Below are 144179 nucleotides of genomic sequence, written 5' to 3'. Positions count from 1 at the left end.
AAATAAACAAATATGAATTTATTCATATAATAAATATCAGTTATTTTTGAAGTAGTAAACGTAATGCATGAATGCAACAATTAAAGAACACATAAAAAATAATTACTAATTCCACGATTAATTAATTTGAATATTAATGAACCAGTCTTAGGGTAGGTCAAACTAATTCCAAATTAATTTTGAGACAAGTTCTCAAATTTATAAGTGAAAACTTAAATCAACATTTCTCTTTTGACTTATAAACAACCGTTTGTTTGGTCAAGAATACACTAGTCCGCTCGAAAGCCTAATGTACCTTGTGAGTGTAACTCATTATTTTAGATCAATGACTTAACTCAAGAGTGTACCTTAGGGTCAGCCAAACTTGAAATACATCATTAAATCCTATTCTTGAAAAAGAAGTTTGCCTTGAGAATAACACAGTCGGAAGCCTTTCTTAGGGGGACACAAGCAATGGTGTCGCGAGGCCCTCTCCATGCTACCTTGGTACTAACTAATAATGGAGACCATGAGACTTATTGTCACAACTTTCTCTCCCACTCACTATTTTAAAATATGTGTTTTCTCAAAACATCCTATGCTTTTTAATTGGGTTATAAAAATAAAGTGATCTATTTTTACCAAATGAAATTCTAATAATTACTAATCAAATTAAGCAAAATTAAAATTATAGAACTATGCCCTAATTAATTCAATTTTAATTTGCTATAATTACTAGGAATATCATTTATTTATTTAATAAAACAATTTTATTAAATACTAGAAATTAAACAACTTTTAAAATATATTTCCGCTCTTGAACTAGTTAAAACTAGATTTATTATTATATGGTCCATCACACAAAGCATATAATCACAAAGGACAATCCTAAGGCATGTTTCTACTCATATGAGATGCATGCATAATTTTAAATATGTGGGTTATATGTATGGCATGTCAAAAATGCATGATAAAATATTAAACAATTTAATCACATTCAAACATTTAAATAAATAAATACTAACTAAATAAATAAATGCGGGCCAGATGTCTTGGGTATTTCTAGAAAAATTACAACACTTGCAAAAATATACACAAAAATGTAAACTAAATAAGACCTAAAGAGATCTCTATCTTCAACTTTGGGCCTTCACAAGTAGTCTTGATCCATTAAGCCACTTATCCATTTAATTTTGAATTAAAATAACTTTTAATTATCTTAAACAAAATTTAAGAACAATTAACTTGTGCTTTAATGCCCGATAAGTTATTAGGCCCAGTTTTGAATTTGGGCTCACACAATTAATTCAAAATAAAACAATTTTAATTATGGGCTAAAATTAATTAGGTCCATAATTTAAATGAATAACATTGATGCAAGCCCTAGGGTTTAGAAACCCTAGGGGCGGCTGCATAAGGCTCGGCATGGGGCAGGAGGCAAGCAGCAGGGAGGTGCGGTTGGGGCGCATGGGCTGCTGCTGGTGGCTCGGCATGGGTGCGTAGGGCTGGCAGGCGCATGGGCGCGGGTGTGCGCAGCTGGCGTAAGCGCAGAGGCACCCTGGGCGCGCGGCTGGCGTGGTGCGCGACTAACATGGTGCGCAGAGGCGCAAGCACCCAGCTAGGCAAGGTGTGCAGGGGCGCAGGCGCGCGACTCGGCGAGGTGCGTAGGGGCGTAGGCGTGCGACTGGGCGAGGTGCGCAGGGGTGCAGGTACGCGACTGGGTGAGGCTCGGGCTTTGGGGCACGGAACTCGGGGCTTGGGCCTTATAGAATTATTTTGAATAATTTAATGCAAAAACTTAAATTACAAAAAATTCCTATGCCCCAAAATGACTTACATTTTTCATCTAGAAATTTAAGAACAATTCCTAAACCCAAAACACCATATAATTAACGACCCTTAAGAATAAACTTTAATCATACATACATCCATCCATTCACATATATTCAATAACATAAGAATGCATATTATGCCCACACAGTAGTTAATGTATGCAGAGATTAATGACCGCTATGGTACCAATTGTTAGGAACGAGTTTCGTAATACGCAGCGGAATGGTGGTGGGTTGACCCAATGTACAACAAAAATTTTGTAACATATTTAAACTATATTTAAATATGTGGTTCCATTAATTTACATACATTAATCATAAGCAAGATAAGGATAGAAATCATACCTCTTGAAGCCTATTAAGTGTCCTTGCTATCTTTTCATAATAAGAACGATCTTCCTATCCAAGCTGCTCCGAGGTACTCACACCAAGATCTTCCATAGCGTTCTCTACACCTCAAAAAGTGTGTGGGCACTTAGAGAATAAAGGATGGTCAATTTCTGATTCTACTTGATGTACTCAACACATGAGATCAAGAGAATAGGCCTAATATTGGTTTTTTTTTTATCTTTTTCAGGGAAAGATAAAAAAGTAACGTTCTTTTCTCATTCAAAGCGAAAGACTTCTTCTTGAATAATCTGTATATTTTCTAATAAGTCTTACTTAAAAAGAAAATATTCAAATTTAAAAAATAAATCTGTAACAAATTTACAATTTATATTTTAATTAATTAATTATCTTATTAATGAAAATATCCAAAAACTAATTTTTTGAATCTTCCATTAATTAAATAAATAAAATTGAAAAATCTATCCCTGAAAATCATGCAGTACACGCCACACACAGTCCAGGACTGTGTGTGGTCGTGTACCACCCTTACTTTTAGGGATATTTGATTTTTCTATTTTTTATTTAATTATTTATTCAAACTACCTTGTTAGAAAAAATCTAAACAATGTGATAACTAATTCAAATTTAAATTAAATATATTTTTAACTAATTATCAAATATAATTAATTATTTGAATAAATATTTATCTTGTAAATTCAAATCTAATTTGAACTTATCAGATTATTATCTCCCACTCAAATAAATATATTTAATTAATTCTACCAATTAATTAAAATCAATATAAATTTTGAAAATTAAATATTTAATTTATTATAATATTTAAAATTATAATTAATTAATTATTTAATATAATTTCAAAAATTAATTTAATTATTTTATATAATTTTGAAAATTACATTATAATTAAATATTAATTAATTTTGTTAATTACAACTAATTTGTAATTAATTAATTAATCACTATTATCACATAATAGCATATTTGGCATGAAGAACAAATTTCTTCTTAAATATGTCTTTCAACCATTTTTCCCTTTATATTAACTCTTACCTTGAATAGTGTTGATAGAGCCGCTGTGGGGACCTATGGACCTATAATTCCAAGCTCCAATAAATTTGAGATGATTAATTAAACTCTTTAATTAAATAATCTTAATTTATTAATCTTATGATTATTCCACTATAAATATGAGACTGTATTTTTGTAATTATAGACATTTCATTTACTGAGTACTTTATAACAATAAAGTGTCTATTGATATAATCATTACATACAAATTAACCCTCTAATAATGGTTCATAATTAATTAAGAATAAAATTACCGTTTTACCCTTTTAATTATCTATTGTTTCCTTAAGTACCATTGACTTTACTAGTGAAGTTTAATTCATAATTGAATTATGAATTTGAGATCAATAACCTTTCACTCCCAAAAGTCAACCCTTAAGAGAACCATTATTCAATCTCTTGCGAGAAGGTATAGATTCCATATCTGTATACTATGTCCCCAGCCATTTACATTAATGAGTTCCCAAAACAAAAGTTTTTAGCCTGATCATTCTGACAGACCCTAACGAGTGAATCAAAGAACTAATATAACATAAACATAGTCATAGTAACTTCAGGATTAAGATCTATTTGTATATGATTATTAGTTGATATATTTAATTAATACTTCGAAACGGTGTTTAACTAAGTATTAATAAATATATTTTGTCCAGTTCTATATATTCTCTAATATATAAAGTACCTCCACTAAAGTGTCCTACTACACTAGTGATTCGAATCTAGATCTCATGTATTCATAATACTAGTGGACCGTACTTGCAGTAATTAATCTAAAGATTCTATAACTTTATTTTACTACGAACTATTCAAGTTCATTTATCTCAAACACAATCCTCCCGTACCAATACGTGGTTGGGATCACATATATGAACTTAGGAATTTTTCTGATATTTACATAATATTATCACAGAATAATATAGTCCATAAAATATATGCATAACAAATTCAATTTATTTATTTATTTCTTAAAACAATGTCTACTACATATGCTTTCAGGGCACAATTCCCAACAATGTACATCATCGCAGATAAACTCTAGCGCTCACTGATCCACTTTGCCTTTAAGCTTACCTACAACACGAAACAACTAGGTAAACAAAACGCTTAGTAAGAACAACTTAACAAACATAATCACATAACAGTGCAAGAACTTAACTAACTGTAACTAGGCAGATAATCAACCAAGAATAGAGTTTTGATGAAATCGAACCCTAACATACAATTTGAGAACGTACGAACATCCTGGCAAACTTATGGTCATGTCTTATAACCAAAATTTATATCCTGAAAGTATACCTGCATGCAAAAAATCCCAGAGCATACATACAGTCTTAACTGGTAACATACATACTTACTTACTCATTCATATCATAACACACATACTTACTTAGTCATTTGTATCATAACATACATACTTACTTAGGGTTCCAGAGGAACCTTCAACATAACTTAACATATCTTAGAATATCTTAACATATCTTACCACAGCGTCGATAGGTGTACCCGTTACCCAGCCTCCTGGAAGAATTTGGCATACTTTCTTAGTCAAAGAGATTTGATTCCAGAATTAACTTACTTACGTGTCACGGAGTTTAATCGGACTCTTGTGTCACGGGTGTTAAGCCAGACTCCATACATATTGGGGTGGCCAACCGACCTTAGTTACATAGTCATCAATGGCGAACCGGTTTCTTACTTAGTTCCCTAGTGGCTAGCCAGAGTTTATAGTTGTCACGGTAGCTAGCTGGAATCGGAATAAACTTACTTATGTGTCCCAGAGTTTAACCAGACTCTTATGCCACGGGTGTTAAGTCGGACTTCTTACATATTGCGGTGGCCAACTGACCTTAGTTACATAGTCACCGACGGCGAACCAGTTTCTTACTTAGTTCCCTCGTAGCTAGCCGGAGTTCATAGTTGTCACGGTAGCTAGCCGGAATCAGAATCAACTTACTTATGTGTCCCAGAGTTTAACCGGACTCTTATGTCATGGGTGTTAAGCCGAACTTCTTACATATTACGGTGGCCAACCGACCTTAGTTACATAGTCACCGGTGGCTAGCCAGAGTTTATCATTGTCACAATAGCTAGCCAAACTGCTTACCTTAGTCATGAGTATGCAAACCCTCTAGGACGACGGTCTTGAGTAAACCTTCTAAGACTAGTTCAAATTATTAGCTTATAACTTAGTTATCTAAACTAGTCATTAACGTGTTGTAGCCAAATATAGCATAAGTTGTCTTACCTGAATTCCTTAGCGCTTGCTTATGGAAACCTTCTATCCAGAAGCGAGCCTTCACACTTAGATAATACTGTAGTGAAACCACACAGTGACTCAGATTAAACTATGACATATTCTTATAGTTAATATTCCATGATAGCTACATTCAATAAAGTTCTCTTAGAGCATCTATACAAACATTTCTCTTATACACTTTAGACTAGATTTCACTTTAAATAAATTTACAGTTTCCTGAGAAAAATCGTCATTACAGCAACATGCTCTCTGTGCTTTGCATTTTAATATTCTATCTCTAGAAGGCTCTCTAAATCGTATTACGCGTATTTTGGTTACTTATAAAAGAAGTTTTAAATTACTCTTAATCATAGAAAACCATCAAATTTCTACTAAAGTAAGGTGTTATACCCAGATTTCGAGCCATGGTAAATGTGACCTCGAAAGTCGGATTCACAACAAATGATCTCGTAAGGATTAGAGTATGCTCCAGGGTTGTATATCGAGCCTGCAAAGTACGATATATGACCTCGAATATGGTGACCTCGAAACGATCGCGACATCGGAAGGTAGCTCCGAGAACACCCTCATCTTCAAGGACGACTTCGGATCAGGGGTCGCGAGCTCGATGAACGTGTGATCTCGAAAGCCACGTGAACTCGAGAGATATCTTCAGCTCGACAGATGACGGGAAGCCTGGGAAGCTAAAGCCTTAGAAGATATGCGATAACCATCCTGAATATCTACAAGTATTATAAATAGAAGATGTAATCCTCATTCATTAATGTAAATCCCCTGGAATCGTGGGATATTATTTGATCAGTTATGCATTTCCTGGTCTTCAGGGACGTATCCTTTTATATCTGATTATAGGCATTTAAAGCCATTTATTTTATGCATAAAAAGACTAACTACCCAAAATATGTGGGATAGTATTCTGCAGCCTTCTCTATAAATAGAGAAGCCATGCACCATTGTAAAGGACCGAAATTCTGATCCTTGAGAGAAAAAACTCTGAAGAATTCATGCTTAAGAATTTTCAGAGATAATCTTGAGATTAATAACAAAGACTCGTGGACTAGGCAGATTTAACTGCTGAACCACGTAAAAATCGTGTGTTTGATCTGTTTTATTGTATTTGGCCATTATCTATTATTGTTTTTGTGCTCTTCTTTCACTGTTTGACGAAAAGCGGCGTCAACAGTTTGGTGCTTTCATTGAGAGCCTTAAGCATTCATCCCTGAGAGATTCATAGCCACGAACAATCAAAACACGCCTGATGAAAGCTACCCAAGGCGTCCTGGAAAACAACCAATGGAGAACCCGGATGCTGAGGAGAGAAGTAGGTCTTCTGATTCTCGGGGACCACCGCCTCCACCAAGGGATGAGGACATGTACTACAATCCAGAGCGTTACGTTCCTATTGTAGAACTGGAAAACTGGCAGTTGAAACAACTGTTGGCAGAGGCCAACAAACGGAATGAGGAGCAGATTAGGATAGCCACAGAGGCGCAGGTGGCTCAGCCCCCGCCTCCGCGCGAAAATCAAGTCCCTCCTCCAAGGGACGTGCATGTCCCTCCCCGGAGGCCCCGTGGGCGTCCACGAAAGGATGCTGCCACAAGGAGGCCGACTCAACCTTCGGCGCCAGCAGAGCCATCTGCTCCCCCTAGGCCCCAGAGGAGTACCCGAGCTCGGGTTCCGCCTAACCCACCTATGGAAGTGCCTGCAGGAACTGAGAATAACCGAACCCCTGCAGAGGCTCGGACTCAGGTACCTGGGAATGCACCGAATGCAACTGACCCATCTAGGGAAAATTCTGGCCCCTCTAGGCCACGACAAGGGCGACAGCCACCGTCGCTTATACGGTTCCCTCCGTCTCCCATAAGATATCCTTCACCTCCCCGCAGAAATGCTCAACCTGTTTGAGATCAGGATCAAGGGCGTACAAGGGAAAGACAAGGAAACAGGGAGACATTCCAGGAGCGGAGAGGCGCACCATCTGAGAAAAGTCAGACGTCTCGGTCTCGCACTGCGGAGACGAGGCGACATGGGAAGAATACATCACGAAATGATCGATCAATGAGTTTCACCAGTGACGAGTCCGGAGAGACCAGGTCCGCCAGTAAACACGACCGAGGTCATAAAAATACGGGAAGTCGCAAGAATCGTCATGACCTGCGAAGTCATCTAAATCAGAGTAGGGGGAAGGAAGATCAGACAAATCCGGACCTGAGGGATCGCTTGAATAGGCGGAGAGATCCCTCACAGAGACGCGAGCCTGGAATCATGATCAATGACAGTCAATTCCAGGCAACACCTCCTACTGACCCAGTCCAAGCAAGGATCGATCAGCTCGAAAAAGCCTTTAGGCTTTTAAAGAATGAACGAGGAAATGGTCGATATGAGGACTCTGATGAGGAGCTCGAGCCGTTTGCTCCACATATTTCCAACACCCAATTTCCTCAAGGATTCCGGATTCCTCACATCCCAGCGTTTGAAGGAAAAACCGACCCATGTAGTCACCTGAGTACATTCAACACTATTATGAGAGCTAGCAACGTGGGTTACGAGCTCAGATGCATGTTGTTTCCAACATCATTTGCAGGACCTGCCAAAAGTTGGTTCGAAAAGTACAAGAAACACTCAATAACTTCATAGGAACAGTTGTCTAGAGACTTCAAGAAGCAATTCCGAGCTATGGTGGGAGTCAGGCCAGAGGCATCCACTCTGACCAACAGCCATGCGAAACACTGAAAAGCTACCTGACAAGATTTAATCTGGAGGTCGCCCGAGCTCGAGATGTGGATGACAGTGGGCACCTTATGGCTATCCGAGCTGGTGTTTTACCCGGAAGTGCCCTTTGGGATGACATGCAAGGGAAACCGGTGAGGTCAATAACCGAGTTTAACAGACGAGCGTAGAGGTTTGTCAATGTAGAGGAGGCGAGGTCAACGCTCAAGGTGACCTCGCAGACCGAAACTACAACAATAAACATTAACTCCGCCTCAACCTCGGCTGACCCAGCAGCTCCGCAGCCTACCTCGGAAAATCCCTCAAAGAGGAAAAAGAGCGAGGGAAATAACCCCGATGCTGAGGGAGGAAAGAAAAAGAAAGGAGAGAGGTATTTCTCCGTGTATAAAGTACACACCGAGCTCAACGAGTCTCGGGAGAACATATACCTGGCTAATGAAAACCAGGTTCCCTTCAGGCGTCCGGACCCAATGAGAAATCAAAAATCCAAGAGGGATTCCAGTAAGTATTGTCGGTTCCACAGAGACACTGGACACACAACTGATGAATGTCGACAGCTGAAGGACGAGATCAAAGGGTTGATCTCGAGAGGTTATTTCCGGCAGTATGTCAAAAACTAGAGTACTGGACAGACTACTGTGAGCCAGAGAGTAGCCGCGCCTTCGACGGCACAAAATAATAACTCCTGATCTCGGGAAGAAGACAGGCCCCCGCCGATAGATGGAGAGGATGTGATAACCATCTCGGGAGGGCCTCATCTCGCAGGAGGGGGCAGAAATGCTCAAAAAAGATATGTTAACGAGCTGAAGACAGGGGACGGGTCTCCGTATGAACCCGAACCTAGGGCACAGAAAAGCCAGAGGATTGAAGCACAACCAATAACCTTCACTGAGGAGGACGCCTCCCATGTTCAGTTCCCTCATCATGATCTGTTGGTTATTACTCTTCAGCTTGCCAACAAAAGAGTGCGCCGAGTTCTCATAGATAACGGGAGCTCAGTCAACATTCTTTATAAAGCAACCCTCGAGAAAATGGGACTCTCCCTTCGTGACCTGAAGGCGTGTGCAACTACTTTGTACGGCTTTTCAGGAGAAGGAACTGCCTGTATGGGATCCATTGAACTCCCTGTGACCTTGGGAGACTATCCGGTCTCGGTGACCAAGATAATGGAGTTCGTGGTAGTAGAGTTACCATCTGCCTACAATGTACTGCTCGGGAGACCCACCCTGGTCGGGCTGGGGGTAGTTTTATCTGTGAGGCATCTGGCCCTTAAGTTCCCAACTCCAAGCGGGGTCGGGACATTAAAAGGAGATCAATTGGCAGGAAGGGAATGTTATAGCATTTCTTTGAGGGGAAAGAAACAAACGAGCGCTCAAACACTCGCTATCATACAAAATAAAGACGGAACAGTCTTAGAAATTGACGAGGAGATCGATCCGAGGATTAAGGAGAAAGTCGACCTCAAACCTTTAGAGGAGCTTGAAGAAATTCAGCTCGATGAAGCTGATCCAGCGAAGAAGGTGAAGGTCGGAAAACACCTCCAAGACGAGGCAAAATAGCAATTAATTTGCTTTCTGAAGAAAAGCCAGGATGTCTTCGCATGGTCAAACTCAGACATGGTGGGGATAAGCCTGAATGTAGCGAGCCACGCATTGAACATAGACAAAAGCTTTCCCCCGAAGCGACAAAAGCAAAGACAGCTGGACGAAGACAAAAAGAAAGCATTAAAGGAGGAAGTTGACAGGTTAAAAGCAAACCATTTCATTAGGGATGCCTTTTACCCTGACTGGGTAGCCAATCCAGTGTTGGTCCCAAAGCCCAATGGGACGTGGAGAACCTGTATTGACTACTCAGATCTCAACAAAGCTTGCCCAAAAGATTGTTTTCCGCTGCCAAGGATTGACCAGCTCGTGGACGCCACGGCGGGGCATGGCCTGATGTCATTCATGGATGCTTATTCTGGATATAACTAGATTCCCATGCATGCCCCCGACCAAGAACATACGAGCTTCATCACAGATAAAGGGCTCTACTGCTATAATGTCATGCCATTCGGACTTAAGAATGCTGGAGCCACGTACCAGCAGCTCGTAAACATGATGTTCTCAGAGCAGATAGGAAACAACATGGAGGTTTATGTTGATGACATGCTTGTCAAGTCTCAACTTAACAAGAACCATGTTGATGACCTCGAAGAGTGCTTTGGCGTGCTCAGGAAATACAACATGAAGCTAAATCCTCAGAAGTGCACTTTTGGGGTATCTTCGGGAAAATTTCTGGGCTTTATTATAAACTCTCGTGGAATCGAGGCCAACCCCGACAAAATAAAGGCCCTGATTGATATGCCTTCACCTCGGAAGCATAAAGATGTCCAAAGCTTGACTGGCAGGATGGCCGCCCTGAGCAGATTCATCTCGAAGTCAACGGATCGTGGCCTTCCATTCTTCGACTTATTGAGAGGAAGTAAGAAGTTTGAATGGACAGAGGAGTGCGAGCTGGCCTTTCAGGAGCTCAAAAGACACCTCGCTGAACCACCCATCCTGTCAAAACCCGAAATGGGAGAAGTATTGTACCTATACCTCTCAACCACCGAACACGCGATAAGCGCAGTGCTCATTCGAGAGGAAAAAAAGGTGCAGAAACCCATCTATTACATCAGTAAGAGATTACTGGGGGCAGAGTCAAGGTATCCATTGATGGAGAAACTCACCCTCAGTCTAATTCATTCATCTCGTAAGCTCCACCCCTATTTTCAGGCACATCCCATCCATGTACTGACAGATCAACCACTTAGGCAGGTCCTGTCTAAACCAGAGGCTTCAGGTTGACTTCTTAAATGGGCTATTGAGCTTGGACAGTTCGAGATCACCTACCATCCAAGAACGACCATTAAGGCACAGGCATTGGCGGACTTTATAGTGGAATGTACTGGTATAGCCGACGACGAAGTAATAACCACGGCCCACGAGCTGTGGAAACTTTACGTCGATGGCTCGTCAAATGAAAATGGAGCAGGGGCAGGGGTTATTCTGATCACCCCCGCAGGGAGCAAATTTCACTCCGCTTTGAGATTCGGCTTTAAAGCATCGAATAATGAGGCCGAGTATGAGGCTCTACTTGCGGGACTACGAATAGCAAAGGAGCTCAAGGCTAAAGCCATTCATTGCTACAGTGACTCCCAGCTCGTGGTTAATCAAATCTTGGGAGAATACCAGGCTCGCGGCACAAGAATGGCAGCTTATCTGGAGAAGGCAAAATCTGTATTGGAGTATTTTGAATTTTATGCAATCGAACAGGTTCCCCGAGAATGAAACTCAAATGCAGATGCCTTAGCTTGACTCGCCACCTTCGTCGAAAATGAAGAGCTGAATGTTGTACCCATAGAACACCTGTTAACACCCAGCATTACTGAGCCAGACGAGGAAGATGTGTGCATGATCGAGACGGAGCCGACCTGGATGAGTCCGATAGTTGACTATCTCGAGAATGGGATTCTTCCAAAAGATCGAAATCAGGCTCGAAAGTTGATGTATCAACTTCCTCGTTACACCATTCTGGACGGAAAGCTATACAGAAGAGGGTATTCCATGCCGCTGCTTAGATGTGTAACCCCTCCCGAGGCAAAGAAGATCATTGAAGAAATTCATGAAGGGTTCTGCGGAGATCACACCGGGGGGCATAGCCTGTCCAAGAAGATCATACGCCAAGGATATTTCTGACCAACCATTAAAACAGACTCTTTTGAGTATGTGAAGAAATGCGAAAAATGCCAGAGATTCGCCACGATACCCTGAGCTCCACCATCTGAACTGACCATGTTGACATCCCCATGGCCTTTCGCAATATGTTGATTACTTCACGAAATGGACGGAGGCTGAACCATTGGCAACCATAACTTCGAAAAAGATCCTTGATTTCGTGGTAAAGAACATCGTATGCCGATATGGAGTACCGAGAAAGATTGTATCCGATAACGGAACCCAGTTCGATTGCGACTTATTCACCAACTTTTGTGAAAAGAACGGCATAATAAAGAGTTTTTCATCAGTGGCTCACCCTCAAGCGAATGGTCAGGTCGAGGCCGTTAAAAAAACTCTCAAGAGTTCTCTGAAGAAAAATTTGGAAGAAGCAAAAGGGCGATGGCCCGAGGAATTACCTCAAGTCCTTTGGGGGTATAGGACCACAGCTCGGACCTCAACAGGGCATACCCCGTTCTCTCTAGCATACGGCTGCGAGGCAATGTTGCCCATCGAGGTCGAAATCCCAACGATTCGAACTCAGATTTACGATCAAAGTTCCAATCACACTCAGCTTGAAGAAACCCTAGACTTGGTTGAAGAAAAAAGAGAAGAGGCTCAGCTGAGAAATGCTGCTTACCAGCAACGAACTACACGATATTTCAATAAGAGGGTTCGAGATCGAAAGTTCAGAATGGGAGATCTGGTATTGAGACGCGTATTCTTGGCAACCCGAGTTCCAGCAGCTGGAGTGCTCGGGCCAAACTGGGAAGGAGCATACCAGATAGAGTCAGTCATCCGACCTGGTGTGTACAAACTTGCGAGATTGGATGGGAGCCTGATACCGCGAGCATGGAATGGCGAACACCTTAGACCTTACTATCAATAGTGTTGGAAAAGTGTTGCCTGTAACCATGATTTTCTATCTGTACTAGTTTATTTGTTTTTGAATTTGATCAAATAAAAGGTCTATTTTGTTCACTATGCAATTCCTTTTTATTTTTGCTATCTCTCTTAATTTAATAACCTATGGTCACACTCATAGGATACTAAGGGGGCATCATTGGTATATATACCATCAGCTTAAAAAATAAAAATATATATAAAGTATTTGGATATAACCAAGTACTCGAGCATAGATAGGTCGGACATAAACCGAATTATAAAAAATATATAAAGTATTTGGATGTAACCAAGTACGCGAGCATAGATAGGTCGGACATAACCGAACTATCAAAAACTTAAAACGTTTGGAGTTAACCAGATGTGCAAACTGAACAGGTTTGGAACAAACTAGCCAAAAAATTAATCGATGATAAGTTGGAACCTAAAACTACTTCGAGATGAGTCAACATCGAGGCTGGAATATCTTAAAGAAAATAGTTTCGAACTCTCAACCTCGGAGCAAAAACTGAGGATGAGGAAAAGTGACTAAGCAAAAAGATATAACCAAATCACTCACATTACATGCCATACAAGTACTTTTGAGTTCATGGTTAAAGTAATATCCGACCTTGATAAATAACGAGGTCGGAAGCGGATAATTTGAATAAACTATGCATGAATGCATCGAATTTCGAGCCTAAATCCAAACTATGTATGAATAAATAAACATAACTGGTTCACCAATATAAAAATATGCAAAATATTTCGAGCCAAGAAATGTAAAGCATATAAAAGAATGGTAAAAGAAATTGTATCAGCCCCGTGGGCATACATTAAAATAATTACAGAAATAAGGGGACGCAGCCCCGATAACTGATCTCCCCGAGGTCAGATTCAAGGAAGAGGAGTCTCCTTGGCCTTCTCAGCATCAGCTGCACTAGACCCCCCAGGACGACTAGCATGACTATCCTCCGGAGCTTCCTCCGAAACGGTGCCCGGAGCAGCCTTTTCCTTCTCGAGCTGCTCAGCCTTCTCTTTCTCAAGCTGTTCAGCCTCTTCCTTCTCGAGCCGAGCATTCCATCGTTCAAAAAGCGGCGCCTCGTGGGGACCTAAGAAGCTGGTGTCCAGATCTTCATTATAAGCCCACATTCGGTACATGGCTGAGTCGACCGCCTTTTCCTTCTTTTCTTTGTACTCAGCAAGAAGGCGAGTTTTGGCATCCTCTATGATGTCGAAGGTGGCGGCCTTGTCCTCTTCGAGCTTCTTATTGGTCTCCCGAAGCTGGGTGTTATCTTTCTTTTGCTCCTCGAGTTCAGCTCTCAGTTTTCCGAGCTCCTTGGCCATGTCCTCACGCTCCTTAACCACTGCCTCGAGCTTAGCATTTGCCGTCTTCAGATCGTCGTTCGCTCTAAGGTGGAGGTCCTTCGCCTCTTGAGCATGAGTCCTACTCGAATGGATCTCGTTGTTCAGCTCGTAATTGAGCTGGGCAGTGAAGGCAAGAGCCTGAAAAAAGGAAGAAACCACCATTAGCCTCAGGTCAGTATGAATGCAAGCAAAAGGAATATAGAAGAATACTTACTGCAGCAGTGTGCTCGATACTCTTCTCATAAAGAACAGTGCGGTCTCGGGTGCCGGTTAAGCACTGCCACTGGGGAGCTTCGAAACTGCCATAGCGCTGGCCGATCCGAGACATGACATCCGAGATCAGCGTAGATCCGTGAGGTCCAGCAGCATTGTCCACCACATATGAGTCCATATGGGTGGAGATTGTTAGCTTCTGAACTCGAGAAGCAGAAGGTCTTCTGGAAAGTTGAGCAGAAGACGTTTCGCCCACCACAGGAGGTTGGGACTCAACAATGGCAGGGGCACCAACCAGCGAAGTCGGTGCAGCCGCGGAGACGACGGCCTGCGAGGATGGCATTGTCGTGGAGGCGCTGGCCTGGACAGTCGACGCAGCAACAGAGCTCGAAACCGGCGGGGCAAGGGGAGGTGTCTTCTTGGATCTCTTGGAGCCTTTGCCCGGCTGGCCGGTCTTCAGTGACCCCGCCCTAGGGCGTTTGCTCCTCTTGGCGCCTGCATTGTCGATAAGGGTGTCAAGGTCAGAGTCCATCTCGCCTGCACAAGTCACAACACAGTGAGTCAGTAAAAGAGAAGTGTACATCAGGTAATTTCGGTATCACAGACATATAGAGTGATGATAGAAGAAACCTAATTGGAACTCTCCCCCGAGCTCGAGCTTGGGGACCATGAAATTCCCCCGTCTTCAGAGGAGGCGGGGGGAGTGCCTTCCCTATAAGTAGGTGATAACCTCGAGAGGTCCCTGTAATCATTGGTCCCGTACTGCACAGTTATCCCATTCCACACCTCGTCCGTGGTGTACATGGTATCGTATTTCCCGAGCCCACTATTGAACCTATGGACACAGTCATCTACCCAACTTTATATGTAGAAGTGGTATCTATCCTGTGGGCACGAGACTAACCTATTGGGCCTGTGTTTTAGTAATGTGGGGGACCACATCCTCGAAGTAGGGAGGACTTTACCTTCATCTGAGTCTGAGCTCGAGGCTTCATCATTGGCCTCATTCCCGGACCGCGGACTCCTCAGACGAACTGGGAGTGATGGCCTCTTTTCTCTCCTCAGAGGAAGGGCGCCTGTGGGCAGTGGCACCTCCTCCCAGTGTTCATATTTTTTGCTGGACCAGTCAGAGGTTGACTGGCCCTCTCCCAACAGCCCGCAAGCTCGGAGCTTGCCCTCATGTAATAGGTACGAGAGAGACCTCCTGCCATAAGGGAGTTGGAGTAAGGCCTCTCTGTGCCTCTTCATCGCTTCATTAGGGGTGGGACGTTGAAAGTTAGCTGAAAAACGAAACACATTTCAACTAAATGTGGATTTAAGAACTAAATTCTTGAGCTCAGGAATAAAAGTAACGAGAATACTTACGAATTCGCCTGAACGAATAATGTTGAGATGGGGACAGACCATCTGTCCAGAAGAAGGCCCTCTTGAAATCAGGCGGATGGTTGGGAAGATCCCCAAAAACCTTCGTCTCTTTGGGGTAGCTCGAGAGATAGTAAAAACCATCCCCTCCCCGAGCTCGGGAGGGGTTACTTTTCAAACAAAAGAGATATAAAATCTCTTGAGGTGAAGGTCCTTCCCACCCCAGCTCGTGGAACAAGGACCTCAGGGCAGACAGCACCCTGTACGAATTGGTGTTGAGTTGGAACGGAGCCAACCCAACGAAGTTAGTAAAGTCTTTGAAAAAAGACTTCAAGGGCAGCAGTGCTCCTGCCCTCATATGTTCTTGGCTCCATGCCGCATATTTCACTGTGGCATCAAGGCCGCCAGGGGCGAAGCAGCTCCGTTCTTGACCAGTCGGAGCTCGACACTTCAAGGTGCCTGACAAATGAAGGCCATGGAAGGCCAGTATTTCAGATATTTGGCTGGTTGTGGTAACCGTGCTCCAGTAAAGCTCGGCCTCGAACATCTCTCTCCTTGGCTGTGAGGAGGAAGGTTCCCCCATTAAGGAAAACTGGAGTTCCCCTGGATGGTATGCAATAGTGACTCTTAGCGCAGGGTCGAGGGGAATTGGCCTAGGTCCTGAATAGAGCTCCGGATAGAGGGCCTCCCGAAGAACTCTTCTCTTCTTTTCAATGACCTCGTCTATCTGGCGGCGATAGTGGGCTCGAACGTCTTCCTGCTCGCGTGCAAGCTCGTATTCTCTTATCCGACGTTGGTTCCGGGCGAAGAGCGATTCTGGGCTCGGAGACTTTGGCTCGTAAGGGATTGCCAGCAATGACCCCCACCGTCTTTCCAGATTCTGTGACATCTAACGAGAAAGAAAATATGGTGAGGGCCATGCATGCAAGAATCACGAGCTCGATGGAATGAGCTCGGAAATTTAGGAACGAGACACTAAATACTAAGATCCTTATTGAAGAGTCAGGGGCGTGTATTCCACGAAAAAGAAAAGGAGCGTGGATAATTTTTTGAAAATCCTGAAATTCAAGGGAAAGAAGAGTGGCGGTTAACCAGGAAAGACGTCTTTGGGTTTCGTGCATTTATCAAGACCCACGTTTTTATCCGAAAACTTAGTGCACAAGAAACGTTGCCTAAAAATTTCAAAACCCAGAAAATGGGAACCACACTCAAACGTCAAAACTGGGTATAAACCAGAGACGAACATCCGGAATGAAAATCTAGAAAGCATAAAAGCCTATCAGATCAAAACCTCCTATCGTATCATGCTAAGAACGTAAACTAGCATACACAGCAAGAACATTTTAAATGGAAAACAAAAATGGCATACTTACACAGTAATGGCGATTGCAGAGAGATCGTCGATCGAAGAAGAGGTTGCAGGAAAGAACTCACTGACTCGAACAGACCAGGATTCCTTTGCTTCTTTGGTCGAGAAAACATGCATAGAATAGGAATTTTGCAAAGAGGTCTCTGAGTTTGTTTTTCTTTTTTGCTTATGGCGAATGAAGGTAAAAGTGAAGAAGAAGATGAAGAGTGGGGCCTTGTATATATAAGTGGGGAAAAGGAATTAATCAGGAGCGTCGAGTGAAATCCTCACTAGATCGAACGGATGGGGATCAATGACAAGAAGGCGCCGAAAAGTTGTCAAACGGACGATCGTGGGCGTGTTTCCAAGGCACTCAAGTGCCTAAAGTGAGCAATACCCAGCTGACGCGTGTCCATTTTTAAGAGTGTATGACGGTACAGTTCTCAAGTAAAGTAGTTCAAAAGTTTCCTTCTCTTAGGATTCGAACAAATACTTTTGAGGGGCCAAGATGTTATACCCAGATTTCGAGCCATGGTAAATGTGACCTCGAAAGTCGGATTCACAACAATTGATCTCGTAAGGATTAGAGTATGCTCCAGGGTTGTATATCGAGCCTGCAAAGTATGATATATGACCTCGAATATGGTGACCTCGAAACGATCGCGACATCGGAAGGTAGCTCCGAGAACACCCTCATCTCCAGGGACGACTTCGGATCAGGGGTCGCGAGCTCGATGAACGTGTGATCTCGAAAGCCACGTGAACTCGAGAGATATCTTCAGCTCGACAGATGACGGGAAGCCTGGGAAGCTAAAGCCTTAGAAGATATGCGATAACCATCCTGAATATCTACAAGTATTATAAATAGGAGATGTAATCCTCATTCATTAATGTAAATCCCCTGGAATCGTGGGATATTATTTGATCAGTTATGCGTTTCCTGATCTTCAGGGACGTATCCTTTTATATCTGATTATAGGCATTTAAAGCTATTTATTTTATGCATAAAAAGACTAACTACCCAAAATATGTGGGATAGTATTCTGCAGCCTTCTCTATAAATAGAGAGGCCATGCATCATTGTAAAGGACCGAAATTCTGATCCTTGAGAGAAAAAACTCTGAAGAATTCATGCTTAAGAATTTTCAGAGATAATCTTGAGATTAATAACAAAGACTCGTGGACTAGGCATATTTAACTGCTGAACCACGTAAAAATCGTGTGTTTGATCTGTTTTATTGTATTTGGCCATTATCTATTATTGTTTTTGTGCTCTTCTTTCACTGTTTGACGAAAAGCGGCGTCAACATAAGGAGAATATCGTTTTCCATTCTTTACCCAAAAATACCGCGTTTTGACATTTTTCAATTTATTATTTATGAACGATAATACTTTTTTATTTACAAAATTATAAAACCTAACTCAGACTCTTCACTTCACTCTTCTCTCTTTTATCTTTTCCAATATCCCATCAACTTGTCCACTTTAACACTTTTTTGCCACCCAAAACAAATAATTAATAAAAAAAAAGCTCATTCTCAATTTAGTGATGTGAATAATTGTAATTACGTATATGCTGTTTTTAAAAGATAATTAAATTTCGTTTTACTCCGGAAAGTTTGTATTTTTCCACCACAATCATGCGCTAAAAATCTAAAATCTTATTTATAATGTTTAGTATTATATGAATAAAAATCCATACTTTTAATTACAATACAAGTTCTATTGTATTATTGTTTTTGTTTATTATTTAATATAGAATAAGACAGTGAAAGAGGATCAATTAATTAAGATTGGTCTTTTTAGAACAATTAAATTGGTGGTACGGATAATATTTAAATTTGATTTTGTTGTTTAATTCATATTATTGTTTGAAACAAAATTATGGGAAAAGTTAAAATGATTAATTGATAAAAAAAATAAAAATAAATTCAACATGACAATATTAAGACCAGTCTTTTTTATATCGTTATTAATGATTGCATTTAAAACTTCTCACAACAAATCTTTTAGTTTTAGTTAGATTGCAATTTGTAATGTGTGCTATATGAATAAAATAAAAATTGCTATTTAATCTGGTATTAATGTTTATGACATGTAAAAATCTTATTATTTACCACATTATCGCTAATTATTATAAATAAAGATCAACTATATATATTTTTTAATGATAAATTTTTTGAAGTACATAATTTGAATAATAAAAAAAATTAATTTTTGTATGTTCTCAATAATATTAAATAAATTATTAATTTTTTGTGTTAATTTACATTTTGTATATTGGAGCACAATTGCAAATACTGCACAATTACAAATATTGTACAAAATATAGCATTAACTTAATTTTTGTGCTAAATTTATCACAAAATTCAAATCTTGGAGATGTCTAAATATTCTTTTAATTAATGTATGGTGCAAAGTATGATAATGCCCATATTATTGATCTATTTTTTTTACTTGAAAAACACTGATAATATTATATGAGTATATATTGTTATAATGCATTTTAAGATGTTTTTTTAATATTTTTTTTATGAATAACTAATGGTGTCTAATATTGTTTATTTAATTATGGTAAGTGAGTTTAATTTTAAATTCAACTTCAAATAAAATTTTATTTCATTTTATGGGTTTTGGACACTCTTGATGACTTCTCTAACTTATTCTTAATAAACCACCAAAATCCTTACATTACATCATGATCAATTTTTTCTTTTATATTATTTTAATATTAAATTTCTTTAATCTTTTTTATTTATTTAAAATACAAAATGATGAGAAAATATAAGTTAATAAAAAGTGTGAGACATATTATTAAAAGAAATTTGAAGACTGAATTGTAATATATCTAAATGTAGAAATATATTATTACAAAAGTTAAAAATATTTTGTAGATATATCTATTTTTACATTATTGATTGTGAGTGTTCGTGTGTGCATTAGTATAAGTTTATGGAAAATGTAAAATTGTTGTGTGAAATGTGAACAATTTGCTAGGACTTATAGAAAGTCAAGTCAAGGAGACGAAGGGGTTGTACGGACATAATTTTTAAAGAACTTCGAATGTAAGTAATTGGCCTTTTCTTTGACGTTTCGTTTTCATTCCAATAGAAATAATAGTACTATGTCATATTATATATTATATATTATATATTTTTCTTTTGAGAAAAGCTATACTAAAACGATAAAGGCTCTAATGCAAATTATCTCTTTCTTTGAGTGCTTGTACTATATTCAAATTCCTTTTTTTTTCACTTGATTACTTTAACAGACCCATATTTTTTGTTCACCGTTTTCACTAAGCTTTGGAGCCAAGAAACCTATTTTCTTTCCCTTACTTTAAAATGGGTTATGGTGGAAAATGTTTGTTATAGAATGCATGTGCTAAGTTTTTCGATGCAGTGAAAAGGAGCTGTGGAAAAAGGTGAGCAGATAATGATGATGATGATGATGGAAGGTGGGGAAACTTCAGATAGGAGAAAGAAAGACTCTACTGATCAGTTCACTCAGACTGTGTTTTCTTGGACTCTTGAAGACATTTCCAATGAAAATCTTTACAAAGACAAGGTTCTTAGTCTCTATATATAACTTTGTTCATCCATCTTCATATTTTTCTTGGCATTTTGCCAAGTGGGTTTTGTTTTGTTTTTATTATATTTTATATATGTTGGCCTTTTTCTCTGCATAATAAAATAATAGAAAACTGTACGGAAGTTTTCATTTTGAATATTTTTGTAATTTTAAAGTTATGGAATTGTAATTTGTGTATTTTTTCCCAAACATAAACTATATCACTGAAAAGATTATATGTTGATGTTGTTATATCTGTAGATAATGATTACATAGTTCTTGCCTAAAATAGTTGAGCATAAAATTATTAAATAGGGGAAAGCCAACTTCTGTAATTCTATTATAGCAATGATAAAGAAGTTTCCATCACTAGCCAAATATTGTTGAATGTTCTTCCATTTGGGATTTACTTTTTTAAAACATGGAGGTGATCATGTGATATGGGGTCTTCATGTTTTACATTTGATGGAAGCAAATCATTTCTTAGGTTTATATCAAGGGAATGATACTAAAGGTTTATTGGTTTCCGTATTGAATTGAAGTTTTTTTTTTTAATTTTTTTTTGGTATGCATTTCAAAATTTCCTATTCGGATTTTGTTTCAATGTGCTTTTTTGGTGCTTCCAATTCTCACGTACTATGATTGGTGAGACACCATTGTGTTTATGGCAACTGAGTGTTGACTATAAAACTCTTAAACACAAGATAACTGAGTTTTAACCATTCATTTTGTATAGAAGTTGCAAGCTTAATTACTTAACAAGACCTTCGTTTTTTCCAGGTGGAAAAGATTCCTGAATCATTTCAATCGGTTCAGCATTATTTGGGATCTTTTGTCTATCCTTTATTGGAAGAAACTCGAGCACAATTATATTCAAGTATGGACGTACTGTATAGATTACCTTTTGGCGAGGTAGTTGCTTTTGATGAAACCAAGTCAAAAGGAGAAAAAGTTTATCAAGTTAGAGTTGATTACTGGAGGAACAGATTCAATGATAGGAGCAAGGAGCCTTACAAAACCTTGCCTGGAGACATCTTGATTTTTGTCAGTGCTAAACCAGAAACTTTTTCTGACTTAGAGAGGACAGGCAGATCATGGTCCTTTTTATCAGTCTCTAGTATCACTGAGGATGAGAAAGGGGATGATAGTAGCTCTACTTATTTCAAAGTCAAGTCATCAACGGAGTTTGAACTGGAAAAGCAGATGCAGACATCATTGTTCGTTGTTTTCTTGGCGAATTTAACTACTAACAAAAGAGTTTGGAAAGCATTGCATATGTCAAGAAACCTGAAGATGCTTGATTATGTTCTGTGTAATCGTTCTGGGGTAAGCTTTTAAAATATTAATTTTGCAGATTTTGTTCAGTTAATATCGTTCATGCGGAAGAGATTATTATAATTATGAAATGTTGATTTATGATAGAAGTTTAGGTGTTAAACTTTCTCACTATTGTGCTGATGGTTTCCATGTGCTATATTTCATCTGTTTCATTTCATTTTATATATGTTTACATATTTTAAAATAGGTTATGGAAAATTTTGATACCTGCTCTGAGGAGAATTGCTGCATATCTGATGAGAAGTTGGTGAAGAGTCTATCTTCCAATATGAATGAGTCTCAGACTGGTGCAGTTCTTGCCTGTCTTCACATGATGCACTGCAAGAACAGAGGTGCTTTTGAGCTTATTTGGGGTCCGCCTGGGACAGGGAAGACAAAAACTAATGCTACCCTTCTTGTCTCCCTCATGAAGATGAACTATAGAACCCTTGTTTGTGCACCAACAAATGTTGCAATAACTGAAGTGGCTTCTCGAGTCCTGAAGATAGTTACAGAATCTGAATCCCTAATGTGTTCATTAGGAGATATTCTTCTGTTTGGCAACAAGGAGAGGCTCAAAGTTGGGTCAGATATTCAAGAGATATTTTTGGAATATCGAGTTCAAAGGCTTGCAGAGTGTTTTGGACCGCTTGGTTGGAACCATTCCTTTACTTCCATGATAAACTTTCTTGAAAATTGTGTTTCTCAGTACCATGTTTTCCTGGGAAATGAATTGATAAAAGAACAACAAGAACAGAGCTGTGAAAGTAAAACTATAGAGGAAGGAAGCACAGAGAAGTTCAAATCATTTCTTGATTATGTGAGGAAAATATTTGGTTCCATTGTGGAGCAGTTGAGAAAATGCATCTGGAACCTCTGTACACATTTACCTCAAAGTTACATTTTGGATCAAAATTTTCAAAACATGACAGCCCTTAGTGGGTTACTTGATCGTTTTGGAACACTTTTGTTTGAAGATAGTATGATTTCTGGAGAACTAGAAGAGATATTTTCTTGTGCTGAAGGAATTGATTATTCATCTAATTCATTTGTGAATAATTCTTACTTGCTGTCAGTGAGAAGTGAGTGCCTTTCTATCTTGAGAACCCTTCATGGTTCCCTTAAACAACTTAAATTTCCAAATTTTAGATCTGAAGAAGTAATAACAGAGTTCTGTTTTCAAAGAGCTTCGTTGATATTTTCCACTGCATCGAGTTCTTTTAAGCTGCACCATATGAAAATTGAGCCATTGGCCGTTTTGGTCATTGATGAAGCTGCACAACTGAAAGAATGTGAGTCAACTATACCTCTTCAACTTCCAGGTATAAAGCACGCAGTTCTTTTTGGTGATGAATGGCAGTTACCAGCTACTGTTAGAAGTGAAGTAAGCATATGCTTTCGAATGGTTACTCTGTTTTTTTAATAATTATTCTTTTATCTTGACTATAATATATCTTTTATTATCTTCCTTTAACAGATTTCTGAGGAAGCTAGTTTTGGAAGAAGTTTATTTCAGAGGTTGAGCAACCAGAGCCATTCAAGGCATCTCCTAAATATTCAGTACAGAATGCACCCATCAATCAGTTCTTTCCCAAATTCAAAATTTTATCATAACCAGATTGTGGATGCGCCTAAAGTTAAAAGGAAAAGCTATGAAAAGCGTTATCTTCCAGGATCAATGTTTGGTACTTATTCTTTTCTAAATGTTATTGGTGGAAGAGAGGAAAAAGATGATGATGGGCACAGTCGCAAAAATATGGTTGAGGTTGCTCTTGTCATCAAAATACTGCAGAATCTCTACAAAGGTATTGATTTTTGTACACATATATGTTTGACACTTCTGCAAAAATGTCATTGATGATTATGATGATGATGGTGATAGTAACATATTAATGGATTTTCATTTTTTTTTCCTTCTCAAGTGTTAGCTTATCTCAATCTTTATTATTTAACTCACAAAAGTAATTTCAGATTTTTTTTTATTATTATTTGTACTAGTGCCAATTTGCAGGGAAGTTGTATATCATTGTACATCTATTATAAATTTTCTTTTCATGTCATCAAAGAAGTTGGTAGATTGAGAAAACAAAATTCTTAATATTTAAAGCATAAAAATTGTTGACAACTCGCTTTTTTTTAAAAAATATATAAATAATAATAATAGCATAAATTTTTAGTTGTATGATTGTGCTTTCATCACATTTGGTTCTTACACAGCATGGCGTGAGACACGAGTTAAACTTAGTGTCGGTGTGGTGTCTCCCTACTCTGCCCAAGTAGTTGCAATTCAAGAAAAGGTTGGGAAGAAGTATGAAACAATTGATGGCTTTCAAGTGAAGGTGAAAACAATTGACGGGTTCCAAGGCGGAGAGGAAGACATCATAGTTATGTCAACTGTAAGATCTAGTATAGGCCAGTCGTTGGATTTCATATCCAAACCTCAGAGAATGAATGTTGCTCTCACTAGAGCTAGGTATGGCACTAAATGTTTATTTTTGCCAAGTATGTTCTTGCATGATTTTTATCAAGTGTGAATAATATCTGCTTGTTTCATTGTTTTCTCCAGGCATTGCTTGTGGATACTAGGTAATGAAAGAACCCTTGCTAATAGTCAATCTATTTGGGAGGCGTTACTGGTTGATGCAAAAAATCGCCAGTGTTTCTATAATGCTGACGACAATGAGGATTTAGCCAAGGCTATATTAGAGATCAAGAAAGAGCTTGATCAATTCGATGATCTTCTCAATGCTGATAGTATGCTTTTCAGAAATTCGAAGTGGAAGGTATGTTTTTTTGTGCTTAGTTGTTCTTTACTAATGTCATACATAAATCTACATACTCATATTTTGATGATTATAATTGGTACATCTGATATTTACATTCTAATATATTTTTTCCTCCCTTGCCATTCCAAATTTTAGGTACTTTTCAGTGATAACTTTTTGAAGTCATTTAAAAAACTGACATCAATCCGGAGAAAGAAGTCAATTTTAAACCTTCTTCTTAAGCTATCCAGTGGGTGGAGGCCCAAGAGACAACTTGTGGAATCAGGAAGTAATAGTTCTATGGATATAATGAGATTTAAGGTTGAAGGCCTGATTGTTATTGGTACTGTGGACATCACAAAGGATCTAAATTACAAGCAAGTACTGAAGATATGGGATGTTTTGCCTCCAGATGATGTACCGAAACTGATAAAACGCCTTGATAACATTTTTGGCAAGTACACTGATGATTTTGTAAAACTCTGCAACGAAAAGTCTTTTGATGGGTAGGTATTTTTGTATTTGAATAACTCTAAGCTCACATTGCTAATTTAATGTTTCTTATACTGCTATCATACTTAGTTCTTGATATGTTGTTATTCTGTTTCTAGCAACTTGGAAATACCAAAGAATTGGCCACCCTCTTTGGATTTTGTTCGGCTTAAGGATCTCTCCAACAACGAATCTGAGAGTGAATTAATTGGTTCCTCTTCAGATGGAAGAAGTTACGTGGAAAATTCGAAGGTCAGCGAGAGTTTGCTGCTGATGAAATTCTACTCCTTGTCTCATGGTGTAGTAAACCACCTGCTATCTGATCGTGATGGTAGGGAAATTGATCTTCCATATGAAGTAACGGATGAACAAATGGAGACCATCCTTTTTAACAAAAGTAGCTTTATACTTGGACGATCGGGAACTGGAAAAACCACAGTTTTGACAATGAAACTATTTCAAAGAGAACAGTTGCACCATTTTGCTATGGATGAGTTCCATGGAGTCGAGACTGATATTGTTGGACATGTTGGTGAAAATAGTATGGGACCCAATACACTGGTAGAGAAAGGCAATAAGGTCTTACGTCAGCTATTTGTTACAGTTAGTCCTAAGCTATGTAATGCCGTCAAGCAACATGTTTCTGACTTGAAAAGGTATGCAAATGTTCCTCACCATGGTTGTTATTAGTTGATTCTGTGCTAAGTTAAGATTACAAATACTTGTTATAAAGAGTTACTCTGATTTCATGATGTTTCTGTTACATGGACAGGTTTGCTTGTGATGGCAGCAATCTAGATGAAAGTAGTTCAATTGCTATTGATGATATAGATGATGAAGAAGCACAGTTCAAGAACATTCTGGACTCTTTTTATGACATTCCTCCTGATTACTACCCTTTGGTCATAACATTCCACAAGTTCTTAATGATGCTAGATGGAACATTGAGTAAATCTTTTTTTGAAAGATTCCTTAATGTGGACGATCTTTCTTCTGATCAAGTTAGAATTTCAAGATCGGTGTTGCTTCAGACATTCATAAGGAACAAGGAAGTCAACTACGAGAAGTTTAGTGCTTTATATTGGCCTCATTTTAATTCCAAGTTAACAAAGAAGCTTGATCCTTCTCGAGTCTTCGTTGAAATAATTTCTCATATCAAAGGTGGCCTACAATCTATAGAATCAAGTGACAGTAAGCTAAGCTGTGAGGATTATCTTAAAATGTCAGAGGGACGTTCCTCCAATTTAAGTCGGGAAAAGAGAGAAAGAATATACAATATATTTCAGATCTATGAAAAAATGAAAATGGAAAATGGTGAATTTGATCTTGCCGATTTTGTTAATGATCTTCATTCTCGACTCAAGTATGAAAGATACAGGGCTGATGAAATGGATTTTGTTTATATTGATGAGGTGCAAGATCTTACAATGAGTCAAATCACTTTGTTTAAGCACATATGTGGCAATGTTGAAGAGGGATTTGTTTTTTCCGGTGACACTGCACAAACAATTGCAAGGGGAGTCGATTTTAGGTTCCAAGAGATACGCCATCTATTCTACAAGAAGTTTGTATTTGAACCCAAAAGTGAACAAGGAGAGAGAAAAGAGAAAGGATTGATCTCCGATGTTTTCCATTTGTCTCAAAACTTTCGTACCCATGCTGGTATTCTGAAGTTGTCGCAAAGCATAATTGAACTTATTTATCATTTCTTTCCACAGTCCATTGATCTTTTAAAACCAGAAACCAGTTTGATATATGGGGAATCTCCATTGCTGCTTCAATGTGGGGATGATGAAAATGCAATCATAAAGATTTTTGGCAACCGTGGAAAGACAAGTGGAAATATTGTTGGCTTTGGCGCAGAGCAGGTTATTTTAGTGAGAGATGACAATGCTCGAAAGGAAATCTCCGGCTATGTTGGGAAGCAAGCTCTTCTACTTACAGTGCTGGAGTGCAAGGGACTTGAGTTTCAGGTAACTTTGTATAGTTCATCTACTTTCTAAAATTGTTCAACATGCACAGTAATTATTCCAACATAATGTTAATTCTTGTCCTTCTGTAGGATGTCTTACTGTACAATTTTTTTGGTTCCTCCCCTCTAAAGAATCAGTGGAGGGTCATATATGAATACATGAAAGAGCAAGATTTGTTTGACACCACCATACCAAACTTCCCAAAATTTTCCGAGTCCAAACATAATATTATATGCTCTGAACTCAAGCAATTATATGTTGCTGTCACACGCACAAGGCAAAGGTTGTGGATTTGTGAAAGCTCGGAAGTTGCTGAACCTATCTTTGACTATTGGAGGAAGAAGGGTCTTGTGCAATCTAAACAGCTTGATGATTCGCTTGCGCAGGCCATGCAAGTCGCAAGCAGCCCTGAAGAGTGGAGATCGAGGGGCATTAAGGTTTTGTTTATTATTAAACAATGAATACTGATATTTATGCTTGAAAATTTGTATTTCTAACAGTCTCTTTCCCCCTAGATAAACTTTGGTTGTATCTCTAATCCCCTTTTTTTCAATCTCGACAGCTCTTTCACGAAAACAACTATGAAATGGCCACAATGTGTTTTGAAAGAGCTTGTGATACGTATTGGGAGAGATTGTCTAAAGCTGCTGGACTCAAGGCTATGGCTGATCGAATGCGCATTTCAAATCCTGAAGAAGCTAAATCCATCCTTAGAGAAGCTGCTGAGATTTTTGAAGCTATTGGCAAAGCTGATTCTGCTGCCAGATGTTTTTCTGATCTGGGAGAGTATGAAAGAGCAGGTATAAATAAAACTTCAAATTAGTAGATTACAATTTTGCCATTTTATTAGTTTCTTCTTATTTGATTTTCTTTGTGCAGGTCATATTTATTTGGAAAAGTGTGGTGAATCTGAGCTTCAAAAAGCTGGGGAATGCTTTTCTCTAGCAGGGTGCCATGAGATTGCTGCTAATGTTTATGCTCGAGGGAATTTCTTCTCAGAATGTCTTACTGCTTGTTCAAAAGGAAAATTGTTTGAGATGGGTTTGTACTACATTAAATGTTGGAAACAACATACAACAAATGAGTGCAATACTGCAGAGAGAAGGGATGAAATAGACAAAATTGAGCAGACGTTTTTGGAGAAATGTGCTTTTCATTACTTTGAAATCAAAGATATGAGGTCCATGATGGAATTTGTTAAAGAATTTAATTCCATGGATTCAATTCGGAACTTCTTGAGATCACTATGCTGCTTGGATGAACTTTTGTTGTTGGAAGAAGAAAAGGAGAATTTCATGGAAGCTGCAAATATTGCCAAGCAAATAGGTGATATATTACGCAGGGTGGATCTGCTGGGAAAAGCTGGAAAATTTAAAGAATCAGCTATTCTTCTTCTTTTTTATGTGCTTGCCAACTCCCTCTGGTCACCAGGTAACAAGGGCTGGCCCTTAAAGCAGTTCAAAGAAAAGGGTGATCTCTTAACAAAAGCCAAAACATTTGCCAGTAATGATACAAACAACTTTCATGAGATTGTTTGTACTGAGGCTGATATCGTTGCAAATAATAAGAGTGACTTGATAACAATCATGAATCAGATGATTTCTTCTCAGAGGCACAAGAGTGTTAGCGGCGAGATTCTTTCTGGTAGAAAAATTCTGGACGTGCACCTTTCCTTAAAACCCACCAAGTACTATTGGGAAGACGAAATGGTGGCTGATGTAAGGAAGCATTCAGAAGACATGATTTCTAAAAACCAGGTATCAATGATGTCACTAGTTCACTTTTGGAATTTTTGGAAGGACAAGATTGTTGGTGTTTTGGAATGTCTTAGATGTCTTGAGACCGAAGAAGTTAATGAGTTCAGAGATTATGGGGAGTTCTGTATGAATTTTTTAGGTGTTTGGAGTGAGTACAATAATTCGAATCCAATATTTTTTTTCCTATACCCTGAGGCTGATTGGGCAAGATATGTGGCTAACAGATCAAAGAGAGGAAAGTTGGTATCTATTGATTTGCACCAGTTTGTTTCTGCTGCCCAGGGATATTGGTGTTCGGAGATGCTTTCAGTTGGACTCACGGTTTTGGACAGACTCAAAGCTCTTTATAACTTTCCAATCCAGAATTGTGATGTACTTTTCTTCAAAAGTAGGGCTCTTACTCTGATCTATGAGGTTGCAACATTTCTTTTGGATGCAAAAATTATGAAGCTGAGGCATCATGAGTATGAGAATCTGTTGAAGTACATTAGATTTTCTACTGAGAACATAGTTGGTTACATATTCCCAGACTGGCGGAAACCATCGAGTAAAAACATGATTTTACTCCGAGGAGCAGACACTACTAAGAGTATGTTGAATCAAGTCATAGCTGAATCTGTACGTCTAAGTAATAACATCTCTCATGGACAAATTGGAAGAGTTGCCATGATTATTCTTGGGTCTGGGAAGGTCAATAAAGAACTCTGTGAGAAGGTTATATTAAAATTGAACCGTGATGAAATGTGGAAACAATGGAAGGTATTCTTTGAAAATCTACGCAAGGTTAGGGGATCAGATTTTCCAGAAGACTCTGTATCTCCCGACAATGGAGGAAAATCAAGACAAGATGGACCTACTAAAGCATCTGAGACAGGAGTGTGGGAGATGTATCTTGTTTGTAGTTTCAAAGAAGCTATAGAAAGTACCTACATCACCAATTGGAGGACAGTTAACGACTACATATCTCCTAGTTGTTTCTTGTATCTTGTAGAGTACCTTCTGATATGGTTGTCTTCCTTTAATGGTTATTTTTTATCCACCAAATCTTCGTTTGTTGAATGTCTTATTTACCATGAGAAGTTCACCAGCCTCTCTCAAACGTCCTCTTATAAAGTCAATCCAGAACCCATACTTGCATTCTTATGCCAAGTAGTTCAAGAATTTCTCAACAACAAGATGGATACAATTCACTGGATAGGTAAATCTACCAGAGCAGTGATGGAGAACTACTCTGTGCTTGTTACAAGACTTGTGGTGCTGACATGTTTGCTTTGTGTCAACTTTGGCTTGAGTACTGATTTACTCATCAATGTGCTGAAGAAGATCCACATAACCGAACAACTACCACACTTGTTTTGTGTTGCCCTCAAGAAAGTAAGAAGAAACAACAATCCAGGTTTCAATGTGAATTTGATTGCTGAAGCTCTTAAGAAGATCAACAATCCTTTGGTGATTGTGAATTTCTGGAGATGTTGTCCGTTCAAGTCGTGTCCAGATGCCGTGTATGTAAGTATGAGTTCCAACCCCTCCAATGATGAAATATTAAGAGTATTGTTTCCGGACAAGGTTGAAGCTTCAGTGAGCTCAGTTGGAGTTGGAGCTTCTGCTACTGCTGCTGTGGTAGCTACTTCTGAGGGTGCTTCTAAGGAAGAGGTGCTGTCATCGTCCAAGGCTTCTAAGGACGAAGCGCTGTCGTTGTCCAAGACTTGTCAAGCTAGTGTTGCTGCAGCAGAAGCAGCAGCACCAACACCCGCACCAGCAGCAGCACCGGCAGCTACTGAAGTACCAAGTAGCAGTCAAAATCCAGATAGCAAAAAGAAGGGAAGTAACAAGTACAGAAAAAACAAAAATAGCAAATCAAAAGGAAAGAAGAAATAGGCTAAGTATCTAATGCAATGGTAGTTGCTAATTCTTATGATGAAACTCTAACGTATTATGTACTACATACATTATGAATATGAATATTGTTGTTATAATCTAAGGAAATTGATATAATTCGGTTCAAGTATATTTTATAAATATGTATGTATTATTTTTATCAATATTTACTAATCGATCATTGAGTTATTGTGTTTGTGACTTGAGTCCGTACTTATTTGGACACATTTAGCACTCAACGTAGTTCTCTAGCCATATTAAAGAAATAATTTGTTCTTGTTATTTTAGTAATTGACCAGAAGATCTAAATAAATACTAAAAACATGTTCATTTCCCTACCCACAACAAAAAATGACTCACATTCCGAAAATTTCCTCTAGGTAAGACTCGTATTAATTTTAACTAATCACTAAATAAAACACTGCATCAAATAATATTGTACACCATCATATAATCTCGGGTAGCAATATAAAAATAATACATATTATTAAAGAATTCACCTATTTCATTATTTTCATCTCACCCTTATGGAAAATAAATAAAAGAAAAATCAGAAAAGTAAAAGAAAAATGTAATCACGTTTCATCTTCTTCACGTCCTTATTTTATGCATTTTCGTTTTGTACAAAGACAGATATTTCTCACTTGGGAATGATACCGAAAATTGGGAGAGCCTCAATCTAGCTATGCCCTATTACCCAGTTCTAACTCTGACTTTTCACTCTTTGCAGCTTATCCCATATATCCAATTACCTTTTCCACTTTAAAAGAAACTTGTAGACACATTTTTCAATTTAGTGATATGCAGTTATGTATACAATATGTTTTTAAAAGATAATTAAATTTTGTATTAACTTACCAAGAGTGTGTCTTCTACTCCATTTTTTAAAATATCTTCCCAAAATACATTTTTTTCTATTTTACCTCCAAGTTTTATATTATACCATACATCAACTTCTCTATATATTTATTTACATAATTTAAATATTATATCTTTAAACATATTTTATTAATTAAAGTAAAATAAAATAATTGAAAAAGAAAAAGAAATAATAAATATTTACTAAATGGGAGAAAGAAAACTTATAAAGAAAAATAATAATATTAAAATATTATATAAAGATATGTAAACGTAGATATGAATTAATTGGAGTTTATGCATAATTATAATAAATATATGTATAAATGAGCTGATTGAAGATGTTTTTGTGAGTTTTAGCTAAATATTATAGAGAAAGTATATTAAAAATATATCACCAAAATATATTTTTTTATAATTTACCTCAAACTTTTACATTATACCACATGCATCTTTATTTTTTCTCTACATCATTTAAATATTATATTTTTTGAAAATATTTTATTCATTTTAAGAAATAAAATAATTAAATATAATAGTATCACACTCATATATATGCAAAATTTTATAAAAAAATAATAAAATATTTATAGCTTGATGAATAGTATTCACTACATATAGAGAAATACTATTCATTTAGGTAAAAAAATATAAATGTACATCACCCATTGGAAGACTATTTAACCATTTTTTTTCTCTATATTATAAAGAATAAGACATTTTACCTCATCTATTGGGAGTGCTCTAAAAAGCTAAAATCTAATTTATAATACTTTTTTTTTTTGCTGAAAAATGCCCATGAAAGGGAGAACAAACAAAACAAACACAGACAACTAACAATACGGCTTCAACTGCCGAAAGAAGAGGCAGAGGGGTGCTGAAAGAACAAAAATAAAAGGAACAACTGAACACCACAAAGCAACAGAAACAAACTAAGCTAACTAAAACAATCTAAGAAAAACAAAGCAACAAAAAGTTTAGACTCTCCTGTTACTAATTGTAATATGCCAATCCCTGTTGGACTCCTGCAAGATATCCGAGTTGCAGCACAAGATGTTTGTCTCCTGTTGGAGATTGTTGATAGCTGCATACTTTGCAGCGTTATGGGCTTCAAAGTTGAGAATTCTTGGGATTTCAGTAAGTCTCTGTTATCTGAGGTGAAAAGAATTGTATTCTCTTACTTTTCATTGAAAAATGATACATATCTATATACAAACTAGTATAGCTATCTTAGTAAACTATGTCAATTAGGATCTCTACAATTACTCTAATTGATAATTAATTGACAACTATATACATGTTGTAACACTCCCCCTCAAGCTGGAGCATAAATATTAATCATGCCCAGCTTGTTACAAAGATAATCAACCCGAACCCCATTCAACGCTTTTGTGAAGAGATCCCCTAATTGTTCTCCTGTCTTCACATACCCTGTAGAAATCAAACCTTGCTGAATTTTCTCACAGACAAAATGACAATCAATTTCAATATGCTTAGTTCGCTCGTGGAATACAAGATTGGATGCAATATGAAGGGTAGCTTGATTATCACACCATAATTTTGCGGGTACTGAAGTTTTAAGACCTACTTCAGTCAAGAGCTGATAAATCCATATTATCTCGCACACAGATTGTGCCATAGCCCTATATTCTGATTCTGCACTGGATCTTGACACAACATTCTGCTTCTTACTCTTCTAAGAAACCAAATTTCCGCCAACGAAAACACAATAACCTGAAGTGGATCTTCTATCCATTTTGGAACCTGCCCAATCTACATCTGAAAAACATTCAATATGAGAGTGATCATGATTTTCATATAAGATACCTCGTCCTGGTGCTCCCTTCAAATAACACAAAATTTGCTCTAATGCTACCCAATGACGAATTGCTGGGGATGTCATAAACTAACTGACAACACTGACTAAATATGCAATATCTAGACGAGTCACAATAAGGTAATTCGACTTTCCAACCAACCTTCTATATCTCTCAGAATCCTCAAATAGTTCTCCATCTTTTGTAAGGTGCATGTTCGGCGTCATTGGAGCACTACAAGGCTTTGCTCCCAATTTTCCTGTCTCAGTTAACAAGTCAAGAACATATTTTCTCTGAGATAGAAAAATACCTTTCTTACTCCTTGTGACTTCAACACCCACGAAATACTTTAGCATCCCTAAGTCCTTCGTATGAAACTGAGTATGAAGAAAAGACTTGAGAAATAAGATTCCCACAGTATCACTTCCAGTAATCACAATATCATCCACATACACAACTAACAAAATGATACAAACTTCTGATTGTTTGTGGAACACAGAGTGATCTAACTTACTTTTCATCATGCCAAAATTTTCAACAGCCTGACTAAATTTACCAAACCAAGCATGGGGACTCTGTTTCAAACCATACAAAGACTTTCGAAGACGACAAACTCGGCCATACTCCCCCTGAGCAACAAAACCAGGAGGTTGCTCCATATACACCTCCTCCTGAAGATCACCATGAAGAAACACATTCTTTATATCAAGTTGATGCAAATGCCAGTTATGAGTTGCTACCATTGAAATGAACAATCGAACAGATGTCGATTTTGCAACCGGGGAAAAAGTGTCAGAATAATCCACTCCATAAGTTTGAGCATAGCCCTTAGCGACAAGACGAGCTTTCAATCAAGCAACTGACCCATCTGGATTAACCTTAACGAAAAATACCTATTTGCATCCAATAGTCCGTTTCCCTGAAGGTAAATCGACCAAATCCCAAGTACCATTGTCATCTAAAGCATTCATCTCCTCTATCATTGCATTATGCCAACCAAGATGAGATATGGCTTTACGAACCATTTTAGGAATATGGACAGAATCAAGGGAAGAAATAAAAGAACAAGATAAAGATGACAAGTGATTATAAGAAACAAAAGAAGAAATAGGGTAAGTGCACTGATGTTTACCTTTGCGCAAGGCAATAGGAAGATCATCATTTTGGATCGGATCTGATGACGAAGGAGTAGGTGCAGGACATGAATCAGGAGGTGGACGCCTGGAGTAGACTTGCGTAATAGGAGGCCTGATTGGAGCTGTGTTTGTGGCTGAGACAGGATCAGAAGATGTGATAGAGTATACCAACAAATCATCATCCTCCCCCTGACTAGTAGAAATAGGTGTGGATGGAAAGTAAGGTGTGTCTTCCATGAAGGTAACATCAATTGAGATGAGATATTTGTTAAGACTGGGACAATAACACCTATACCCTTTCTAAAGACGAGAATAACTAAGGAATACACATTTTAATGACTTTGGATCTAATTTAGTGACTTGCGGACGAACATCTCGAACGAAAAAAGTACTACCAAATATCTTAAGATTAACTGGAAACAATGACTTATTGGGAAAAAGGACCTTATAAGGAATCTCACCATTAAGAACAGAGGATGGCATGCGATTAATGAGAAAACATGCTGTAGAAACGGCATCGGCCCAAAAAAGTTTAGGAACATTCATTTGAAATAAGAGGGCTCATGCAGTTTCAAGAAGATGTCTATTTTTACGTTTTGCGACGCCATTTTGAGATGCAGTATCAACACAAGAAGTTTCATGAAGCATACCATTCTGAACCATATATGAGTGAAATAAATATGATGTATATTCTTTGTCATTATCACTTTGCAAAGTACGAATAAAAACATTGAATTGAGTTTTGATCTCAGCACAAAATGCACAAAATATAGAAAACAACTCAGAACGATTTTTCATTAAGAATAACCAAGTTACACGAGAATAATCATCCACAAAAGTAACAAAATATCTGAATCCAAGTTTAGAGAAAATAGGTGAAGGACCCCAAACATCAGAATGAACTAATTCAAAAGGGACACTAACACGTTTATTAATTGTAGGACTCGAACTAAGACGATGGTGTTTGGCAAATTGACACGACTCACAATCTAACGAAGACACCTTACTATACTGAGGACAAAGCTTCTTGAGCAAAGGAAGAGATGGGTGACCCAATCGACAATAAGCCTCGAAAGCGGAAGTGACACTAGAGCAAGCAATAGAAGTTGATGGCAGTGGGTCAAGAACATAGAGGCCTCCAGACTCATGTCCTTTACCAATAATCTTCTTCATCATAAGAACCTGAAATAAACAATAATCAGGAAAAAAATGAGATGCAACAGTTAAGATTACGAGTGAGTTGACTGACAGAAAGAAAATTAAAGGATAAATTAGGTAAATGTAAGACAGAGGACAAAGAAAGCAAAGGGGTAGGTTTGATAGTGCCAGATCCACGAACATAAGATGACAACCCATCATCTAAAGTAACGGTATGAGTGGAAGCATGTGATTGAAAAGTGGAAAAGAGATGAGAATTACCTGTCATATAATCTGTGGCACCAGAATCAATGATCCATTTGGAGGATGAGGAAATAAGACACGCATTGGATTTACCTGAGTCAGCAATAGCAGTGACAGAAGAAGATGAAGGCTTGAGTGATTCCTGATACTGTGAGAACTTGGCAAATTCATCGACAGAAATAAGGACTGATTTTTCAGAGGTATCATTAGTAGAGGCGACGTCGGTCAAGTGTTTTTGCTGATTTTTGTACTGAAGCTTTTGACACTCAAACTTCGTATGGCCTGGATTTTTACAGTAGTTGCACATAATGGTCCCAGAGTCTAACGTTCGAGTTTCAAATCCTTGCGAGCCACCTCCCTTGTTGCCAATATGATTATTTGATCTCCCAGGGGCATAATTATTATTCCGTCCGACTAAAGCACCGCTAACTGGAACATGTGGAGGAGGAATTTATGTGCGTAAAAGGCGACTAAAGACATCTTGGAGAGAGGAGATCTTAGAACCGGAGAGGATTTGTGACTTAGCAGACTCAAAATCAGAAGAAAGGCCAGCTAAAAAACTCATAATAGTCATCTTCTCTCGTTGGCTTTGTTGAACCTTCACACCAGGACTAAAAGGCAGCAACATATTAAGCTCCTCACACGTCTTCTTGAACGTCATGAAATAGTTTATGAAGGACTGGTCTTGTTTGTCCACACGGTAAAAGGCTTTGCAAACTTCATACATGCGAGAGAGATTCCCTTTTACATAGTACAAAAATTCTAAATAATCCATTAGTTCTTTGACAAATTCACAGTGATTGATCAAGCCAATTACCTCACTATCAATAGAATTCCAAATCTGAAGGAACAATCGAGAATCCTCTCTGAGCCATGTAAGATCCACTTTCTCTTTCGAATTGTCTTTAGGAGGATCGTTCATCAAATGATCATCTTTGTCTATGCTCTGCAGATAAAGGTGAACAGTCTTACTCCAATCCAAATAATTCAAACCATTTAGCTTATGATCTGTGATCTTAGACATCACCGACACCACATCTGTCACAATCGGTGATCTGTTCTCAGCCATAGAGCCTAAACAAAGAGATAAGGCAGCAACCACTAGAACCAAGGTAGAATCACAACAAAGGACCAAGAACAAACTTGGACAAACTCAAATCAGAAGCTAGATGGACGAAAGAAAAGTATAGACAAATCAGAGTGGTGCAGCGGAAGCGTGGTGGGCCCATAACCCACAGGTCCCAAGATCAGATTCTGGCTCTGATACCATGTTATCTGAGGTGAAAAGAATTGTATTCTCTTACTTTTCATTGAAAAATGATACATATTTATATACAAACTAGTATAGCTATCTTAGGAAACTATGTCAATTAGGATCTCTACAATTAATCTAATTGATAACTAATTGACAACTATATACATGCTGTAACAACCTCCATTTATGAAACTGGGTAGTCAATGATCTGAATTCCTGACATAGATCTTCCAGCCATTTGGATTGGAATCTACCTGCTAGATTAAGAGTATTAACTACCCAGATATTGTTACAATGGAATAAAACTTGCTTCTCCCCCCTTTCTTAAGCCTCCTTTGTTGCTTAGATCACTGCAAGGGCCTCTAAAATCATAGGTTTTACTGCGTCAATGCTCCAAGTTTTAGCCACTGTAATCTCTTCGAGGCAATATCTACTGATTATTGTAATGAAGGCGCCATCGTCACTAAATGCCGCATCTGAGTAATAGCTGAACCAATCTTTGGGAGTTGGTTCCCTGGCAGAGTTATTAACACCTATCCTGAACTCTTCTTTCCATTCCTCTTTTTTGTTATTCACCATGTCGCACTGGGTGTCCAAAGGCGTAGGTGGATTTCATGATAGATTTTATTTCTCTCTTTCCAGATGTGGTCAATCAATATGGATGTTGAGTTGAATAACTCCTCCTCTTGAAGTTCTATGGGGAGGTTTCGGTTTTGGTTTCAGAAGAAGTACTGGAACCACTCCTCCCAGTTTTGGATATGAAATTCCTCTGTCTTAATACTTCCCATGGTGCCAAACCACAATCTCGATGCAGTTTGGCAATGCCAAAACATGTGGAAAGTTGATTCCCTCTCGGTGTTACATAATACATAGCTTAGATCTTCACCGATTGAAATCTGAAAAAGTTTGTCTTTCATCGTCAAGGCATCGTTGCAGATTTTCCACCATAGGATCTTATGATGGGAATGGATTTTGGATTTCCAGATAATTTTCCATATGTCTGAATCCTGCTCCTCGTCGTACATTGATCTGTTGTTGATTGCAGATTTGATGGTAAAGGTCCCCTGAGAGTCACTGTTCCATATCCAACTATCATCCACATTGTATGATGGTAGTTTGATCCTGATTATTCTTTGGACATCTTGGGGTTGGAACCATTCCTCTAGCATTTGGATGTTCCATTTCTGATTGGATATAAAGGCACTGACCCAGCAGACTCTAAAGAGGTATCCTTTAGAGGGGTTGAGCAAGGATTTGGTCCAGGTACCCAGTTATCATACCAGATTGATGTAGTTTTTCCATTTCCAATTTTCCTGAGGAGACCCTTGCTTAACAAGTTCCTTCCTTTGAGCACTCCCTTCCAAATTGTCGAGTCTGAGTTCTTTGGGATTAGGTCCATAAAATTGTTGTTCTGGATGTATTTTTTGTGCATAAGATTGTGCCACAGTCCCTACTTTCCTGTAATTAATTCCCATCCTCTTTTTGCCATAAAGGCCTCGTTAAGGTACCTAGTTGGTTTGAATCCTAGACCCCCTTTGAGTTTGGGTTTGCACATACGATCCCAAGCTATTGTGTGTAACTTCCTCTTAGACATGGTGTGGCCCCACCAGAAATTACAGATCAATCTATCAATTTGGTTTGAAGTAAAGCTAGGCATAGGTGTCGCGGTTGCTGAATAAGAGACTAGTGAAGCTCCAACTACTTGAACGAGCATTATTCTTCCTACTTTAGATAGGAGCTTTGATTTCCATCCTTGGATTCTAGTTGAAACCCGTTGGAGAATGAAGGATAAATCTCTAACTTTAGCTCTGGAATGAACGAAAGGCATTCCCAAATGTCTGGTTTCTTTTTTAGCCCGGGGCATTCCCAAGAGGTTTGCTAACTCAATAGCTTTTGTTCCTGCTACATTGTATGAAAACTGAACTTTTGATTTTGTTACATTGACTTTCTGTCCCGACCACTGACAGTAGGTATTGTGAAGGATTGCAGATCGCTAACTTCAAGAGGTGTAGCTTGACCAAACAACATAATATCGCTAGCGAACATTAAATGTGAGATTGTGGGGGGCATTCTCGAGATCTCAATACCCTTGATGAGGCCTTGCGTTTCGCTTTTGCTGATGAGTCTGGAAAGTACCTCAGTCGCCATGATAAATAGAGCAGGGGATAAAGGATCGCCCTGTCTAATACCACCAGTTGGCCTTAATGAACCACACAGAGCTCCATTTAGCAATAAAGTAAAATGAGAGGTAGATATGCATAGATTTATCCATTCGATAAATCTTGGTGCAAACCCAAAACACTTGAGCACTTCTTTCGAAAATCTCCAATCTAGTCTGTCATAGGACTTTTCCATATCTATTTTAATACTCATATATCCCCCTTTGCCTCTCTTCTGATTCATTGAATGATGGATTTCTTGAACTAACATTGTGCTGTCCTGGATGATGCGGCCTTGTTTTACAAATGATGTTTGCATTGGGGATACGATTTCTGGGAGAATTGGCCTTAGTTTGTTAGCAATGATTTTTTAGATTATTTTGTAAGCAACGTTGCAAAGGGAAATGATTCTGTAATCATTGGTGGTCCCTACATTTTCCTTTTTTGGGAATGAGTACTATATTTGCTCTATTAAGAAATTATGGCATTCTTGATTGCTCAAAGAAACATTTGACCATAGCTACAACATCTGTCTTAATGATTTCCCAATGAAGTTTATAAAACGAACCTGGGAATCCATCTGGTTCTGGGGCCTTATCCGGATCGATCTGGTTTAGGGCCTCTTCAATCTCGGAAGCCTCTGGAATGAGACATAAAGCTTCATTTTGTTGTTCTGAGATGCAACTGTCTAACAGACCATTGAGGCCATTCGGGAAGGTTGTTCTTGCTGCCATAAATCATTTTTTGAAACCTTCCAAGAATGGTGTGCCTATATATTCTCTACCATATATCCAAGTGCCTTCGGGCGATTTTAGAGTAGAAATATAGTTCATTCGTCTTCTTATAATAGTCGATGCATGGAAAAATTTCGTGCTTCTGTCCCCTTCTCGTAACCAATTTATCCTTGACTTCTGTTTCCAAAAGATTTCCTCTCTTTGCAGTACCTCATTAAAGTTTTTCCTAGCCTGAAGCTTCTGTTTAAAATCGTTTGGGGTATCCGATTCTACCCTTTCTAACTCTGCTTTAGCCATTCTGATTTGGTCATGAACAGAACGAAAATGCAGTCGATTCCAATTGGCTAGTTCTTTCTTTGTTGCCGCGAGTTTATGGTTGAAATTTCTCATCGGATCTCTTTGGAAAGATGACTGCCAAGCCCTTTTGATAACCCAGAAACAATTGAGATCTCGAGTCTGCATGTTCTCAAATCTGAATGGTTTTCAAATTTTCTCTTTGTCGTCCAAAGTATCCATTATGATTGGATTGTGGTCCGAACTCAAGCTTATTAGGTTATGAAGCGTCGCTCTTGGGAATTTTATTCTCCATTCCGGATTAGCAAGGCATCTATTCAACCTTTCCCTTTTTAGAGTGCTTAACCCCCCTGACTCGGTGCATTTCTTTCTCCATGTGAATTTTGGTCCCGAAGTGTTGATGTCAATTAGGCATGTTCTCACGATCATTCTTCTTAAGTCAAACGAGTATTTAGACGTATTCCCTTATCTACTGTAGTTGATACATTCAGAGTCCTACAGAGTTCCGTTGATATCCCCCATAAGCAACACTGGGGCTGCAGCGGAGTTCACCAATGATCCTATTCTTTTCCAAAGTGTTTCCTTTCCATGATATGAAGGGGGTCCATAAATCGCCATGAGGATCCAAGAAAATTCAGGAGGATCTGACGAGATTGAAGCCACAATAACATTTTTATCAGCCTGTATAGAAGAGATATCCACTCCTTTTTTCCAACAGAGCCCAAAGCCCCCAAACAAACCATTTGGTTCAATATATATTGTTTCAGTATAGTGGAACTTACCTAACAAATGAGTAAAAACATCCCTTGTAATTCTTGTCTCAGATAAGATTAACACTTCCAGTTTATGGGTTTTTATTAACTCCGCCAAATCGCGAACTATCGAAATGCGGTGGAGACCTCGACAGTTCCAACCCATAACTCTCATGGGGATCTTGGAGACTTTTCCTGGACATTCTCCAAAGCCCTAAAGTGAAAAACCTGTTGAGAGGTGTTCTTGTTATCTGGTTGAGCTTCCTCCAAAGGAGTTTGTTGATTAGGGACATCCTTCGGATCACTATTTTCATTTGTTCGTCTGAGTTCCCTGATGAAGGCATGAAATTCTTTATCCCTGATAGAATCAACAGTGTCTTCACTGATGCGATAGACAGTGGACTCATTTGGATTTTGAGTTTTGCGTGGTCTACCTCTTTTTTTTCCACTTGAAGACCCAGCATATTTTCTTTTGGTTACCGGGGTGGAACTTGCAATAATCTTGGCTTGTGCTGGTGAACTACTGTAATGACCCAACTACTCTAGACTTTTGGACCATTAATGAAACTATGCATACAAATCCTTAATAAAGCTTACATTGCGAAAATACCATACTTTTATTAGGTAACTTGTAAAAATAAGAGTTTCTTACAAAAATATCAAGAAGGATATGGGATCCCATTGTCTTAAAAACAAAACATAATTTAAAATAAAGGAATTACATAGAAAGTGCGGAAAAATTACACATAAACCCATAAAGAAAAGACTACATCCTCGAAATCGAACACTCGACTCCTTGAATCCATTCACCATCGATACACAATCTCCAAGCATCCACGAACCTTACCGCCACTAATAGCTATTTTCCTGCACATTTAAACAAAAAGGAATGAGCCTAATGCCCAGCAAGGAAAATCTAACACATACTTCATATACATAAGTCTCATAATAAACATAAAGACATAACATAACACTTTATCATACACATACTATAATGGCCATTATTACTTGGGGTCCCATAGACTAAACAAGTCATATGCCCATGAGATTAGTGGGGTCCTACTAGCTAAGTAGGTCATATGCCCATAACCTATTTGGGGTCTTGTTAGTCATATGGGTCATATGCCCAAGCCTACAAACATACATATCATAACACTTATCATAACATAAGATAACATATAGAACATATAACATATGCATTTCTATCCTATTTTCCTTACCAAAGTTACCGGGATAAGAGGACAGCGTTGGGACTTTTGGAACACTCCTAAAACCATATATAATAGGGTGAGTAGATTGAAGAAAAAGTAATGAAAAGAATGGAAGGCATGGAATGACTAAACCTTTGAGAAACATACTTACCAAAAACTTATGAGCAAGTTCTTAGATTTCCTAACCAAAATAAGAATAAGGTTAGAAGACTGAGTAGAAGACTATGAGAAGGAAAAATAACATGAAACCAATGAACTAGAGAGTGTGGAAATACCTTGAAGACTTGTAGGCCAATCTAAACCTCGAACCGAAATACTATGAAATCTTACTTCCCAAAGTGTTTGATAAGCTTATGGTGATCAAGCTTATGATTCCCCAACCCAGGTGTTTACACTCTCACACTCACTTAGCACTTGCAGCCTCTGAACTTAGAGCAAAAGATGAATAATGGCTGGGTACTAGGTCCTATTTATAGAGTTTAGGAATGAAAGGATCTAAATTTTACTTGAATAAAAATAATAGCTTTTTAGGTGAAAATAATTTGAATAATCGTTCAGCAGAGGCTGAAGACTCGTTCAAAAAGGTGCTGGACTTATCAAGAGGTTGAATGGCTGACAGGAAAAAGAATTCAAAAACTTTTGAAATATGCTGAAGGAGGCGATATATCGCCCCCTGTAGGCGATATATCGCCTGGGCCAGTATGCCCGAGGCTGTCGTGCATCGTCTCGTGTTTTTCGTATCTACGTGCTGCGATATATCGCCCCCTATAGCTATGATATATCGTCACACGCTGATTAATTAAACACGAAATTACACATTTTTAGCTAAGTTTGATGGAGTAAACAGCCTTGACTAAGCCCTCAACGTATTCAAAGCTGCTGACTGACCCTATAGCATTCAAACTTTACCCCTTATTAAATTAAATCCTCAAAATACTTAATCCTTAATCACCCATTCATAACATGTGCTTAAAATCCTATTGGTTCTTATCTAAACCTTATAGTATAATAAATATTATCCTTAATATCAGTCATATAATCAAACCTTAGGTTAACATTAATATTCTTAAACTATAGGTTAAACTTAGAAAATCTATAAGTACTACTATGAGTGTCCAAATAATTCCCGGTCTGAACCAAAAATCCACAGTTACAAAGATAATACTATAAATAATATAATATTATTATCTAACTAGCTAAGTAAAGTTCTTGGACTCTACAACTACTGATTGATTTTCGTTTGGGAAAGTAACTTGATTTCTCTTGAGGTTGGGTACCCGGATTGAAACACAGCTTTAGCAAGGCGTCTTCCACTTTGCTTGCGGGAAGGTCTTCACTTGAATAAATGACTTCCTTTGCCTTCACCGCTTTTAGGGAGGAGTCGGGGTCCAGGGTTGATGAAGCCATCACAGAAGGAGAAGGTATAACCCAGGTGCCAATCTTCCTTTTTCTGTTGATTCCCTGATCATGGTGGATAAGGTCTTTAAATTCTAAAGGGGGATTAAAAATGGGTTGTATTGGCCAATATTTGTTTGTGGTTTCTCGGCTCAGATACAAATAAAATGCTCGGGACCAGGAACTCTCACTAGGCCATGTAATGGCTTAAGAATTAGGCCCAAAAAACTGCCTAAGAGATTGGGTTGTATCCACTTGAAAGGATACTTCCAATTGATTTGGGGGAGGTAAGGCCATCTCAATTGGGCCCTTTGAATTATAGCTTGGAATATTGTCACTCGAGATGAGCTGGCTCTTAGAGTTACTTTGATTTCATGACTTGGTGGGCTTTTCCATGCTTAATCACGTCCTACTGTAAACACATTGGGATGATTGACCTTTTTAGGTTGATAAATCTGCTTCCCTATTTTGTCGTTCTTCCTGTATAGGGTATTATGCAGACTTGTTTTTGCTCCATGTTTTGTTCCTTTCCCCCTTAAGGAAGGCTCTCTATCCATTGAATCTCCCCGTGTCTGAGTTGTCTCCATGACTTGTACCTGCCTAGCTATGGTACTAAGGGTCGCCAGACCTGGTAAGCCTAAAAAGGTGTCGATGGTACACTTCTGCGCCTCTGTAGAAGATCCAGGAGCACGCGTAGCCTCCGATTGGTGCGACCGTGTTTCTGGAACTCCGGTGGTCATGTTCCTCCTCTTCGATGGTGGACAATCGAGATTAGATGTATCTGGACTTTCATCATCCTCAGGATTATGTTTCTTGTTAGTGGAGGCCGGTAGAGGGTTGTTCTTCGAAGTAATCCAGTCCAAAAACCAGGCTAGTCTTTTCTCATGGAAAGGTGATTTTTGTTGGCTCTCTACCCTCATCCAATATCCATACATCAAAAAGAAAACTCCCTCATTATTTTTGAGGAGAATAGGGGTGGAAGCAATGTCTCAAATCATGTCCCATAAGCCCACATTTATAGCATATTCGAGGGAGTTTTACATACTTAAATTGAAGCCATATTGGAGGAAAGTGGTCCCTCCTGATAGGGCATCCTGACTTGATCAGTTTGTTGATGTCGATGAAAGCTTTGAACCTTAATGTCCCAAACCGTTACTCTAGAGCTCTTTCCAGTATGTCATAATTATCTGCTGCTTCAGCTGCTAACTTGAAGAGGTTTGGCTTGTTCTAGTACCCAATGGGTATGTTTGGAATATGGATCCAAATGGGTGTCACATTGAACTCTACTTCAGTGTACCAAAGTTCTATAGTATATAGTGTTACTGTTTTTGTTTGATTATTATTTAATATATAAGACTGTGAAAGGGAACAACTAATTAAGATGTGTTTTTGGAGATGTTAGGTTCGGATAATGTACTTAAATTTAGGGGTTGGAATTAAAAGCTCTTGAGCTATATGAGATAATGAAATTCAAATTTTTACACTTAGTAAACACAACTTAAATAATGCGCGGAAGTGACTTTAAGTTGTTTAAGCATATGATGAATCCGTAGGAGCAACTCTGAGAGTTGTCTCATCAGATTATCAAGATAGTAACAAAAAGTGTAAAATAATTCTTTCCTAATTGTTTAGCCAGCTTTTTCTCTCAGAGAAGCTTTCTCTGGCGCCAAGGCAAAGAGAACCAAAGCTCAGCGGCAAATCAAGAAATCGGGAAGCAAAATTAAGAAGAAGAATGGTCCGACTTCTTCTGATCCTGTGAAGAAATTCAAAGCAATCGATGAAATACTAGGGGTACAACCCATAGTTTTTTCTGATGATGAAGGCAAGAATGGGATAAGTGAGAAAGAGTCATCTGGGTCTCCATCGTCTCCGAAAGCTACAATACAATCACAACGAGATGCAGAGGTGACTGAGGCAATTTCAGATTATCTGCTCCAATCGCAACTATGTGAGCAAAAGATCAAGTCAGGTAAGGGAATGATAACTCCTCCCATTCTCAGTTCCAACGTTAGTAGGAATTTGAATGAAAAAATTGGGGACATAACTACTGGAAGGTCAGGGGGAGCATCTATCAAGATAGAGATGGAAGATATCGAAGATGAGATTGCTTATTGGAGCTCTGCAATGGTCTGTTATGTTTTAGGGGCTAACCCTCCGCTAGGGGTTTTTGAAGGTTTTTTCAAGAGAATGTGGAAGGACCAGGTTGATAAGGTTGGGCTAATCAGCCACGGCATTTTCATTGTCCATTTTCAGAATGTGGAGATGAGAGATTAGGTCATATCAGGGAGATTCATGTTTTTTGACAAGAAACCTATCATCATGAAACCTTGGATTGCATCTGTTGATTTTAAAAAAGAGAATGTAGAGAAGGCACCTATATGGATACAACTCAAAGGCTTAGATCTCAAATACTGGGGGAGAAAGCTTTGTTCAAGATACTCAGCCAAATCGGGAATCCAGTCATGGTGGATCAGATCACTCTAAGGAAAGAATGCCTGAATTATCCGAGAGTCATGGTGGAGGTGCACTTAAAGCAGGAGTTCCCTGAGCTTATTCATTTCATAAATGAAAGGGATGAGGAAGTGGCAGTATTTGTGGAGTATGAATGGAAGCCAACTCTGTGCAGGAACTGTCAAGGCTTGGGCCATGAGACAGGGATGTGCCGGAAACAGCCGACACAGAAGAAAAATTGGGTGGTGAAACAGAACTTAGAGAAGAATATCAGAGAAAATTCAGATAAGATACAAGATGATGATGGGTTTCAGGCAGTTCGGAAAGGAGGGAAGGTTCGGATTCAAGAAGAAGTTTCTCTTCCTACTGGAAATAATTTTCACATTTTGAGGAAACAGAGGCCTATTGATGGAAATGAAGATGAGAATAGAGGTGGGGGAGAGCCACCTCTTTGCAATGGATAGAATAATGGCATGGAATGTTCGAGGTCTCAACAATCCACACAAGCAAAATGAGATTAAACATCTAATCTCAAACAAGAAGATTGGATTGGTCGGGCTCTTGGAAACAAGGGTTAAAACCCAGAAACTTGGTGATGTATACCTAAGAATGTTCGCAGGGTGGTGTTTTTCTTCAAATAATGCTTGGCACAAGGGAGGCCGAATAGTAATAAGCTGGAATCCAGCTATGTTTCTGGTGGATATTAGGAAGTGTACAAGTCAAATGATACATTTAGAGGTCAAGGCGGGTGGAAGACAGGAATGATTTTTTCTTACGTTTGTTTATGCCTTTAATGATGCAAATGGTAGGACCTTACTTTGGAGTGATCTCAAAGACTTACCAAGTAGAATTAGACAACCATGGGTGGTTCTAGGAGATTTTAATGATATCCTAGCTACAGAAGAACGAGTGGGGAACAGAACACAGGGAGCTGGGACTTTGGCCTTTAAAGAGTGCATAGCTGAATGCAAACTTGCAGATGTGAAATACTTGGGCTGTTTTTTCACTTGGAATAACAAGCAAGACAAAAATAGCAGAATATACTCCAAGTTGGATCGAGTAATGGCTAATCAAGAATGGTTCATCAAGTATGAATTGGCGGAGGTACATTTCTTACCTGAAGGGAATCTAGATCATTCTCCTGCTGTACTAACAGTCTATCCAGAAGCACGAGGGGGTGTACGGCCTTTCAAATTTTTTCGTATGTGGCAATTTGCATCAGACTATAAACAAAAGGTACAAGCTAGTTGGGATCAGCCGTGTACTGGATTTGCTATGTTTAAACTGGTTCAGAAATTGAAAAGGCTCAAAAGTGTACTTAGGGATATAAACAAGAAGGAGTTTGGTAATATTTCAGTTGCTGATACCTTAGCATTTCAAAAGTTACTAAGGCAGCAACAAAATCTACAGGATGACCCTTTGAATGCACAGCTGATAAAACAAGAGGAATTGGCCAGGCAGGAATACTCGCACATTCATAAAAGCTACATATCTTTTCTCCATCAGAAATCAAAGTTGGACTAGTTACAAAAAGGAGATGAAAATACCCAGCTTTTTCATTCCAGCATTCGAGCAAGGAGGATAAGGAATAGGGTCTATACAATTCAAGATATGAATGGCAATTGGATGGAAAATCCTGGAGAGGTAGCTAAAGCCTTTCTCATCTACTATCAGCAGCTTTTGGGATCAAAGTTGGAAGGCAGGAGGAGAGTTCGACTAAATATCATTAGAACTGGACCTGTTTTAACAGAGGCAGAGGCTAAGTTGCTGGTGTCTGAATATACAGTTGAAGAAGTAAAAAAAGCCATGTTTGATATTCCAAGTATTAAAGCCCCTGGACCAGATGGTTATCCAAGTTGTTTCTTCCAGGATAATTGGGAAATAGTAGGAAAGGATGTGAGTGCAGCAGTGTTAAGTTTTCTTCACTCTGGGCAGCTGTTAAAAGAGGTAAACACTACAAGTCTGACCTTGATTCCAAAAACAAATTGCCCAACTGGGGTCAGTGACTTTAGACCCATTGCATGTTGTAATGTGGTTTATAAAGTCGCTACCAAGTTGATTTGTTCAAGGTTACGTAACTGTCTACCTAGTTTGATAGCTGAGAATCATGGAGGTTTCATCAAAGGGAGGCACATCGCACACAATATTATGGTCTGCCAGGATTTAGTCAGGAATTATGGGAGGAAAATAGCTCAGCCTAGCTGTATGATTAAGCTAGATCTGAGGAAGGCTTATGACATGGTGGAATGGGATTTTATAGAGGAGATGTTAAGTGCTCTAAGGCTGCCTGAGCATTTAGTTAAGCTTATAATGATATGTGCCCGAACTCCCAGATTTTCTATACTGCTAAATGGCTCAATGCATGGATATTTCCCAGCACAAAGAGGACTCAGGCAAGGAGACCCCATGTCACCTCTACTCTTCGTGTTAGGAATGGAATATCTCACGCGTATCTTGAGGAAAATAGGAAACAAACCAGAATTTCAATATCATGAAAGATGTGCCCTGCTCAAGTTACATCATTTATGTTTTGCGGATGATGTCCTACTATTTTGCCATGGTGATTTCAAATCAATCTACCTGTTATTACAATGACTCAAGTTATTTTCTCAGACTTCTGGTTTGCAACCTAATGAAGCCAAATCAGCTATCTATTGCTGTGGAATGAGTCCCAAGGAAGTTCAAAGAGTACTGGACATTTCTGGTTTTGAGAGAAGTAAGTTTCCATTCAGATATCTTGGCATCCCAATTAGTTCAAAAAAAATATCAGCAGAAGAGTGTGAATTATTAGTGGAGAAAATGACCCTTCGAATTAGAACTTGGAGCTCTAGAAACCTCTCATATGCAGGTAGAGTTGTTTTGATTAATTCAGTTTTGCTCACAATCAGTTCATACTGGTCTCAGATTATGATTTTTCCCAAAGGAGTGATACAGAAAATTAATGCTATTTGCTGAGCTTTTTTATGGAAAGCAGAGTCCAAGTTCTTGGGCCCTGGCTTGGTGAGTTGGGAAACACTCTGTAAATCAAAAAAGGAGGGCGGTTTGGGATTTAGAAATGTTCTAGAGTGGAATAAAGCAGCAATAGGGAAATATATATGGGCTGTGGCAACAAAACAGGATAATCTTTGGATCAAGTGGATTCACCATGTATACTTGGGTTCAGCTGACTGGTGGAGTTATGAAGCTCCATCAGCAAGTAGCTGGTACTGGAGGCAAATTGTAAATGTCAAGAATAGCTTCAAACAGTTGGTGGATACTCTGGAATTTCAAGCTGAAGCATACCAGATAAAAAAAGGCTATCGTGTCCTATGTCCTATACAGAGTAAGGTCATATGGTATCATCTGGTTTGGGATAACACAGCAGTTCCAAAGCATAGATTTCTGTTTTGGATAATCATGTGTGGAAGACTGCCTGTTAGAGAGAGGTTAAAGAAGTTTCATATATGTCAAGAGGTGGAATGTGTAGTGTGTGGAACTGATGTAGAGAGCATACAGCATCTCTTTTTTGAATGCACGTACAGCAGTAGAGTTTTAACAGAAGTAAAGGATTGGCTAACATGGAGGACACCATCTACTTCGATCCATGGACTGATTAGCAATATAAGGCATAGCAGACACAGCAAGTTCAAGAAAGGCGTGTTCACAGTTACCCTGGCTGCTATGTGCTACCATCTCTGGCTAAATAGGAATGAAGTGTTCTGGCAACTTAAATGTAAACAGGTAGTTTTACTTGTACAAAGTATTAAAAATGTGGTCAGATATAGGATAAAAGGCATTACAGGCAAATGTCTCTCAACTAGTGATCTGAATTGGCTGAATCAATTGTAATTAGAACATCAAAATTCAGGCCTTTTTTGAGGTGCTATTAGGATGTAAATATGTTTGGTTTTATATACACTTTCTCTGATTTACCAAAAAAAAAAAAAAAGTGTAAAATATAAAATCAACACATAGGATTTTTACTTAGTTTGGAATCCCTTAGTCCACGGAGCCTCGCCCAGAGATAGAATTGATTAGTAAAGAATTATAAGTACAAAAACGTTGTCTTAAACAAGATAAGACTCCCTCTTAAATATATACTGTAACTTTGTTGTACTATCTTTACAAATCCAGTTCTTAAAAACTCACACACTTGAAATCCCTTCAATTGTTAGAGAATGACCTCTTCCTCCCGAAGTGAGTCTTTTTGAAGAAGAACTTCTCCCGAAGTTTTTTTGCGTTTCTGTATCAATATTCTGCCTGAATAACACAACAAATAATATGCAAGAAGATAATTCCATAATACACTTGCAAATACAAAAGATTAATGAATCTCAAAATTAATCTTTTACAAAGTCTCGTTATTTCATAAGATTGCAAAAATCAATACAATAACAATGTTAGCACGTAACGGACTTGATAGTTATGAAAGTAACCAAAACGTAAAGTTGGATATTTTTGTTGTAAAAAAAAAATTGGGTATATAAGTTTATAAAATAAAAAACTTAAGACATTTATGCCACAAATACCTCAAAGATATATATTTATTATTTTTTGCTATTCATAAAAAGATATAATTTTAAAAAGTAAAGTAAAAATATTCATAGATTTTTAGTATGGGTGGTATTTTTTTAGAATTTTTTTTATACATTTATAAAAAAATATATTCATTTATACGGTAATTAAAAAATGAACTCAAAACTACAACAAACTAAAGTTTTCTATTCAAATATACGACGTCTACCCTTCTCACCTAGCGAATTCCATTGTCAGGCAGTAATGTGAAGTCCAATTTTTAACTAGAATTTCATCCTGCCAAATCCAAATCATGATATACATTATTAAATTCTGACTACATCACATTACAACCAGTTACCTGTTGATCTTCGTCTTTCTTTTGAACCCATCAATGAACTTGAAAGTTAGAGAAGCTTGTCGTGTGAATCAGATACACCCAACATTATATATTGATAAAAAAGAAAACTATTGGTTGTTGACTTATAATTATCTTATCGAACTTATTGAATTTCATATATGAATGATCAAGAATATTATTAGGAAACTTTTAGGGAAAAAATTAATTCAAGGAATGCCTTAATGTTACTAAAAGTTGCAAATCAATAAAAATTAATATCTAAATTTCATTGCCCCTGATGGACCCAAAACGAGAATATTTTAAAAATTTATAACTCGCAAGCGTACGAATCGTATATGAAGTATAGTGTTCGTGTAAGCACGAGATCAAACCTAAATGAGTTGTCTAAAATAAAAAATAAAACTATTTTAAATCAAAATTAATAAATTTTAACCTAGCTCCAAAGATTGATGAGATTTAATGTCATGAACATAAAATAAAATATTTAAAGCAAAATTATTTAAGAGAATAAAAATAAATCAATTATGATTTGAAAATAAGTTGTAAAAGAAGGATTATTAAGATACTAGAATCTCCAAAATGTAAGTTTAATAATACTTATTAGTATATTGATTCCCAAGTTTTAGTGATAGTTAAAATAAGTCAAACTATCATTTTCTAAATAGATTTATAATTTTAAGCACAAACTATTTCTAAAAAGATAGGATTTTTCTTCATTTTTCAAAAAAGTATAATTTCAAAGTATTTAATGTGAATCAACCTAATGAAGTAACAAAAAATCAAATAACATTGGTTGCGTTTGGTAAAATTTTTGTTTTTAAATTTTTTAAACTCAAAAATAAAAAATATATTTTTGTTTTATGTTATTTTATTTTTATAAAATAAAAATGCATTTGGTAACCATTTTTGTTTTTTGTTTTTTAAAAATAAAAATGTGTTTGGGAACTTTTAATTTTATTTTTTGTTTAAAAAATAAAAAACATGTTTGGTAAACATTTTTTTTTAAATTTTTATTTTTTATTTTTATTTTCTAAACTAAAAAATAAAAAAAATTGTGACCACTATTTATTATTTTAAAATAAAAAATAAGAAAATTATAGTAAAAAAGGATCATATTAATAATATACAAGTAATCTCAAATTTCAAAACTTAATATATACACATGAGATAACACAAAATCAATAAAGTCTACATAGTAAAATAAAAACGTATGAACTGATAATTGTCCAAACTTAAAGTAAAGTATTAAACAAGTCATAACAATAAACTAATGTATTTACTCAATCTCACTATCGTCGACTAGATCTCCATATATGATCAGCAATTTCATCACGAACATGAGTCATTTCACGTATATGAGTTCTGGAAATACTGAACTCTATACTATCAATCAAAGTTTCATTCGTGCTTTGTAAAGTAGTGACCTGTACTTCTGAATTTCCTTCACCTCCATCAAAATATACATCTGTTTCTGCTTCTCCATCAAGAACAACAATAAGAAATTAGATTTATGCATACTCTTTGTTATCCAAAAACAACACCAATCAATCAATAAAACAAAAAACAAACAACGCAAAGCAACAAGAAAACCAACATTGCATAATAAATTCAATCAATACACTATAATGGCACGATCCTTAAATTTTCATCATAAAGTTGATTAAAACACGATCCTTAAATTAAAACAAGAACAGGATAAATTAGACACCCTCCAAATTCTTACTAAGCTATACACAAATTGAGTTTAACTCATTAACTAAAACACAATTCTTAAATTAGAACAAGAAAATGGGGGAATTAGACACCCTCCAAATTAGATGGAAAGTTGAACAGAGAGAGAGAGAGATAAAAAGGACATGTTAGTTGTTTAGTGGGTGTTTGGGTTAGTTTTCACTTGGGTGTTTGAGCTCTGAAAATGGGGAGAGTCAATGAGGAGTAGGAGTAAAAATGCATTGGGTCTGGTGCCCCTGAAGGCAAATAAATTTGGACCAAAACTCATTTGTTTTTCACTTGGAAAATGGATCAAAAAGTTGAGTGCGACTTGTGTCTTTTGTAAGTTTAGGATGATTATGCTTTGTGATTATATATCATGTATGAGTATTACACTTAGAGAGAGAGAGAGTTTTTTTCTGATGTCATATTGGGTCAGGTGATCTAGGGAGGTTGGTTTTCTCCTTTTGTTTTGCTTTGAATAAATAAACTGTGTATGTTGGCAAATAAGTCTATGTTTCTATAAAAAAAAAAATGTATGTTTTGTACTTATGACAGCATAAAAAAAACATAATGCATATGTATATGAAATAAAAACATCTCAGCCAATAAATTGGTATATTATATGGGATGATATGAAGTGGAGGAAATTAGTACAAAAATATATTCTCAAAATCTAATCAAATTCCCTTTGTGAAAGACCCTGATTTTGTTTATTACTGGAATAACATTGAGAATGCATGTAACAAAATTGTTTTCTTTTGTTTTTTTATAAGTAAGGATTACCCTTTATACCAAGTAAAATATAAAATATTTTAAACTGTATTATTTTTTCATAAGAATTCTTCTTCTTTGATGTTGGTCAAAGAGGTAGGAATTGATAGGTGGGACAGTCATACTTGACAATAAAGCACATGAAACCAAAGATACCACATAAACAATATCTTAACATATCATGTCTCCTCTTCTTGCAACCCAAGTTATATGTAGAGACAACATAATTTATATCAGTTAGGATAAAAACTACTAGTGCCAATTTTCAAAAGTTAGAAACTGCTCAGTTAGGCTAGTTGTCAATCTTCATTATTGGGAACTATTAGTTGGACCTATTATCACTGTGTGATTCACTGTCATAGTATTACTTCATATTAGTTTTTAAATGCAGCCTGCTCAGGCTCTGTGAAATTTTCTATGCATTTTCTTTGAAGGTGTGTTGTGCCTAATGTGTAGATTTGTGAACGTTATAGGAAGTGCTTTCTCAGCAAAAGGCTCAGACATCGATCTCTGTCAACCAAGAGGTTGATCTTGATGAATTGATGGTTTTTTATTTATTAGTTTATTTTCATCAATGCTTAACATATGAGTTGCATTTGTGATGTGCAGTTTACAAGGTCATTAAAGAGGCAATGTCATGGAGAATACAGAGATATAAGTGAAGGGGATTTCTTGGGTGAAGTTACTGACTCATTAAAGAAGATGGATGCTGAGGTCGGTATACTTGAATGTTTGCTGTATAATTGAATCTTTCAAATTCTTTTGGTTAATTTTTACTTATTCGGTACTTACTTACAGTGGGTTCTTGGAGCGAAAGACGATTTCACCACAAAGGCACTTGAGATCTACTTATCAAAAAGGTAATTCATTTTGTTCATTCTGTTTGCGATACTTATTGTGTTGTGCAGGTATTGACATTGTTAGTGTGAAGCAGAAAAAAGATGATGAAGATGATGGAAACCATGAAAATAGTATGAACTTGTGTAAATTTTGATTATGAACTCACAACTTGTCTAATAAACAGTATAAGGGTCTACTAATATTGTCTAAACTTCTCCAACTACAACCTCTAGATCAATGAACAACTAACTTATAAGAAATCATCATGCTAGACATGAAGATAGTAAGAACTTGTGTAAATTTTGATTCTGAACTCACAAGTTGTCTAATATACAGTCTAAGGGTCTATTAACTTTGTCTAAACTTCTCCAAAAAATCTCCAACTACAACTTATAGATCAATGAACTACCGTGACCCTACTAAGTGAACTTGCTCTTTACTCTTAAAACATCCTTATAATTCAATCGTATATCATTTCTCATCATTGGCAGATTCATAAGGAAAACTAAAAATTTGCTGTGCAATTCCTATTTGAATCAAAATTTAAGTTGTCCACGATTTGCTCCTATGAGTTCTGGCTTCTGGGTTCAGGTTCTCATGGCTTTTGGATTTAGCCTACCCCTTAGTATTAGTAATATGCTAGAGTTTCCAGCCTTGAAAAAATCGTATGATTCAGTAGCACAAAAAACAAGTTTAAGCCCAAAAAATTATGTTTGCTAAACACTGTAAACCAATTCAACCAATTTTGAAAATCACATATCTACTCAAATTCAATAAGTAAGCACACGAATATACACAGATCTAAGCCCAAAAATTAAAGAATAAATTGATTAACCAACAAAAAAATAAACATTAACAACAAAAATCAGAGAAATATGAAAAACCATTTCAATGACCTTCAAAAATCATAAATATTCATACAAACCAAAATATTTAAATATTAGAATCATACCTTAATAACAGAAAACCTTCCTATTTTGGTTATAACACTTGCACAGATCTAAAATAGAAAATGAGAGAGAGAAACAGATCTTAGAGACATAAAAGATGGAGATAGGGAGAGAAAGATTGAAAAATAGATCACAAAGACAAGAGAATGAGATGATAATTTTACCTAAAGAAATCATAGGGGAAAGTGGAAGCTAGAAAGTTTGAAGAAGAAATAGTCATTAATGTGCTAAGTGAGGAGGACTATTGTGCGAGAGGGAGACGAGAGAAAGAAATAAAAAATGTGTTTTTGAAATTTTTTAAAAGCATCAAATTTATGTTTTCAAAAATTAATAAATTATAATTAAAACTATAAACAATAAAAAGTAAAATTATATTACCGAACATGTGTTTCCTCTTTTGTTTTAATTTTTTTAATTATTTAATTATAAAACTGTTTAAAAACTTGTTACCGAACATACCTATTATTTATAAGGCAAAACATAGTATTTTTGTTCTAAGAATTGGATGTGTACAATTTAATGACACATCTTACCCAAAGAATATTATGTTTTGCAAAATGAAGAACAAAGTGCAATATTATCTAACAATCTAAAATATGAGATATTAAAGATGAAAGACATATATGAAGAAGAAAAATTCATAAACTTTGTTGCATTACAGGGGAAATCAACATACAACATAAAAATTATCTAGTTACAAGTTGCTTCATCATGATCTTAATAATCTTATGAAAAAGATTAGAAGCACATAACTAGAATAGAAATTACAAAATAAATAAAATACATACTTGAAAATGCTCTTGAAAAACACTAAAATGGAAGAAAGAATGGTAGAAAAGATGATGGTTACCCAAAAATTAAGCACTCAAAAAATGGTCTTGAAATTCCATATTTATAGCCAAAATGATAGCATTAAAATAATCAACTTAAATTAATTAAACAAAGTAAATATGGCATGTAGAGATAAATTATAGGGTGTAATGATGATTTTTGTGGTGAAATATGTGGAAAAATTGCGTAAAAATGTGGCATTTTTGGGCATTGTGGGACAAGGGGACAAGGAGACCATCAATGCCTTTGTTGGGCTCAAGAAGAAGCAAGGAAAATTGGCTTGGTGGGCTGTGGCAGGTGGCTAGCTGTTGGGTATGTTGGGAGGCAGCTGGGGATGTTGGGTCATGGGCTGGGCGTGATGGGCTGGAAAAAGGAGAGCTTCGGTTGGGCTGGAGTGGCAGGTGGGCCTGGAGGAGCTGGGCTGGCAGGGAAGGAAGATGGGCCTAGGAGCTTCGGGCTGGGCTTGGTGCGGGCCCAGGTGGCTGGGGAGCTAAAGCAGGAGACTGGGGAGCTGAAGCAGGCCTGGGCTGCTGGGCCGAATAAGGCATGGGCCTGGAGCTTTGGGAGGCCTTTCATAAATGCCAATTTTTTCCTTTCTTTTCCTTGAAAATGCCATTTTTTCCTTCATTTTTCTTGCTTTTCAATAGCAAAAATGCATCAAATTCTCTACAAAAATAAACATAAATTAAATTAAAACTAAATATTTTCAATAATAAAATATACAACATAAGTTCCATGAAAATATTAATTAAAACTTCATTTACTTAAACATTTAAGCTCAAAACTGCATCTTTTTACTTCTAACTTAACAATATTGATTTCAAATAACTAAATTACAACATATTATAATAAAATATCTTTAAAAACATATAAAAATCTAAAAAAATTACAAAAAGACTAATAAATTAAAAATTACTTAAAAACTTGATAAGCTACTTAAAAACTCAAAGACTAAGCAACAATTAGCATAAAAAAATGTGGTAAAATAATTCTATTTTGTAGAGTTATTACACCCCCAAACTTAAAGTTTTGCTAGTCCTCAAGCAAAAGAAAAAATAAAACAAACATTTTTTTAATTGGTGATATAAAAAGGATTTTCTCAAAAATTGCACAATGAAAATAATTATAAAAAATTATTATGGATAAAAGTTAAGCTTATGTAATTAATTAAATTGTCAATTTTGCTTTTAAAAAGAGGTTTTCATTAAAATTAATTTTCACTTAAACTTATAGGAAATAAAAGTGTTATTGCATATGAAAAATGTAATTTTTGTTATAAGCAAAATTGACCCAATAATTAAAGACCAAGCTTAAAAATTATTCATATTTTTAAGAGAATTAAATTCAAACTTAATCAATATTTTTATCATTGAAAATGAAAAATATCACCAATTATTTTATTTTATTTTTATTTTTGACTTTTTATGAAAATGAAAAATTTTGATTTTTTTTAACAAGACAAAAAAAAAAAAAATTTACAAAACAACACAAAAATTAATAAAGTTTTTTTTTTTCAAACAAAACACAATAAAACAAAAATTAACACAAAACATAAACACAATAAAACATACTCTCCTAATGATAATAACTATATAAACTTAATACCCCCAAACTTAATTTAAACATTGTCCTCAATGTGTCAAAATATAACTTAAAATTTACAAGAAGTTAGAGTTTAGAATGGTCGTACATCATCGTGGTGCAACGTCAAGAGAGCAAGAAACACTTAACAAAAGTATAAGACGCAAAAGTAAACACAAAAACAAACACACAAAAATAAACACACAAAACAAATAAACACAAGATACCAAGAGTAATTGCAAGCAATCAAATAACTTGGTAAATAGGATCCTCAAGGAGGATTTCACCCACTTCATCTGTTTTTAATTCTAAAAATGGTTTTAATTTTTGTCCATTAACTTTAAAAATATCACCATTTTTAGGATTTTCAATTTCAATAGCTCCATGTGGAAAAACAATACGAACAATGTAAGGACTGGACCACCTAGAACGTAATTTTCCTGGAAATAAATGCAACCGAGAGTTGTATAAAATGACTTTCTGACCTGGAGAAAAATCATTTCTCAAAATATTTTTATCATGGTAAAATTTCATACGATCCTTATACTTTTTTGAATAGTTATATGCATCATTCCTAATTTCGTCTAGCTCATTCAATTGAAATTTTCTTTTCTCACTGCCTTGTCTAAATAAAAGTTTAACTGCTTAATTGCCCAAAAGGCTCTATGTTCTAACTCAACAGGTAAGTGGCACGCCTTCCCATACACAAGTCTGTAGGGGACATGCCAATGAGCGTTTTGTATGCGGTACAATACACCCATAATGCATCAGTGAGTCTTAAGGACCAATCTTTCCTAGTTTGATTCACAGTTTTTTCTAAAATGTGCTTAACTTCCTTATTAGACACTTCGACTTGACCACTAGTTTGTGGGTGATATGGTGTTGAGACTTTATGCGTAATGCCATATTATTTCATCAAATATTCAAATGGCTTATTACAAAAGTGTGTACCATTATCACTAATGATAGCACGTGGTGAACCAAAACGGGAAAATATATTTTCTTTCAAAAACCGAAGCACAACTTTGTGGTCATTAGTGTGGCATGCAATAGCTTCAACTCATTTAGACACATAATCAACTCCAACAAGAATATAAAGATTACTAAAAGAATTAGGAAATGGTCCCATAAAATCAATGCCCCAAACATCAAATGTGTCAATAATAAGAATAGGATTTAAAGGCATCATGTTTCTTTTAGTTAAACTTCCTACCTTTTGGCAACATTCACAAGCTTTCCAATAAACATATGTATAATGAAAGATAGTAGGTGTAAGGCCCTAACTTTTTCTTTAAAAACTATTCAAAATCAAATATATAAATAAACAGAAGATGTCACCATATTTATTAAATGTAAAAGAAATTTCGAAAAAATGGGATCCTAGTAAAAAAAAAACAAAATAGTCTTAAAATAAACATAGCAACAATCTTTATTGAAATAAATAAATAAAGTTGGCTTGTCCGAGATCTCCCCATCAATTATATGGTCCTCACAGGATACACACACTTCTGGATCGAGTCTCAGCTTATTGCATCTGCCCTAAAGTTTCACTTTTTATCTGCACAAAAAACAATGAAAGGAATGAGCAACTAAAGCCCAGTAAGGAAGTGCTTCGCGCATACACAAACAAAAAGTCTATCTTCATAAAACTAAAATCATAACACAAACTTTATAGCATACTAAGTTTCAAGCAATAATATATCAACAACAATATCACATATTTCTACCACAACAAGCAGTATATATAGATGAGTTGAGGAAGCAAGAGATCCTGATTCTGTTGGGAAAAATACCCCTAAGATCATACTTGGTCAAAACTGTGGACCTACACGGTAAAAAACTGTGATCTCTGTACGAAACTCAACAAGCAAGACTAGATTCATATAGAACAAAGATTAGTTCTATCTAACTTCCTTACCTTGGAAAAAGAACTTAAATGTTAGAGATTGTAGATCGTAGAACCTAAACAACCATAACATAAATAAAATCTCATTAATGCCTTCCCCAAAATTATCTAAATAAACAAAACACTAGAAGAATATCTTACCTTAATTGCTCTATCAATCAAAACCTCTAGCAAAAGATGAAGAGACTATTATTTTTCCTTCTTCTTCAATTCAGTCTTGCTTCACTTTTTCATAGAGCTTCGACTCTTTCTATTTTACTTTCTTCTAAACTCTTCTCTCATAAGCCTATTTATAGCTCAAATTGTCTAAACCCTTTATTCAAATACTAAATATCTAACAACTAACGTGAGAGAATCTTTTAACTATTAACAACTTTGATTTTTTTTGTTCTTCTGTAACCGTAGCCCACGTTTATACTTATACTATATACTAAATATAAACAACGTGCATAACACACGTCTTGCTTAGTTTTATTTATAGAATTTATTAATTGTTTTTATTAAATTTATATTAATGTCATATAAATTTCAAATAATTTTATATTAGTTTTATTTTTGTTTAAGTTTATGTTTGTTCTAGTTTTTGAATTTGGGAGTGACAACAAGAGATTATATATTATATGTTTAATGTAATATTAAATATTATACTTGGATGTTAAATTTAAGTTTTTTGCTAGGTTTTTTGAAAAAATAATTTGTTGCTAATTCACAGTAGATTATATTATATGTTTAATATTATATTATTCAGTTTAAGTTTAAGTTTAATTAAATTTTATTTAAGTTATAAAACATATAATTTTATTATTTTTAAATAATTATCATTGTAAAATATCTCAAAAATATCATATTTTACTTTGTTTAATTATTTATTATTTTAAAATGAATCATTGTAAAATATCTCAAAAATATCATATTTTAATTTATTTAATTATTTATTATTTTAAAATAATTAGCACTGTAAAATATCTCAAAAATATCATATTTTACTTTGTTTAATTATTTATTATTTTAAAATGAATCATTGTAAAATATCTCAAAAATATCATATTTTAATTTGTTTAATTATTTATTATTTTAAAACAATTATCACTATAAAATATCTCAAAAATATCATATTTTAATTTTTTTTAATTACAAACTACTGTTAAATATATAAATATTCTGTTAAATATAAGAATATTCCATTAAAGTTAACATTAAAAAAATAAAAAACCGTTAAAACCAAGAATTTCCGTTATCTACACACAGATATATATATTCTATTCTTTAGTTAACCAACTGACTTGAATTCAAATTATTAGAATTTTATTTATTTATTTTTTTTTAAATTTGTAAAATATCCCACACTCCAATTTAACAGTACACTCCCAAAAACTCTAACAAACTATTTGAATTGTCATCTATTTATTCCATTCCCTCAAAACCACTAATTATATTTAATCTAATTTGAAAATAAAGCAAATATTACGTACTGCCAACTAACTTCACATAACAATAGCTAAACAAACTATTAATAAGTCAAAAGTTGACAAAGTAATGCTATTAATGTTTTCTATAATAATTTTTCAATTCAATAACTCTATTAATTCATTCTATCATTAAAGAACTAATGTTAAATTAATACCTGAACAAATTCTCATAACTAAAATAATAATAATAATAAAAACAAACTATCTAGTTAATTCAAAACTCAAAATAAATGTCAATTTATCCAATAAACTGACTCAAACAATCATCTCATTTTTCTAACATTAATTAAAATAACACCATAACTAAAAGTATTATTTTAAATTACCACAATTTATGAACATATCATAATAAAATAATAGACAAATAATTAATTAACTAGACTACTTGTGTTCTACAGTAGGCCAATAAAAACCACATTGTAAAACTTTAGCAGCTGTTTTCTTACCACTAAAATGTCATCCACATACATGATCGTGACAAAAATGTATGATTTTAGATTGGTCACAATTTGGAATGCATCTTCTAATTATTTGATCAGGGAAGTATTTAAACAAGTAAGGATCATCTCAAATAAAAATTTTCACCTCAGAATAAAATTTAGATTTATCATGCTTAGACCAATGAGATGGTATTTCTTTAGTGACCAAATAATTAACAATATCAGCATACCGATGCAAGGAAGAAACATGCATCAATTGTTCATCAGGAAAAGTTTCAGTGATAGGAGTGGAGTCATGTATAGTTTCAACAACTAGTCTAGATAAATGATCAGCAACAACATTTTCATATCCCTTTTTATCACGTATTTCTAAGTCGAATTCTTGTAAATAGTGCGCGGTTGATAGCCAGAGAGTTACCGGAGGATATGACCAGAGCTGGTATAGAGTTGCTGGTGGGCCAGTTAGCCAATATTACACTACAGTCTACACTGTTGGAAATAATAAAGGAGGGTCAGTTGGGTGATCCACAACTGACCAAGATTAGAGAGGATGTTTTAGCTGGAGTGTCCAAAGATTATACAGTGTATGATTTGGGCTTGTTGAGATACAAGGGTCGGATATGTGTTCCGTTAGACACTGCTATGAGGCGAGAGATTCTGGATGAATCTCATACTACTCCTTACTCTTTGCATCTTGGCACCACGAAGATGTATCAGGATGTGAGGTCATTGTATTGGTGGCCTGGGATGAAGAATGATGTAGTGGAGTATGTGGCTAAGTGCTTGACATGTCAATAGGTCAAGGCTGAGCATCAGAGGCCAGCAGATTTATTGCAGCCTTTGGATATCCCATAGTGGAAATGGGAGGACATCACAATTGATTTCATGGTGGGGTTACCCAGGACTTTTGGTCAACATTATTCAATTTGGGTTATTGTGGATCGCTACACCAAGTCAGCTCACTTCTTACCAGTGAGGACTACATATACAGTTGATCAGTACGCATATCTCTATGTGAGAGAGATCGTGCACCTCCATGGAGCATCGAGGTCGATCGTGTCAGATCGGGACCCCATTTTTACTTCCAAGTTCTGGGGGAGTTTACAGAAGGCCATGGAAACACAGTTGAAGTTCAGTACCGCTTATCATCCTCAGACAGATGGACAATCTGAGAGGACGATTCAGATATTAGAAGACATGTTGCGAGCATGTGTGCTGGACTTTGGCGGATCCTGGAGTATCTACCTTTGATAGAATTTTCCTACAACAATAGTTATCAATCTACCATTGGGGTGGCATCTTATGAGATGTTGTATGGTAGGAAATGCAGATCTCCCATTCATTGGGATGAGACAGGAGAAAGTAGATACTTGGGTCCTGAGGCAGTTCAGAGGACCAGTGAGGCTATTGAGAAGATTAGAGCTCGGATGCTCGCTTCTCAAAGCAGACAGAAAAGTTATGCAGATCCCAAGCGCAGGAACGTGGAGTTCTAAGTGGGATACTATGTTTTCCTTAAAGTCTTGCCATGGAAATGGGTGAGAAGATTTGGGAAGAAGGGCAAGCTGAGCCCTAGATTTGTAGGTCCATTTGAGATCCTGGAGAGGATTGGTCAGGTGGATTACAGGTTGGCCTTACCACTGGCATTGTCAGTCGTGCATAATGTGTTTCACGTTTCAGCTCTTCGAAGGTATGTATCTAATGTGACTCATGTCTTGAGTTACGAAGATCTGGAGCTTGAAGCAGATCTCTCCTATGAGGAACAGCCAGTCCAAATACTTGACAGAATGGACAAGGTCCTCAAGAATAAGACGATACCTTTGGTTAAGGTATTATGGAGGAACAACAAGGTCAAGGAAGCGACCTGGGAGCTGGAGTCAGATATGCAGAATCAGTATCCCGAGCTGTTCAGGTAAATTTCGAGGATGAAATTTCTGTAAGGACAGGATAGTTGTAATGCCCCAAAATTCCTTATGAGGTTTAATGGCCAGATTAGTAGGTCGGGAGGGCCATAATTGATTTATTATGTCATTACATGATTATATGCATGTTTATGTGAATTATATTATTATATGATGATAAATGCATGCATGTGTGTCCGCATTTCATTATAGGGGCATTTTCTTAATTTGGCCTGTTGAGGGAAAAATTGTATATTTTCATGCATGTTGGTGATTTATTTATGAGGCCACATTATAATGTGGATTTGTTTGAGCTTTTTAGTGTGAGACAATCTTTTAGTGCAAGTTAGCGGTTTGGTCATAACGGGGTTAATTTCTGGGCTCGGGGTGAGTCTCGGGGTAATTTGATGATTAGAACATTACCGAAAATTAAAGGGTAATGGGATAAGATTTATTGGTATTTGAGAATATTGGGAATAATAGGAATTGGAGGGCGTTAATTATGATTAACGAGATAGACGGGAAAGGGCGATTTTACCCTTGGTGGTTGTTAAGGGTTTTATTTAAGCTTGGGGGCATTTTGGTCTTTTGACCCTAAGGATATATATCAGCCATAAGAAGCTGTAGGAAGCTTAAGAAAATAGAGCATAGTTTCTTCCTCTCCCGATCATCATTTCCCCTCCTATTCTCTTCAAATTTTTTAGCTCTATTTGAGGAATCAAGCCTTGAGGGTCTAGGGTTGTGTTCCACCATTGAAGAGGGTTCCATACTGAGCTTGAGGTAAGTTTTTAACCATTGAAACTCTGGTTCTTGCTCTATTTTCCTTTTGATGTTCAGTTGGGATTTTGATTTGGATAGTGAGAATTGATGGGAGTTTTTGGCAAAGGTTGATTGGGTTATGATACCTAGGACTTGTATGTTTGGTATTTCGGTTCTTTTGTGAGTTTGTATGGAGTTTGGAACCAAGTTTTGAAGGTTGGAAAGTGGAGAAATCAAAGGAGAAAAAACTAGGGCCGATTAGCCTGGTTCTAGCGCTACAGCACCCAAGGGAGGGCGCTACAGTGCTAGCAAGGGCAAAGCTTCCCTGCTTGTAGCGCTATGGCGCTAGGGGGGCAGCGCTACCCTATTTTTCCTGGTTCCTATTTTGGGCACTTTTGAGGGTTTTTGGCTCGTGGTTTCAATTCCTAAGGTTCGGGATCGAATCTACTAACCGTTTGGGTATGATTCGGGGTCCCGGGAGTGAGGTTTAGGTCAAGAACCTTATGTTGCTCATTTTCATTGATGGAAGTTATATTTGGTTATGACTAGATGATCGCTAAGGAATCAAAGGATCGATCGTTCTCAAGGATCACTCTTTTAACTTATTTCTCGCTCGAACCAGAGGTAAGAAAACTGCACCCCATATGTGACATGCATGGTTATTATTGAGGAGTGTTGAGTGTTTAAATGTGGACATTGATTGCATATTAAATGCTTAGCAATCTTGCTTATCTATGAATGGCACTGACCTATGAGTCAGGAATCAGCAATGGTGTCAGCACTAACTGTGAAGTTGTGATTTACTAGTCAAGTTCAATAGAGTACTGAGCAGTGGTCGTATGGTATTGGCTTATGAGTCAGGAACGGTATTAACGTGTTTAACGTGAGCGGAAAAGATTAGATCTAATTTTACATAAGCATTATTGTAATGCCCCGAATCCCTAATGCGGTTTAATGGCTGGATTAGTGGGCCGGGAGGGCCATAATTGTTTAATTATGCCATTAAATGATAATATGCATGTGTTATATGAATTATATTGTAATATGATGTTATATGCATGCATGTGGGTCCACATTTGAGTATTATGATATTTTGATGATTTGGCCTGTTAAGGGTATATTTGTATATTTGGGTGCATATTGTGACTTGTGAATGAGATTCCATTATTATGGAAATATATTCGAGCTATTCGACATGAAATGGTCCTATATAATGGATTAGCGGTTTTGTCATAACGGGGTCAATTATTGGGTAATAAGAATGTTTATTTGATGATAAATTGGGAGTTATTGAGATCAGGATGAAATTCTGGAAGTTTTGACTATAATGTCCCCGGGGAGGTTTTTGGGACCCCGAGCACTAGGTTTTATTTGAGGTTACTTATGCTTGAAGTAGCTTGTCAGATAGAATGTATGTTAGAAAACCTCTCGTTCTCTTCCCGTAGTTCATTTTTACCGTTCGAAGCCTTTTCGAAGATATCTCAAGCTATAGGAGTCGGAATCAAGTGAGGATCGAGGCATAGCGATCCTAGAAAAGATTAGAAGCTTCTTGATCAAAGGATTTGACGAGAAACAACCCAATCGAAGGTAATCTAAGTTTAAAGTTTTGAGTTTTTAGAGTTTCTAAGCTTTGAATTGGATTTTGTAAACCGTTGAGTTCTTGGTTTGATTGAACCTTGGGTTTTGATGGTTTTGGACCATTGGGAAGCTTGGGAACTTTGATTTGATGATTTGGTAATGTTTAGGCATGATTTTGGAGGCCTTGGGATGTTGGAGAACGAGTTTGGGCATGTTCTAGGTTGGGCGTCGCGGCCCTGTTCTTGGAGAGTCGTGGCCCTTGCTCGAAGAAACAGGTGGGGGAAATTGCCCTTGCTGGGCGCCACGGCCTTTGTTTCAGAGGTGGCTGGGGGTCGTGGCCCAAGGTGCCAAGGCCGCAGCCCTTGAGCAGGGTTGAGCCCGTTTGTGTGTTTTGACCCCGGGAACATAGTTTTAGGCCTCGGGATTGTTCCTACTACTTGGATTAGTTTGGATTGATGTCCCAGAGGCTAGATTTTGGTTTGGAAACCTATGTTGATCATTATTATTGATGATGTCCCATATTTTGGTTATGACTAGGTGACCGCTAAAGGACTAAAGGTTGATCGTTCTCAAGGGTCGTTCTTTTAATCATTCTAGCTCAAATCTGAGGTAAGAAAACTGCACCCTGTGTAAATATGACATGCGTATTTGTTATAGAGGCATGTTGGTTGATAAATGTGGACATGGATTGCATATTAAATGCTAGTGAATGTTGCTTACTTGTATATGGCACTGACTAGTCAGGGACACTGACCTAAGAGTCAGAAACGGCATAAGCGTCCTGAACGCAGGGCCGAATGAAGATTAGATCTAATCGATATCAGCGTTGAATGGCCCTAAGGCATTAACGCTGGACCGACCCTAAGGTCGATGAACTTATAAGCGCTTGGCTAGTCTAAGACTAGTTACTCAGAGCCAGGGGCTAAGGCCCAGGTGATCGCTTGTCACATGGCTAGGGAACGATGTTCCAGGGTTATGACTCTATGGTCATGAGGAAGGTTATGTTGGTGACCAATCACCATGCACCTATCCTGTTTAAGCTAATGAAAGGTTCACTTACTTGTTAAGCCTCGGTGACCCTATCGTCACAAGGCTGAAGGGAGCTATTCTCAATTTAGTGACTTTTGCGACTGTCACCTATCTGTTTTGGACTGATAGTCGTGAATGATTATTATGATCATTGTTGATATTATACCATGCTATATTGTGTTTTCTTGCTGGGCCTTGGCTCATGGGTGCTATGTGGTGTAGGTAAAGGGAAAGAAAAGCTCACCCAGCCTTGAGTGGAGAGCTTAGGTGTTGATGTGTACATATGCAGCCGCTTGACCACCACGGCCAAGGAGTTCTCAGAGGAACTAGGGGGTTTACCCTATTTTGCCGCTTAGGTCGGCGGATTTGTAAATTTGTAACAATAGTGACCATTTTGAGTTGTAAATCACTTGTAAATGTTTTGATAAGCTCATGAGCAGTTATATACTTAATAAAATATATCCTTTCCTTTTTATTGTTTTTTTTTCCACCTTAACCTGTTAATAACACTTAGAGCACGTTTTTAACCAAATGACTCAGGTAGCGGGTCAAATTTCCGGTTCACCATTCACCGTAACTGTTCTGGGGTAACCAGGGTGTTACAATTATCGTCATAAGCATGAAATGCTTGACCGACCTTAAGTTCAATGAAAACAAAAGCACTTGTCTAGTCTAATGGCTAGTTACTTAGAGCTAGGGCCAAAAGGCCCAGGTGACTATATCGTCACATGGCTAAGGGTGCGGAGCCCAAGTTAGTGACTCTCTCATCAGTCACTCATCTGGTTCAAGTTAGTGACTCTCTCATCAGTCACTCATCTGGTTCAAGTTAGTGGCTCTCTCATCAGTCACTCATCTGGTTTAAGTTAGTGACTCACTCATCAGTCACTCATCTGATTCAAGTTTGTGACTCCATAGTCACTCATCTGGTTTAAGTTTGTGACTTACTCATTAGTCACCATCTGATTAGGGCTACAAGCCCAGCATGATTGTTAGAATCTCGATATCATCTGATTAGGGCTACAAGCCCCAGCATAATTACTAGAATCTTGAAGTCATATTCACCCATCTGTTTAGGGCTATAAGCCCAGTATGGTTATCATAATCATCATTTGATATTGTATACATGCAGTAATGAGTTTTCTTGTTGAGCCTTGGCTCACGGGTGCTATGTGGTGTAGGTAAAGGGAAAGAAAAGCTCACCCAGTCTTGAGTGGAGAGCTTAGGTGGCGATGTGTACATATGCGGCTGCTTGACCACCACTGTCAAGGTGTTTCTTAGGGGAACTAGGGGTTAACCCTATTTTTTCCACTTAGGTCGGCGGGTTGTAGTTTTACACTGTAATGACCGTTTTAGATTGTAAATAACTTGTAAATGCTTTTATGGGCCCATGTACAGTTTTATGTTTTAAATAAAATATATCATTTCCTTTTGATCGAGATTTTTCACCTTAGCCTATTAATAAAACCTAGATGCACGTTTATAACCAAATGACTCGATTAGTGAATTAAGCACGGTTCAAAGTTCACAGTAACGGTCTTGGAGTAACCAGGTCGTTACAGGTGAGACCACATTATTATATGGATATATATCTAAGCTATTCGACATGAGACAATCCTAGGAAGCAAGTTAGCACTTTAGTCATAATAGGGTTAATTAACGGGCTCGAGGTGATCCTAGGGGTAATTTGGTGCTTTGTACATTACTGGGATTGAACGGGCAATGGAAAATGATTTGATAATTATTTGAGTATATTGGGAATAACGGGAATTGAGAGACGTTAATTATGATTAATGGGGTATGTGGTAATGACAAAATTTCCCTTGGGTGGCTATGAGAGCGCAGAGAACAAGATCTGGCGAGATAACGTAGCAAGAAGAGACTTTAGGAAGGTGGAACCTCCATTTATGGGTTCAGGTAGGGGTGGAGGCCCCAGTGATCAGAAAATGAAGGCTCCTGATGCCTTCCCAGCTCCAGGCCCTGGCAGGAGACCACATTCTATTACAATGGGCCACCAGGGCGGAAGTGAGGGCTGGAGGACTTTCCTGAGTGCCCTAGATGCAAGAGGCACCATTTAGGGGAGTGTCGAACAAGAGCCTGCTTTTTATGTGGGGTAGTGGGACACTTGAGGAATGATTGCCCGAGAGCAAGAAAGGAAGAGACAAGTAAGGCGAACAGCTTGGCCCCCAGCTCGAGTGTTCGCATTGAATCAGGCAGAAGTTGGCGCTTGTACCTTCAGTAGTTATAGGTCAGCTTTTTAGTGCTAGAACCCCTTATACTGTTTTGATTGATTCTAGTGTTACACGTTCTTTTGTTCTAGTAGAATTATTGATAGACTATGTAGACCATGTGATTATTATGTTGTGGTGGTTCGGGACCTTATTACCTACTGATGAGTTAGTAGTATCTAGGAGATGGGTTAGATCATTGCCAGTGACAGTGGAGGGCAGAGAGTTATCAGTTGATTTGATAGAGTTGGTTATGGCCGAATTTGACATGATTCTGGGTATGGACTGGTTAGTGAAGTTCGGGGCCACCATAGATTGCAGAAGGAAAATGGTAACCTTTGAGCCTGAAGGTGAGGATCCTTTTGTGTTTGTTGGCACTGTGCATGGGCCCTGTATACCCATGATATCTGTTTTGAGGGCTAGAGATTTATTGCAACGTCGTTGCATAGGATTCTTCAGTGTGGTTGATACCACTCAGGTCATGCCAGTGTGACCGGAGGAGACTAGACTAGTCTGTGAGTTTCTAAACGTGTTTCCAGAAGATTTACCAGGATTGCCACCACACAGAGAGATTGAATTTCTGATTGAAGTGGCACCAGGAACAGAGCCAGTGTCTAGAGCGCCTTACAGAATGGCCCTAACAGAGTTAAAAGAACTGAAGGTACAGCTGCAAGAGCTGCTAGACTTGGGTTTTATTAGACCTAGTTTCTCATCGTGGGGTGCACCAGTCCTGTTTGTGAAGAAGAAGGATGGTTCTTTGAGGATGTGTATTGATTATAGAGAATTGAACAAGTTAACAATTAAGAACAAGTATCCTCTGCCGGGGATAGATGATTTGTTTGATCAGTTGCAGGGTAAAAGGGTATTTTCAAAGATAGACCTTTGATCTAGTTATCATCAGTTGAGGGTCAAGGAGGGAGATATACCGAAGACTGCTTTTCGCACCAGATATGTACATTATGAGTTCTTAGTCATGTCCTTTGGATTGACTAATGCCTCAGTTGCTTTTATGGATTTGATGAATAGAGTGCTCAAGGATTATTTGGACCAGTTTGTAATCATCTTCATCGATGATATTCTGGTTTATTCTCAGTCAAAGTCAGAACATGAGCAGCATCTGAGGTTGGTTCTACAGAGACTAAGGGAACACAAATTGTTTGCGAAGTTCAAGAAGTATGAATTTTGGTTATCTCATGTAACTTTCTTTAGTCATATTGTCAGTAAGGGGGGATCATGGTGGACCCATCCAAGATTGAGGCGGTTAGAGATTGGCCAAGGCCAAAGAATGCTTCAGAGGTTAGAAGCTTCCTTGGGTTGGCAGGTTATTACAGGCGTTTCGTGGAAGGATTCTCAAAGATTGCCACTTCGACTAAACTGACACACAAGAATCAGAAGTTTGTGTGGTCAGATAAGTATGAGAACAACTTCCAGGAATTGAAGCAGAGACTGATTACAGCTCAAGTTCTGAGTCTGGACAGATCAAGAGAAGTTTGTGATATACTGTGATGCCTCACATCAGGGTTTGGGTTGTGTTCTTATGCAGTAAGGGAAGGTGATTGCTTATGCCTCACATTAGTTGAAAGAGTATGAACAGAGATACCCCACTCATGATTTAGAGTTGGCAACGGTGGTCTTTGCACTAAAGTTATGGAGGCATTACCTTTATGGGGAGAAGTGTGAAATGTACACTAACCACAAGAGCCTGAAGTACTTTTTCACACAGAACGATCTGAACATGAGACAAAGGCGTTGGTTGGAGTTGGTAAAATATTATGATTGTGAAATCTTATATCACCCAGGGAAGGCCAACGTGGTAGTAGATGATTTAATCCGAAAGGGGCCGAGACAGATTTTTAGTGCAAGACTGATATCCAGAGAGTTAGCAGACAATATGACCAGAGCTGGCATAGAGTTGTTGGTAGGCCAGTTGGCCAACATTACGCTACAGTCTATGCTGTTGGAAGGAATAAAGGAAGGTCAGTTGGGTGATCTACAACTGACAAAGATCAGAGAGGACGTCTTAGCTGGAATATCCAGGGACTATGTAGTGTCAGATATGGGCTTGTTGAGATACAAGGGTTGGACATGTGTTCCAATGGACATTGCTATAAGACGGGAAATTATGGATGAATCTCATACTACTCCTTACTATTTGCATCCAGGCACCACGAAGATGTGTCAGGATGTGAGATCGTTGTATTGGTGGCTTGGGATGAAGAGGGATGTGACACAATATGTGGCTAGGTGCTTGACATGTCAACAGGTCAAGGTTGAGCATCAGAGACCAGCAAGGCTATTACAACCTCTAGACATCCTAGAGTGGAAATGGGAGGACATCACAATGGACTTCGTGGTGGGGTTACCCAAGACTGTGGGTCAACATGATTCGGTGTGGGTTATTGTGGATCAATACACCAAGTCAGCTCACTTCTTACCAGCGAGGAAAACTTATACAGTTGAGCAGTACACAGATCTCTATGTGAAAGAGATTGTGCACCTTCATGGGGGCACCGAGGTCGATCGTGTCAGATCGAGACCCCACATTCACTTCCAAGTTCTAGGGAAGTTTGCAGAGGGCCATTGGTACACAGCTGAAGTTTAGTACTGCCTATCATCCTCAGACAGATGGACAATCTGAGAGGACGATCCAGATATCAGAAGACATGCTGCGAGCATGTGTGCTAGACTTTGGTGGGTCCTGGAGTAAGTATTTGCCTTCAATAGAGTTTTCCTACAACAACAACTATCAGTCGACCATTGGGTGGCTCCTTATGAGATGTTGTATGGTAAGAAATGCAAGTCTCCCATTCATTGGGATAAGATAGGAGAAATGAGATACTTGGGTTCTGAGGCAGTTCAGAGGACCAATGAGGCCATTGAGAAAATCAGAGTTCGGATGCTCGCTTCTCAAAGCAGACTGAGAAGTTATGCTGATCCCAAACGTAGGAACGTGGAGTTCCATGTGGGAGACTATGTCTTCCTTAGAGTCTCGCCATGGAAATGGGTGATAAGATTTGGGAAAAAAGGCAAGTTGAGCCCTAGATTTGTAGGTCCATTTGATATCATGGAGAGGATTGGTCAGGTGGCCTATATGTTGACCTTACCACCGGCATTGTCGGCCGTGCCTAATGTATTTCACATTTCAGCTCTTCGGAAGTATGTGCCAAATGTCACTCATATATTGAGTTACGGGATCTGGAGCTTGAGGTAGATCTCTCCAATGAGGAACAACCAGTCTAGATACTAGACAGAAAGAACAAGGTCATGAGAAATAAAGTTATACCCTTGGTCAAGGTATTATGGAGGAACATCAAGGTCGAGGAAGCGACCTGGAACTGGAGTCAGATATGCAGAGTCAGTATTCCGAGTTGTTCAGGTAAAATTTCGAGGACGAAATTCCTATAAGGAGGGGATAGTTGTAATGTCTCAAATTCCTTAATATGTCTTAGTGCCTGGATTAGGAGGCCAGAAGGGCAATAATTTATTTAATGTGTTATTATATGATTATATGCATGATTATGTGTGTTGCATTATTATATGACTGTATTTGCATATATGTGGGTCGCTTCTTATAAGAAGGGCATTTTCATAATTTTGGCCTGTTGAGGGCATATTTGTATATTTATGTGCATGTATGTGATATATGGGTGAGACCACATTATTATGTGGATATATATATTTGAGCTATTCGGCATGAGATGATCTTAGGAGGCAAGTTAGCGGTTTAGTCATAACGGGGTCAATTACTGGGCTCGGGGTGAGCCTAGGGGTAATTTGGTGCTTAGTACATTACCGAGATTGAGCGGGTAATGGAAAATGATTTGATAATTATTTGAGGATATTGGGAATGACTGGAATTGAGAGACGTTAATTATGATTAACGGGGTAGGTGGTAATGACAAAATGTCCCTTGGGTGGCTTTGAGGAAGTAGGTTGGCCCTAGGGGCATTTTAGTCATTTTAGGCTAATAGATAGACTCTACCAGGGGAAACCGTGGAATGAAGCATAGAAAACAGGGCACCTTCTTCTTCTTCTTCTCTCTCTCTCTCTCTTTTTCAATTTGATTGTTGAAGCTAAGTTAGAGGATTCAATTTTGAGGTTTTAAGGCTTGGGGTTTAAGATTAAGTTGCAGCAGCTGGAAGGATTCGATTCCTAGTTGAGGTGAGGTTTACAATTCTGTTTTTGATTGGTTTTAGTTGTGTTTGAACTTGAGAGTTTTAGATTGTGAATTGAGTATTTGGTGATGTTTTAAGTGTTATTAAGTTTGGGTTTTATTGCTGGATTGGTGATGATGTGGTTTTGAGGTTTGGTTTTGATATTGGGATTGTTTGGAAGTATTTTATGTTGAGTTTGAATTGAAGAAAATGCAGGGGATCTGGGTTTGCGAGGTCAAGTCACGGTTGTATTCTTGGGTGTCGCGACCTTTAGCGAACCCTAGAGCCTTGTTGGGGCTCTGTCTGCATGGCGCACCGCGACCCTCCAGGGCAAGTCACGACCCGCCCCTAGCACCCAAACAGGGGGCTATCTATCTGGGAGGTGCGTCGCGGCCCTTGGGGACAGGTCGTGGCCCGCCTGTTTCTTTTTAGCCAGGCTTGGTTTTACTTGGTTTTAAGAGCGGGTTTTCAAACCTTAAGGCTTGGGATCGAATCTACTACCCGTTTTGGTAGAATTTTAGGCCCCGGGGGCTAGGACTTGGTCCAGGAACCTTTTATTACTCATTTTACTGATGAGATTTTATATTTGGTTATGATTAGGTTACCGCTAAGGGCCTAAGTTCAGGATCGTGCTCAAGGGTCATTCTTAACTTATTTTACGCTCGAGCCTGAGGTAAGAAAATTGCACATTATGTGACATACATGATTATTGATGAAGCATGTTGAGTGCTCTATATATGGATATCTGTTGCATCATGAATGCTTGGTTTCATTGTTTGCTTGAGAAACGCACTGACTTATCAGTCAGAAACGGCAATACTGCTGAGTGCATCAAAATTCTTGACGTACACCTTTCCTTAAAACCCACCAAGTACTATTGGGAAGATGAAATGGTGGCTGATGTAAGGAAGCATTCAGAAGACATGATTTCTAAAAACCTGGTATCAATGGAGTCACTGGTTCACTTTTGGAATTTTTGGAAGGACAAGATTGTTGGTGTTTTTGAATGTCTTAGATTTTTTGAGACCGAAGAAGTTGTAGAGTCCAAGGACTTTACTTAGCTAGTTAGATAGTAGTAATAACAGTAATAGCTAGTAGTAGTTATAGTATGTTTATTACTGTGGATTTTGGTTCGAGCCGGGACTTAGTTGGACACTCGTAGCAACACTTGTAGATTTTATAAGTTTAACCTATAGTTTAAGAATATTAATTATAACCTAAGGTTTGATTAATATGACTGATTATGAAGATGATATTTATTATACTATAAGGTTTAGATAGACCCAATAAGATAATGACATTTTTCATGTGCATGTTTAATGAGAAATTAAGTATTTTTGAGGAATAGTTTATTAAGAGTAATATTTGAAAATCCCAGAGTCTGCCAGCAGCTTTGAAATCGTTATTAGACTTAGTCAAAGTTGTTTACTCAATTCAAATTAGGCTGAAAAAAGTGTAATTACGTGTATAATATTTCAGCGTATGCTGATATATCGCAGCTCTAGGGGGCGATTTATCGCCACACGGGGATACGAAAAACACGTAACTTCGCACGACCACTTCGACGAGCCTCGGGAATATCAGCCCAGGCGATATATTACCTAGCATGGGCAATATATCGGCTCTAGGGCATGAATTTTGAATAATTTTGAAACCGAGCTCCTTTTTAATCCTTAACCTCTTGATAAGTCCATAATCTTTTTGACCGAGTCTTAAGCCTCTGCTGAACGAATATTCAAATGTTTTTCAATTAAAAGTCATTATTTTTATTCAAGCTAAAAGAAGATCTTTTCATTCTTGAACTCTATAAATAGGAACTGTACCCAGCCATTTCTTCATTCATCAAGCTGAGTTCAGAGCCTTCAAGCTGCTAGGTTTACTTTAGAGTGTTAAACACTTGGGTTGGGGTTATAAGTTTTATCATTCTAAGCTTATTAAACACTTAGGAAGTAAGGATAATAGTGTGTATTCTGATATCAAGGTGTAGTTCGGTTATAATGCATTCAAGGTATTCCTAATTCTAGTTCCTTTCTATATTGTTTCATTAGTTTTTATAGTTTTTCTCTACTCAATTCCTAACTCGCTGTTTTCATTCGTGGTTAGGCATCTAAGTTCTTTGAACTTGAGATTCTTGTCGGTAAGTACCTTCTCGGTGGTTTAGTTCTTTCCTTTTCATCTCTTTCTTTTAGAATACTCACCTTTTTATTAATGGTTTTTAGGAGTGTTCCAAAATCCCGTCCTTGTTCTCGCATCCCGGTATTTGGTAAGGAAAATAGGATAGTTCCTATGTGATATGTGTTATGTTATATAATATGTTATGATTATGCTATAGTATGGTTTTATGTGTTATGATATATGTATGTTTTGGGGCTTATAGTTGCTATATAACAAACCCCAACACTTTTATGTTTTTGGGGCTTATAGTTACTGATCCCAGCCCTCCCTCAATATGGTTAACTTTGGAACAAAGATGAGTTTCGAGCCTGAGAATTAAGTCATATAGGATGATTAGTAACAGACTTAGAAAATAATAAAGATGGCTTATTTTTCTAAGTATAGAAACCCACTCTAATAATAAATAAGACTTATATAATTTTCATAAGAAGTCATAATCAATAGGTCTGAGTTATGTTTGTTTAGATTAAGTTTTTCCTTAGAGCCTATTAGGGTAAAGTTCTGACATGTTTCTCTCAACTGATAGAAATCTGCTACGATGTCACTTCGAAGATCTGCTCGCACCAACGAAAATGCCTACAACGCTGCCCCAGTGAACAATGAAATCCCTCCAGTTTGCAGAAGGGGAGTGTGTGCTGCTACCAGCCGCAATGCACCGCCGACACCGCCAGTTGACAACACTGCAGAGATCGCCAGACTGCGACAACAAGTCGAGGAACTATTGCAGCAACAGCAACAACAGGCTCAGCCTCAGCCTCCACCTCCACCGCAACCACAGCCACAGCAAATGGCCTCAGCACCCCAACAAGTTGGTCCATATGGTGGATGGCCAGTGGCGAACTATGCGCCATATCCAGTTCAGCACATGGAGCTAGTTTATGAGCGGTTTCGTAAGCAACACTCTCCGAAATTTGAAGGGACTACAGACCCCTTCGAGGTAGAAGAGTGGCTAAGAAATGTGGATCCAATCTTGACACACATGAATCTAGGCAACGCAAACCACATATCCTGTGTTTCGTCTCTACTCAAGAAAGATGCTAGAATATGGTGGGACTTAGTCCATCAGACGCATGATGTTGCCACTATCACTTGGACCCAATTTGTGGAACTATTTCACAAGAAGTACTATAATTCGGTTGTACTCGCTTCAAGAGTTAAGGAGTTCGCTGGCTTGAAGCAAGAGAACTTATCAGTGGCAGAGTATGCTCGGCAGTTCGACCATTTGGCTAAGTTCGCACTGGAAATGGTTCCAACTGACTATCTGAGGGTGTCTAAGTTCGTTAGAGGACTTCGACCGAAGATCGAGCTAGGGGTTAAGTTATCAAACCCAGGAAACACTACTTATACCGATGTTCTAGAGACGGCAATAGAAGTAGAAAGGCTACAGGCTAATGTTAGTAAAGAAGAAGCCAGTAAGCCTGAGCCTAGACATCAGAATTAACCTCCGACTAGTCGGAACAACAACCACCACAACAACAATAACAACGGACAGAAAAGAAGGCATCCTGACAATAAGCAGTTCGACAACGATAAGAGGGCACAGACGAATAATAGAGGTAACAGGTCGAGTTATGTAGAGTACCCGCAGTGCACTAAGTGCCAGAAGAAACATCTTGGTGAGTGTTGGGAAAACACCAAGGGATGTTACAACTGTGGTCAAGAAGGTGTAGAGTCCAAGAACTTTACTTAGCTAGTTAGATAGTAGTATTATAGTATTAATAGTATTATCTTTATGACTGTGGATTTTTGGTTCAGACCGGGATTTATTTGGACACTCATAGTAGTACTTGTAGATTTTCTAAGTTTAACCTATAGTTTAAGAATATTAATTTTAACCTAAGGTTAAAATTATATGGCTGATGTTGAGGATAATATTTATTATACTATAAGGTTTAGATAAGAACCAATAGGATTTTAAGCACATGTTATGCATGGGTGATTAAGGATTAAGTATTTTGAGGATTAAATTTAATAAGGGTAATGTTTGAATGCTCTAAGGTCAATCAGCAGCTTTGAAAACGTTTGAGGGCTTAGTCAAGGCTGTTTACTCAATTTGAATTAAGCTAAAAATGTGTAATTTCGTGTTTAAATAATCAGCGTATGCTGATATATCGCAGCTATAGGGGGCGATATATCGCAGCACGTAGATACGGAAAACACGAAACGATGCACATTTGCCTCGGGCATAATGGTCCAGGCGATATATCGCCTATAGGGGCGATATATCGCCTCCTTCAGCATATTTTGAATGTTTTCAAAATCGTTTCCCATTCAAACCTTCAACCTCTTGATAAGTCCAACACCTTTTTGAACGAGTCTTCAGCCTCTGCTGAACGATAATTCAAATTATTTTCAGTTAAAAAGCCATTATTTTTATTCAAGTTAAATTAAGATCCTTTCATTCCTAAACTCTATAAATAGGACCTAGTACCCAGCCATTATTCACCTTTTACTCTAAGTTCAGAGGCTGCAAGTTGCTAGGTGAGTGTGAGAGTGTAAACACTTGGGTTGGGAATCATAAGCTTGATCATTATAAGCTTATCAAACACTTGGGAAGTAAGATTTCATAGCATTTCGGTTCAAGGTTTAGATTGGTCTTACAAGTCTTCAAGGTATCCCAAACTTTAGTTCGTTTCTGTACTTTTTCTTTAAAAGTTCTCATAGTCTTCTACTCATTCTAACCTTATTCTTATTTTGGTTAGGAAATCTAAGTTCTTGAGCAAAAGGTTTTGGTAAGTATATTTTAAAAGTATAGTTCCTTCATCTCTTTCATCTCTTTTTCTTCAATAGACTCACCCTTTCATAAATGGTTTTTAGGAGTGTTCCAAAGTCCCAACTCTGTCCTCATATCCCGGTATTTTGGTAAGGAAAATAGGATAGAATTTATATGTTATATGATTTTATATGTTATCTTATGTGTTTATGTTATGATATATGTTATGTTATGTATGTTTGTAGGCTTGGGCATATGACCCATATGACTAACAAGCCCCAAATGGATTATGGGCATATGACATGCTTAGCTAGTAGGACCCCACTAATCTAATGGGCATATGACTTGTTTAGTCTATGGGACCCCAAGTAATAATGGCCATTATAGTATGTGTATGATATAAGTGTTATGTTATGTTTTTTTTTATGTTTCTTATGAAATTTATGTATATGAACCTATGTGTTAGATTTTCCTTGCTAGGCATTAGGCTCATTCCTTTTTGTTTATTTGTGCAGGAAAATAGTCTTAGTGGCGGGAAAGGTTCTTGGAAGCTTGGAGAATGTGTATTGAGGCGGAATGGATTCAAGAGCCGAGCGTTATTCGATTCGAGGATGTAGTTTTGTCTTTATGTTTTTTTTACATGTATTTTTTTGCACTTGTTATGTAATCCATTTTTATTCTAAATAATGTTATGTTTTGTTTTTAAAACAATGGGATCCCATATCCTACTTGAGATTTTATGTAAGTTAACTCTTATTTTTACAAGTTTTCTTAATAAAGTTATGGTATTTTCACTTGTAAGTTTTATTAAGGATTAGTATGTGTAGTTTTCGTTAATGGTCCAAAAGTCTAGAGTAGTTGGGTCATTACAGAAGGACACCGGAAGAAAGAATGTCCTTAGCTCAAGATAGAAGGGAAAAAGGAAGATAAGATGGTTCATGCCAGGGTGTTTGCCTAAACCCACTTGTAAGTTGGTTCACAGGTCAGGTTTCTATCCTCAATAAAATATGTTCTGTATTATTTGATTCGGGAGCCACTCATTCGTATATCTTGTTAGGAATGATAGAAAAACTAAACAAACCTTGTGAAAGATTTAGAACTAGGTATGTAACCGAGTTGCCTTCGGGCAAAGTAGTTCTATCATCACGGATAGTACGAGGCGTACCGATCAAGATTAAGGATGTAGAACTAGAAGGAGACCTGATAGAACTAGAGTACAAGGAATTCAACGCGATACTAGGCATGGACTGGCTGACCAGGCATGGCGCAACCATTGACTGCAAACGCAAGAAAGTGACGTTCGAGACTCCTGACGGCCAGAAACTATGCTTCATGGGACAAACTTCAGGACTACCCACCCCGCTAGTATCATCTCTCAAAGCTCAAAGGATGATAGAAAAAGGATGTCAAACATTCTTAGCTAGCATCACAAACGTAGTAAAGGAAACACCGCTTATGGTTGGAGACGTCCGTATTGTAAGAGAATTCCCAGAAGTATTTCCCGATGACTTACCAGGGTTGCCGCCGAATCGGGAAATTGACTTCACGATAGAATTAGTATCGGGCACCGAGCCTATCTCCAAGGCACCATACCGGATGGCACCTATAGAACTCAAGGAGTTAAAGACGCAGCTACAAGAACTCCTAGACTTGGGCTTCATTAGACTAAGTCATTCGCCATGGGGAGCACTAGTTTTATTTGTGAAGAAAAATGACGGAAGCATGCGGATGTGCATAGAATACTGCGAGCTGAATAAGGTAACGATTAAGAATAAGTACCTGCTACCCCAGATTGATGACTTGTTTGATCAACTCTGAGGTGCGACTGTATTTTCAAAGATTGATTTACGGTCCGGGTACCATCAGCTCAAGGTGCGGGGAGAGGATATTCCTAAGACAACTTTTAGGACTCGTTATGGGCATTACGAGTTCTTAGTTATGTCTTTCAATCTTACCAATGCTCCCACCGCGTTTATGGACTTAATGAATAGGGTCTTCAAGTACTACTTAGATAAATTCATCGTAGTTTTCATCGACGACATCTTAGTATACTCCAAGGATGAAGTCGAGCACGAGGAACATTTGAGGCTAATCCTATCGCGACTAAAGGAGCATCTACTCTATGCCAAGTTCAAGAAATACGATTTTTGGCTTTCGCAAATGGCGTTCCTCGGGCACATTATATCCAAGGACGGAGTTGTAGTAGACCCATCAAAGGTAGAGGCCATGAAGGATTGGCCAAGACCGAAGAACGCATTCGAAGTAAGATGCTTTCTGGGATTAGCAGGTTATTATAGGAGGTTCGTAGAGGGCTTTTCTAAGATAGCCACTTCGCTCACCAACCTGACCCGGAAACAGCAAAGATTCAATTGGAATGATAGATGTGAAGAAAGCTTCCAGTTGCTTCAGGACAAGCTGTGCTCAGCACCAATACTCTGTGTACCAACACCCAACGACAAGTTTGTAGTTTACTACGATGCGTCGAAGCAAGAGTTGGGTTGTGTGCTGATTCAGAATGACAAGGTGATAGCCTACGCCTCAAGGCAGCTGAAGGAGTACGAGCAACGCTACCCAACTCACGATATGGAGTTGGCAGCGGTGGTCTTTGCGTTAAAAATCTGGCACCATTATCTTTACGGAGAACGATGCGAGATTTATACGGACCACAAAAGTTTAAAGTACTTCTTTACTCAGAAAGAGCTTAACATGTGGCAGCGCATGTGGTTAGAGCTAGTGAAGGATTATGCGCTAAGTAGGAAGAATTATGGAAGTTTAGTAGCACTAGCTGGAATAGAAAAACCGCTGCAGCAAGAGCTGATCAATGCAAGAATAGAAGTAGTTGTCGGCAAGCTGGCTAACTTGTCTATCCAGTCAAATTTGCTAGAAGATATACGGATTGGGAAAAGGCATGACGACACACTAGTGGCACATATGGATGCAATCAGAGAAGGCAAGGCCACAGATTTCTCAATATCAGGTCAAGGATTATTGAGATATAAGGATCGGGTATGCGTGCCAGATAATCAAGGGATTAAGATGGCGATTCTAGAAGAAGCGCACAATACCCCGTACTCAGTTCACCCAGGGTCGACCAAGATGACTCACGACATCAAGGCAATGTATTGGTGGCCATGGATGAAGAAGGACATAGCGGAATTTGTGTCTAAGTGTTTAATATGCCAGCAAGTGAAAGTAGAGCATCAGCGGCCTGCAGGCTTATAGCAACCGCTTAGCGTACCAGAATGGAAGTGGGATGATATAGCTATGGAATTCGTGACGGGTTTGCCACGAACAAATAGGTAGCATGATTCAGCTTGGGTAGTAATAGATAGACTAACCAAGTCCGCTCATTTCCTTCCTTTTAAGACTTCATACACAGCGGATCAATACGCAGACATCTATGTCCAAGAGATAGTACGGTTGAATGGAATCCCCAAGACAATAGTGTCGGATAGAGGATTGGTGTTTACATCGAGATTTTGGGGAAGTTTACAGCAAGCCATGGGCACTAAGTTAAGTCTTAGTACAGCTTTTCATCCTCAGACAGACGGGCAGTCCGAGCGTACGATTCAGATTTTAGAGGATATGCTGCGCGCTTGTGTACTTGATTTCGAAGATTCATGGAATAAGTACTTGCCGCTGATAGAGTTCTCTTATAACAATAGCTACCAGTCAATGATCGACATGGCACCTTATGATTTGCTTTATGGGAGAAGGTGCCGATCACCGTTGCATTGGGACGAAGTAGGAGAAAGGCAGCTTCTCAGTCTCGAAGTTGTTAGAAAAGCTCAAGAAGGAGTAGCGCTAATTAGACAGCGTATGCTTGCTGCTCAAAGCCGTCAGAAAAGCTACGCGGATGCCAAGCGACGCGATGTGGAATTCAAGGTCGGAGATCAAGTCTTCCTGAAGATATCTCCTATGAAAGGTGTAAAGCGGTTTGGGAATAAAGGCAAACTTAGTCCCCATTTTATAGGTCCTTTTGAGATATTGGACAAAGTGGGAGCAGTTGCGTATAGATTAGCCCTACCGCCAGCCCTAGCTGATAGTCACAACGTGTTCCATATCTCAATGCTACGCAAGTATGTGTCAGACCCATCTCACGTCCTCAAGTACGATACGATAGCACTCCAGAAAGACTTGAGTTACGAGGAATGACCGGTTAGCATCCTAGATAGAGGGATGAAGCAGTTACGGTCCAAAAGTATTCCAATAGTCAAAGTCCTATGGAGTAACAGTTTAGAACGAGAGACAACGTAGGAGTTGGAGGAGGACATGCAAGGCCGGTATCCAAAATTATTTGGTAAGTAAATTTCGAGGACGAAATTCTTTTTAGTAGGGGAGAATTGTAGAGTCCAAGAACTTTCCTTAGCTAGTTAGATAGTGGTAGTAGTTGTAGTATATTTATGACTATGGATTTTGGTTCAAATCGGGACTTAGTTGGACACTCGTAGTAACACTTGTAGATTTTCTAGGTTTAACCTATAGTTTAAGAATATGAATTATAACCTAAGGTTTGATTAATATGACTGATTATGGAGATGATAATTATTATACTATAAGGTTTAGATAGACCCAATAAGATGTTAACACTTGTCATATGTGTGTTTAATGAGTATTAAGAATTTTTGAGGAATAAGTTTATTAAGAGTAAATTTGAATATCCTAGGGTCTGCCAGCAACTTTGAAATCGTTAAAGGACTTAGTCAAGGCTGTTTTCTCAATTCAAATTAGGCTGAAAAAGTGTAATTACGTGTATAATATTTCAACATATGCAGATATATCGCAGCTCTAGGGGGTGATATATCGCCATACGGGGATACGAAAAACACGTAGCTTCGCACGACAACCTCGACGAGCCTCGGGCATATGAAGCCAGGATATATATCACCTATAGTGGGCGATATATCGGCCCATGAGCATAAAATTTGAATGATTTTGAAACCGAGCTCATTTTAATCCTTAACCTCTTGATAAGTCCATCATCTTTTTGACTGAGTCTTCAGCCTTTGTTGAACGATTATTCAAATATTTTTCAATTAAAAAGCCATTATTTTATTCAAGGTAAATGAAGATCTTTTCATTCTTGAACTCTATAAATAGGACCTAGTACCCAGCCATTTCTTCATTCATCAAGCTGAGTTCAGAGCCTACAAGCTGCTAGGATTACTTTAGAGTGTTAAACACTTGGGTTGGGGTTATAAGCTTAATCATTATAAGCTTAATAAACACTTGGGAAGTAAGGTTTATAGTATATTTTGGTTCGAGGTGTAGTTCGGTCATAGAAGCATTCAAGGTATTCCAAATTCTAGATCATTTTTGTATTGTTTCTTTAACTTCTTGTAGTTTTTCTACTCAAATCCTAACTTGTATTCTCTATTCTTTGTTAGACATCTAAGATCTTGAACGTAAGATTTTGTTGGTAAGTATCTTTTCGATGGTGTAGTTAGTTCTTTTCATCTCTATTCTATAGTATACTCACCTCTCTATTATGGTTTTTAGGAGTGTTCCAAAGTCCCGATCTTGTTCTCATATCCCAGTTTTCGGTAAGGAAAATAGGATAGTTTTATATGCTTATATGTTATGTTGATATGTTATGATAAGTTATGCTATAATATGATGTTATGTTTTCTTATGTTCCATGGTTATGATTTACCCTACCTCAGACATTAGACATGGGACGTAGATGGGTTATCATAAACCTACCATGTGATCTAACCTACCTCAGATATTAGAAAGGGGACGTAGATGGTTTATCACATGTTTTAATGGCCATTAATAGTATAGTCTTATATGATGTATGTCTTTATAGATACATGTTTATAGTTTATAGTCTATGTGTATATACATGTTTCATGCTTGTAGTAGATTTTCCTTGCTGGGCATTAGGCTCATTCCTTTATGTTTAATATGTGCAGGAAAATAGTTTGGCGGCGGAACAAGTTCTTGGCAGCTTGGGGATGTGTATTGAGGCAGGATGGAATCGGTGGATTAAGTGTTCGATTTGAGGATGAAGTCGCTTCCTAGTCTTTTGAAAATTATGTTTTATATGTATTTTCCACACTTAATTTGTAAACCAATTATTTAAAGTTATGTTATGTTTTTATTTTAAAAACAATGGGATCCCATATCTTACTTATGAATTTATGTATTTTTGAACCTTTACTTTACAGTTTTAAATAAAGTTATGGTTATTTCATATGTACGTTTTCTTAAAGATTAATGTCTATGTATAGTAGTCATTAATGGTCCAAAGTCTAGAGTAGTTGGGACGTTACAACAACGTGCTGCTCGGGAGACCTGCCCTAGTAGGGCTGGGGGCAGTTTCGTCTGTGAGGCATTTGGCCATCAAGTTCCTGACTTCTAGTGGCATCGGGACACTGAAGGGAGACCAGCTAGCAGGGAGGGAATGTTTTAGCATTTCCATTAGAAGAAAGAAACAGACAAGCGCACAAACACTTGTCATAGTTCAGAATAAGGACGGAAAAATCTTCAAGATAGACGAAGAAATTGATCCGAGAATAGAGGAAAGAACTGACCTCGAGCCATTAGAAGAGCTCAAAGAGGTCAGGCTTGAAGAAGTAGACCCCCCGAAGACAATATAGGTAGGGAAAAACCTTTTAGAAGAAACGAAATAGCAATTAATTTGCTTTTTTGAAAAAGAACCAGGATGTTTTTGCATGGTCATATTCGGATATGGTGGGGATAAATCTGAATGTGGTAAGCCACGCTCTAAATATTGGCAAAAAGCTTTCCCCCGAAGCAACAAAAGCGGAGACTCATGGATGATGACAGGAAGAAGGCCTTAAAAGAAGAGGTCGACAGGTTGAAGGAAAACCGATTCATTCGAGATGACTTCTACCCTGATTAGGTCGCCAATCCAGTGCTAGTCCCGAAACCTAACGAGACATGGCGGACTTGTATTGACTACTCAGACCTCAATAAGGCATGCCCAAAAGACTGCTTCCCCTTACCTCGAATCGACCAGCTCGTAGATGCCACAGCTGGGCATGGACTTATGTCATTCATGGACGCTTATTTTGGATATAACCAGATCGCCATGCATGCCCCAGACCAAGAGCATACGAGTTTTGTGACAGACAAAGGACTATATTGCTGCAATGTCATGCCATTCGGACTAAAGAATGCTGGAGCCACTTATCAACGGCTCGTAAACATGATGTTCTCCGAGCAGATAGGTTATAACATGGACGTTTATGTTGATGATATGTGTTAGGCTAATTTTAGCCTATCTTTTCAAGTGTCTTTATCAGTGTCTTTCTAATGGTTCTTGTGTTTTTGGAGCGGAATTATGCTTGTTTTTGCTTGATTTCAGGTTAAGCTTATGTTTTGGGCATTTGGAGTGGATTGTGTAGAAATCAAGCATTTGGAATGGATTATGCTAAAAATTCAATTAGGGCCACGGCGCAGGAATTGGCGCCGCGGCGCTAGTGCGTATTAGAGCCGCGGCGAGCCCCTTTCCAGAGACTCGAGATTTTGCCTTTGCCTATTAGGGCCGCGGCGCAGGAATTGGCGCCGCGGCGCTATCGGCCGTACACTTCAGAATTTTAAGGGCAATTTCGTCATTATGGGGAGAATATAGAATGAGGTCTTCATTCTGAAAAGGGGATCGCGATTTTGGACGGAAAAACACACAAAAAGGAGAGAAAAGACAAGAGAAGACGGACTTTGGAGCAAGCGTGGGCGATCTCCGACAACTCCCCATCTAGTTTCATCCTCTTTTTCTTTGATTTTCCTATGCTATTGTTTAGTTTCATTATGGATTTGAATTTTGAGATGATGAACTAAACTCTTATTAGGGATTTGATGGATATTGACTGAAATTATCCCATGGTTAATGCTATTTGATTATTTCTTCTCGCTTGTCTATGAAATTTGTTCATATTTATGCTTAATGTATGTTTGAGATTGATCACCTCGAGCATGATTCATGATCCTAATGTGAAATCTGAAAAGTGAATATTAGGAATGCTCTAAGTGAATGAACATAGGTTTTGATGCGAAACGAAAGTATTTGCATAGCTTATGTGACTTATAGATTATTACTTAAAGCTAATTGATTGTTGTGCTATCTCAGAAATGCAATAGTTGACAATGCAATTTAGAACCTAAATGATCTGAAAAGAGTTTAGGTAATTTTATAATCTGTCATTTCAGTGAAAGAAGAAGAATAGTCAACTAGCGTTAACAATTGGGTAATCGAAGCAATTGAAATCATATCCCTATCTTCGCATCCATTGTTAAAACCTTAATTTCTTAATTGTTGATTTTGCTTATTTTGTTTCTGCAGTATTATTTAAACACCAAATTTTATTGTAGCCAAATAGAAATATAGATCCAATTTTGTTAGTACTTAGCTACAATTCCCTTGGGTTCGACCTCACCTGTGTGAGTACTACTTGTATGATACGTGCACTTGCGTGTATTAAAAATATAAGCAACAATATGTTGGTTAAATCTACACATAACAGTAACCATGTGGACGACCTTGAAGAGTGTTTTGCCGTGTTACGGAAGTATGACATGAAACTCAACCCCCAGAAATGCTCTTTCGGAGTGTCGTCAAGAAATTTCCTAGGCTTCATTGTAAACGCATGGGGAATAGAAGCTAATCCGGACAAGATCCAGGCTTTAATTGATATGCCCTCACCTTGAAAACATAAGGATGTCCAAAGTTTGACTGGGCGGATGGCGGCACTAAGTAGGTTTATCCCGAAATCTAAAGACCGTTGTCTTCCATTTTTCAACCTTTTGAGGGGAGGCAAAAAATTCGAGTGGACAGAAGAATGTGAGTTAGCTTTTCAGGAGCTCAAGAAGCACCTCGCATCCTCCCATCCTGTCAAAACCCATCACGGGGGAAATTTTGTACCTATATCTTGCTACGACCGAGCACGCCATTAGCGTCGTGCTCGTCCGAGAGGAACAGAAGGTGCAGAAGCCTATTTACTATGTCAGCAAAAGGTTACTGGGGGCAGAATCGAGATACCCCTTAATGGAAAAGCTGGCTCTCAGCCTAATTCACTCATCTTGAAAGCTCCGACCCTATTTCCAGGCGCACCCCCATTCATGTGCTGACCAATCAACCACTAAGACAAGTCTTGTCCAAGCCAGAAGCCTCAGGCTGATAACTAAAATGGGCCATTGAACTCGGAAAATTCGAGATCACCTACCATTCGAGGACAACCATAAGAGGACAGGCCCTGGCAGACTTCATAGTGGAATGCACTAGAGTGACTAACGATGAAGTTATAACCCCAGCCCGCGAGCTGTGGAAACTTTATGTTGATGGGTCTTCCAATGAAAATGGGTCGGGGGCAGGAATAATACTGATCACCCCAGCAGGAAGTCGATTTCACTCTGCTTTGAGATTTGACTTCAAAGCATCAAATAACAAGGCTGAGTATGAAGCTCTACTGGCAGGACTTCGAATAGCCAAGGAACTCAAGGCTAAGGTGATACATTGCTACAGTGACTCCCAGTTGGTGGTCAACCAAATCTTAGGGGAATACCAGGCTCGCGGGACAAGAATGGCTGCATATTTAGAAAAAGCAAAGGCATCCCTCGAGCAATTCAAATTTTACACGATAGAACAGGTTCCCCGAGAGCAAAATTCGAATGCAGACGCCTTAGTCAGGCTCACCACGTCCACCGAGGTCGATGAACTAAATATCGTACCAATCGAACATATATCGACACCCAATATAACCAAGCCTGAACAGGAAGATGTGTGCATGATAAGCTCCGAGTCGACCTGGATGACCCCGATAATTAGGTACCTTGACACTGGAAATCTCCCAAAAGAATGGACCAAGGCTCGAAAATTGATGTATCAGATCCCCAGGTACACCGTTGTGGAGGGAAGGTTATATAGAAGAGGATACTCTATGTCATTACTCCAATGTGTGACTCCACCCGAGGCTAAGAAGATCATGGAAGAAATTCACGAAGGATTCTGTGGAGACCACACTGGGGGGCATAGTTTATCCAAGAAAATCATACGCCAAGGATACTTCTGGCCTACTATCAAAGCAGATTCGTTTGATTACGTCAAGAAATGCGACAAGTGTCAACGATTCACCACAATTCCTCGAGCTCCACCTTCCGAGCTAACTATGATGACCTCCCCATGGCCATTTGCAGTCTGGGGAATCGACCTCATAGGCTCGCTGCCAACTGGCAAAGGCGGAGTCAAATACACAGTAGTCGTAGTGGATTACTTTACGAAGTGGACCGAGGCCGAGCCTCTAGCGATAATTACCTTGAAAAAAGTCTTGGACTTCATGGTAAAGAACATCATATTCCGATATGGGGTGCCAAGGAAGAATGTGTTCGATAACGGTACTCAATTTGATAGCGATTTGTTTACCAACTTTTGCGAGAAAAATGGGATAATAAAGAGCTTCTCTTCAGTGGCCCATCCCCAGGCGAATGGCCAGGTCGAAGCTGTAAACAAAACCCTAAAAAGTTCTCTAAAGAAAAAGTTGGAAAAAGCAAAAGGGAAATGGCCTGAAGAATTGCCCCAAGTTTTTTGGGCATATCGAACCACAGCTCGTACTTCAACGGGACATACCCCCTTTTCTTTGGCATATGGATGCAAGGCTATGCTGCCAATCGAGGTCGAAATACCCACAATTCGTGCCCACACTTATGACCAAGCCTCAAACCAATCCCAGCTCGAAGTAAGTCTGGACCTGATTGAAGAAAGAAGGGATGAAGCTCAGCTAAAAAATGTTGTATACCAACAGAGAGCTACCCGGTATTTCAATAAAAGAGTTCGAGATAGAAAATTCGGTGTGGGTGATTTGGTGCTGAGGCGTGTGTTCTTGGCAACACGGGATCCAGCTGCTGGCGTGCTTGCGCCTAAATGGGAAAGACCTTATCAGATCAAATCAGCCATCCGACCTAGTGTCTACAAGTTGGCTAGATTGAATGGGAGTTTGGTACCACGAGCATGGAATGGCGAACATCTACGACCTTACTATCAATAGTGCAGGAATGATGTCACCTGTAACCATACTTGTTTTTCTGTGCTATGTTCCTATTAATAAATAAAGTTCGATTTCGTTTCAATATGCTATATTTTCTTTTTTGCAAACTCTCTTAATTTAATAACCTATGGTCACACTCATAGGATATTAAGGGGGCATTAGTGGTATATATACCATCAACTTGAAAAAATGAAATAGCAAATTATTAAAAATAAAGTGTTTGGATACAACCAAATACGTGATATAAGATAGATTGGAAACAACCAAATTATTAAAAATAAAATGTTTGGATACAACCAAATACACGATATAAGATAGTTTGGAGACAACCAAATTATTAAGAATAAAGTGTTTGGATATAACCAAATATGCGAGCTAAGATAGTTTGGAGACAACCAAATTATTAAAAATAAAGTGTTTGGATATAACCAAATATGCGAGCTAAGATAGTTTGGAGATAGCCAAATTATTAAAAATAAAATGCTTGGATATAACCAAATTATGGAAAAATAAGTGTTTGGATGTAACCAAATACGGGAATATAAGTGTATGTATTACAAACCAAACACGACCTGAATAGGTTTGGAACGAACCAGCTAAAACTAATCGACAATAAGTTGGAACACAACCGACTTCAATCTACGTCGAGATCGAGGCTGGAATATCATGCAAAAAGATAGTTTCGACCTCATAACCTTGGGGAGCTACCCAATGATGAGGAAAAGTAACTAAAAAATCAAGATATACTAAACCACTCACGTTACACGCCATAGAAGTACTTTCAGGTGCATGGTAAAAGTAATTTTTGACCTTGACAAATAACGAGATCGGATTCAGATATATCATGCAAACTATGCATGAATGCATTGAAGCTCGAGCCTAAAAATCCACTGCATGTGTGTATGAATAAACAGACATAAGGACACTTTAATATAAATTGCGTGAAATATTTCGACCTAAGAAATGTAAAGCAAAAATATTAAAGTAAAGTCAAATATTGTATCATAAATATCATAAGAAAATAGCTCTTTCACGAGCTATAAATTGTCTTAGCCCCAGGGGCATAAAAAGCATAACATAAAAAAGAACTATTACAAAAATTTGAAGGGATGCAACCCCAGGTAGAGATTTAGGAGGGAGGAGCATCCTCCTTGGCCTTCTTAGCATCCTCCTTAGCTCTCTCTGCCTCCTCATGAGCAGCCTCTTCCTCATCGAGCCGAGCTTTCCACTTGGCCACTAGGTCTGCCTCGAAAGAGCCTGAGAAGTTGGTATCGAGGTTGGCATTACTGGCCCAGATCCTATACATGGCCAGGTCGACTGCCTGATCCTTCTTCTCCTTAAACTCTGCAAGGAGACGAGCCTTTTCACCCTCCATAATCTCGAAAATGGCGGCCTTTTCCTCCTCAAGCTTGGCATTGATCTTCTCAAGCCCTGCAACCCGGGCGGTCAACCTGGCCATGTATGGGATCTGGGCCAGTAATGCCGATCTCAATACCAGCTTCTTAGGCTCTTTCAAGGCAGACCTAGTGGCCAAGTAGCAACGAGATGAGGAAGGTTACCGCAGCAGTGAGCTCGATACTCTTCTCATAAAGAGTGTTGCAGCAGATGCATTTTGGAGGCTGAGGGCTTTTTCGGAGGTGGACTGAGCGTCGAGTGGACCTGGATCGGAGGAGGCACGAGAGGAATGACCATAGAGGATGCCTCGACCTGAGGAGTCAGATCCACAGCTGGGCTCGGAGCAGCTGGAGCTGGTGGAGGAGGTGTCTTCTTAGTCCTCTTAAGGACCTTGGCAGGTCGGTCTGATTTCCACGACCCCCTCGGGCGCTTACTCCTTTGGGCTCCTTCACCACTAGCGAGCACAGAGTCGAGGTTGGAATCCATATCAGCTGCACATTCACATCGCATTATGAGATATTCCAAGACAAAAAAGTTAGCATGACACAGACAGGCAAAGAATAAAAAGACAAGTAGAGAGAAACCTAGCTGGAACTCTCCCCCGAGCTCGTGCTCGGCGACCACGTAATTCCCCCATCTTCAGAGGAGGCGGGGGGGAGTACCTTCCCTATAAGTGGAAGTCAACCTCGAAAGGTCTCTATAGTCGTTTGTCCCATATTGAACGACTATTCCATTCTATACCTCGTTCAGACTATACATGGTGTCGTACTTCTCGAGCCAGCTATCAAACCTATGTACTCTCTCATCTACCCAAGACCAAACTTAAAAATGGTCTCTATCGTCCTTGCACAATACTAATCTATCGGGTTTATGCTTAAGTAATGAAGGAGACCACAAATTCGAGCTAAGGATGATTGTACCTCTGTCACTCGAGCTCGAGGCTTCATCATTGGCCTCGTTCCCTGATTATGGGCTCCTGCGACGTCAAACTAGAGATGGAGGCCTAGCATTTCACCTCGTAGGAAGGTTGCTAGTTTGGAGAGGCACAAGCTCCCACTGGGTATATTTTTTGTTGGACCAGTCAAATGTGGACTGATCCTTCTCCAGGAGGTCGCAGGCTCGAAGCTTATCTTCATGGAGGAGATAGGAGAGGGACCTCCTGCCGTAAGGGAGTTGAAGCAGAGCCTCCTTGTGCTCCTTCATCTCCTTAGAAGGGGTGAGACGACGGTAGTTGGCTGGAAAAATGAACATATTATGAATAAGCACGAGTTCAAACAAAACTCGAGCACAAAAAAAAGAGGAACTAGTCAGGGACTTACGAATTCGCTTGAACGAGTAGTGTCTGGAGGGAGCCAAGTCATCCGTCAAAAAGAAATCCTTCTTGAAGTCTGGGGGATGGTTAGGAAGATCCTCAAAGATTTTCTTCTCTTTGGGATAACTCGAGAGATAGTAGAAGCCATCTCATCCCCAAGCTCGGGAGGGGTTGCTTTTCAAACAAAAGAGATACAGGATCTCCTTCGGTGAAGGTCCTTCCCACTTTAGCTCGTGGTAAAGCGACCTCAGGGCAAACAAAACCCTGTACGAGTTGGTGTTGAGCTGGAAAGGGGCGAGCCCAACAAAGTCTGTAAAGTTTTTTAAAAAGGACTTTAAGGGAAGTACTGCCCCTGCCTTCATATGCTCCTGACTCCAAGCTGCGTATCTCAGCTTGCTGTCAGGGTTTCCATCTCCCGGGGTGTGGCAACTTCGCTCATGAGAACCCGGAGCTCGACACCTCAGCGAGCCCGACAGTCCGATATTTTGGAGGGCCAGAATGTCAGATATCTGCCCTAATCAAGAGATCGAGCTCCAATAATGCTTAGCCTCGAAAAATTCCCTCTTCAAGGTGGGGACGGAGGTTGGTTGTGAGGTCGAAGGTTCCCCATCAGTAAGAATTGGAGATTACCTGGCCTAAAGGCAACTATCACTTTGAGCGTAGAGTCAAGGGGAATCGGTCTAGGCTCCGGGTCCGGATTTGGGTAGATGGCAGCCCTTAGTTTTTTCCTTTTTCCTTCTTCGACTTCGTCTATCTGACGTCGAAAATGATCTCGGATGTCTTCCTGCTCACACCTCAGTTCGTGCTCTCGAATCAAGCGCTAGTTTCGAGTAAAAGAGGACTCTGGGCTCGAAGTTACTGGTGAATAAGGAATTGCGAGCTTTGACCCCCACCACTTTCCCGAGTTCTGCGGCATCTAGCAAGAGAGCAAAAGGGTGAGGGCCAAGCGAACAAGAAATAATGAAAAAATAGGATGACCTAAGCTCGAATGTTCGAGGCTACAAGGCAAACTCGATCCAAAGGACGAGGCCAGTCTCTTGGAGCGTGTGCTCCACCGAAAGAAAGGAAGGTGGATTTATTTTTGAAGATCCTGATATTTCAGGGAAAAAGTTGGCGGTTACCCAAAGAGTGGAATTTTTGGGAAACGTGCATTTTACAAAACCCTAATTTTATACCCGATATCTTGGTGTACAAGATACGCCATTCAAAATTAAAAAAATTTAGTAAAAGAACCATATCTGGGTCTCCTACGCATGAACTGGGTTTGGAACCCATAATATCAGACCTTAAGACTAGTATGTACTGAAACAATCTAATGTGCAAAACTAGCAAGAGAACAAACAGTGCAGCAATGTAACACATGCATGAAAAATATACAGGCATACGAAGCTATGAACAGAAAACTTACATAATGTGATCGGCGGAAACAGAGAGATTGATGATTGAATAAGTGGCTGCAAAAACGATCTCACAGAGTCGAAGAGGTGCACGTTGTCTGTTTTCGTGGTTTGGAGAACATGCAAGAATTGGGCAGCATTCTCTGGTTTTTCTCTTCTTTTCTCTGTGCAAAAAACTCGAACGTGAAAGTAAAATGGGGACGACGAATAGAGTCCTATTTATAAACCCATGGAAGTGTAAAAGGCCGGATTAATCTGGGCCATTGGCCAGATTTCGTATCAGATCAAACAGCCAGGGACCTGTGAGTTGATAGTACCATAAAGAATGGCAGGAGGATAGACGTGGGCAGGTTTCCAAGGTACTCAAGTACTTTGAGTGATCAATACCCGTTCGACGCGTGTCCACACTCGAGTGTTTTTTATGGTACAGTTTCCAATAGGAGCAGTTCAAAAGTTTCCTTCTCATAGGATTCGAACTGATACTTTTGAGGGGGCAAACTGTTACACCCAGATTTCGAGACCAGATGTTATGACCTCGAAAACCGGACTCGTCAAGAGTGAGCTCGAAATGTATGAAATACATCGTATGGTCCAGCTGTAAGATCTCCGAAGTAAAACGACGACCTCGAAGATGTGTAACCTCAGGACGCTTTCTGAGTTTGAAATAACACGACGTTAGGATACATCGGTTATCGGTCGTCTTCAAATTAAACAGTCCGAGCTTGGGAAGTGCAAGCTCGAGTGTGATAGCTTCGACAACGTTTATCTGGTTTGAGCATGTCCTGAAGTAGGATGGTAAGCTCGTAGCAATACCATAAGCTCAACAGCCACAAGGTCGATTGCTGATCTCGAAGACCCGATGAGTCATCTGGAATAACCTGTTATGTATGAATATATTTATTGTTGTATAATCCCAACATTTAAGGGATATTATTTAGTCTGTTATTCGTTCCCGATTCTTATGGGACGTTTCCATATATATAGGAGATATTGCATTTAATGTCATTATTTAAATTAATATATGGAATATCTTCCCAAAATATGTGGGAATGAACTCTGTAACCTCCCCTATAAATAGAGGAGGAATGACCACTTGTAAATGATCGATTTCTTTTTGGGCTGGAGAATATTTTCTGGGTAATTCATCTTTGAAGAATTTCCAACAATCTTTAAGCCTGAATAACACAGACTCGTGGACTAGGCAGAGTTAACTGCTGAACCACGTAAAAACCCTCTTGTCTTTCTTCATTATTCATTCGCTTCATAGTATACATTGTTTAATTGCTCTACGATTTAAGTTGACGAAAAACGGCGTCAACACTAATCCATTGTTTTTTTAATTTATTTTGAGTTGATGTAGTAGGTTGATATCTAATTGATTTTTAGTTGCTTTTTTGATATCGTATTGCAATGAGTTGATGTCTAGTTGATTTTTAGTTGCTTTCCTAACACTGTCTTTTTATAATTATAAAAATTTGAAAGCAATATTTTTGAAAAAAAATTTAATTAATTAAGGACCGTAAAAAAGTAAAAAAAAAAAAACTACAAACTTGTGTATATATGAAAAAAAAATTCCTTAAATCCTTATTGATACCTGTTTTTACTAATAAAATTTATAAAATATCAATTTCATACTAATTGATTTTTTACACTTTTCATTTTTTTTTAAATTTCTCAATTCCACATTCTTCTCACATTATCCTAATCTCTCTTTTAAATAGACTATTAATTTCTTTGTTCACATTTTTAAATATAAATTACTATTTTTTTAATGTTCTTAACAAAATTATAATAAAAAACTTAATATATCAATTGATACTAATAATTTTAAATATTATACTTAAAAACTTTACAATTTATTTGAATTTTTTATCATTAAAAAATTAATTCATCGATCACAATTTCATTGAAATAAATAATTAAAGAGTAAATTCATTATTTACATTTGATTGAAATTATTGATTTTGTTGTCTCCACAAGACATAGGCTCTATGGGACTATTTGTTTACAATTATAAATATTAATATAATTTTTATATGCATAATCTGTTGAGAGTGGGTAATTTAAAAAAAAAAACTTAGACATAAGCATAAACTACTTGTCTGTAATTTCAAGCCAACTCAAGCATAAGTGTAAACATTTGTTTACTATTTAAAACTTAAACATAAATTTGTAATCTATTTACAATTTTTAACGTTTAATACAAATTTATCCAGTGTATTGTTTACATTTTAACTTAAAAAGTAAAATTTATTATTTTAGATATTTGAAAAAAATTGGTTATATTTTTTTTATCGAAAAATAAGTATTTTTTTTAACAAAAAAAAGTAAGGAGAGCTATATTTACACCCACCCCAAACTAAGTACACCATATTCCATAAATTAAAAAATATTTTTATTTATATTTACTCCTTATATATTTCCTATAACATGTTTTCATTTGTACATTATTTTACAAAAATTTCAAAGAGAATAGATTATGCATCTCATTTATTAAATTTGAGATTTTTTTTAAATGATAACATTAATTTTTTCTTAATAAAATAAAGGCAAATTTGCGGCATAAATACCTATTTTGTTCATTTTGTTGCTAATAAGTACCCAATTTTTAAAAATTGCGGCATAAATACCCATTTTGTTCATTTTGTTGCTAATAAGTACCCAATTTTTAAAAATTGCGGCATAAATACCCATTTTGTTCATTTTGTTGCTAATAAGTACCCAATTTTTAAAAATTGCTGCATTAATACTCAAAATTCCACTTTTTAGACTCTGCCGTTGGTACCCACTTAACAGAGTTACTATTAAGGACACGTGTACTGTCCTGATAATTCTTCTTTTTTTTCACCTAATTAATTAAGGACACAATAAGTACCATCAATAATGTGTCTAGCTTTATTTTTAGCCCGATAAAAAGTCCAAGAGGAAACTTTAGAGTACTTACTATCAGATGTCATCTGTCTGTAAGACTTTAGAGTACTAATTTTTATTTTAATTAGTTTTATGTATTTTCTTAATTAATTAGGTGAAAAAAAAGAAGAATTATCAGGACAGTACACGTGTCCTTAATAGTAACTCTGTTAAGTGGGTACCAACGGCAGAGTCTAAAAAGTGAAATTTTGAGTATTAATGCAGCAATTTTTAAAAATTGGGTACTTATTAGCAACAAAATGAACAAAATGGATATTTATGCCGCAATTTTTAAAAATTGGGTACTTATTAGCAACAAAATGAATAAAATAAGTATTTATGCCGCAAATTTCCCTAAAATAAATAAAAGTTTTTAGTACAATCTCAAATATAAATTTATGAAACATAATAAACTTATTTTTATATTATATAATTTTTTTCAATAATTTTTTTTATTATTGTGTTGTTATAACACTAAGGACATTTGAAAAGATTATAAATACTCAATTTAATTGGAAACAATTAGAATTTTAATTTAACTAGAATTGAGATGTGACTAAAATTTTATAAATTGATCGAAAATATAAAGTACTATATTTTAGTTAATTTTCTTAATTATAAATAATAAATCTGTAATAAAAATATTTTAAAAATAAAGTATTTTTATTATATTTTGAAATTTAAATATATAACTCCAAAAAGTTAATAATATTCTAACAATAGCAATACGGCTATACCCGTATAAATCCACAGCCAGCCCTTGGATTAACTTAAGTTACTTTTTCAATCAATCCAATGGCTGAAAACATTTGAAATGTCATTCCTAGGAAATGATTGAGGTACTACATCATTTCCCATATAATAAAATTAAAATACCTTTTAATATAACTTTTTTTTCAGAATAAAGAACCAATAAAAATTGATTGTATGTTTCCAATGAGAACAGAACAAAGTCTACTCATAACAAAAAAATAAAATAAATAATACATGCAAAGTCATTGTACTGTATATTCCCTTGCTCAACTAAGTCTTCCTTTTTCTTTTAATAAAGAATCAATTCTCTGTGCAATTACAAACCTTTGTAGTTAAGAAACCCACCATTGATAAAGAACAGTAGTAGTTGTAGTAGTAGTACTGGAAGAACTGGATTAGAGAGAGGGTTCTGATCAAGTCAATGCAAGTGAGAGACTAAAGATGAAAGGTGAATCTTCTTCACCGTCTCAAAATAGAAAGAAGAAGAAAGCTATTGCTGCTTCTTCTTCTCAACCAATTCAAAATAAGGAGAAAGCTGCTGCTGTTGCTTCCTCTTCACGATCTCAAATTAGGAAGAAAGCTAGCTTTGTTGCTTCTTCAACATCTCAGGATAAGAAGAAAACTAGTGCTGCTGTTGCTGCTTCTGATGATGATGGTTTTACTGACACTATAATTTCTTGGTCTCTTAATGATGTTTTCAATCATAGCCTTTTCACCAACAAGGTTTGGTTTTGATTTTTTTTGTTTTTTTTTTCCATTTAGTTCTCTTACCTTTCAATTAGTTATGATGATAATTGAGATTTTGACAATTTGGTTCAGTGGGTTTTTGACTAATTGTCTTCACTGTTGATCTATACTGCACAATCAGGTAGGAGAGTCTGCCTAAATCTACGGAAAAGGAGGGAAAAATAAAAAGCCTTTAACTTTAATTTTATTTGTGTGTATGTGTATACAGTGTAAACATTATTAAATTATGTTTATTGTAAGATTTTTCAATGTTTTTCACTATAGTTCAGAATTATATAAATAAAGTTTTCCATTGCTGTTTGTTTTTGTTTTCCTTCTTACCGTTCCCTATATAATTCTAAGCTTGCTAGATTTCTTTCCCTACCTTTCGTTTAAATTGTGTCAAATTGGATTATTAATGGTGTGATTATCCTCAAAACTTCTTTTGTGTGCATGTGTGGATTTTAATAATATCATTTGCAACATGTTTCTTGTGATATAATACTCATTTCGGCTACTGAAAAATTAGCGTTAGCAATAGCTATAGACTTGCCGGAATCTGTTGAATTCATAAACTAAGTCTTCATCTTTTTAGGTGGAAAAGCTTCCTGCATCATTTCAATCAGTTGAGCATTATTTGAGGTCTTATGTCAACCCTATATTGGAAGAAACTCGAGCTGAATTGCACTCAAGTATGGAAATGATACATCGAGCACCTTTTGCTGAAGTAAAGTCTTTCGAAGAAGCTAAACCAAATGGGAAAAATATATACCAAGTTCGAGTTAATTCTTGGATAAACAACTTTAGTAATGGTGGCAAGGAATCTTACAAGACTTTTCCTGGTGACATTATTGTTCTAGCAAATGGTAAACCAGAAAATGTTAGTGATTTACTAAGAGTAGGCATGTCATGGACTTTTCTATCTCTGGTCAGTACCAATGGGGGTGTAAATACCACTCAGTTCAAAGTCAAGGCATCAAAAGAGTTTAAGGATGAGGCTCTGAAGCAATCATCATCGCTCTATGTCATTTTCTTGGTGAATGTAATCTCTCACATAAGAATATGGGAAGCATTGCATATGTCACCCAATCCTAAGATGATTCATAAAGTTTTATGCAATGGTTCTGGGGTAAGCTTTCAAGACTTTTTATGTATTCTTCATTTGTATTATAACATTCCTTTAGATACAGTTCGTTTAAGAAAAGGAGTAATTGTTGCTAAAAACACTCTAACTCACTCTTTCTAATGCTCAATTTGCTAAGCCTCTTTCATTATTAAGTTTCTTTCTCTGCCAAGTTCATTCTTTTCTTTAATCTTTAGAGGTAGGATAGTTTTTTTTTTTTTTGAAAAAAGAGACAGAGGCCTTTGTCTTAGACTGACCTCCTCTCACATATATAGAAAACTCTCACTTTTGGCGGAGGAAAACTGTGGTTACAAACACAACTACACAGCGGAAAAAATACAACCAACAAAAGAACTCTGCACCTAAACAACCCAACTACACAAACAAAAATCTACATCACTCCCTAGTGAGGTCTAAAAAGGATAACCCCTCAAAACCTTTGGTAGGATACACCCAAGTGGCAACCCAGAACTTAACCCTCTCCCAGATTTGATCACACGAGGATAGTTGAGCATTTGTTACATAAATATAGATATATTTATTTTATATACTGTAGCAATGCATTTTCTTATGCTTTGACTGAAATTCCTGACCCTATATAATAACAGGCAAAGATTCAATGCGATGGTTGTTCTGAACTAAGTAATGGATTCTGGGATGAGGAGCGGAAGAATAATTTATGTTCTGAATTGAATGAGTCTCAGACTATAGCAGTTTTTTCATGTCTTCATATGATACACTGCAAGAACAAATCTTCTGTGCAACTTATATGGGGTCCCCCAGGGACAGGGAAAACTAAAACTGTCAGTTATGTTCTTTTCAACCTCTTGAGAATGAACTATAAAACCCTCGTTTGTGCTCAAACAAATGTTGCAATTTCTGAAGTGGCATCTTGTCTCCTGAGGTTGGTACTAGATGCAGAGGGTAGTGGTTTGTTGTGTTCATTGGGGGGTATTCTTCTTTTTGGAACTAAGGAGAAACTCAACATTGGTTCACATATTCAAGAGATATATTTGGATGATAGAGTTGAAAAGCTTGAAGAGTGCTTTGGATCATTTGGCTGGAGAAAATGGTTTCCTTCCATGATAAATCTTCTGGAAAGTTCTGTTTCTCAGTATCATTCATTCTTGCAGAATGAGTTACCCAAAGAGAGAGAAGAAAGTAGTGGAATTAGAGTTGAAAAGAAGAGACACAGTTGGGAAGTTGGCAAGACAAAAGTTAAACCATTTCTTGAGTATATGAGAGAAACATTTGGTTTTACTTCTTCAGAACTTAAAAGATACATCTCTATCATCTGTGCACATACTGCGAAAAGTTACATTTCAGAAAAAACTTTCAAAGATATGGAATCCCTTGTTGGCTCACTTGATTCTTTTGAATCATCATTGCTTCAACAAAATGTGAATTCTGAAGTACTGGAAGAGCTGTTTTCTCATCCAGAAGTAATTGAATATGAATCTCATTCATTTGCGGATGAAATTTACTTTTGGCTCTTTCTGGGAAGACGTGATTGCCTATCTCTGCTGAGAAATATTGTTGATTCCCTTAACAGACTTGACATATCATGTTTCAAGAACAAACATGCAATAAAGAACTTCTGTTTCGAAAGAGCATCATTAATTCTTTGTACTGTATCGAGTTCATCTGAGCTGCGCAAATTAGCAATTAATCCAACCATTTTGGTTATTGATGAAGCTACGCAATTGAAAGAGTGCGAGTCAATCATACCTCTTCAACTTCCAGGTGTAGAGCATGCTATTCTTGTTGGTGATGAATGGCAATTACCAGCGACTGTTAAAAGCCAAGTATGTTGGAAGATCTTTTATTTTTTCACTGTTGTATATACTTAACTTCTGTTGATTATATTCTTATTAAATTTTTGTTTGAATTTACATTCAACACTTGTAGGTTTGTGAGGAAGCTGGCTTGGGAAGAAGTTTATTCAAGAGATTGTTTTTACACAATTTTTCGAAGCACCTCCTAAATAGGCAATACAGAATGCATCCATCAATAAGTGCTTTCCCAAATTCAAAATTTTATTATAACCAGATCATTGATGCAGCTAGAGTTGAAAGAAAGAACTATCTCCCAGGGCCAATGTTTGGTCCATATTCTTTTATAAATGTAACTGTTGGAAGAGAGGAAAAGGAAGAAGATGGACATAGACAAAAAAATATGATCCAGGTAGCTGTTATCTTGAAAATACTGCAGAAGCTGTTCAAAGGTATCCACATTCTCGTATTCCCATCAAAATCTTTTATTTAGCTTTAATTTTAAATGGTCATGTTTGTCTATCCTAATATATAAAATTATATGTTGCTTTCTGATGTACCCCAACTAGGGTCTTGAAAGATATTAGGCAATGACATAGAGGAAATTGATGATAGGAAATCATGAAAACAAGTAGGCAGATCTGATATTTGATATTGAATGCAGAAATGATAAGAAAACAACAGAACAATGAGGGATTGAAAATTCCTCATTGTAGAACAACTACTGAGGAAAATCTTTTATTTGATATTTGATATTGAAAATTCTGTGGAAAAATTCCAGAGAAAATGTAGAACAACTACTGATCCAGCAAGCTCCTTAAAATATTTTAAGACCTTATTCCTGGATTTATTAAGGGATTGAAGTTCTATTATTTTAATAATAATAATAAACTAACAAACTTGAAATTTAGAGCATGAAAGAGACTATGCTAAACTATACATACCTTTGGTTTTCTATATTAAGCATGGCTGGAGACAAAAGGAAAACTCAACATTGGCGTAGTGTGTCCCTACACTGCTCAAATCATTGCAATTCAGGAAAAACTTGAGGATATGTACGATAATATTGATGACTTTCGTGTAAAGGTGGAGACAGTTGATGGGTTCCAGGGTGGGGAAGAGGACATAATAATAATGTCTACTGTCTGTTGTATGGACAACCATTCATTGGATTTCAAATCTGAACCTCAGAGAATTAATGTTGCTCTTACAAGGGCTAGGTATGTAAACTGTGTGTTTTATGTTGTTATTTTCACCACATCTAGCAACTAACAACTGAGCAATTACATGTCTCCAGGCATTGTCTCTGGATTTTGGGTGATGAAAGAAGTCTAGCTAATGATCAATCAGTTTGGCGACCTATACTCATCAATGCAAAAAGTCGTGGATGCTTTTTTAATGCTGAAGATGATGAGGATTTAGCTAAGTCTGTAATACAATTCAAGAAAGAGTTTTGTCCATTTGATGGTATGCTTAATGCTAAGAGTGTATTATTCAAGGGTTCAAAGTGGAAGGTATAGTTATGAGTGCACAAACATAGTTTTCAGTTGCCAAATTTTTATTTTTGTTTTCATACCAACTACTTAATTTGAATCTCTTACTGAGGCTGTTTAAGATTCAACAGATAAATCTAACAGTTTCTACATACTTAAGAACTTTTTTTCCCACTTTTTGTGCCACAACTATTGTAGGTCTTTTTCAGTGATAACTTTCTGAAGTCATTCAAACAATTAACAACAATTGGAACAAAGAAGTCAGTTAGAAAACTTCTACTTAAGCTTTCTGAGGGCTGCAGACCAAGGGGGCATATTGTAGCAGCTAGTGGAAGTTCTTTGCAAATAAAGAGGTTTGAGGTTGAAGGTTTGTGTGTTGTCAGCACTGTTGACATACTACAAAGGGGTTTCAGTTACATGCAAGTTTTGAAGATCTGGGACTTGTTGCCTGATGAAGATACTCCAAGATTGATAGAACACATTGACTGTATTTTTGGAAAGTACACAAAATATTTTATCAAGCTGTGCAATGAAATTTGCTTGGAAGGGTATGATGCTTTATGGTTTAGTAGTTCTGAGTGTGTGTGTCTAAACACTAATGCTTGCTTCATTGAGTTTGCACACATCAACACACATAATCTTTCATTTCCATATATTTCTCTTTTAATGAGTTTTGTATTGTTCTGATTGCTATTCCTGTTTTTGGTTCCCAGCCAATTAGAAGTACCGAAGAGTTGGTCATCTTTAGATATTGTCCGTTTTAAGGATCTTTCCATGAATGAAGCTGGAAGTAATTTAGCTGGAGCTGTTTCTGATTATAAAGATTATGTTAAGAATTCCAAGGTCAGTGAGAGTTCATTGCCTATGAAATTCTACTCTATGTCAAATTGTGCAGTGAATCACATACTATCTGACCGTGATGGTAAAGAGTTGGATCTCCCTTTCAAAGTATCACACCTAGAAAGGGAGATCATCCTTTGTAGTAAAAGTACATTTGTACAGGGACGGTCAGGTACTGGGAAAACTACTGTCTTAACCATGAAGCTACTTCAGAAAGAATATTTTCACCACATGACTATGGAGGGATATTACGGAGTCAAAACCAATTCATTTGGACCTGTTAATCAGAATTGTGTGGCTGGGAATAACTTAGCAGAAGCTCAAGGAAGTGGTTTACGCCAGCTTTTTGTGACAGCAACTCCTAATCTTTGCAAATCTGTTGAGCAACACATTTCCTACTTGAGAAGGTGTGTAAAAAGGAATTATTGAAAGTTCCATGGTTTAATATTAAGTGGAGGTTTTATTTATGACAGGGTCTTAAATTATTTTGTTGCACTAGGATAGGATCTTGGGATTTTATATTTGCTAATTTTTACGTAGATTGGTCATTCAATCTAAGGTGTGTTTTCACCATGATTAAGATGCATGAAGTTTTTATTCCGGTTTAACATCAAAAATTAATAATGGCGGCAATGATGATGATTAGGAAAAATAGGAAAATCATAATAAACAACATAAAACCTAGAATAAAAGAGAACTCCAAAAAGTCTAGTAGCTTAAGTCTAAATAATGTGATATAGACATATAGACTGGAGAGCTGAGACTGTCTACTCCCTTATGTCTCATGTGTTTTAACTATTGATTTCTTTTGATTTTTTTTTTCAACTATTGCAACCCCGGTTAAGCAAATTAAAAAATTTAAAAAGGCACTATAAATTTATGCTTCAAAATCTTGTGCATAAAAAGTCTTCTATTTATGCTCCCTTATTTATTGTTTTCAAAATTTCATCAGTTCATGTAGTGCTCACCATCTGGCTGAAAGAAGTTTGATTGATATGGTTGACATTGATAATGAAGAATCAAGACTGAAGAACATCCCAGATTCTTTCCAAGACATTCCTCATAATTCCTATCCTCTTGTTGTAACATTCCACAAGTTTTTGAAGATGCTTGATGGAACATTGAGTAAATCGTATTTCGAAAGATTAATTGATATGACAGAATTTTCACAAAGTCACATGCCATACTCAAGATCACATATGATTGAGTCCATCATAAGGACCAAGGAAGTCAACAATGAGAGGTTTAGCTCACAATACTGGCCTCATTTTGATTCCAAATTAACAAAGAAGCTTGACTCTTCCACAGTCTTTACTGAAATAATTTATCATATCAAAGGTAGCCTGCAAGCCATGAAAGCAAGTGATGGTAAACTCACTTGGGAGGACTATGTTAAATTATCGAAGGGATGCCCCTCTGGTTTAAGTAGGAATAAAAGACAAACAATATATCAAATATTTTTGTCTTATGAAAAACAGAAGATGGGAAATGGTGAATTTGATTTGGCTGATTTTGTAAATGGTCTTCACAATCAACTCAGAGATGAAAGATACAAGGGTGATGAAATGCATTTTGTATATATTGATGAGGTGCAAGACCTTACAATGAGTCAACTTGCTTTGTTTGAACATGTGTGCAGTAATGTTGAAGAGGGTTTTGTTTTCTCTGGTGATGATTTACGCGCAGCAACAGATGGTATGGATTTTAAGATCCAAGATGTGCAACCTCTTATTGATAAGAAAATTATCTTGGATTCCACTGGCAGAAGTGAAGATAGAGAAGACAAGGGCTCAATCACAAAAAGTTTCCATTTGACTCAAAACTTTTGTTCCTACTCTGGTATTTTGAAACTATCACAAAGCATCTTGGAACTATGCTATCATTTCTTTCCTCGCTCTGCCGAAATTATCAAATATGAAACCACAAAAGTAAATGGTGAAGCTCCAATTTTGCTTGAATCTGGGAGCAGCAAAAATGCTATCACAACACTGTTTGGGAGAAGCAAAAATGTCAGCCAAAATGCTATTATTGGTTTCGGGGCTGAGCAGGTGATTTTGGTAAGAGATGAAAATGCTCGAAAGGAAATAAAGGACTATGTTGGTAAGCAAGCTCTTATCCTAACCATACCAGAGTGCAAAGACAAGTTTCAGGTGACATGCATGTATAATTTTTCTATGTTTTATATAAGTAAATTGAAATGCCTGGCAATATTTTTCTTTTAGATTAAAGAAGGAATATGATTTAGTACATCAGTGACTTGTGCTCTTCAATCCGTTCTTTCAGCATGAAACTTTTCTAGTAATTGTTATATATCTGCCTTCCATGCTGAAACAATAAATATTTCCTTTTGTAGGATGTATTATTGTACAACTTTTTTGGATCATCTCCTTTGGGAGAACAATGGAAGGTTATATGCAACTACACCACAGAACAAAATTCGGATCATCTTGTTTTTGGATCAGTTCCTGGATCCATGTCAACCAGTTTTTCACTCTTTGATAATTCCAAACATTACATTATGTTGGACGAGTTGAAGCAATTATACATTGCTGTTTCATGTACAAAGCAGAGATTATGGATTTGTGATAGCACAGAGCAATCGAAGCCTATGTTTGACTATTGGATTAAGAAGTGTCTTGTTCATATTAAACAACTTGATGATTCACTAGTATCTTCAATGCAAGTCCCAAGCAGTCAACAAGAGTGGAAATCACGGGGCGTCAAGGTTTGCTTGCTATGTTTTTAATTATTCTATTTGTTCATACATTTGTGATCAGATTTCAAGAAAAGTGATATTTAAGATGTTATTGAAGATTTCAAGAACAAAAAGTTATCATTGTGTTGTTACTATGCCTTTATCTTTGTCATCATCATCAATATTATCTGTACCACTATTTTATCTGTTTGTGTTCATTTTGCCATGTCCTACAGCATGTTTTTGGCTTTGGAAAAATAAAATATTTTCATCACTCCTTCCCACAAGATATGCCATCCTTTTCAACTTGAAAACTTAGCAATTAATTCTGTCTTCCTACAGCTGTATTATGAGCACAACTACGAAATGGCCTCAATTTGCTTTGAAAAATCTTGTGACATATATTGGGAAAGAAAATCTAAAGCTGCTGGCCTTAAAGTTATGGCTGATCGTATCTGTTCTTCCAATTCTCAAGAAGCTAGTTCTCTCCTTAGGAAAGCTGCTGAGATATTCGTAGATATAGGTGAAGCAGATTCTGCTGCTAGATGTTTTTGTGATTTGGGGGAGTATGAAACCGCAGGTATAACTTTCTAAGTAATTTTACTGCAGTGCTTGATTCTGTAAACTTGTCTTTTTTTGAGTATGAAATGCTATTCCAGTTTTAAAATAAGTCTTGCACTTGATGCATCTCCCTTTTGTACTGTATTCAGAATTAACTTACAGGCATCGAATTCCATAAATTATTGATTCAATTTATTACTGTTCATCATGGCTTAAATTACATGAAGCATTGTTCATTGTGCTTAAATGATTGCAAGTTTCACATAGAGAGACAACTTTTGAACTCATAGTTAGTGATCTAAGGGAATTCATGTGAACAAATCTTTTTTCCTTGTTAGATTGATTGGTTTGCCTGGAAAAACACAGAAGATTTTCTTCTTTTATGTAGCTCATGTTTACACAATCCTTTATAGACTTGGACTGGGGTTGTTTGAAGCAGAATATATCCTGACCTTAGTCCTTGTTCAAGGAAGAGATTTGATTTTTTTCTTTTAAAAAAACAAAACACTAACAGATAAAATAAAAGGACAGACTAGCAAACTAATCACATAATGCTTACAGAGTTCAATACTTAGTTCTACTATGATTTTACCTAATTTTTATAACTATCATGACACAGGTAGTGTATATTTGAAAAGTTGTGGCGAGTCTGAGCTACAAAGAGCTGGAGAATGCTTCACTCTTGCAGGTTGCTATGAGCGTGCAGCTGATGCCTATGCTAGAGGAAATTTTTTCTCCAAGTGTCTAAATATATGCACCAAAGGGAAGTTATTTAGCATGGGTTTGACGTACATAGAGCACTGGAAACAACATGCTAAGAAAGAGGGTGATATAAACACTAAGGCTGAAGAGATAGAAAAAATTGAACAGGAGCTTTGGAAGGGATATGCTCTCAATTGCTATGAGCTCAAAGATACTAAATCCATGATGAATTGTCTCAAATCATTGAAATCAATGGATTTAGTTCGTAACTTTTTGAGGCCATTAGGTTGCTTTGATGAACTTATGTTGTTGGAAGAACAATCAGGAAATTTTATGGAGGCTGCAGAAATTGCAAAGCTGAAAGGAGATGTACTTTCTGTAATAGATCTTCTTGAGAAGGCTGAGAAGTATAAAGAAGCAGCAACTCTTATTATTTCCTATGTTCTTGCCAACTCACTCTGGTCATCTGGTAAAAAGGGCTGGCCCTTAAAGCTGTTCAAACAAAAGGATCATCTTTTAACAAAAGCCAAGTCATTTGCCGAGAAGGTGACACCAGATTTTTACGAGTTTGTGTGCATAGAAGTTGAGATTATGACAAATGAGAAGACTGACTTAGCCAAGAGAAAAAATCAAATGATTGCTTCCCAGAGAAAAGAGAGTGTTAGAGGTGAGATCTTATCATCCCGGAAAATTCTTGATGCTCATCTTGCTTCTTCAAATCTGGCAGAGTATGTCTGGGAAGACGATTTAGTACATGATCTTATGAAGCATTCAGAAGACTTGATTTCCAAAAACCAAATTTCAGTTGAGTCACTAGTTTATTTCTGGAATTTTTGGAAGGAAAAGATTGTTAGGATTTTTGAATATCTTGGATGTGTACAGACTCAGGATGTTGATGAGCTTAAATATTATGGAGAATTCTGTTTGAACTTTTTAGGTGTTTTGAGAGAGTCTCACAATCAGCTTACAATTTTTGTCTTGCTGAACTCTGATGCTGCTTGGGCAAGAAATGTAGAGAAAAGATCTGTTTGGAGTAATGGAAAGTTGGTTTCTATTGATGTCTTCCAGTTTGTTTCTGCTGCTCAGATTTACTGGTCTTCAGAAGTTCTCTCTGTTGGTTTTATGGTTCTACACAAGCTAGAGGCTATCCATAAGTTCATGACCAACAATTCTGATCCAGTTTTCAGGAAATGCAGGACTCTTTCTCTTATCTATGAGGTTGCACAATTTCTTTTAGAGTCCAAGTTTCTTAAGAGAACACATCAAGAATTAGAGGATCTGCAGAAATTGAGGAGACTATCAACTGACAATTTTTCAGCTTATATATTCCCTTTAGATTGGAGGAAATCTTTGGTGGAAAACCATATTTCTTTCAGAGGAACAGACTTTTGTAAGAATTTTCTCAAGCAAGTCACAGTTGAACATGTCAACTCAAGGAGTAATCTGTCTTACAGAGAACTTGGAAGTGTGGCCATGTTTATTCTTGTGTCTGGCAAGCTCAACAATGAACTATTTAAGAAGATTCTGATAAGGGTAGAGTGGAATCTTCCATGGAAGGCATTCTTCGAGACTCTACACACGTATGAAGGTTCATACTCTCCGAATCTGTCTCTGATTTGTAGGCTTCATGAAGCTTTGGAAGATGCATACAGTGCACATTGCAGAGGAGTAAATGACTGCATATCTATTGAATGTTTCTTGTATCTTCTTGAGTGCTTTGTGACTTGGTCATCTTCCTTCGAAAGTTGCTTCATTTCTACAAAGTCATCATTTGTTGAGTGGCTCATCTACCAAGATGTTCATACCACGACCAGGTCAAGTTCCCAGACATCTATTTTTTTTCGACAACCTCGTTTAGAACTATTACAGTTTGTCATCCGTGTTATTAAGCAATGCCTTCACAACAAGGAATTTATGATTGGATGGATCCAAAGATCTGCCTTAGTTGAGAATGAGTCCTACTCATTACTTGTTCAGAGGATGGTTGCCATTATCTGTTTGCTTTATGCAAATTTCGGAAAATGCTTGGACTTGCTTCTTGATTTGCTAAGAAGAACTTACATCACTGAACAATTACCAAGGCAGTTTTTTGATACCCTCAAGTCTAATTTTCAAAGTTTTAATCATAGTGTACTCGATAAAGCCTTTAAGCATATTGACAATAATTTGGTGATTGTGAGCTTTAGGGAGAATTCCTCAAAGTATTCCTGTCCAAATGCTGTACTTGTCAACATGGAGGCCTATCGTGACAAAAACGACATAATAAGATTATTGTTTTCGAAAACCTTTGACACTTCAGGAGATTTAACTCTAGCTCAGCCTGCTGCAACAGAAGCCTGTGACTCTTGCAGAGAAATAGTTTCTACAAGCAGTTCCATCGCAGGGATGAGTTCTAAGCTTTCACATTCTAGTTTTGAGTTGGTGACTGATCAGGACAGCCACACTTGGAACAAACCTGAACGCAATCCACCAATGGATGTTGTATGCTTTTGGGAGATATTTGAAAGCATTAACTCTGATGGAAATGAAATAGACCAAGTGGAATTTACATCAAATCCTCAAAAAATTAAGGTAATCTAATTTTTTTTCACATGAGAGTGTGTAAAAGAACTTTTGAGTGAGAAAATTATGATGATCTTTTCTTACTGCTTTCCAATATTTCAGGCCAATGTGGAGAAATGTATTTGCTTTTTAACTGCTGCAATGTTGACTCAAAATCTTCGAAGCACTTGTGGCTTTGAGGAGAAAAGCTCATCTAAGGAAATGATCGACATGGTAAACGATTTGAAGCAGTTTTCCACTGCATTGGATTTGAGGTTGGTTTAATAACTTGTACTTTACCTGAACTACAATTATCTTTGTTATTTTAATGGGGTACAGTCATTGTGTCTATTATCTTTTCATTTCCTTGTTTCTTTTCATTAGCATTTTCTCTTTTTATTCCCTTCTCAGGAAGATAACTGTTGTGAAAGAACTTTCTAAGAGGCTGCAATCAAAGAGACCGAGAATGAAACTTGTCTTGTCACAGCTATTTTCCCAGAACACCACAGATCTTGAAAATATGGCTTTTAAGAAGGCTTTTGTAGAATCTGGTGACCAATCTCATGTTAAGGAACAAACTGGTACCATGACTGAGAAAATTGGCAATTCTGACAAGGTTACATCAAAGGTTTCTGAAGCTTGTAGTAGTAGTAGTAGTACAGAGTCAAAGGTTTCTGAAGCTAGTACTAGTAGTAATAGTAGTACAAAGTCAAAGGTTTTTATAACCAGTGGTATTAGTACAGAGACAGTGGTTTCTGAGCCCAGCAGAGAGTCAAAGGTTCCAGTACAGGAAACAAAGAAAAAAGATGCTTGTTGCATTCAGTGATAGGTGTTGAGTATATGTGAAATCTGTAACTCTATTGGGTTTACAAATTTCATCTACAGAAACCAAAATATGTAAAATAATTATAACACTGAAATCTATAAGATGGTTTAGTTTTCTTTGTTCATAACAACAAAGTAGAGAAAGAAAGATTAGACATTAAATAAATAAATAAAATAACATGTTTTTGAAGAGAATGGAATGATTTTGACATTGTAATGATAAATTATCCATATTATTAAAAAAAAATTAAAATTTGTTATGGAAGAAAGATATATATTTAATTTAAATAATGGAAAGATGATTCCTTATCAAAAGCAAAGGAAACACCTTCAATCAACTAATACGATTTTGTATTTCCAAGAAAAAGAAAATCATTATTCTTTTATCTACTTGTTTTGTTTCAAAAAAAAAATTGTTAAATCGAATATTGGAATAAAGTTCTTATTCTTATTCCACCATCAAACTTTTCATATTCATGAAGAAATTGTTTGACTTTGTGTCAGCATCTGTATGTGTTGTTCTTGAATGGCTAAGAAAGTTAAAGAAAAGAAGTAAATGTGTAGTTTCCTATTGAGATTGTCATTAATGGTTCATAGGCAGTTCAAATAAAATAAAATAAAAAAGAGATGAATATTTCATTTAATGTATCTGATGGCTTCTAATAGATTGTCATGCTTCAAGGGTTTACTCAGACAAGCGTCCATTCCAGCTTGTATTGTCTTGTTAGCTTCCTCAGAACCTGGTGAATGAGCAGTTAGTCCTATGATTGGTATATGGACACCGTATGATTTCTCCACTTTTCTTATCTCCCTAGTTGCTTCATATCCATCCATTATAGACATCTGCATTAAACCCAATACACATATATTAGTATAGTATACTTTCATGTAAACAAAATTTTGATATTGATATAATTATGGACACTACTTGCATGCTAAACTTTGTATACATACCTCACAATCCATCAGTATGAAATCAAAAGGCAGAGTCATAGAATCTCCATGTTTTAATGAATTGCTCAGTTCTTTGGAAATAAGTTGAAAAGCTTCTTTACCATTTGAACATAGACCAGTAGTTCCACCATGCTTTATGATTATCCGACTAGCCAATTCTCGAGCTAAGAAACTATCATCAACAACCAAAATTTTCTTCCCGCTCAATGGTAGTTGATTCTCACTAGTAGTACTACTATTACCAGTCTTGGTCAATTTTATATTTTCTTCTTGTATTTCACCTTGAAATTGAGTCTTTGATCTAAAACAAGATGAGAGGACTTTACTTGTACTACCAACTTCTTGAATTTCAAATTCAGCATTGCAGCTAGAACGATCCTTGGTTGAAACTTTTCTAAGTTGTTGAGTAGGTGATGATGAAGAACCTCCAAACTCAGGAAGAAGTCCCACCATTTGATACAAACGAGCCCCATGAAATGGCTTGTACATGATAATGTCATCTTGTTCAAAGAGAAAGTTGTAACTGGTATGAGACACTGGATTTACTAGCCAAACAACTTTGCAGCAACTAATGTTTCGAAGGCTATTTTTGAATTCACTCACCATCTTAGACAGTTGCGAAATTGGTCCAGCAGTAGCATCCATCACCATCACTACTAACCCGCCTGTTCTACGCTGATAACGATGATTTGTAGTACTCCTTTTGAAGAGAGAAAGTATGTAGTTTGTTCCATCTACAACAGTGTTACTCAAAGACGACGCATCCTTATTTGTTGCTTCAACACCAAGGTAGGGACTCTGGCTTGTTGATGAGTTATTGCTTGAATCAGAATTTTTGTTCCCATACTTGATAAACCTTACTTTCTTGAGAATACTAGGAAGTTGTTCCCATTGTTCCACTGCAAAAACTTTTATCCCAAGTCTCTTCATGAACTTCTGTGAAACTCTTCTTCTTTCATGATTTTGAATCATTAGTATAACATAAGATCTATCAACCTTGGGACTTTGAGTAAGAATATTCAAAGTAGGACTGAAATTCGGAGTTCGAATGTCATTAGATATCAACTCATTACTGTCCATTTCATCCTGCTTTTCTTTTGTAGTACTACTATTACTGTTAAACACATCCTCACAAACAGAGAGAAGAACATTGAACCTGAAACAAGCTCCCTTTTCACCAATGTCCTTGTCCACAATACCAATTTCTCCATGCATCAACTGTACCTGAATGCAACAAAAATTCAAACTCAGAGGCTATATTTGATAATTCTTGTGTCAAAAAGGTCTTATAATAATCACTTACCAATGACTTGACAATGCCAAGTCCTAAGCCAGTGCCTTCTTTAAGTACAGAAGTTTCTTTGTCTTGGACATAGTTTTCGAAAAGATCCTTTTGTTTTTCCTTTGGGATTCCTTTCCCTGTATCATCCACTTCAAACACAAAGTCCATAACATGTGGATCATTCATGGCCGTATCCATGGCTTGGTCAGAGTCTTCCTTATGAGCTTTGTTCTTGTAAAACAAGCATGGCAGTAGTTGAATTAGACTTTTTCTATTCGAGGAATTAATGGCTGAACTTGTCAAACTTGGTTTTTTAGCCCAAGCTCGAAGAACTACATGTCCATGTTGTGGGGTACATTTTATAGCATTACTTAGCAAATTGCGTAGAATTTGTTTAAGCTTTATTCTATCACCTTTGACACGTGAAAACTTGATCACAGAGGCATCACAAGGATCCAGAATCAAATCAACTTCTCTTTTTGCTCCAAAAGGGTGGTAAAAATCAACTACCTCTTCCAAAAGTTGAGCCATTTCAAATTCATCCTCTTCCAACTGCATCTTTCCAGCTTCAATTTTGCATGTGTCAAGATAGGTGTTCAATATACCTATAGTCATATGAGAATATGTTAGTAATGTCACACCAGAAACATTTGATCATTATTAGGAATAAATTTAGTTAAGTATACTTTTAGAGCATTGCTACAAGACACACACTAACACAGATAAGCCCTACAATATCAAATTGGCCCGTGGACCTCACACTTGTATTTCAAGGAGTCTCACACGTTACAAATAATATGCAATGAAATTATTTATAATATGTAAAGGGATTACATCTTATATACAGTAAAGAAAAATAGATAAAGATATGAATGAATTGGTTTACCTATAAGATCATCAGTACATGCATCCATTTGTCTTAAATTAGTTTCAAGTTCAGAACCAGGAGCAACTTCCTTATAAGACAAATCTATGAGACCACTAATGCCAGCCAAAGGAGCACGAATGTCATGGCTGGCTCTAGCAAAGACTAGATTTTGGTCTTCATTTTTCTTTTGAGCTTGTTTAGTTGCCTCCATTTGTTTTATAAGAGTGGCTCGCAAATAATTCTCTATTATGGAATCTCTGAAGTTTTTGAAAACAAAGTAGAAAATGGGGACTATGGCTGTAACCATTATTGATATGAGGAGAATGAGTTGTTCCATAATGTGCTTATCAATAAACTCGACCAGCCCACTTTGTGGGAGTGCTAGTGCATAAACCTGAAAATTGAGAAAGAAAAAATAAAGTTTGTTAGTACAATGATTATTATGGGTAGTTAATTAATCTTAGGTCAAAATACAATATCGCTATATAATATAATAAATAATTTCATTTGTGAATTGTAAAGATAATGCTACAATATTGGTTAGAACTACCAGCAAAATCTAGGCCAAATTTGATAATTTTTTACAAAATAATATTCTAGATATATTTCTTCAACGCCTTGTCGAGAATAATCAAAATAAGATCATTTTGCAAAATGACATAAAAAAAGATTGTTTATTTCCACGAATTACTCATATATAAATTGCAAGAGATATTGTACATACCAATTGGACCCCGATCAAGTCAAGTGAAGAACAATAAAAGTTATATTTGGCTCCTTGAATGTTCACAACAGTAGCTTTTGTTGTTGAAGTACCATTATAAGGATGACATGTAACATTTCCAACAAGACCATTTGGTTTCACCAATTCAAAAGAAACAGAAATATTATTAGTATTATTACCATTATCCACTGCAACATCAAAATTCATCTGAGTCCCTTTAATCCCATCATTCGCAATCATTTGGTCATCTTTGGTGGCCAAATACAAGCTCCCACCAACAAGATTGACCTCAGAATAGTACTCATCAATCAACTCCTTAACCAGAAATCCCAAAATGATGAGCCCTTTATTGCCTTGATCAATAGTGGATGATTTTAGGAGCAAGAGATCCTGACCATTGTCCCATTTGGTACCCAAAAAAGCATAAGAGTCATTCATGCTATTCAAGGATAATTCTCTAAACCAACTTGAATTAGTAGTGATGAATGGGTTGAATTTGACTACATCTCCAAGTAGCTTTCCAGTGCTACGATCAACACTTTGTTTGTACCAAGCATTACTACTTGAATTGTTATCAAATGATGAATTAGAGTGCAGTGCAAATGTTTGGTTGAGTTTGTCCTTGCCATAGGAGAAAATAAGTTGAGCTTCCAAGCCTATATATGAAATTTGACTCAAGTGTGGGGTCATCACTAGTGTTTGGAACAAAAGTGGAGCCACCTGAAAATTTATATATAATAATTAATTATTTAACCAATAATTGTATAATTAAAATATACTTACAAACATATGTTTTGGATAATTGTGAGCCTATCATAGTAAGATGATTAGGATAAAATCTAGCCCCATATACATATAAACTAAACTAAATAAAATAAATAAAACATAAATAGTTTATTTACATAGCAAAATAATAAAATTTATAATTGATTACCAACTTTTCTCATTTAAAAAACAGAGACTATCCAAAACCTAATTTATATAGGGTAAATACTTATTTGGTACCATGTGTTTTATCGAAATACAAATTTGGTACTTTCTATTTATGATAATTATCAATCGATATCATCTGTTTGCAAAAATTACGTAGTTTGGTACCCTCCGTGTGTTTACATTTTTAATATTCCCAAATTAACCCTCATTTTAGTAATTTTTTTTTAATTTTCAATTATTTTATTATTTTAAAATGATTTAAATATATTTTCAAAATTCATAAAATAAAACAAATGTTTAATTAAAACTTTAAAATAATTTTAATAAAAAAAATTATTTTTCAAATAAATTTAATTAATAAAAAAAATTGGACTTAAAAAATTAAAAACCAATTAAATTCTTATTAATTAACTTTAAATAAACCTAATTTTAATTTAATTAATGAAAAAAAAAATCATATTTCACTCAATCTCACCATCACCATCTCAATTCCCCACCCTCCCAATCTCACCTACATTTTTTGTTTCAGAATTTGATTGATTTGTTAATTAAATTAAAATTTATGTTTATTTAAAATTAATTAATAAGATTTTAATTAGTTTTTTAATTAATTAAATTTATTTTAAAAATAATTTTTTTTATTAAAATTATTTTAAAGTTTTAATTAAACATTTATTTTATTTCATGAATTCTAAAAATATATTTAAATCATTTAAAAATAATATAATAATTGAAAATCAAATAAATAATTAAATTAAGGAGTAATCTGGGAATATTAAAAATTTAAACGCACGGGTATCAAACTTTGTAGTTTTTGCAAACAGAGAGTATCGATTCATAATTATTAGAAACAAATGATACTAAGTTTGTATTTCGATAAAACACAGAATACCAAATAAACATTTACCCTTATATATATTGAGATTTTGGATGATGTCTATTCTATATTATTATTTATAAACAATTTAAGTTATATTTCTCATATATCAAATAATACTCTTGTAAAAAATAATTATATATGTATAAAATAAGTATGAAGGAGATCAACATATATATTTGTACCAACCTTATTTTGAATGTCTGAAAATGAGACATTAGAGTTATTGAGTGTGGAATTGAGAAATCTAGCTAACTTAGGTGTAGAGGAAGTTGTTTGACTAAACATCTTTGTTGTCCTCTCAATTTGAGATTGGAGTCTTGAATGTAAATTGTTGGAACTCGAGTTAGCATCATCTTTAACCCCTTCAACCATCTCATTCCAACACGATAATAGTAAACACACAAGTACTAACAATGCACTCGCCTGTATTTATTTAACAATATAAAATTCTCAACAATAAATAAGAAAAAAAATTACACAAAATAAATATATGTAATATTATTTTGGAAAATAAGTTTAGAAATAAATACCAATAGGGTGACCACTAGAAGTCTCCGCAGTACTATAGGTGATAGCTTCATGATATCTTGAAACTATTACACTTGAGAAATAAAGTAACTAATTATTATTATATTTAAAAAAAATATCGAAGATAATATGCTAAATTAAATGGATAATAAAATATGACTATCTCTAAATTGTAATATCAAATTTAGCTCAAAAAATTGTATAAATATTATAGTATTTAGTATAATATTTGAAATTATACTCTAATGCGCAGAATAAAATTTGATATAAAAAAAAATTATAAACGTATGAATCCAAAGTGAAAAAGAAGTAGAGTGAATTAAAAAAAAAATTCAAACGAATAACATCATAAATCTCTATTACAACTATACATATAATACCTATATTTAAAAAACAAAAAACAAAAAACAATTCACTCTAAATAATCAATAAATAGTAAGTTACCTGTAAAATCTTGTTCTTCAACCTCTCAAAATCACCCCTAAGTGAATAATCTCAAGAAGGTCCAACTCCAAACCAATCTGTCAAAGATATCATATTTTTTCATGAAACATTATTAAGAAAGCACAAAACTAACAGACAACATCTTACCAATTATATAAATGGTTATCAAATGGGGCTTAACAAAAATTCGTATGACTTTAACGGAATATGTTTTTTTTTTAAAATAAAACTTTATCGGTGTAAGTTAATTAGTAATCCAAACTAAACAATTGCTTCAACTCAAAAGAAAACAAAAAATCAACAATTACTCATTTACACAAAATTAATTCCCAAACAATGCAACAATTCAGAAGTATACACAATCTTTCGCATTCACAAACACATTACAAATACAGAAAAATTATCTCATCATCAATTCTCTCATTAGTAAAAATAACCCCAAAATAAGAAAAATCAACTCCTAAAATAGAAATTCTGAGAATAATTTCACTTTTAGAAAGTGTTGAATTAATAGTCTAATTTCAACTCTAGAAACTTTATAGGAACATTGAAAAGGTTAGTGAAATTGAATTAAATATGGTTATCAACAAAATTTCTGAGATTGAAAGTGTTGAAGTAACACAATCTCCAAGTTCATGGAGCTTGTTTGAGCCCATAAATTGCTTTGTGTAACAAGCAAACATGACTTGGATGTTGTTTGTCGACAAAGCCAGTAGGTTGCTTCATATAAACTCTTTCTTGGAGGGCATTATTCACATCTATTTGTTGAATATCCCATCCATATGTGACAACTCTAATGGTAAAAGCTTTTACCACTAGACTAATCGGTAATGTAATGTCCCAAAATCCCTAATGTGGTTTAGAGCCTGGATTAGGGGGTCAGGAGGGCCATAATTGATTTATTATGCCATTAAATGATTGTATGCATGATTATGTGAGTTATATTATTATATGATGATAATTGCATGCATGTGAGTCCACTTTTCATTGTAAGGGTATTTTGGTAATTTGGCCCATTGAGAGAATATTTGTATATTTTCATGCATGTTTATGATTTATGGATGAGACCACATTATTATGTGGATATGTTTGAGCTATTCGACATGAGACGATCTTAGAATAAAAGTTAGCGGTTTGGTCATTACCGGGAATTAAAGGGTAATGGGATATGATTTATTAATTATTGGAGAATATTGAGAATAATGGGAATTGGAGGACGTTAATTATAATTAACAGGATAATCGGGAAATGACGATTTTTCCCTTGGTGGTTGTTAAGGAAATAATTAGGCTTGGGGGCATTGTGGTCATTTGACCTTAGGATATATTTGAATTAGGTTGGTTGTAGAAGAAATTAGAAAGCCAAAACAGAGCCATTTTCTTCTACCTCACGATCATCATTCTCCTCTTTTCTTTCTTTTGAATTTTTAAGCTCATTTTGAGGATTGAAGCTAGGAAATCAAGGTTGGAGCTTAGGACTTTAGTTCAGCCATTGAAGGGGATGCAAACCTGAGTTAAAGGTAAGGATTCAACCATGAATTTTCTTGTTTTTGCTCTGTTTTGAGTTAGTTTTTGAACTTAAAGTTTTGATTATAGAAGTGGTAATTTGAGGTGGTTTTAAATGGTTTAATGCTTAGGTTTTATTGGTTGAATGTTGGGTAAGTTGTGGTAATACTTGAGTGTGATTTCTGAGTTGTTTGGTGAAAGTTTTTGGCTGGTTTTAATGGAGAAAATGGCAGGGGTGCTGTGTTCATGGGGTCAAGTCGCGACTTGGCCCAGGCAAGTCGCGACTTGGCCCAGGCAAGTCGCGACCCGCCCCTAGTACCCAGCCAGAGTGCTCTTTGACTTAGGGGCGCGCCACGACTCACTAGGCCAAGTCGCGGCCCGCCCCTTCCTTTAGTGCCAGGGAGGAGTTTTCAAGGGCTTAGGCTCGGGGGTTCAATTCCTAAGGCTCGGGATCAAATCTACTAACCGTTTTAGTACGATTCGAGGCCCCGGGAGCGAGGTTTAGACCATGAACCTTTTATGATTTATTTTATTAATGGAATTCCATATTTGGTTATGACTAGGTGACCGCTAATGGACCAAAGGATTGATCGTTCTCAAAGGGTTGTTCTTTATTATTTCACGCTCGAACCAGAGGTAAGAAAACTGCACCTAGTATGTGACATGCATGGTTATTGATGAAGCATGTTGAGTGCTTTATATATTGACATTGATTGCATAATAAATGCATAACAACTTTGCTTATCTGTGTAAGGCACTGACCTATGAGTCAGGAAATGGCAATGGTGTCAGTATTGATTGTGAAGCTCTGACTTATTAGTCAAGTCCGGCAGTAATACTGAGCACTGGTCGTATGGTATTGACTTATGAGTCAAGAACGGTATTAGCGTGTTTAACGCAAGCTGAAAAGATTAGATCTAATCGACATAAGCATTATCGACATAAGTATGAAATGCTTGACCGACCTTAAGTTCGATGAAAACAAAAGCGATTGTCTAGTCTAAAGACTAGTTACTTAGAGCCAGAGTCAAAAGGCTCAGGTGACTGTAATGTCACGTGGCTTAGGGTGCGAAGCCCATGTTCGTGACTTATTAGTTACTTATCTGATTCAAGTTCGTGACTTATTAGTTACTTATCTGGTTCAAGTTCGTGACTCCATAGTCACTTATCTGGTTAGGGTGTGGAACCCAAGTGCGTGACTCATTAGTCACTTATCTGATTAGGGCTACAAGCTCCAGCATGATTACCATAATCATTATTGATGTTCACTTATCTGATTGGGCTGCAAGTGTTATATTATTTCATATAATATAATATTAGATTAAATAATGTGACAAAATGTGATTTGTCACACAAATGTGATTTGTCACACCTTGTAACATATTATTGAGAGTCACAAAATTGGACACATGTGTGTGTCCAAATGTGACATATTTTGGAGTTACAAAATCAGTTACAAATTTGTAACTCCCAAATATTACCCAATAATGTGTATATTATATATTACACATTTGAGATTGGATTTCATAAAGCCATATGAGAAATGGCTGATAGAGATGTGATTTTAACTCCCATATTGTGTATGGAAGTTACAAAATCAAGTGGGAATAAATTGGAACGTTTTGGAAAAAACTCAAAAAATTGGTTGCTGAAACTGACCAAGGGCCGCGGCGCTTGAAACTAGCGCCGCGGCGCTAGTGGCTGACAGATTCATACTAAGTCGGTTTTTATCCAATTTTGAACGTTTCTAACAGCCAAGTAACTCCCAAATCTCTATTTTAATTCCATAAAACACCCAATTTATCATTGGTAACAGCCATGGGGGTTGGTGGAATTTGAAATTCAAAGGGGTATCTCAAACTCTATAAATAGGAGCCTAATGCTCACTTGTAAGACACACCATTTTTTCATCCACAAAGCACTTGGCTGAAAAATACACCAAAAGGCTTGATAATTCCAGAGAGCTATTTCCTAGAGAGATCCCTTAGTGCTTAGAGAATAGGGGGAAATAAGCTTTTGGACAAAGGTCTTGAACCTTGTTCAAGTTGGTGATCCCCACTACTCTACACTTTGGTTGTGTGAGAGTTTGTTTGTGTTTTTCATTCTTGTGTTCTTCTTATTTACTTGTATTGTTATAGTATTGAGTTTGTAATCTTCTTCTTCTACATCCTTTTATTTACTTGTATTTTGAGAAATTGAGTTGTAATACTTATTTAATAAATATTATCTTGCCCATTGTATTTTTGCATAGAGTTGTAATTGGTTTTTCCATATTTCCATTGAGCAATAATAATATTCTCTAACAGCAAGCCCTCGTATGATTATCATAATCATTTATTGATATTGTATACATGCAGTAATAAGTTAGTTTTCTTGTTGATCCTTGGCTCACGGGTGCTATGTGGTGCAGGTAAAGGGAAAGAAAAGCTCACCCATCCTTGAGTGGAGAGCTTAGGTGGCGATGTGTACATATGCGGCCGCTTGACCACCACGACCAAGGTGTTTCTCAGGGGAACTAGGGGTTAACCCTATATTTTGCCGCTTAGGTCGATGGGTTGTAATTTTTTTATATTGTAATGACCATTTTGGATTGTAAATAACTTGTAAACATTTCTATGGGCCCATGTACAATTTTATGCTTTAAATAAAATATATCAATTCCTTTTTATCAAAAAAATTTCACCTAGCCTATTAATAACACCTAGATGCACGTTTATAACCAAATGACTCGTTTAGCGAGTTAAAAACTCTTTAAAGTCCACAGTAACGGTCTTGGAGTAACTAGGGCGTTACAGGTAAAGTCTAAGCCAGGGGTTTGTTGAAAACCTTTTGCTACCAACCGTGCTTTAAACTTGTCCAAGGTACCATCATTCTTATATTTTGTTCGAAAAACCCACTTGCAATTTACCACATGAATATCATCAGTGTAGGGAACCAAAGTCCATGTTTTGTTTCTGACTAAGGCTTCATATTCAGACTTTATGGCTTCTTTCCAGCTAGGTATAGCCAATGCTTGCTTCACTGAAGTGGGTTCCTCATATAAAATCTTATTAGAACCAGCTGAAATATATACCTTTGGTTTATAGATTCCAGACTTTGATCTTGTTTGTATGGAGTGAGTATTTAGAATTGGAGGAGGTACATTGGGAATTGTGGTAGGAGAGTGTGCATCTGCATGTTTGATATTAATAGCTGATATATTTGAGAAATGATCAAGAGAAAAAAGAAGAAGAGTTTACCACATTTGTAGAAGAATCGTTAGCTGGAACAGGTGCTACTTGAGGCTCTTCAGGGATACCAACTGAGCTTGAGTGAACAGGTGGGAAAGATGGATTAGAATTATGAGAAGTAATGGAATTTGAAGTGGTTGCACTAGTAGAAGAATCTCTGTTTGAGAAGGTAGTGGAGGTTTGAGAAGGAGGTTGAGGAATAACAAACACTGGCGTGGAAAAATGTTGTTGAAACATAGAAGAGTTGGAGTCCAAAGTCTTTGGAAAAAACTCTGAGTAAGGAAACTTAGTTTCATTGAAACTAACACTCTTAGAAATGTAGATTCTTTCAATAGGGTGTAAACATCGATAACCCTATTAGAGCTTTTATCTTAAGGTTATTTTAGTCTTTTTAGTCTGTTATGTTATTTTATTATATTTTGCCTCTTATAAAGCTTTGCTAATTATTTTTTGTATAAGAACATTTTGCTTTCCTTTTGCAATACACTTTTCTCTCTTCATCTCTTTTGTCTTTTTTATTTCTATTTTGAGTTCTATAGATTGTGTAATATTTTGCATAAGTATCATGGTATCAGAGAATGGTTTGTAGAGTTGAATTTCCTAAGCGTAACCATATCTTTCGCGGAGCCCCAAAAAAAATTTCTGGCAGCTTGGGTCTTCTTCACATTGTAGCGATTTGGGTCGGAGCACCTTTGCAATAACCTGGTATGTGATTTTTGTGTTCGTCTGTAATTTTAGGGTTTCGTCGGATTGTAAAAGTTGGGAATTTTTTGACTGAGTTGGCTATTGGAAGTTTGTTTTGTGTCTATAATTGCTAGTAATAGAGATGATTCCCTTCAGTCAATTAGCATGAGGTTAGATGGAAAGAATTACTCTTATTGGAACTATGTGATGAAAAAAAATTTGAAATGGAAAAAGATGTGGGGTTATGTTTTTGGAACTGTAATTAAACCTACAAATGACAAAGCAGATTATGCAACTTTGATAGAAAATTGGGAAGTGGATAATTAAAAAATTATCACTTGGATAAACAACTCCGTGGAACACTCAATAGGTACCCAATTAGCTAAGTATGAAATAGAAAAAGAAGTTTGGGATCATCTTGCAAGATTGTATACACAGTCTAACTTTGCAAAACATTACCAGTTAGAACCTGATATTAGAGCTATTGAACATAAATATATGAGTATTCAAGAGTTCTATTCAGTTATGACAGATCTTTGAGATCAATTAGCTCTTACTGAATCTAAAGAACTACGAGCTTTTGCACCTTACATTGCTCGTAGGGAGGAGCAACGTCTGGTTCATTTTTTAATGGCACTTCGTGATGACTTTGAGGGGCTGTGTGGCTCTATTTTGCATCGTACTCCACTTCCTTCGGTTGATTCAGTAGTCAGTGAGTTGCTCGTTGATGAAATTCGTCTCAAGTCTTAAGCAGGAAAAGGCATCCTCCCTGTACCTAGTCCTTCTGTTTTGGCAGTTCCTCTTAGACCTTTTACTCACCATGAGAATAAACCTCACACAAAGGTTGGGGTTGATGAATGCAGCTTTTGTAAACAAAAGGGTCACTGGAAGGCTCAACGTCCTAAACTAGTGAATCGTGCACCACAACAGCAGAGAAATTAGTTCAGACCACCTCATCATGCTAACCAACCACAATTCAGTAATCAACCGTCTCATTATAGTAGCCAACCACACTTTGGAAACCACCCACAATCTCGACCATACTGTCCTCTGCAATTTAATGTCGCTGCTACTGTACCTCCATCTAACTCATATGATTTTGGGGCCTCATCTTCCAATCCTGCTCTTACTGCCCTCTCAGAACAATTTCAGAAGTTTCTTAGCATGCAGCCACATGCCATGTCTGCCACTTCTTCGGTAGGTCAGCCCCTACTAGCACTTCTGGTATGACCTCCTCTACATGGATTTTAGATTCCAGAGCCTCACACCATATGTCTCCACATTCGAAATATTTTGTTTCTTTGTGTCTTGCATCATCTGTCCCTGTCATGACTGTTGATGGTACTTATATGCCATTAGCAGGTGTTGGTTCTATTGTCAGTCCTCATTTATCACTTCCTAACGTTTACCATATTCCTAAACTTTCACTAAACCTTGTATCTGTTGGTCAATTGTGTGATTCTGGTTACTCAGTGTTCTTTTCTTCTACTTCTTGTCACATGGAGGATCCGCAATCTCAGAAGCTGATTGGGACCGGCCGTAGGCGGGGAGGTTTATGTGTTTTGGATGAGCTGAGATTACCAGTATTTGCAGCTCCTAGTGTTGACTTGTCTTCTTTTCGTTTGTCTCCCTCATCGTCTAGTTTTTATTTGTGGCACTCTCGCCTTGGTCATGTTTCAGTTTCCCGTTCAAGATTCTTAGCTTCTACGGGAACCTTAGGAAATTTGCAAGTTCATGATATTTCTGATTGTAGTGGTTGTAAACTTGCTAAATTTTCTGCTTTACCTTTCAATAAAAGTACTTCATTCTTTGTTGAACCTTTTGACTTAGTTCATTCTGATGTGTGGGGACCCTCTCCCATTGCTACAAAAGGAGGGTCTAGATATTATGTCTCTTTTGTTGATGATTATACTCGATTTTGTTGGGTTTTTCTAATGAAACGTCGTTCTGATTTCTATGATATTTATGATCGTTTTCGAGCTTATGTAAAAACTCAACATGTTGTTGTTATTAAATGTTTTAGATGTGATCAAGGTGGTGAATATACTTCAAATAAATTATGTGATTTGCTTGCTTTAGATGGAACTGTGTATCAAACTTCTTGTACAGATACCCCTGAACAAAATGATGTTGCTGAAAGAAAGCATAGACACATTATTGAAACTGCTCGTTCTCTTTTGTTGTCGTCGTCTGTGCCTAGTCAGTTTTGGGGAGAAGCAGTTCTCACTGCAGTCAACCTTATTAATAAGATTCCATCTTCAATCACTTCAGGTTTGTCTCCTTTTGAAAAATTATATGGACATATTCCTGATTATTCTTCTTTAAGAGTCTTTGGTTCTACTTGCTTTGTTCTTCGTCCTAGTGTAGAGTGTACAAAACTGTCATCACGCTCTGCACTTTGTGTGTTCCTTGGTTATGGTGATGGCCAAAAAGGATATCGTTGTTTTGATCCAACTTCTCAAAAATTATATATATCTCTCCATGTTGTTTTTCTTGAGCATAGATCCTTCTTTTCTATTCCTGGCACTACTCACAACTTGACCAAATCAGATCTTATTCATATTGATCATTTTGATGAGCATACAAGTACCTCTTCTCCTCAAGTTCCTCAAACTGTAGAGTCTGAATCTTCTCCTGCTCCTATAGTCCATTTTCCACTTCATTACTCTCGCAGGTCTCGAGCTATTGATACTGGTATTTCGCAGGCTGACATTTCTAAAACACCACCGCCTACACCTGTTCTAGATCCTTCTGATATTGTGGATCCTTCTTGCTATCCTCAGCGCACTCGTAAGTCTACTAAACTACCACATTTTGTTTATTCGTCTTATTCTACCTCTTTCACTTTGTTTTTAGCATCTATTCATTGTCTCTCTGAGCCTTTATCCTATAAAGAAACAGTTACTGACTCTCTTTGGCAGCATGCTATGAATGAGGAACTTTCAGCTTTGCACAAGACAAATACTTGGGATTTGGTATCTTTACCTCCTGGTAAACATACAGTTGGTTCTCTTTGGGTCTATAAAATCAAGACCAAGTCTGATGGGTCTGTTGAACGCTACAAAGCTAGATTGGTGGCTAAGGGATTTTCTCAACAGTATGGTATGGATTTTGAGGAAACTTTTGCCCCTGTTGCAAAAATGACTACTGTTCGTGCTCTTATAGCAGTTGCATCTGCTCGTCAGTGGAATCTATGTCAGTTGGATGTTAAGAATGCTTTCTTGAATGGTGATTTACATGAAGAGGTCTACATGGTTCCTCCTCCTGGAGTCCCTCACAATCATGGAGAAGTTTGTAAACTTAAGAAAGCTTTGTATGGTCTGAAACAGGATCCTCGAGCATGGTTTGAGAGGTTCTCCAATGTTATTGCTTCTCTTGGGTTTCTCCCTAGCAATCATGACTCAGCTCTATTTGTTAAGTGTACTGATGCAGGTCGTATTCTCCTTTCCTTATATGTTGATGATATGATCATTACTGGTGATAATTTAGATGGAGTTGGAGTGTTAAAGTCTCAATTAGCTTCCCAGTTTGAGATGAAGGATTTGGGTCCTCTTCGGTATTTTCAAGGTATTGAAGTTGCCTTCTCCCCAAAAGGCTATCTTCTTTCTCAATCAAAATACACTTCTGACATCATTGAGCGTGCTCGTCTTACAGATACAAAAGTAGTTGTCACTCCTTCTGAGCTCAATGTTCAGTATTCTCCTTCTTATGGCACTCCCTTGCATGATCCTGCTTTGTATCGCACTATTGTTAGCAGTTTGGTTTATCTCTCTATCACTCGCCCCGACATTACATATGTTGTTCACATTGTTTGTAATGCCCCGAATTTCCTAATAAGGGTTAGGTTCTTGATGAGGAGGCCAGGAGGGCCATAATTGATTTATCATGGCATTAAATGATCATATGCATGTTAATGTGAATTATATTATTATATAATGATTAAATGCATGCATATGGGTGTATTTATAATGATAAGGGCATTTTGGTAATTTGGCATGTTGAGGGCATATTTGTAAATTGGGTGCATGTTGTAATTTGTGGATGAGATTTTATTATTATGGAGATATATTCGAGCTATTCGGCATGAGACGATCATAGATTATGAGTTAGTGATTTTGTCATAACGGGGTCAAGTTTGGGGTAATAGAAATGTTTATTTGATGATAAATTGGGAGTATTTGAGATCAGGATGGAATTCTGGAAGTTTTGACTATAATGTCCCCGGGGGTGTTTTCGGGACCCCGAGCCTTAGGTTTTATTTGAGGTTACTTAAGCTTGAAGTAGCTTGTCAGATAAGAACGTACGTTAGAAAATCTCTCTCTCCCTTTCCGATAGCCTATTTTACCGTTCGAAGCTTTCTTAAAGGAATTTCGAGTTCTAGGAGTCGGAATCAAGTGAGGCTCGAGGCATAGCGATCCTAGGAAAGATTAGAAGCTTCTTAATCGAAGGATTTGACGGAAAGCAACCCAATCAAAGGTAATTTAAGTTTGAAGTTTTGAGTTTCTAAAAATTTTAAGCTTAGAATTGGACTTTGTGAATTGTTGAGTTTTTGGTTGGTTTGAACCTTGGGTTTTGAGGGTTTTGGAGTATTGGGAAGCTTGAGAACTTTGATTTAATGATTGGGAAATGTTTAGGTATGATTTTGGAGGCTTTGGAGTGTTAAAATCGAGTTTGGGAATGGCCCAGGGTTGGGGGTCGCGGCCCTGTTCTTGGGGTGCCGCGGCCCTTGCATGAAGAAGCAGGTGGAGGAAGTGAACCTGCTGGGCGCCACGGCCCTTGGCTCAGAAAATTCTGGGGGTCGCGGCCCAAGGTGCTAGGGCCGCAGCCCTTGCCCTGTTTTCACCCCATTTGCTCTTTTTGACCTCGGGAACTTAGCTATAGGCCTCGGGAGTTTTCCTACTACTTGGAGTAGTTTGGATTGTTGTCCCGGAGGCTAGATTTTGGTTTTGGTAACTTATGTTGATCATCTTATTGATGGTGTCCCATATTTGGTTATGACTAGGTGACCGCTAAGGGCTTAAAGGTTGATCGTTCTCAAGGGTCGTTCTTATATTGGTTCTAGCTCGAATCTGAGGTAAGAAAACTGCACCTTGTGTATATGTGACATGCATGGCTGTTCTTGATGCATGTTGGTTGGTTATTAAGTATGACATGCATGGCTATTATTGGTGCATGTTGGATTGTTGAATATAATGCATATGATGCACGAGAAACATGTGATTAGGACATGCTTTATATACTGAGTATGATATCGTTCAGAGCTTGAGCCTCTGTGTTCGTGCATGGTCCTAATTGTACTTGTACTAGTTAAGTAAGCATGCTGAATACCTTACATATGAATATTGGACATGCGATACATGTTTGGTGGCATGGCTTACTTGTGTATGGCACTGACTTATTAGTCAAAATCAGCAACGATGTTAGATCCATCTGTGAAGCTGTGACTTACTAGTCAAGTTCACAATGAGTTGGACACTGGTCGTGTTTCACTGACCTAAGAGTCAGAAATGGCATAACGTTATGAACGCCGAGCCAAATGAAGATTAGATCTAATCGATATCAGCAAGAATGCTCATATGGAGTATTAATGCTGGACTGACCCTAAGGTCGATGAAATTATAAGCGCTTGGCTAGTCCGAGACTAGTTATTCAGAGCCAGGGCATATGGCCCCGGTGACTGTTTGTCACATGGCTAGGGAACGCTATTCCACAGTTATGACTCTAGAGTCAGGGGGAAAGGTTATGTTGGTGACTAATCACCATGCACCTATCCTGTTAAAGCTAGTAAGATGCTCACTTATTTGTTAAGCCCTGGTGATCCTATCGTCACATGGCTAAAAGGGTGCTGTTCCCATATTAGTGACTTTTGATATCTGTTAAGCCCTAGTGATCCTATCATCACATGGCTAAAGGGTGTTGTCCCCATATTTGTGACTTTTGCGATAGTCACCTATTTGTTTGGACTGTTGGTCCTGAATAATTAATACAATCACAGTTGATATTATATCATGTTATATTGTGTTTTCTTGCTGGGCTTCGGCTCACGGGTGCTATGTGGTGTAGGTAAGGGCAAGAGAAAGTTGGACCATCCTTGAGTTGGAGAGCTTAGGTGATAACGTGTACATATGCAGTTGCTCGTCCGCCACGGCCGGGGTTTAAAGGGGAACTAGGGTTAAACCCTGTTTTGCTGCATAGAACGGCCTGTTGTAAATATTTTCTTGTAATAGACTCTGAAATTATAATTTTGGGATCCCAACATATATATTAAACGTTCTAATGAAACGTTACATCTTAACCAAACTTTTTAATCCCTAAACCGCTAATCATACTTAGTTACACGATTTTGGCCAAATGACTCGATTAGTGAGTTTAGCACTGTTTACAAGGCACACCGTAACGGTCCCTGGAGTTGGGGTGTTACATTGTTAGTCAATTTGTTGCCTCTCCTACTACTGTTCACTGGGCAACTGTTCTTTGCATTTTGAGGTATCTTCGAGGTGCTGTATTTCACAGCCTTTTGTTGCCATCCACTTCTTCCTTGGAGCTTCGTGCTTACTCCGATGTCGATCATGGTCGTGATCCCACAGATCGGAAGTCTATAACTGGTTTCTGTATCTTTTTGGGTGATTCTCTTATTTCTTGGAAAAGTAAGAAATAAACTGTTGTCTCACAATCGTCCACTGAAGCAGAGTATCGTGCTATGTCATCTACTACTAAAGAAATTGTTTGGTTAAGATGGTTGCTTGAAGATATGGGTGTTTGTCATTCTCAACCTACTCCTATGTATTGTGACAATCAGAGCGTCATCCAGATTGCTCACAATTCAGTTTTTCATGAACGCACCAAGTACATTGAGATTTATTTCCATTTTACTCATCACCATCTGAAGCTTGGCACTATCACTTTGCCTTTTGTTCCTTCTTCTTTACAGATAGCTGACTTCTTTACTAAGTCGTATTTTACTTCTCGTTTTCACTTTCTAGTAGGCAAACTTTCGATGCTTATTGCTATTGCATCGTGAGTTTGAGGGGGGGGGGGGGGGGTGTTAGAGTTGTTATCTTAAGGTTATTTTAGTCTTTTTAGTCTTTTATGTTATTTTAGTATATTTTGCCTTTTATAAGGCTTTGCTAATTATTTTTTGTATAAGAACATTTTTCTCTTCTTTTGCAATACACTTTTCTCTCTTCATCTCTTTTGTCTTTTTGATTTCTATTTTGAGTTCTATAGATTGTGTAATATTTTGCATAAGTATCAAACCCTTATGATAAGGACTGTACCCCAAAAACACACATTTAGAGGTTTTGAATTGAAATTTTTGTGAATTGTATGGTCTGAGATATGGAAAACAGGCACACCCAAAAACCTTTAAGTACTTATAATCTGGTGAGTAATGATATAGACACTCAAAGGGTGATTTGAACTGATTGACTACAGTAGGGAGCCTATTGATTAAGAACACTGCAGAAACAAAGGACTCCCACCAGAAAATTAATGGTAACCTAGCTTGAGCTAACAAGGTAAGGCCAACCTCTGTGACATGCCAATGTTTTCTCTCTACCCTTTCCTGTTGTTGATGATTATGTGGGCAAGGATGTCTAAACTCTATTCCCATTTGTTGGAGTGGAACTTGAAAGGGTCAAAACTCTCCCCCCAATTAGTTTGAAGACACTTGATATGTAAATTTAGTTGCTTCTCAACAAAGATTTTGAACAAAAGAAAGGTGTTATACACTTCAGACTTTTGTCCTAGGGGATATATCCAAGAGTATTTGGTATAATCATCTACAAAGAGAATGTAGAACCTATAACCCTCAGGTGATGGACCCCAAAGGTCTGAATGGACTAATTGCAATGGAGCATTGATTTTTAAAGTTGAGTTTGGGAAATTCATTAAACGATTTTTACCATATTGACATGCAGCACAGAATGTAGAATTGGAAGTTGAACAAGCTAGTTTTATTCCATTAAGAACCTTTTTGAGAATAACATTGGAAGGATGTCCAAGTCGGTTGTGCCACAAATTAGCAACTCGAGAGGACTTACAAGAAGTTGTATGAACAAAAGTACAACAATTATTTGCAGCTTGGGAATTAGAAACATTAGCTGAAAAAACAGTTGGTAGAGCTGAAGTAGTCTGGTACGCAGTGGGAAGCATCAGTTGGTAGAGCCCTTCATTTAGTTTGCCCTGAAGTAGTACCTGTTTCGTAGACAGATCCTTCACAAAGCAAGAGTTAGCAGTAAACTCAATTGAGACATTATTATTAGAGGTAAATTTATATATGCTTATGAGGTTTTTCTTAATATCAGGTACATGAAGTATATTCTTAAGATGCAAAGCTCGACTAGTTTGAATTGAAGAGTGACCAATATTATGGATTTTGAGTGAAGAACCATTACCTACTACTAATTTCTCTTTGCCTTTGTAAGAGATTGGAGCAGTGAGGTTGTTTTGGTTAGAAGAGACATGATGAGATGCACCACTGTTCATGTACCAATTTGCATCTCCCACAGTTGCTGGAGTAGCTATGAGAGCTTAAGGTGTTATGTTTGGATTGTTTGACTCAAATGCAGGAGGAGTAAACTCACCTTGGTAGCTTAAGTCGAACCTGTGGTAGCACTTCAAGGCGACATGACTAGGCTTGCCACAGATCTGATATGATTGGGCGAGTTCCATTGTGTTAACCTCGGCCGCCATTAGTACGACCTCCTCGTCCACGAGTGTTGGAACCACGTCCACGGTTACTTTGATTCTGAGTGTTGCCAAACCGTTTGGTGGATGAAGCATAGTTTGCATTAGGATTTTGAAGATCCATTGTAGCAGCAACATTTTGCTGTTCGAGTCGCATTTCATGACTATGAAGAGAGAATTGCAGTTCTGGTAGCGAAACAGTCGCTTTGGCTGTGAGATTGACTACGACCGAATCATATTCAGGTCCTAAGCCTCCAAGAATGTATAATACGAGCTCATCATCAATGATAACCTGACCAGCAGCCATTAATACATCAGCAAGGCACCGCATCTTGAGGATGTTTTCATCCACAGGAGTAGATCCTTTCTTGGTACATTGTAGATTAGTGCGAAGTTGCAGTATTCTAGCTTTGGAAGTATTGGAAAAAAAGCTGAGAGAGTTCATACCAGATTTGTGCTGAAGAGATGCACCTGGCTACATGTCCAAGCATAACCTTTGACATTGAGTTGAAGAGCCAACTCATGAGGAATTGATCAAGGCGCAACTAGTAATTGAACTCTGGATTTGGAACCAGACGAGTTGGATCGGAGAGATCTCATATGGTAGCTGGTGGTCGAACACGCTCATCGGTGAGAAATCCTTCAAGATCATGAGCACAAACAGTAGGCAGAACTTGAGAACGCCATATGGAGTAGTTCGCACGAGTTAAGCGCAGATTCAGAGCCACCATATTCGCTGGTAAGGCCATCGCCGGAGCTAGTGCAAGAATGGCCGGAGGAGCAGGTGCGACAGGAGCGATAGCTGGAGCAGGTGGAGTTTCCACGCCAGGATTGTGTTGAGAAGCACCAAGTTCTGGATTTCTGTGGGAAGAAGCCGCCATTGATGAAGATTCAGGAAAAAAAAATGAGAGAGAAAAGACCTTGGCCATCTAATACCAGTTGAGAAAACAAGTAAAGGAAGTTTGTGAAAAATGAATGATCATCATTCTCATTGAATAGTATAGAGTATATATAGATTACAAGAGGAAGCTTAGAGAAGCTTCCTATAGAAAGAATAACTAACTAGGATTCTGTTATGCAAAACAAAATTGAACAACTGGTATTATAACAGAATGAGCTGTCACGGAACTAACTCATAACCGATTGGATGTTTATCCATAACAATGTATATTGAAAACTATAATAATTATATGGTTTAGCTTATGGTGTACAGCAAAATTTATGGTTGAATAAATGTATGATTTCTAACCTGAATGCGAGAAACCTATCAAGCTTTGTCATTTATTTATATTTTAATTGCATAATATGGACTTCAAATGAAAATATGTGCTTTCTCAATGGGGACAACAATGTCATGTGAATACTACTTATAGCAATATGCATGTTTAGACAGTAAAATGCAGAATATAATTATAGTGAGGCCTTCTACATTAGTGGAACCGCTGATCTAGGATATATATATGTACTATGAAAAAACTAGCAATATACTTCTATTTATACATGGTAAGAGAGACAAAATTCAGATCCCTTGTTCACAAGAAAGAAAAAAAGAAGAAAAAAAAAATGCATGGCAATGGCCAAACACAACCCAAATAAACTGATTAATCAAACCATTCTAGCACAATTTAATATTCTGATTAAAAGGAAGAAAAAAAAGTATGACTAAGAGCAACTAAATAAAGATAAGAAAGCAATTATAGTTTGTTGTGTCCGTACAATAATGGAAATGAGATTTTGGTCATTTTTGAATAGAGAGAGAGAGAGAGAGAGAGAATTGGTATGGTTTAAAGAAAGTCCTTCCATTATTTGAAATTTGAAAAGAAATATTTGGATAGATGAATAAGGAATCCCTCCAAAATGGAAGGAAGCACATTGTGCTCTACAATAAATATATAAACATCATCTTTATTTTTGGCTAAATTTTGTAATTTTCCATCTTTGTATTGTATCCTTTCTTTTCCATACATCTATCGATTATATAAGATCTAGGGGTGCAGATGGCTTGGGTTGGCCGGGTTAACCTAATAAATACAGTTTCAAGAAATTATGGGCCATTCACTTTTTTTTATTGTGCCACCCAACCCTACTTCTCACAAGGATGTGGGGGTTTGGGTTGAGTTGGGTTCGTTGGTTTGTGAGAAAATATTTAAACTTTGATTTTTGTATAAAAAAATGATTGAAATGAATTTCATCAAAATTTAGTTTTAAAATTTTGTACACTCCAGATCATTAATAAAATATTATGAACAATATTGATAAAAGACCTAACAAAGGAATACCATAATTAGTACTCATGTTTTGAGTTATTATTCAGGCATTGATAAAAGACCTATCCAAATGGTATCACATCACTTATGTCTTGAGTCATTTGTTTAGGCATAGTTATTAGTTAGCGAGCAAATCATAATCTATAGGCACAGATATAATGAGTTGTAGTCATCCATAAACTAAAACCTAAATCATGGTATTAAAATTCTCCACAATAAAAATAAAATTCTAAAAATATGAAAATATTCAAGTTAAGAAAGACTTGAGAAAGATAAAACTAGCTCTATGCTGTGCAAAAGATATATGCACACATTTAACAAATGAATAAGTAATATATAAATTGTAAAGAAATTAAATTAAAACTAAGGAAAAAATAATTTTGTAGTTTGTATATCTCACAATTCTTCAATCAATAACCACTAATTGAGTTCTCCATCACTATTATAAAAATAACAAAACACAACCAGAACATACCAAACTAACATTTTATATTCAATAAAAAAAATATCATACATTCAAATCCAACAAATACACATAACTGATAATAGATTGCATATCGACATTGAATGGTATATACAGATTGCATATATACATAACAGATTGAATATTGCAACAACAAATTAAACATATATACATATTGCATATATACATAACAGATTGACAAATTGTAAAATGCAAAAATAAAAAACAAACAATAACTATAATATTCAGATTTCAGAGGCTTGCTGCCGTGGGTGAATTGTTCAAGCCAAAAAAAAAAACTACTTAAAAGAAAAGAGAAAAAAAAGAGAATTGCAAATATGTCACCACCAAGAATAAAAAACATAAGAAATATTTCACCAAGCATAATGTAACTAATTTCAAGTCAACAACCTATATAAAAAATCACACATTTTTAATAGTTACTACCAATGAATGGTTACTTTAATATTAATCATTAGATTAAGATCAATGATCCATATTTATAGTTGTTAATTAATATTTCTAAAAAATAAATTTTGATTTTTTCAAATTTTTAGAAGGGTTATCTGATAAAAAACTTCTATTTATTATGAAAATATAATATTGTAAATTTTTAATTTTTCAAATGCATGTCAATTTCTAAATATATTTAGTATCTCTCATTAGTTGGAAACAACATTAATTATGGCAAAAAAAAAACTAAATTCGTAATTAATGTATAAAAAAATTATTTACCTAATGGTGACTTGCTATACTAAGTCTTGACACATCATCATAATCTTCTATATATATAACATACTAGGCAGAGAAAGTACTCATAACAAAATTTTGTACACACATGATATCATGAACAAAAACAAAAAACTCGGATCGATCAATGTACATGAAAATAAAAGATTCATTAATAATCAAAATGCAAAATATATATGAACCAATTACAGGATCCAAATAAATCAATCAGGTGTAATGAAAACAAAAGGAATATCAAACCTCGGCAAGAACAGAGAAAATGCAGACAGACTTAGTAAGAAATCAATAAAAAAAGACAAATTAGACCTTAGTACGGAGAAGGCCACCAACGGGAGCTACTTTAAGAGTGATGAGTGGGAAGATGAAGAGAAGTGGATAAAGAAAATCTTTTGATTATTTGAAATTTGAAAAGAAATATTTGGATGGATGAATAAGGAATCCCTCCAAAATGGAAGGAAGCACATTATTGCTCTACAATAAATATATAAATATCATAAAATCTTTATTTTTGACTCAATTTTGTAATTTTCTATCTTTCCTTTCCGTACATTTATCTATTATATAAGAAGAATGTATATTTAATTTGTCCTTTTGTATATTATTTTTTTATTTATTCTTTGTTTATATGTTATGTAAGGAATCACTCCCTCATTCAGTTTTTTTTTGTTTTTTTATCTATTTTGTTTTTTCTTTTTATATACAATACGAAAATTTTACAACCTTTTGTTTCAATGCTATTATAACTCCACATGTCTTTTCTTGATTTGTATCTTTAATTATATAACATATGAAAACAAAACAGCTTTTTTCATTTCAGCTATTTATAAGTATATTCTTTTAATAATTACTTTATCTTACGTCAATTTATCCAAATACTTACCTATTAAGTTTTAATTTCCTTTTATCTTTTACTGGTTTTTAAATATAACTTATGTATTTTTTTTTATATGTTATAATATACCTTCAATTATATACAATTGATATTAATTACTTTTATTAATATAATTAATCACGTATAATATTTTTCTTTCATATTATTATTAACCAATTTTACACATCTTTGTATTTCAATATCAACACATCATTAATTTTTTATTCTATTAAATATTATCAACACTATATATTTATTTTCTATTTCTCTAATGTTTTATCTTTTTCAGTTTGATTTCAGCAATTATTTTTTTTATTATTTATTGACAATTTTTTTTGTATAATCTATACACTTTGTTTTATTATTATTTTAAACAATTTTATATATTTTAATCTTATAGTTAACTTTTTTGCATATTTCTTTTATTAAACATAAACAGCCATAATATTATTGAAATCTTTGCGTACATTTTGATATTTTAGCTGAATCACTTTTCTTGGTTAAGATAATGATATATAGCCAAATGCAATATTATAAAATATAAAAGTTTAAAAGCAAACGGGTATATGTGCCTTGGGCACATAATACTTAATGGTTATTTATTTTTTAATGTTAATTTTGATATAATATTTTTATATTTCACATAATATTTTTATATTTAATAGTAGTGCGTAAATATTTAAACTCAAATTAAATAAAATAAATAATTAAAAAAATTAAAATATAATATTTTTGAGATATTTTACAATGATAATTATTTAAAAATAATAAATAATTAAACAAATCAAATTATTATATTTTAAGATATTTTATAATGATAATTATTTAAAAATAATACATAATTAAACAAATTAAAATAGGATATTTTTTTAGATATTTTACAATGATAATTATTTAAAAATAATAAAATCATACTTTTTATAACTTAAATAAAATTTAATTAAACTTAAACTCATTTATTAGAATAATATTATATTAAACATATAATACAATTTACTGTCAATTAGCAACACATTGTTTTTAAAAAAAAAAAACTAGCAACAAACTTAAATTTAAAATCAACGTATAATATTTAATATTACATTAAACATATATATAATCTCTTGTTGTCACTCTCAAAGTAAAAAACTAGAACAAACATAAAATTAAATAAAAATAAATAAATTATTTAATTAAAATATAATATTTATTTAAAATTTATATGACATTAATATAAATTTAATAAAAATAACTAATAAATTTTATAAATAAAACTAAACAAAGAAGCATATTGTAGATTGTTTGTATCTATAATATATATATTGTTCTCATATACACAAGTAAAAAAAAGTAAGGAATTTTCTTCTTTAAAAAAAAAATCTTGCTCTGAGTTATAGGACATTTTCATCAAGGTTACATAGGCAAAGAGGTAATTAAGAGATGTTGAGCTAGCCATACATGGAAAATAGAACGAAAGAATCATCCAAATTAAGTCACTGTGCTGTGAAACAATCAATACCAGATTTAGTTTGATACACACAATCAATCACCTTCATTATCATTATCAATATATATTTTTGTTTATATTTAAGTTTTTCCACTGTAATCTTTTCATTTAATACACCGTTTAATTTTTTATACGTTTTTTTTATCTAATTGAAGGTGGTTATTATTTTTCATAGATCGAGAATCTTGATTGATCTAATTAATCTCAAGGAGGTTTTGATTTGGATTCTACTCTTCTTTTTACTTAAATGTGTCTCATATCAAAATTTAAGAACTAAAAAAAAAATCTGATAAGGACTCATTATTACAACTATGTACAGTAATAATTTAAAATAAAATAAAAAGAAATAAACCGCACCTTAACTAAAAAACTGTTTATTGTTTTTAAAAGCTAAAAATTATTTTTTGAAAACAAGTAGGGGTGTTTGGCATTGTTTTCATAAAACAATTTTTAAAAACAAAGTTACAAAAAATAGAAAATTTTGAGAACAAAAAAAAGTTGTTTTATGTTGTTCTCAAATTTTCTCACTTCTTATTTTTCATCATTTTTTCTTTTAAATTATTTTATCTCATTATTTATTACAAACTTTTAAAATATTTTTCTCTTTGTAAATATATTTGTTAATTTGTTATTTAAGATTTAAAAAAAATAAAACTAAAAAATTGTTTTTAGAAAATATTAACCAAACACATTTTGTTTTTTGAAAACTACAAAACAGTTTTCTGTTCTCATTTCTGATAACACAATTTTGAAAACAAAAAACAGAAAACAATACCAAACAAGAGGTTGTTTAGCACCTTTACTAAAAATCTGTTTTTTGTTTTAAAAGCTAAAAACTGTTTTTTGAAAACAAGTGGAGGTGTTTGACATTGTTTTCAAAAAATAATTTTTTAAAACAAAGTTACAAAAAACAAAAAATTTTGAGAACAACAAAAAGTTGTTTTCTGTTGTTCTTAATTTTTTCCCCTAACTTTACTTCTTATTTTTCATCATTTTTTCTTTCAAATTATTTTATTTTATTATTTATTACAAACTTTTAAAATATTTTTCTCTTTGTAAATATATTTGTTAATTTTTTATTTAAGATTAAAAAAGAATAAAACTAAAAAAATTGTTTTTAGAAAACATTAACCAAACACTTCTTATTTTTTAAAAACTACAAAAACAATTTTCTATTCTCATTTCTGAGAACAAAATTTTGAAAACAAAAAACAGAAAACAATGTCAAACATGCCTTAAGTGTTTGTTTGACTCCTTAATTAAAAAAATATTTTTTGTATTTAAAATTTAAAAATTATTTTATGAAAATAAGTAGAGGTGTTTGGTATTGTTCTCAGAAAACAATTTTTAAAATCAAAGTTACAAAAATAAAAAATTTTGAGAAAAACAAAAAGTTGTTTTTAATTTTTTTTTTGTCAATTTTTTTACACATAACATTTTTAATTATTATTATCTCACATCACTTTTTCTCTAATTAATATATCTCATCACTTTCTCGAACATCACTTTCTCTTTCATCAATTTTTATCTTCTTATTTTCTATCTCATCACTTATTATCTCATTATTTTCTCTCTCATCACTTCTTATATCATTTTTTCCATCTCCTTGTTTTTTCTATCTCGTCACTCTCTCTCTTATTTTTTTTCTTGCATCAATTTCTCTTCCTCAAAATTTATCTCCTTACTTTCTCTCTCCTTATTTTTCATCATTTTTTCCTTCACATTACTTTATCTAATTATTTATTATAAATTTTAAAAGATTTTTCTCTTTGTAAATATATTTATTATTTTTTTTATTTAAGATTTAAAAAATAAATAAAACTAAAAAATTGTTTTTAGAAAACATTAACCACACACATATTGTTTTTTGAAAACTACAAAAACTGTTTTTTGTTCTCATTTCTAAAAACACAATTTTGAAAACAAAAAACAGAAAACAATGCCAAACAGACCCTAAGAGTTTGATTGGTTTATGATTAAAAATCTGTATTTTTAAAAAGTGCAGTTTTAAAATAAAATTTTGAATTTAGTGATTGGATAAATATTTTCTGAAAACGTGATTGGTTAATTGTGTGAAATTGTTTTTGAGTTTTAAAATACTAAATATGCGATTAGTAGAAAATCTGAAAAATACAACATAAACAGAATATGTGATTGTTGGAATTGAATCCGAAAACTATTTTAATTTAATTATTTTGAGCAAATGTTTTGTGATTTTTAAATTTTATTTACCAATAAATTTAGTTAATTAAAATTAAAAAATAATACATTGATTAAATTCATACTAATAGTTCATCCACATAAGTTTTTCTTTTAAAAAAAAAATTATATATATATTAAATTAACTAAGTTCTAAATTCTTTCCATCCATCTAATCATAATAAAAATTATCACAAAATTTACCTATCTAGTCTAAAAATGCTTCTAATACTTATAAAGTTCATATGCATTTGCTACTAAGAACAAATATCATTTACATATACGTTCAAACTTTTTGCACAAATATGTTTATATATAAATAAACACAAGCACATTACATACTATAAATATATATATATATATATATTTATACATACAGAACCATCTCTTCCCAAAACATGACAAGCACATTGCATACTATTTATATGTTGTTGTTTGGTAGTTTTTTATTTAATTAATTAAAAATTTGAAAATTAAACATAAAATGTGTTTGGTAACTCTATTTTTATTTATTATTTTTTTAAAATTATAATTAAAATTTATTAAATTTTAAAAATAGAATTTTTTCACTTTCAAAATTTTTTTAAACAATTTTCAATTTTTCCTTTATTTTTTTTCTTCTCTTCTTCAAATCAACACCTTATATAGTTAAACAAAAAATAAAAATAAAAGTTATCAAAAACGTTTATTATTTTTTGTTTTTAAAAAATAAATAAACAAAAATAAAATTATATTTCTATTTTTGTATTTAAAAAATTCAAAAACAAAAATTTTACCAAACGACCCCATAGTAAAGAAACATTTTTTAATATAATTATTTCATTTTTCTCTAATGATCATTTGTAAGTTATTTATATCACCACGTCCACGTGTTTATAAATCAAGCCTCTTAAAAAATTGATGAAAATTGCTTTTTTTTTTTTTTAAGTCATTTTGTATTCTAATATAATTTTGATAATTTTTTTTTTGTAAAATGGTCACTGTTTAAAATTTTGACCAGCGGTCTAAAAATTTCGACCAGCTGTCTGGAGTGCTAGAGACACTTTTGCAAAAAATTATTAAAACTAAGCGAGAGTGCAAAATAACTTTAAAAAATAAATCATTTTGCCAAATAACCCTAAAAAAAATTGAAAATTTCATTTCAAATAGTAAAGTGAAAAATATAATTACAAGATTATACAACCCCCAAGATCTCTTTCTATAAATATGGATCTACCAATAACAACCCACAATAAAAACAAAGATTAAAAATCAAAATTGTATGCCTGCCCTTTACACATCACAGATTGATCAAACACCCTTTAAACCCAAATGACCATTTTCAACATGGGATATGAAATACATATGCTCAGTTAGATACAGAGAAAAAAAATATATATATATATATTATAGAGTTATATCAAACAATCATATGTGTTGTCTTTCTATTTCATATGCGCAGCAAAAGAGTTTTCCAACTAGCAATATTGGGTACAAAGAGAAGACCTTTAAAACATTTCTCCGTATATGTTTGACTGGTATTAAAGACAGAGAAGAGGGAGACTCACCGTATAGAGCGACACAGGAGATTGAATTTGAAGGCTTGTGAGTGATGACCAACGATGATCTTCAGTGTAACAACTGGGAGTGAGTGTGAGTGTGGTGAAGAAGAAGAAGAAGAACAGATGGAATTGTTTTTCTTTAAATCTAGGAGAGACTTTGGGAAAACCCAATCTATAAAACTCACAAAATTTAAAATTTGACATGCTTGTGTTGTGTAACTTACACATATATGGAAATAAAGGATTTGTTTCTTAATTTCCCTTTTCAAGTTTATTTATTCACTCAAATTATTTGTATGTAATTTGTTAATATTTTTATATTCCATTTGTATGTGCTGATTGATTTTCTTTCCTCCTTACATTTGGCCAAATTCCACATATCTCTTTCTTCTTCTTCTTCCATTTTTGTTTTCAGGTTATAATAAACTTTTTCAAATTCTAAATTTTATACTTAATCTGTAATTTGGATTGTATTTTTAAATATTTATATACATAATGTTGTAAATTATGACAGGGTGTACACAGAAGATTTTCAAAATATATGAAATTATGAATAGGCCTGTAAATGAGATTTGCACATAAAACTCAATCCCCCTCTCTCCAATCTTTATTTTAGTTTATTTTGTAAAAACTAGATATTAATTTTTGACTTTTGTATTTATTTGGATGAATAACGCACATTACACCGAAATATTACAGACCATACCAGAAGATTTTATTTAAATTATATAATTGAAATTGATGATACAAATTTGGATATGATGTGAGAAATACAAACTGCAAAGTTTTCCACATTCTTTCTTCATAATTTCCTATTTTATAAATAATTTACAAGTGAATAAATACTTTTATACCAGAAGATTTGACTCTGCCTCTTGAAAAACATCCCCTTCTTTGTTTTTCTCTATATCGTTTACTACATGGAAATCTAAAATGAATAATGATTCTCATGATTTTTTTTATTAGAAAAATCCTACCCATGAAAATATTCTTTACTTTGTTCAAAGTCAGCTTCAATATTATCATGCTTTGTGTCACACTCACATGAACTTAAAACATCTGCCCTTCATAATAAAACATATTATTTTTCTTTAATTTATGATTATTTATGGGAAAGCTAAGTATGCTGATAACTAGTTAGTTAAAAGTAAGACTATGAAGCATGCTAGTGAGAAACTAATCACAATTGGAGATCAAGGCTTAAGAAATACATAATTAAATTGCAGTAGCATGAGAATACTACATGATCAATCAAAGTACTAACACTGCTCTCTCTACATTTTTTTCTTTCGTGGCCATTTGTTTCGATAAAACTGACACCAATGACTTGAGAAATTGATTTCTACTACAAAAATACAACAGCACATGAATTATCTCTAGCTAGACTTACCTTTCAATTCAACCTATGAAAAAATATTGTTTGAGCTTGAAGAAGTCATAATGCAACACCAGAAATGAGCTTTTCATAAACATATTTAGAGCTTGTTTGAGATAGCTTTTACTTTTATTTTTAGACACTAGAAAAAGATATCTAAAAATTTGAGCTTTTGAATTAGTGTTTGAATTTATGTTTTAAAAGAGTTTTTTTTTCCTTTAAAGAGCTTTTCAAAGTGTTTGGTAAGTATAATATAAAAGCTCTTACAAAATAATATATGCTAATTTTGTCCATAAAAATAACAATAATAATAAATATTTTTTTGCAATCATAAAAAATAAAAAAAATAATATAAGAAAAATTAACCATGTGCATAAAAATAAATCTTTAATTATTACATAATCATAAAAAAATTAATACTTATGTTTATCTAAGCATGAGTTCAGCTGCGATTTTATCACGAATAACTCCCATTTCACTTTCATCTCTTACTAAGAAAATATTTGGGTCATCGTCATTTACAAAATCATCATTTGTTTCATCACAAGATGAGAACTCTATGTCATTACTGGTCTCTCTCCTGATAAAATTATGTAAAGTCATTGAAGCAGTAAAAATAGCTACTTGTTTATCAAACTTATAATTTAGCATTCGTGCAAAATTTCCCATCGTGCTTTCCATACACCAAAACAACGTTCAATAACACTGCACAATGATGAATGAGCGTGGTTAAATATTTCTTTAGAGCCACTAGGTTGACTACCTTGTTGAAATTGAGGAAGATGGTATCTTTGCCCTTTATATGGAGCTAAATAACCTTTCATATTTGGATACCTTGCATCAACTAAGTAATACTTACCTGCAATAAAAAAAATTATCATTTTTAAAAAAATTCAAATCATATTCACAAAAATAATATAAATGATTACAACATAACATTGGGTGGTTTAGGAAAATTAAAATGTGTATTTCTTAATGCTTCAAGAAATATACGAGTATCATGTGTTGTACCTTCCCAACTCGCCCATACAAATGTGAATAACATATCAGATCCACATACAGTCATAATATTTTGTGTAGGACAACCCTTTCTTCCAATGTATGGTATTTGTTTATCTACTGGAAATGAAACTCGAACATGTGTTCCGTCTATTGCTCCAATACAATCCTATTAATAACAATTTGATAAAAATTATAAAATCAAAATCTACACAGGGAGTTAATATATATATATATATATGCATATGGAGATGACGTATTCATACCTTAGTATGGCCAATATCTAGGATTGTTTCCTATATAATATGGGACTTCATCAAAACTTTCAGGTGGTCTAATTTCATCCAAAGAAAGCATACTCATTTTTTCCAATACATTTGAAAATTGTCTACTAATAGTTTCACCTGAATGCTGAAAATGCTCTTGAATCATTCTATTTCCTGCATCATGTCCTAAAATCATCATAAACATACCAACTAACTCTTCTAGTCTCACACCTTTACTAGATTTTAGCCCATAACTTCTCAATCTATCACACAGTTTACAAAAAACATGTTTTTCCATTCGAACATCTCATGACATCGTCGACCATTTCCATCCATAATTTCCATCATAAATTTCCAGCCAGTGTGAGGTGAATTTCTACATGGTCCATCGACCAAAAAATTATTATGATAATATACCGATGTTCTTGCAACAACAAGGACAAGTTCATCAATTTCTATTTTTTCTGCTACGACTTGTTGTATATATTCTTCATTCATGTCTTCTGAATTTGTGTCACTATCCATTCTGCATTTGAAAAAATGTACATAATTTTTATTTATAAGATAAATGAGTGTGATATAATACACTTTAAAAAAGATAAACATGTAAACATATAATATAAAATTGTATTATTTTGGATTATATAAAATAAAAAAGATAATTAAAAAATTTTAAAAAAACATATTGTGTCTTTCATAAATATTAAATTCAAGAAACAAAACAAACCACGTTGTTCAAGAAATAAATAAACTACATTGTTCAAGAAATAAACAAACCACAATGTTCGACAAGAAAAAAAAAACAAATAAAATCTAACTTAGAAATCGAACTCTTGTTCTTTCAACCATTCAATTTAATATTTAGGCTCCTTCAAAGCTACAAAAATTTCCCTATTTGCTTTCTTTGTGAACAAGGAAGTACCAACTTTGAAAAGATGGCTCATTGGTTCACAGCCTGGAAG

General features: G+C 36.2%; 3 protein-coding genes across 3 annotated transcripts; 2 read left to right on the top strand and 1 right to left on the bottom strand.

The window, feature by feature from the left end:
* Positions 1-20311: 20311 nt before the first annotated feature.
* On the top strand, positions 20312-31057 carry LOC133824166 (uncharacterized). Its single transcript, XM_062257039.1, has 12 exons — positions 20312-20694; positions 21478-22023; positions 22223-23398; positions 23492-23819; positions 24232-24487; positions 24581-24797; positions 24936-25285; positions 25391-25927; positions 26044-27244; positions 27334-27681; positions 27807-28044; positions 28124-31057. Exons 1-12 carry the CDS (start codon positions 20563-20565, stop codon positions 30877-30879), a joined length of 8085 nt encoding a protein of 2694 aa, XP_062113023.1. The 5' UTR covers positions 20312-20562; the 3' UTR covers positions 30880-31057.
* A 66218-nt stretch (positions 31058-97275) lies between these two features.
* On the top strand, positions 97276-110475 carry LOC133824164 (uncharacterized). The gene is made up of 14 exons (XM_062257037.1): positions 97276-97725; positions 98324-98857; positions 99460-100656; positions 100760-101075; positions 101588-101843; positions 101921-102137; positions 102315-102664; positions 102830-103363; positions 103909-105106; positions 105310-105681; positions 105994-106231; positions 106832-109485; positions 109579-109730; positions 109867-110475. The coding sequence occupies exons 1-14, from the start codon at positions 97444-97446 to the stop codon at positions 110279-110281; spliced, it is 8715 nt and encodes a 2904-aa protein (XP_062113021.1). The 5' UTR covers positions 97276-97443; the 3' UTR covers positions 110282-110475.
* A 441-nt stretch (positions 110476-110916) lies between these two features.
* LOC133825683 (histidine kinase CKI1-like) lies at positions 110917-121865 on the bottom strand. The gene is made up of 9 exons (XM_062258594.1): positions 121638-121865; positions 121307-121471; positions 116108-116344; positions 114109-114828; positions 113403-113778; positions 112538-113121; positions 112360-112458; positions 111235-112320; positions 110917-111123 (listed from the first exon to the last, which is right to left on the bottom strand). The coding sequence occupies exons 1-9, from the start codon at positions 121863-121865 to the stop codon at positions 110917-110919; spliced, it is 3702 nt and encodes a 1233-aa protein (XP_062114578.1).
* Positions 121866-144179: the final 22314 nt, after the last annotated feature.

The sequence above is a fragment of the Humulus lupulus genome, chromosome 3 (assembly GCF_963169125.1).
Source record: "Humulus lupulus chromosome 3, drHumLupu1.1, whole genome shotgun sequence".
NCBI lineage: Eukaryota > Viridiplantae > Streptophyta > Magnoliopsida > Rosales > Cannabaceae > Humulus > Humulus lupulus.
This window is presented reverse-complemented; position numbering and strand designations above follow the sequence as displayed.

Bases quoted from the DNA above. Each gene is read 5' to 3' on its own strand.
- LOC133824166 (XM_062257039.1), top strand. From the start codon at position 20,563: ATGATGATGATGATGATGGAAGGTGGGGAAACTTCAGATAGGAGAAAG. The intron at 20,695-21,477 runs GTTCTTAGTCTC...CGTTTTTTCCAG, and splicing joins AAAATCTTTACAAAGACAAG to GTGGAAAAGATTCCTGAATC. The intron at 25,286-25,390 runs GTAGGTATTTTT...TTCTGTTTCTAG, and splicing joins AACGAAAAGTCTTTTGATGG to CAACTTGGAAATACCAAAGA.
- LOC133824164 (XM_062257037.1), top strand. From the start codon at position 97,444: ATGAAAGGTGAATCTTCTTCACCGTCTCAAAATAGAAAGAAGAAGAAA. The intron at 97,726-98,323 runs GTTTGGTTTTGA...TCATCTTTTTAG, and splicing joins ATAGCCTTTTCACCAACAAG to GTGGAAAAGCTTCCTGCATC. The intron at 101,076-101,587 runs GTATCCACATTC...TTCTATATTAAG, and splicing joins ACTGCAGAAGCTGTTCAAAG to CATGGCTGGAGACAAAAGGA.
- LOC133825683 (XM_062258594.1), bottom strand. From the start codon at position 121,865: ATGTTTCAACAACATTTTTCCACGCCAGTGTTTGTTATTCCTCAACCT. The intron at 113,779-114,108 runs GTATGTACAATA...CTCAATTTTCAG, and splicing joins ACTTGATCGGGGTCCAATTG to GTTTATGCACTAGCACTCCC. The intron at 112,459-112,537 runs GTAAGTGATTAT...TGTTGCATTCAG, and splicing joins TTGGCATTGTCAAGTCATTG to GTACAGTTGATGCATGGAGA.